The sequence below is a fragment of the Carcharhinus amblyrhynchos genome, chromosome 14 (genome assembly GCF_965287045.1).
Source record: "Carcharhinus amblyrhynchos chromosome 14, sCarAmb.v2.hapA, whole genome shotgun sequence".
Classification (NCBI taxonomy): domain Eukaryota; kingdom Metazoa; phylum Chordata; class Chondrichthyes; order Carcharhiniformes; family Carcharhinidae; genus Carcharhinus; species Carcharhinus amblyrhynchos.
The window spans coordinates 56,379,924-56,524,102 of record NC_137337.1 but is presented as its reverse complement, the minus strand read 5'-3'; the positions used below and the strand labels follow the sequence as shown (position 1 = coordinate 56,524,102).

The 144,179-nt window shown below is 44.1% G+C and overlaps 2 protein-coding genes and 1 pseudogene across 9 annotated transcripts in view; all 3 read right to left on the bottom strand.

The window, feature by feature from the left end:
• LOC145352695 (papilin-like) overlaps nucleotides 1-13,298 on the bottom strand; it is a 201,368-nt gene extending 188,070 nt beyond the window's left edge. For all 7 annotated transcript variants that reach the window (XM_080202920.1, XM_080202919.1, XM_080202921.1 and 4 more), the window contains exon 1: nucleotides 13,079-13,298. In XM_080202920.1, coding sequence (XP_080059046.1) covers nucleotides 13,079-13,138 — 60 coding nt within the window. In that variant the 5' untranslated portion in view covers nucleotides 13,139-13,298. The remainder of the gene's footprint in view (nucleotides 1-13,078) is intronic.
• Nucleotides 13,299-47,923: 34,625 nt separating this feature from the next.
• psen1 (presenilin 1) lies at nucleotides 47,924-138,456 on the bottom strand. 2 transcript variants are annotated; one of them, XM_080202916.1, is made up of 11 exons: nucleotides 138,372-138,456; nucleotides 136,724-136,871; nucleotides 120,135-120,370; nucleotides 91,390-91,531; nucleotides 85,923-85,990; nucleotides 82,811-83,031; nucleotides 60,520-60,618; nucleotides 60,344-60,430; nucleotides 53,927-54,130; nucleotides 52,722-52,840; nucleotides 47,924-48,897 (listed from the first exon to the last, which is right to left on the bottom strand). In XM_080202916.1, exons 2-11 carry the CDS (start codon nucleotides 136,808-136,810, stop codon nucleotides 48,742-48,744), a joined length of 1,419 nt encoding a protein of 472 aa, XP_080059042.1. In that variant the 5' UTR covers nucleotides 136,811-136,871; nucleotides 138,372-138,456; the 3' UTR covers nucleotides 47,924-48,741. The 2 variants fall into 2 exon arrangements, with proteins under 2 accessions (XP_080059042.1, XP_080059043.1); XM_080202917.1 differs by lacking the exon at nucleotides 138,372-138,456 and adding an exon at nucleotides 130,811-130,959 and having other exon boundaries at nucleotides 136,724-136,839.
• LOC145352332 (ELMO domain-containing protein 2 pseudogene) lies at nucleotides 102,940-114,832 on the bottom strand (annotated as a pseudogene).
• Nucleotides 138,457-144,179: the final 5,723 nt, after the last annotated feature.

Sequence of the window (144,179 nt, the reverse complement as noted above, 5' to 3'; positions counted from 1 at the left end):
TGCACAAGGTGGATAGAAAACTGGCTCGGTAAAAGACAAAGGTTATCATTGGAAGGGTGTGTTTCTGAATGGAGGGCTGTGACAAATGGCGTTCCTCAGGGATCAGTGCTGGGACCTTTGCTGTTTGTAATATATATAAATGACTTGGAGGAAAATGTAACTGGTTTGATTAGTAAGTCTGCGGATGACACAAAGGATTTGCGGATAGTGATGAGGACCATCAGAGGATACTGCAGTATATAGATCAATTAGAGACTTGGGCGAATAGGTGGCAGATAGAACATAGAACATAGAACATTACAGCACAGAACAGGCCCTTCGGCCCATGATGTTGCGCCGACCAGTTACAAAAACAATGACCCACTAGCCTATACCAATCCCTTTTCGTCCATAAACCTATCCAGAGATCTCTTAAACGCCCCCAAACTGGAGTTTAATCCGGACAAATGTGAGGTAATGCATTTTGGAAGGTCTAATACACATAGGGAATATACAGTAAATGGCAGAATCCTTAACAGTATTGATAGGCAGAGGGATCTGGATGTACAGGTACAAGGACACTGAAAATGGCAATGCAGGTAGAGAAGATAGTCTAGAAAGCATATGGCATGCTTGCCCTCATCGACTGGGGCACTGAGTTTAAAAACTGGCAAGTCATGTTGTGGCTTTATAGAACCTTATTTAGGCCACATCTAGGTTATAGTGTTCAATTCTGGTTGCCACACTACCAGAAGGATGTGGAGGCTTTGGAGAGGGTACAGAAAAGATTTATCAGGATGTTGCCTGGTATGGAGGGCATTAGCTATGAGGAGAGGTTGGAGAAACTTGGGTTGTTCTCACTGGAACAACGGAGGTTGAGGGGAGACCTGATAGAAGCCTACAAGATTATGAGAGGCATGGTTAGACAGAAGCTTTTTCCCAGGGTGGAAGAGTCAATTACTAGGGAGCATAGGTTTAAGGCGCGAGGTTGGAGATGTTAAAGGAGATGTACGAGACAGTTTTTTTTTACACAGAGGGTGGTGGGTGCCTGGAACTCGCCGCCAGGGTAGGTAGTTGAAGCGGATACGGTAGTGACTTTTAAGGGGCATCTTGACAATTACATGAACAAGATGGGAATAGAAGGATATGGTCCCCGCAAGGGTAGGGGGTTTGAGTTAAGTTGGGCAGCATGATCGGTGCAGGTTAGGAGGGCCAAAAGACCTGTTCCTGTTCTGCAATTTTCTTTGCTCTTTTATTACAAACACTGGGACCGATTTCTGGGGCATGATTACAAACCCTGTGATCGGTTCCCAGGGAATGTTTACAAACCCCGTGTCAGGGTCCGTGATCATTCCCTGGGAACCGGTCACAGGGTCCGTGATCATTCCCTGGGAACCGGTCACAGGGTCCGTGATCATTCCCTGGGAACCGGTGAGCAGTTTCCAGAGAAAGATCACAAACTCTGTGACTGGATTTCATATTGAATGTACAAAGGGCCAATCAACATAATTTGAAAAAGAGTGGAAGGGAAAAAAAGAGAAATAGAAATAGCAGGAGGCTATTCAGCTCCTCAAGCTTGTGTCAGAGGAACTACAGAAGGCATTCAGTCCTTTGAGCTTGTGGCAGAGGTAGAGGGGGAAGCTATTCAGACCCTCTTGTCTATAGCCCTCAAACAGGAGAAGGTCATTCAGCATCTCGAGCTTCTGTCTTAGAACCAGAAGACAACCATTCAGCCCCTCAAGCTTGTGGCACTGGAACAGGAGTAGACCATTCAGCCCCTCAAGCCAAAGCAAAGGAATAGGGTGGAGGATACTCAGCCTCTGGAACCTGCTGTGCCATTCTATTAGATGACTGTTGATCTGTATTTTAACTTCAGCGAAGAGCAAAGGAGCTCTTACCTGGTCTGTATTTATCTATCAATCAACGGAAGAAAAACAGATGATCTGGTCATTATCATATTACTGTTTGAAAGGGTTTTCTATGTGTAAATTGGCTGTGCTTTTGCCTACTTTATTGGCTGTAAATTTTAGTGATGTAAAGTGGTTATGAATGGTGTGAGATAAATCTTTTCTCTTTCTGACAAAACTCTCTCAATCTCAGCCTCTGGTTTTGTGAAGGGGAGGTCGTGTCTCACTAACTTGATTGAGCTTCGAGGAAGTGACGAAGATAATTGATGAGGGCAGTGGATGTTGTCTACATGGACTTCAGTGAGGCCTTTGACAAGGTCCCTCATGGCAGACTGGTACAGAAGGTAAAGTTGCATGGGATCAGAGGTGAGTTGGCAAGGTGGATGCAGAGCTGGCTCGGTCAGGGAAGACTGAGGATGCGTTTCTGAATAGAGGGCTGTGACAAGTGGTGTTCCTCAGGGATCAGTGCAGGGGCCTTTACTGTTTGTAATATATATAAATGATTTGGAGGAAAATGTTTGATTAGTAAGTTTGCAGACAACACAAAGATTGGCGGATTTGCGGATAGCGATGAGGACCATCAGAGGATACAGCAGGATATAGATCGGTTGGAGACTTGGGCGGAGAGATGGCAGATAGAGTTTAATCCAGACAAATGTGAGGTAATGCATTTTGGAGAGTCTAATAAAGAAAGGAAATATACAGTAAGTGGCAGAACCCTTAAGAGTATTGATAGGTAGAGGGATCTGGGTGTACAGGTACACAGGTCACTGAAAGTGGCAATGCAGGTAGAGAAGGTAGTCAAGAAGGCATACGGCATGCTTGCCTTCATCGGGCACTGAGTTTAATAATTGGCAAGACATGTTGCAGCTTTATAGAACCTTACTTAGGCCGCACTTGGAATATAGTGTTCAATTCTGGTCACCACACTACCAGAAAGATGTGGAGGCTTTGAAAAGGGTACAGAAAAGATTTACCAGGATGTTGCCTGGAATGGAGGGCATTAGCTATGAGAAGAGGTTGGAGAAACTTGGTTTGTTTTCACTGGAGCGACGGAAGTTGAGGGGCGACCTGATAGAAGTCTACAAGATAATGTGAGGTATGGACAGAGTGGATAGTCAGAAGCTTTTTCCCAGGTGAAAGAGTCAATTACTAGGGGGCAAAGGTTTAAGGTGCGAGGGGCAAGGTTTAAAGGAGACGTACAAGGCAAGCTTTTTTACACAGAGGGTAATGGGTGCCTGAAACTCGCTGCCGGGGGAAGTAGTGAAGCAGATACGATAATGACTTTTAAGGGGCGTCCGGATAAATACATGAATAGGATATGTCCCTGGAAAGGTAGGGGGTTTTATTTCAGTTGGGTAGCATGGTCAGCGGAGGCATGGAGGGTTGAAGGGCCAGTTCCTGTGTTGTAATTTTCTTTTTGTTCTTTGTCTCAAAATTTTCAACTGATCCTGATTTTAAACAGTTTTTAGAGATAGAGTTTGAGATTTCCACTTCCCTTTGTGTGACAAAGTGTTTCCTGATTTTGCCCTGAATGATCTATCCACAGAAAAGGATTGAAGGAGAGAAACAAACAAATCCTTTAATCATCTCAAATGACAAGATTTGAACACGTTCTCTGATTAACTAATATCAGTAACTAGCCAGTACACCACTATCTTTCATATAAAAGGATCAGTTGTCACAATGCCTAAAAGTTCTGAGCATATTCAAAAAAACCAAGGGCCGTGTTTAATTACTGCCCTCCATGCTCTGAAGCTAGTAATTTATGATGTATGTTTGCAAACCAGCATCAAATGATTTAATTTAGCTAAGGCTCAGCTGTTTTTAGATCAGGCCAAATCTAATAAACTTTGGGGTTTAGTACCATTGCAATGGACTAACCTGCAGGACAAGTAGCCCAGTTTTTGTTATTCAAACAAACTTTCTTGAGACAATTTCACAGCAATCCTAACAACAACATCCTCTTTACAGCCCAACTTTAATCAGGAAAGCCTGAAGGCATTTCTCACATATTTTTAAACTTCCATCCATATGCTCGTCATCCAACCCCCTCCTACACACATTCTTTTCTACAGCCAGATTTCCGTGCTAAATATCAACAAACTTCTACAGACTGGCCTAAATACAAAACTCCACCTTTGTTCCCCAGCACAAGTGTTTGGAAGCTGATTGATAATTGTTCAGGATGAGACACACTCAAATACCATGCTAGTTCAGCTGTGGTTTGGGCATCATCTAGGCTGACACTCCAGTACTGTGTTCATCGAATCCACACAGTGCAGGAGGTCATTCAGTCTACACCAACACTACGACTGAGCATCTTATCCAGGCCCACCCCTACCCAATCCCTGTAATCCACATATTTAACCCGCTAATCCCCGTGGGCAGCACAGTGGCACAGTGGTTAGCACTGCTGCTTCACAGCTCCAGGGACCTGGGTTCAATTCCCGGCTCGGGTCACTGTTTGTGTGGAGTTTGCATGTTCTCCTCGTGTCTGCAAGGGTTTTCTCCGGGTGCTCTGGTTTCCTCCCACAGTCCAAAGATGTGCGGGTTAGGTTGATTGGCTATCTAAAAGTGCCCCTTAATGTGTCCCGGGATGTGTATGTTAGGGGGATTAGCGGGTAAAATATGTACGGATATGGGGGTATGGCCTGGGTGGTATTGTGGTCGGTGCAGACTCGATGGGCTGAAGGGCCTCTTTCTGCACTGTAGGGTTCTATGATCTAACCTTGGGACACTAAGGGGCAATTTAGTACGGCCAATCAACGTAACCTGCACATCTTCACTCAGAGTGCTGCACTTTCCGAGATGACGTTTTGCAGATAAATGCCCTCGGGTGGCTGTGAAGTATCCCATAGCATTATTTTAAAGAGTGGTAGAGGAGTTCTCCTTGCTGGTCCGGCCAATACTCATCTCTCAATCAACACAGGAAAACAGGTGATCATCATGTGGTTGTCGAGCAGTGTTCATTCATCCTCTGTCGTAGCTTCTGCTACACAGGTGCAGACCCTGAGGTGCAGAAGCATGAGTTGCAAAGGTGCAGATACCACAACAGTGGATGAATGAACACCGCCCAACAATCACCAGGCAAGAGTGTTCTCTTCCTGTTGGGGAACACTTCAGCCTCACGGGCATTCGGCCTCTGATCTTCAGGTAAGCGTTCTCCAAGGTGGCCTCCACAACACATGATAGCGCAGAGTTGCTGAGCAGAAACTGAATGCCAAGTTCCGCATACACGAGGACAGCCTCAACATGGATCTTGGGTTCATGTCACACTATCTGTAACCCCCATTGCAAAATCTCACTAACTGGGTGAGACAGTACACATCTCTTTAACCTGTGCTTAACTCTCTCTCCACTCACCTTGTCTGTACTTTTAAGACTTGACTACCTGTAAAGACCCGCATTCCAACCATTATTTTGTAAATTGAGTTTGTCTCTTTATTCGCCCTGTTTGTGAATAGAACTCCCACTCATCTGACGAAGGAGCAGCAAACACTCCGAAAACTAGTGGCTTTTGCTACCAAATAAACCTGCTGGACTTTAACCTGGTGTTGTGAGACTTCTTACTGTATTTACTCTAGTCAGCATCTCCACATCACGTCCTACATTACAACAGTGGCAAACTGGGACTTGTTGGCAAAATGTTTTGAGGTTGGGGAGGTGTAGTGGCAAAGTGTTTAGTATTCCAGATCCACAGGGTAACACTCTGGGGACTTGGTTCGAATCCCACCACTACAGATGGCGGAACTTAACTAAACACATTAAAAGTTTAACGATGGCCATGAAACCATTGTTGATTGTCTTAAAAACCTATTTGTTTCATTAATGTCCTTTATGCCGTCCTTACCTGCTCTGGCCTACGTGTGTTTCTGGACCCACAGCAATGGAGTTGACTCCAAACTGCACCCTCTAGAGCCATTAGGGATGGGCACGAAATGCTGGCCCAGCCAGTGATGCCCACAACCCATAAAATAAAGGAAGAGCTTTTGAACTGCATGTTTATTCTTTCGATAAACCTTCCTGCAGTAATCTGCAACGTGAGCGCTGCTGTCATTGCGTGCCTTTCCTAACCAGACTCACTCACTCAGTCTGACTCTGACGATCCAAATGTCATCAAAGAGTGGAAAGTAGGGACCAAACCTCATCTGCGTAGCATCAATTGTGGAAACTAAAACTCTCAGCTAAAAATATCTCAGTATAACACAAATAATCCACAACATTCATTAGTTTTAAGAAACCAGCCAGGCTGTGTTGCGATCAAATGCTCCTAGATCTTATTTAGATTGGATAATGTGCTAATTAACACAGGATATCAGGACTTACAGGTCTCAAGGGGAGTGTCGATTCTGACCATTAATTCAGCTCAGGGTCAATAAGAATTCTTATCAAAACCATGGTGAATGCAGTCCCAAGGTGTCAGCACATTGCCAACCCATAATTAAAGGGAACAAATACAAAGAAGCATTGCGATCAAAGGCTTCTGATCTGGAGAGATGAGAGCAGTTTGGAACAGCCCTAAGACTATGACCTGCATAATTAAACCATATCTGTAAAAATACACTCTGCAGTGCAGAAGAAAGGCTTTTTATTATTTTGTTGTACTTTCTCACCATCCCACAATCCATAAGTAGCATCAAGACAAATGAATAAAAAAGCTGGGAGGAGGGCAGCCTTCACGAGAGAGAGATTATAAGCACAAAACCGAGAGGGCACTGGATGTACAGGACAGGACTGGAGAGTGTGGGTGATTACACGAATAGAAAGCATGAGTGACATTGCAGGAATAAAGGACACAGTGATTAAAGGATTACACAGCAGGAATAGAGAGCACGGTCGATTATAGAACTAGAATAAAGACCACATAGAGGTAAGTACAGAGCAGGAATAGAGAGCACATGTGATTACAGGACAGAAATCTCACGGGATCCAGGGTGAGGCGTCTAAATGGATACAAAATTCGCTTCAGGGTGGTTGTAGAGGGTTGTTTTTCAAACTGGAGGCCTGTGACCAGCAGTGTGCCTCAGAGATCAGTGCTGGGTCCACTGTTATTTGTCATTTGTATTAATGATCTGGATGAGAACATAGGAGGCATGGTTAGTAGGTTTGCAGATGACACCAAGATCGGTGGCATAGTGTACAGTGAAGAAAGTTATCTCCGATTGCAACCGGATCTTGATCAATTGGGCTGACAGATGGCAGATGGAGTTTAATTTAGACAAATACATTTTGGTAGATTGAACCAGAGCAGGACTTACTCAGTTAATTATAGGGCATTGGGGAGAATTACAGAACAAAGAGATCATAGCTCCTTGAAAGTGCAGTCACAGGTGATCAGAGTGATGAAAAAGGCATTCGGCATGCTTTGTTTCATCGGTCAGAACATTGAATACAGGAGTTGGGACGTCTTGTTAAAGTTGTACAAGACATTGGTACGGCCACACTTGGAATACTGTGTGCAATTCTGGTCACCCTATTATAGAAAGCACATTATTAAACTAGAAACAGTGCAGAAAAGATTTATTAGGATGCTACCAGGACTTGATGGTTTGAGTTATAAGAAGAGGCCGGATAGACTGGGACTTTTTCCTCTGGGGTGCTGGAGGCTGAGAGGTGATCTCATAGAGGTCTATAAAATAATGAGCGGCACAGATCAGCCAGATAGTCAATATCTTTTCCCAAAGGTAGGGGAGTCTAAAACTAGGGGGCAAAGGTGAGAGGAGAGATACACAAAACTGTCCAGAGGAACAGTCTTTTCACACAGAGTGCGTGGAACAAGCTGCCAGAGGTAGTAGTAGAGGTGGATACAATTTTGTGTTTTAAAAAGCATTTAGATGGTTACATGGGCACGATAGGTATAGAGGGATATGGGACAATTGGGATTAGCTTAGGGTTTTAAAAATAGGGTGGCATGGACAAGTTGGGCCGAAGGGCCTCTTTCCATGCTGTAAACCTCTATGACTCTAAATGTGTCCAAAGATTTTTTGAAATTTTATTAGTGTCACGAATAGACTTTCAGTAACGCTGCAATGAAGTTACTGTGAAAATCCCCTAGTCGCCTGTTTGGGTGCACTGTGGGAGAAGTTAGCATGGCCAATGCACCTAACCAGCACATCTTTCAGACTTTCAGGAGGAAACTAGAGCACCCGGAATAAGCCCATGCACACAAGGGGAGACGTGCAAACTCCGCACAATGACCCAAGCAGGTCCCGGGCTCTGTGAGGCAGCAGTGTTAACCACAGAGCCACTGCTCTCATTTCTCCAGATCATGAGCCTTTGACTGAAATACTTCCTTGGCAGTTCCAGCACTTGATCTTTGGCCCACACAGACAATTATCCGAGCCTGAATTACAGTCATAGAGCCACAGAGGTTTACAGCATGGAAACAGACCCTTCGGCCCAACTTGTCTATGCTGCCCTTTTTTTCAAACCCCTAAGCTAATCCCAATTGCCCGCATTTGGCCCATATCCCTCTATACACATCTAGCCATGAAACTATCTAAATGCTTTTTAAGAGACAAAATTGTACCTGTCTCTACTGCTACCTCTGGCAGCTTGTTCCAGACACTCACCACCCTTTGTGAAAAAATTGCCCCTCTGGACACTTTTGTATCTCTCCCCTCTCATCTTAAACCTATGCCCTCCATTTTTGGACTCCCCTATCTTTGGGAAAAGATATTGACTATCTACCTTATCTACGCCCCTCATTATTTTATAGATGTCTATAAGGTCATCTCTCAGCTTCCCATGCTCCAGAGAAAAAAGTCCCAGTCTATTCAGCCTCTCCTTACAACACAAACCCTCAAGTCCCGGTAGCATTCTATTAAATTTTTTCTGCAGTCTTTCTAGTTTAATAATATCCTTTCTATAATACGATGACCAGAACTGTACACAGTATTCCAAGTGTGGCCTTACCAATGTCTTGTACAACTTCAACAAGACGTCCCAACTCCTCTATTCAATGTTCTGACTGATGAAACCAAGCATGCCGAATGTCTTCTTCACCACTCTGTCCACCTGTGACTCCACTTTCAAGGAGCTATGAACATGTACCCCTAGATCTCTTTGTTTTGTAACCCTCCCCAATGCCCTACCATTAACTGAGTAAGTCCTGTCCTGGTTCAATCTACCAAAATGCATCACCTCACATTTGTCTAAACTGAACTGCATCTGCCATTCATCAGCCCATTGGCTCAATTGATCGGGATCCCCTTGCAATCGGAGGTAACCTTCTTCACTGTCCACTACGCCACCAATATTGGTGTCATCTGCAAACTTACTAACCATGCCTCCTATATTCTTATCCAAATGTTAAAATGAATGACAAATAACAGTGGACCCAGCACTGATCCCTGAGGCACACCGCTGGTCACAGGCCTCCAGTTTGAAAACCTCTACAACCATCCTCTGGCTTTTGTCAAGAAGCCAATTTTGTATCGATTTAGATACCTCACCTTGGATCCCTGGGGTTATTGTTTAGTTCTCAATCACTGAGTAAACTGTACAGTTCCATTACACCTCTTTGAGTAATGAGTGCGATGAGTTCTGTACTCAGTGGACTACCACTGCACATTTATCTGATATCAGCACTATTCTAGTTTGCAAATATGGAAAATACTTTTTTTACCTCCAACATTACTAGAAACCCCAGGTTTAATCTCTTTCTGAAGGATGCTGTCTTAAAAATCCTACTTGAGTGAAGCAACAGTGTGATGCCTCGGGTATTGGTGCAGAGTGAGAAATGTTAAGCTCCAGTGCAAAATTGAGTATACAGGAGTATACTGGCAATCTGACAGTGATTGGGCAGAATCTTCAGTAGATTGGCAAAGTCCCTGAAATCCCAAATAACCTCCAATAACTTGTCAATCAGCTGGCACAGATCAGTCCAGTCATTCCACAAAATACTTCAAGTTTTTATACTGCATCAGTGCTGGCTCTCTTGTCAACCCAAAATTACACTCTAAACCTGCCTTCTTTGCCATTGTATCAGCTAACTGGAAACATTATTTGTTGCTTTTACCCCACTTTGCTTCCTTTTACCTGGCTTGTTGTATAACTGTTACTTTAGTTTGCATTAATCTCACTTGGTGCTGTCTGTTCACCCGCTCAATTTATACAAAGGTTTAGGGACAGGGGTGAGTACTGTTAAGTCCCCCAGAGGAGAGGGTCATGCTTGGGCAAGTCCCTGGCAGAGTATTCCAGGAGGTGGTGCCAGTTTGAGCTGCTGTTGGGGAGGTCCAGTGTTGAGATTCCACTTCTCCTTGTTTGTGGGAGATCAGTTTTAATTTATTTTTTAAATTGAGGCACACTTTAAAAGGACACTGTGGTCTCATGAAAGCTATGGTTGCTTGCATGGCAGGCCAGCTCGATGTCACGGAACCTGTTCCAGGTGAGAAAAGCCAGAAGTGAAGCCAGCCAGACTACACATCACTTCTCCAGCCTAATTTGACACTTAGTCAAAAAATTATAACATTCTTCTCCAAATTCCTCCGCATCCAAGACTCTGCTACCAGTCCAGTCCCTCAGTCCAAGTGGATGTGCTCTTCCTCTCCAGTGGTGCCCATCTGTTGACTCTGTACATCCAGGAGGCTAAATAAATGTCCCTGAGCCTCAGTGACTCTTTGTCACAAGGACCCACAGGCACCTCTGATCAGTTTTCAGTAATACTCCTTTATTAGTGATCCTGTTTCTCCATGTGATGCCCTGAATCTTAGTAGGCAACACTGGTGAAAGACATCCAACTTTCATGCACCTTTACTCTTCCCTTCCAGTAACTTGGGATGCAGTATATGTCTTTGGAGATAGCTGGGATGCTGTACTGTCTTGCAACATACCAGAATGACTGCTGATGGATGTCACAGAAACTCTAGGATCTGCTCTATGATGTTCCTGAGCATGAAGATCTTGCAGCATGAGTTACCCACTCTGTCCAATCCTCTCATAATCTTACAGACTTCTATCAGGTCGCTCCTCAACCTCCATCGTTCCAGTGAGAACAAACCAAGTTTCTCCTACCTCTCTTCGTAGCTAAAGCCCTCCATACCAGGCAACATACTGGTAAATCTTTTCTGCAGCCTCTTCAAAGCCTTCTGGTAGTACAGTAACCAGAATTGAACATTATATTCCAAGTGCAGCCTAACTTAGGTTCTATAAAACTGCAACATGACTTGCCAATTTTTAAACTCAATGCCCTACCCAATGAAGGCAAGCATGCTGTATGCCTTCTTGACTACCTTCTCCACCTGCTTTGCCCATGTACCTGTACACCCAGATCCCTCTGCCTATCAATACTCTTAAGGGTTCTGCCATTTATGGTATATTTCCCAACTATGTTAGACCTTCCAAAATGCATTACCTCACATTTGTCTGGATTAAACTCCATCTGCCATCTCTCCGCCCAAGTCTCCAATCAATCTATATCCTGCTGTATCCTCTGATGGTTCTCATCGCTATCCACAAATCCACCAACCTTTGTATCATCCGCAAACTTATTTATCAAACCAGTTATATTTTTCTCCAAATCATTTATATATATTTCAAACAGTAAAGGTCCCAATACTGATCCCTGAGGAACGTCACCTGTCACAGCCCCCCCATTCAGAAACTCCCCTTTTCACTGCTACCCTCTGTCTTCTTTGACCGAGCCAGCTTTATATCCACCTTGCCAGTTCACTTCTGATCCTGTGCGACTTCACCTCCTGCATCAGTCTGCCATGACAGACCTTGTCAAAGGGTAGCAAGGATAATCTTTATCCTTACTGAAGTCCATGTACACGACATCCACTGCCCTACCCTCAATCATCTTTGTCACTTCCTCGAAAAACTCCATCAAGTTAGTGAGGCACAACCTCCCCTTCACAAAACCATGTTGTCTCTCACTAATACGTCCACTTATTTCCAACTGGGAATAAATCCTGTCTCAAAGAATCCTCTCCAATAATTTCCCTACCACTCATGTAAGACTCACCAACTTGTAATTACCTGGATTATTCTTGCTACCCTTCTTAAACAAAGGAACAACATTGGCTATTCTCCAATCCTCTGGGACCTCCCCTGTAATGATGTGGAGATGCCAGCATTGGACTGGGGTAAACACAGTAAGAAGTCTCACAAGAGCAGGTTAAAGTCCAACAGGTTTATTTGGTAGCAAAAGCCACTACTTTCGGAGCACTGAAGGAGCAGCACTCCGAAAGTAATGGCTTTTGCTACCAAATAAACCTGTTAGACCTTAACCTGGCATTGTGAGACTTATTACTGTGTTTACCTCTCCTATAGCCAGTGAGGATACAAAGATTTCTCTCAAACCCCCAGCAATTTCCCCCCTTGTCTTTCTTGGTATTCTGGGTTATATCCCATCAGGCTCTGGGGACATGTCCACCTTAATGTTTCTCAAGAACCTCAATACCTCCTTTTTTATTTTAACATGACTCAAACTATCTACACACTCTTTCCCAGACTCATCATCCACCAAGTCCTTCGCTTTGGTGAATACTGATGCAAAGTACTCATTTAATACCTCGCCCATTTCTCCTGGCTCCACACATCGATTCCCAGCCCTGGGAGGGAAGACACGGCGAGGGCTGGGGCTAGAAGAGTTGGGGTTCGAGAGATTGGGACTGGTGGAGAGCCTGGGATGGGCAATGGTGTTGATATGTTGTAGCTTGCGATCCTTAACAATTTTCTCTTTTTGTTTCAGATTCCAGCATCCGCAGTAATTTGCTTTAATCCAGTCTTTAAACCATAGAGGTTGGGCATTAACCACACAACTAGAAAGTGTGTGCAGACATAAAATACTACACTTTCACATCTTGCACTAATCCGAACACCAAGTTCCTGGGTAGTTGCCCCTTTATATTTACTTTATTGTGAAACTACAGGAAGCCCAAGACATGACTTTTCAGACACTATTCAATAACAAGAATCACTTTTTAAGACACTTTCAGGCTATGACCCATACACAAAGTAATCTCTTTTAAAATCTAAAATACTCAACATTCAATCATTTACAATATTTTTATTTGCATTACATCCTCATAACAAACAAGTTTGTAGCAGTGACATTACATTTGTAATCTTAGAACCTCTCTCAGGGTCCCCATTCACTTGAAATGACAAGAATGGCCCTGATTTGCAGTAAACTGAAGAGGATTTTACTTTACACACATATTTAATACAAAGGTAGTACTTACATAGGAGCCTGATAATAATGCCAATATCTGCACAGTGACCAGAAACACTGAAACCTTCATAATTTTTCAGAGCTGCCTGGGAAGGAGCAATACACGAAACCTGCACAGTGGTGCTGGTGCATTGACAGGCAGCGGGCAGTTGGACGAGTCTCACTACTCCATTCAATCTGCTCCATACACACTGCGCTGCAGCTCCACTACTAAAGCTGCCTGTGCGAGCCTGCTGCTGGCGGAGGGAGATCCCGGCGATGCGGTCCAGCGGAAGGAGCTCACGGGAGTGTCGGTGATGCGGTCCAGCTTCTCTCTCCTCCCACCGGAAGTCCCTTCAGTTGAGGTTTAGCTGCGGGAGGAGAAGCTTTGGGAGTTAGAATAGAGAGGGGAGGGAATAAAGAGAAAGAGAGAGGGGAGTATAGATGATAGGAAAGGGGGGGAGGTAGGAGGATGGAGGGAAGGGGGTAGTGAGATAGGAGAGGGGAAAAACAGAGGGAAACATAGTGGAGTAGAAAACAGTTTGAGAAGATTACAGACGGGCAGATAGAAAGGAGGGGGGAATTTAGTTTATAAGTTTATTTACCAGCGTCACAAATAAGCTGACATTAACACTGCAATTATTGTGAAAATCCCCTAGCTGCCACGCTCTGGCACCTGTTTGGGTACACTGAGGGAGAATTTAGCATGGCCAGTGCATCTAACTAGCACAACTTTTGGTCTGTGTGAGAAAACCAGGGCACCCAGAGGAAACCTGTGCAGGCACAGGGGGAACATGCGGATTCTGCACAGACAGTAACCCAAGCCAGGAATCAAACCCAGGTCCCTGGCATTGTGAGGCAGCAGCGCTAACCACAGAGAGATAGAAGGATAAAGACAGGCGGATAGAGTCAGGATAGGATACAGGGTCAGACTTCTCATTCAATGAGCTATCATTGGTTGCCCTTATCAATCCTCACAGGCACCACCCTTGCTCATTTGAAAGTGAACAGATTTTTCATTATCCAATTGGATGACTCTTGGTTGTCAATCAACAGTCAAGGAATAGTTAGATAGAACAGATGAATGTGCAGCTAAGAAGCTGATGTAAGGGGCAGCTGTTTACAAACCTACCTCCACTCACCTGATGAAGGAACAGCACTCCGAAAACTCATGACTCCAAATCAACCTGTTGGACTTAACCTGATGTTGTGAGAATTCTTATTGTGCTCACTCCAGTCTAATGCCGGTATCTCCACATCTTGGTCATAGAAGACAGAGTGTTTTTCAGAATGGAGATCTGTAGCTAATGGGATTCCATAGGGATCAGTGCTGGGACCTCTGTTGTTTGTAGTATATATAAATAATCTGGAGGAAAATGTAGGTTGATTAGTAAGTTTGCAGATGACACGAAGATTGGCAGAATTGCTGATAGTGCCGAGGATTGTCAGAGGTACAGAGAAACATAGAAGATAGGAGCAGGAGGTGGCCATTTGGTCCTTCAAGCCTGCTTCACCATTCATAGAATCACAGAAACTCTACAGTACAGAAAGAGGCCATTGAGTCTGCACCGACCACAATCCCATCCAGGCCCTATCTCCATATCCCTGCATATTTTACCCACTAATTCCTCTAACCTATGCATCTCAGGACACTAAGGGGCAATTAGCCTGGCCAATCAACCTAACCTGCACATCTTTGGACTGTGGGAGGAAACCGGAGCACCCGGAGGAAACCTCGCAGACGTGAGGAGAATGTTACGAATGTCTGTGGAGTTTGCACAATCATGGCTAAACATCCAACTCAATAACCTAATCCTGCTTTTTTCCCATGACCCTTGATTGCATTCACCCCAAGTGCTATATCCAGCTGCCTGTTAAATACATTCAATGTTTTGGCATCAACTAGCTCCCGTGGTAATGAATTCCACAGGCTCACCACTCTAAAGGTGAAGAAATGTCTCCTCATCTCTGTCCTAAATGGTCTACTCTGAATCCTCAGACTGTGACCCCAGGTTCTAGACTCCCCCACTATTGGGAATATGCTCCCTGCATCTACCCTGTCTCATTCTGTTAAAATTTTAAAGGCTCTGAGATCCCCCCCTCATTCGTCTGAACTCCAGCGAAAACAATTCTAACCTAGTCAATCTCTCCCCATACATCAATCCCACCATTCCCAGAATCAGCCTGGTTAACCTTCACTGCACTCCCTCGAGAGCAAGAACATCCTTCCTCAGAAAAGGAAACCAAAACTGCACACAGTACTCTAGGTGTGGCCTCACCAAGGCCCTGTATAATTGCAACTATGATGTAGAGATGCCAGCATTGGACTGGGGTAAACACAGTAAGAAGTCTCACAACACCAGGTTAGAGTCCAACCAGTTTATTTGATAGTAAACATAGATAAACAATTGACATAGATAGGGATGCAAGACTGGGCGGAGAAGTGGCAGATGGACTTCAATGCAGATAAAGGTGTAGTCGTTCATTTTGGCAGGTCCAATGGGATGAAGGAGTATAATATGAAGGGTAAGACTCTTAGCAGTGTAGAGGATCAGAAGGACCTTGGGGTCCAGGCCCAAAGGACTCTTAAATCGGCCTCACAGGTAGAGGATGTGGTTAAGAAGGCGTATGGTGTACTGGCCTTCATTAATCGAGGGATTGAGTTTAGCAGTCGGGAGATGATGCTGCAGCTTTATAAGACCCTGGTCAGACCCTGCTTGGAGTACTATGCTTAGTTCTGGTCGCCTCATTACAGGAAGGATGTGGAAGCCATTGAAAGGGTGCAGAGGAGATTTACAAGGACGTTGCCTGGATTGGGTGGCGTGCCTTATGAGGATAGGTTGAGGGAGCTCGGTCTTTTCTCCTTGGAGAGAGGAAGGATGAGAGGTGACCTGACAGAGGTGTATAAGATGTTGAGTGGTAATGATCGGGTTGATTCTCAGAGGCTATTTCCCAGGGCTGAAATGGTTGCTGCGAGAGGACACAGGTTTAAGGTGCTGGGGAGCAGGTACAGAGGAGATGTCAGGGGTAAGTTTTTCACTCAGAGAGTGGTGGGTGAGTGGGATCGGGTGTCATCAGTGGTGATGGAAGCGAATTCGTTACGATCTTTTAAGAGACTTCTGGATGAGTACATGGGATTTAATAGGATTGAGGGTTATAGGTAGACCTGGTAGGTAGGGATATGATCAGCGCAACTTGTGGGCCGAAGGGCATGTTTGTGCTATAGTGTCTATGTTCTATGTTCTAATCTCACAAGCTTTTGGAAACTGTTCCTTCGTCAGATGTGTGGAAGGTTCAGATCAGAGAAGGGTGTATAAAGTCACACACAGTTTAAAGTATACTGATTAGAATGCAAGTCTTTGCAGCTAACATGCTATTCAAGTCTTAAAGATGCAGACAATGTGAGTGGAGAGAGCATTAGGCAAAGGTTAAAGAGATGTGTATTGTCTCCAGACAGGACAGTAAGTGAGATTTTACAAGCCCAGGTAAGTCATGGGGGTTACAGATAGTGCAACATGAACGCATGCAAACTTTGAGATGTTACATTTTGTTCGCTCATCTAACTCATTATATTGTGAATAGCTGGGGTCCCAGCACCGATCCCTGTGGCACCCCATTAGTTACTGCCTGCCAATTTGAAAAGCACCTATTAATTCCTATTTTTTGTTTCCTCTCTGTCAACTAGTTTTCTAGCCATCTCAATACTCTTCCCCCAATGATAATCTTTTATGCGGGACTTTGTCAAACGCTTTCTGAAAGTCCAAATATACCACATCAACTGGTTCTCCCTTGATAACTCTATTAGTTACATCTTCAATGAATTTCAACAGATTTGTCAAGCATGATTTCCCCTTCCTAAATCCATGCTGACTCTGTCTGATCCTGCCACTACTTTCTAAATGCTCTGCTATAAAGTCCTTGATAATGGACTTGAGAATTTCCCCACTACCGATGTTTGGCTTACTGGTCTAGAACTCCCTGTTTTCTCTCTGTCTCCCTTTTTGAATATTGAAGTGACATTCACCACCCTCCAATCTGCAGGGTTGTTCCAGAGTTTACAGAATCCTGGAAGATGACTACCAATGCATCCATTATTTCTAGGGCCACTTCCTTAAGTATTCTGGGATGTAGATTATCAGGCCCTGGAGATTTATCTGCCTTTAATCCCATCAATTTTCCCAGCACCATTTCTCTACTAATACTGATCTCCCTCAGTTCTTCCCTCTCACTAAATCTTGCATTTCCCAACATTTCTTTTGTGAAGACAGAACCAAAGTATGTATTCAGTTGGTCAGCTGTTTTTTTGCCCCCTATTATACATTCCCCCATTTCTGTCTGCAGGGGACCTATATTTGTCTTCACCAACCTCTTTCTCTTCACATATTTATAGAAACTCTTAATGTTTGTCTTTATGTTCCCTGCAAGCTTCCTTTCACATTGTATTTTTCCCCCTCCTACTCAATCCCTTTGTCCTTCTTTGCGGAATATAACGGGCTATAGGTAGATTGGAGACTTGGGCGCAGAAATGCCAGATTGAATTTAATCTGGACGAATGCGAGGTGATGCATTTTGGAGGATCAAATATAGATATGAATTATACTGTAAATGGCAGAATACTTAGGAACATTAATATACTGAGAGATCTGAACTTGCAGGTACACTGTTCCCTAAAAGCAGCAACACAGATGGCCAAGGCGATTAAGAAGGCATATGGTATGCTTGCCTTCATCAGCCAGGGCATTGAGTACAGGAGTTGGGAAATCATATTGCAGCTCTATAAAACCTTGGTTAGGCTGCATTTGGAGTATCGCATGCAGTTCTGGCCACCATATCATCAGAAGGACATGGAAGCTTTGAAGAGAGTGTAAAGAAGGTTCACCAGGATGTTGCCTGGTTTAAGAGGTTGAATAAACCAGGATTGTTTCCACGGGAAAGACGGAGGCTGAGGGGAGACCTGATAGAGGTCTACAAAATTTGAGAGGCATAGACAGGGTGGATAGCCAGAAGTTTTTTCCAAGGGTGGAAGTGTCAATTACAATCACAGGTTCAAGTTGAGAGGGGGAAAGTTTAAGGAAGATGTGTGAGGGAGGTTTTTCATGCAGAGAATGGTGGGTGCCTGGAACAGACTGCCAGAGGAGATGGTGGAAGCTGGTACATTAGCAACATTTAAGAGACATCTGGATGGGTACATGAATAGTGAAGAAATAGAGGGATATGGACCAAGTGAGGACAGAAGGTTTTTTTCTTTAGTTCGTTCACCATGATTGGCATAGGCTTGGAGGGCCAAAGGGGTGTTCCTGTGCTGTACTTTCCTTTGTTCAGGTTTAGGAAGCTAAAATTGGACAGGGTTCATGAAGGATACAAAGAAAGCAGGGAATGAAGAGAGCAAGAAATGAACTTGGCAAATAGGGTTAAAGAGAATCCCAAGACATTTAGCTTCCTAAACCTTACATCTGCTTTTTACCTTTTGACTACAAACTTCCTTGTCATCTATGCGTCCCTTACTTTACCATCTTTGTCCTTCCTCCTTCCTGGAACATGCTGGTCCTGAATTCTGATCAGTAGATCTTTAAACGACTCCTTCGTGTCAAATGTGGGCTTGCCCAATATCAGCCAAACAAGGGAAAGTACAACCCCTCCACAGAGACATCGCTGGCCTCATTGCTGCCCCCCCCCACCCTCACTGTCTCCCCCCACAGACAGACATGGCTGTCTGCTCACTTAATGCCCCCATGGATCAGGATAATGCGGGTACGCAATCCCTCCATCCCTTGAACATAGAATCCCTACAGTTCAGAAGGAGCCATTCAGCCATCAAGTCTGCACCGACAATAATCCCTCTCAGCCCTTATCCCCGTAACCCTGCATACTTAACCCGCTAATTCCCCTGGGGTCAATAATGGCCAATCAACCTAACCCACACATCTTAGGACTGTGGGAGGAAACCGAAGCGTCTGGAGGAAACCCACGCAGACACAGGGCAAACGTGGAAACTCCACACAGACAGTGAACCAAGCCGGGGATTGAACCCGGGTCCCTGGCGCTGTGAGGCAGCAGTGCTAACCACTGTGCCACCGTAACACCCCTAGAGGACATATTGTCCTCATTCCTGCCCTGCAGAGAACTAGCACTGTGCTGACATGCACAACCTCAGCTTGGGATCATTCCCTCTCTTGAATGGGAGCTTTGGGTATTCCACCCCCACAGGACATAGCAGCTGATCCATTAGGGGCCATGAGCATTGCCCCCCGGCCTCTCCAGACACAGCAGCCTATTGAATGGCAGTCAATCCCTGAGGGATGGATGATACTCAATGAAATGCAACCTTCCAAATCTCTCACAAGGCTCTTGACTGGCCATACTCAATGCACCTGCACTTCCTTAATACTGCTGAGTGATAGTGTACTGCACTGTCTGTGCATTGCAGTTGGAATTGTGAAAACAAAATGGGATTTTGGTGAAGAGACTTCTGCCTCCCTGGAAGTTTCCAGGGAGGCAAAACCATCACCCCTGAACTTCAGCCACTGGGGAGTGCTGTCTCCTTGGGAGAGAGAGAGAGGAGCTGAGAGGACTGGTAGCCTTGGGCCTGGAGGCTCAGGGCCCAAATCCCAGCTGCAGGAGGGAGTTCAGTGTACAACAAGACAGGAAGAAAAATCAAAGGACTGAGTTATTAGGCTGCTGCCCTCACCCATTAAAGGTTTGTGCCTGCAAAGGAGGTGGGGTGGGGGTGGAGAGAAGAAAATCGTTTCCATCTACAGGAGTGGGGATGGGGGGGTGGTGAAGAAACCCTGGACCTTTTGCTGGACCCTTAGGGTTTAAAGTCCCTCCCCCCACCCAGTGCTGCTGCCCCCAACACCGGCACTCCCCTCTCCTCCTGACCTGGGGCACTAGCCCACCTCAGTGCCCCATCCCTTGTCCTCCCTTCTGCTCCTACATCCCCCTCTCTCCCTCTCTGACACCAAGGAGAGAGCACCAGGCCCACACCCACCCCACCCTCCCTCATTCTCTCTCTGACATCCCCCCCCCCCCCACCAAATACCAGGGCAGGGAACCACCTTCTCCACTATACCCACCCGCCCTTCCCTCTTTACCCCCTTTCTGTGTCTCCAGTAAAGGCCAAAGAGGCCCCACCCAACTCTCCCTCCATCCCTAAGGGAAAAAAAATTCCATCCGGACAGCCTCGGAGCGGGCATAGCACTCATGGCAACAATGTCATCATCGCCAATGGCAGGGCCTTCCAGGCCCACGTATGCAGGAGCAACAGCATCTGGAGACCCCACTGATCCCAAGGCCCTGCCACCCTTCTGTTTACTGACCAAACAGCTTGGGGTGAAGTGCTATGCCCACCTCTACATGACCATTGAGGGGTTGTTGGCTCCTCAGTCATTGTGGAGGCCTCAAAAATGTATGGCAAAGCCATATTTTTCCTGAAGGCTGAGTGGGTGGTTCACCTCGCCCTGGAAAAGGGGCTTACAGTGGGCAGGACTTTTCTGATGCTGGACTCTCTGGAGGCCACTGCCCAGAGGTCTTTCTGTCCAATAGCGTGTCCTTTATCCCCGTAGAGCTCGTCCTCCCCCACATCCATCGACTGGGGGAGGTCAGGTCAGGGGCGACCCTGATCCCGCTCAGCCTTCAGGATCCCACCTCAGACGTGTGTAATCCTTCAGGCGCCAGGTTTTTATCTGTCTGGCCCAGGCGGATTGCCTGGAGTCCCCTTCGATAGGACGATGTACTGGGTCTTCTGGTCCACAGATGGCGTGTGGTGCCATGCCTGTAAGGAGGTGAGGCACGTCCGAAAGAACTGCCCTGGCTCCAAGGCCACCAATCCCCACCCCAAGGCAGCCACAGTCAGCACCGCGGTCCCGTCTCTCCCCAGCGAAGTACCAACTGTCTCCCCGCAACTGCTACCTTGGCTGCCCGAGGGGCCAGAAGGCCACGAGATAAAAGAGGGGAACAGAATCCCAACTCCAACTATCCCAGTGACCCCAGCAGCCAGCACGGGGAAAAGAACATCTCCAGCACCCCCCCAATCCATCAACTGAGCCCGTTGATACCTGAGGATCCCGTGCTGGGCCCAGCGATGCATGTGCACCGGTTCCTGGGTCTGGGTGTGAGAGGGCACGCAACCCTGAGCAGGCAGAGAAAACATCCGCCCACCCTGGGAAGGGAAGGGAAAGCTCAAGGGGCGAGGCAGGAGGGAGAAGGGTAGAGTGCAAGGGGCATTGCCTGCCACCAGGATGCCCCTCAAGAAACGACACTACACCTCAGAGGAGGGGGACCCCACACACCTCCTACCCTAGCATGGAGGTGGTGGCACCCATGCCCCTCCCTCTCTCATACCATCCCACCCCCACCCGTTTTTGTGCCTTGTCCCTAGAATGGGGGCAAGAAAAAGAAACATAAAAATGAAAGACCTGCTGCCGTAATCCCCCAAGCGGGCCTCCCCGGGGCCTGGTGCGAGTGGGACCCCTGTGGTTCCATTTCACCCAGTCCAATTTAGCATCCTGGAGGAGTTTGTTTTCCGATCACTGGAGGACTGCAGCAGCACCCCGCTGTTTGGGTCCTTTAGTGGTGGTGGTGTGGAAGGCACCCCCTCCTTCTCTGTCCCAACATTTGACACTGGGCACCCCAGCTCTCTAACTGGAGGTCTGTCCTGACTTGTGGGGTGTCCCAGTGTCCCAAAGCAGGAGACTGAACCTCCACCACTCTCAGGCCCAAAAACTAGGGGGGAGCCCAGAGGGAACCCCTCCTACATCGATTCTGGGGCTGGGATTGAAGGGAAGCTGGGACTGGTTGGTGACTTTGTGCCGCCTGCCCTATGCACAGCGGCGGTAGACCCGGAGTTGGAGGGCGACTGCCCTGAGGAGGAGAGCTGCTCGGTGGTCCACCTGGAGCAAGGCAGGGGACTCTCTCGTGCCCCCCACCGAGTTGCCTCCTCATTCCTGCATAGGAGGCAGAGAGTGGGGGTCAATGGGTGCTATTCGGATTGGCGGTTGGTGACTAGTGGAGTGCCCCAGGGGTCGGTGCTGGGGCCTCAGCTATTTACCATTTATATAGATGATCTGGAGGAGGGAACCGAGTGTATGGTGTCAAAATTTGCTGATGACACCAAAATTGGTGGAACGGCAAATTGTGCGGAGGGTGTGGAGAGTCTACAGAAGGATCTAGATAGGCTGGGCGAATGGGCCAGGAACTGGCAAATGGAATTTAATGTTGGCAAGTGTGAGGTGGTCCACTTTGGTAGGAATAATGGTAGGAAGGATTATTACTTACATGGCAAAAAACTGCAGCAGGCGACGGTGCAGAGGGACCTCGGGGTCCTTGTGCATGAGTCACAAAAACCCAGATTGCAGGTGGTCAGGAAGGCGAATGGGATGCTGGCCTTCATAGCGAGGGGGATTGAATATAAAAGTAGGGAGGTCTTGCTGCAGCTGTATAGGGCATTGGTGAGGCCGCAGCTGGAGTACTGTGTGCAGTTTTGGTCGCCGCACTTATGCAAGGATATTTTGGCCTTGGAGGGAGTGCAGAGGAGGTTTACTAGGCTGATTCCGGAGTTGAGGGGGTTGAACTATGAGGAGAGGCTGAATAAACTAGGCTTGTACTCATTAGAGTTTAGAAGAATGAGGGGAGATCTCATTGAGACGTATAAGATGATGAATGGGATGGATAGGATAGAGATGGAGAGGCTCTTCCCGCTCAGAAAGGACAGTAGGACTAGGGGGCACAGCCTCAAGATAAAGGGGGGGGCGGTTTAGAACGGAGTTGAGGAGGAACTTCTTCACTCAAAGGGTGGTGAATCTCTGGAATTCTCTGCCCGTTGAAGTGGTGGAGGCTGCCTTGCTAAATACTTTTAAGACGCGGGTTGATGGGTTTTTGATAAGAGAGGGGATTAAGGGTTATGGGGAGAGGGCGGGAATGTGGAACTGTGACACGACAGATCAGCCATGATCTTATTGAATGGCGGGGCAGGCTCGAGGGGCTAGATGGCCTACTCCTGCTCCTATTTCTTATGTTCTTATGTTCCCAGGGGCCTTTGTAACACTCTGGTCGCCCTGACAACACCCAACTGGCCCTCGACTGTTGTTCAGACCTGGCACTGTTGATCCGGTCTGTGCAGCCTGCTCACAGGCAGTGCTGGGCCTGGATCACAAACAGCAGCCTCAGTTGTAAGGGTTCCTTACCGGCCTCATGGGAGAGCGGACTGGTGCATCTTGTGCCACCACTCCCTCAAACAATTAGTTAAGTGATGAATGGTGACGGGAGCACTAAGCTGCGGGTATGAAGGTGACCATAGCCAGCCTTAACATCAACAGCAGCGGTGAGCCACTCTGCAGGCTGCAGAACTTCTTGGCCGAGAAATATGCAATGTGCTTCCTGAAGAAGCCCACACCACCCGGGAGACAAAGTCCATTGGCTCCTGGGGTGGTGGTGGGGGGGGGTTGTCTACATAGCCATCTCACACTCGTGTCTAGTGGGGTGGCAATCTTGTTGACCCTGCATTTTCAGCTGGAGATCTTGGGGGTCAAGGAGCCTGAACCAAGCTGATTGCTTCACCTGACAGTCCACAAGGGGGCGTCATCATTCACTTCCTGATGTCCCAACCACTGGGCTGCAACAAACAACTTTTTACAAGAAAGTGTTCACTCATCTTGGCATTATCAAAGGGGGTGAATGCATTGTCCTCGGGGGAAGGGATTTCAGCTACCCCCTTGAGGCGTGGGACTGCACTGGCCTCTGGTTGCGCACCATGGTGGTGATGAAGTTGTGGGAGCTGCTTGGTGCCCATGACTTGATGGACATCTGGAGACATCTCCATCCTGGTCCCAGAACCTTCACATATGTGAGGCACAGAGCCAGAGCGTCCAGACTCGCCTGCCTCTACATTTCAAGGGCGTACGTGTCCGGCATCCCGTCAGCCTCTGTACAGCAGGTGCCATGCACAGACCACCACCTAATGGGAGTGGAATTGGTTCTGTCTCGCGAACGGGGGGATCCACTTACTGGCACTTTAACAAGCTGTTGCTGGAGGACAGGTGGTCCCTGGACTTGTTTCACTGTCTCTGGACCGGCTGGAGAAGGAAACGGGGAGGCTTCCCCTCCTTGAGGCTATGGTGGGCTAGACTCACATGCATACCTTTTGTCAGGATTACATGAGGGGTTTGACAAAGAGGCAGAAATCCAGGATCAAGGGGTTGGAGCAGGAGGTTTTCAACCTGGAGTCACGCTTCGATCAGCCCGATGCGGACCTGGCCCTGCGGCAGGAGTACAGGGAGAAGAAGGGCACGTTGCAAGAACTGCAACTCGTCTGGTCCTGTGGCACGAACGTGAGGTCGCGTCTCCAGTTCCATGTGGACCCAGACCATGACTCCACCTTCATCTACTCACTGGAATAAAGGTGGGTGAGCTGTTAGCAGCTGCTGGCCAATGACGGACCCCCAGTGTTGGATCCGGAGAGTATCAGGGCTATCGCCCTAAACTACTACTCTGCCCCCTTCTCTTTGGATCCATCTGGATGTTAAGAAACATAGTGGTATTATCGAAACATAGAAACATGTTTGTCCAGAGAACACCCTGAAGAACTCCTCAGTCAGCATGTCCAAACCCAGGGCTTTCCCCCTCGAGAGGCTGCCCAGGTCGCCGGCAGGATTGATGCTCCTATAAGCCTGGAGGATCTGTTCAGCGCGTTCGACAGCTTCTCGAGGGGGAAAGCCCTGGGACTGGATGGGCTGACCATGGTGTTCTTCAGGGTATTCTGGGACGTCCTGGGGGAGAGTCTTGCAACCGGGAAGAATCCCCTGTCTTGGCCCTGCTACCCAAGTAAGGGGATCTCCTCCTCCAGTCTCCCTCCTCAGCACGGACTGTAAAGTCTGTGTCAGGGCACTGTCAACACACCTTGGCTCTGTGTTGGACCACGTGATCCAACCTGTCCAGTCCGACATCATCCCAGGCCACCATCCATGATAACCTCCATCTGGTTCGGGACCTGACCCACCATTCCCAGGGGGCTGGTCGGTCGAGCACCCTTGACCAGCAGACGGTGTTCAACAGAGCGGATCACGAGGATTTGGGTTCAGGACGCATTTCACCTGTATCCAATTGCTGTACTTTGCCGCAGAATGCCTCATTAAAGTTAGTGGTCAACAACAGCGCCCCTTTGGTTTGGGAGAGGAGTACGTCAGGGCTACCCCTTGTCCGACCGACTGTATTTGATTTGCGTGGAGTTGTTCCTGCGCTTCTTGTGGAGGAGGTTGTCAGGTTTGACTCTGCGCAGGCCGGGCGTTGGGATGGTCCTGTTGGCTTATGTTGATGACACGCTCCTCGTGTTTACGGACCCGGCTGACTTGCAGAGGATGCTGCTGGGTCAGGCGGTGTACTCTACCGTGTCCTCCACCAGGAGGAACTGGGCCACGTGCTGCGGACTCCTGGTCAGTCCATGGCAAATGGGCCCCCTCCTGGAGGAGCTCAGGCCCTTCACCTGGAGCAGGACCAACCTCCTCTACTTGGGAGTCCATCTGCCTGAGGGCACAACTGATACCTTCCGTGCCTTCCCATTGGGCACTGCAGGGACATTATTGACTCCTTTAATCACATTTTAATTTGATGTTTTAAGTTTCCTTTCAGCTTTTTCTTTTGTTTCAGGCAGTCCCCCTCCTTTTAGGAAGCTGTCCTTTTTGAGTTGTCCAAAAGTTAGTCTGATTTTGTTGATTTCAGGTCCTGTGGCACGAACGTGAGGTCGCGTCTCCAGTTCCATGTGGACCCAGACCATGACTCCACCTTCATCTACTCACTGGAATAAAGGTGGGTGAGCTGTTAGCAGCGGCTGGCCAATGACGGACCCCCAGTGTTGGATCCGGAGAGTATCAGGGCTATCGCCCTAAACTACTACTCTGCCCCCTTCTCTTTGGATCCCAGGACATCCCAGAATACCCTGAAGAACACCATGGTCAGCCCATCCAGTCCCAGGGCTTTCCCCCTCGAGAAGCTGTCGAACGTGCTGAACAGATCCTCCAGGCTTATAGGAGCATCAATCCTGCTGGCGACCTGGGCAGCCTCTCGAGGGGGAAAGCCCTGGGTTTTTAATACAAAAAGATATCCCCTCATGCTGAGTGGCAGCATTGTGTGCACTGCAGTTGGAATTGTGAAAACAAAAAGGGATTTTGGTGATGGGACTTCTGCCTCCCTGGACCTGGACCACAGCTCCCCCTTCTTCTACTCACTGGAAAAAAGTGGATGACCCGTCAGCAGCTCCTTATGCTGCTGGGCGATCGACGGGTTCCCCATCTCAGATCCAGAGGGCATCGGGCGATTACCCGAAACTACTACACTGCCCTCTTCTCTGTGGATCTGTCCAGTGAGGATGCCCGCAGAGTTTTGTGGAAGGACCTACGGGACCTGGACAGTGCCAGCAGGCTTGATGCTTCTACGTGCCTGGAGGAGTTGACCAGCACCCTCGACAGCCTCCTGAGGGGGGAAAGCCCCGGAGTCGGATCGGCTGACCGTGGAGTCCTTCAGGACACCTTGGGCCATCCTGGGGAATGGCTACGCGGGGGTCCTGTGGAAGAGTCTTGAAACCAAGGAGATGCCCCTGTCTTGGCCCAGTTGACCTTAGCGAAGGACATCCCCAGAAGGTCCCCCTTCTTGGGCAGCAGGGCCATCATTGTCCTGCTGCTCAAGAAGGAGGATCTCCTCCTCCTAAAAAACTGGTGCCCGGTCTCCCACCTTAGCACAGACAGTAAAATCTTCACCAGGGCACTGTCAACACATCTTGGCTCTGTGCTGGACCACATGATCCACGCTGACTGGTCCTACACAGTCCGGGCCGCTCCATCCATGATAACCTTCATCTGGTCCAGGACCACTATTCCCAGAGAGCTGGTCTGTCGAGCATCTTCCTGTCCCTTGACTAGGAGAAGGCATTCAACATGGTGGATCATGAGCATTTGCTCGGAACTCTGCGAGCTTTCGGGTTTGGGACACATTTTGTCACCTGGATCCAAGTATTGTACTCCGCTGTAGGGTGTCTCATTAAAGCTGACAGCACCCCTTCACTTTGGGAGAGGAGTGCGGCAGGGCTCTCCCTTGTCTGGCCAACTGTATTCGATTTGCATGGAGCCATTCCTGTGCCTCTTGCGGAGGAGGTTGTCGGGTTTGACTCTGTGCAGGCAGGGCATCGAGATGGTCCTGTCAGCTTACACCGATGATGTGCACAGAGCTGTCTGACCTGCGGAGGATGCTGATGTGTCAGGCCACGTACTCCGCCATGTCCTCCGCCAGGATCGACTGGGCCAAGTGCTCCTGGTCGGTCTGTGGCAGGTGGGCTCCCTCCTGGAGGAGGAGCTCAGGCCTTTCCCCTGGAGCAGGACCAATCACCTCTACTTGGGAGTCCATCTTTGCCCGGCTGAGGAATCCTGACTGGGTAAACTGACAGGAGCTGGAGACCAAAGTCACTGCTCGCCTGAGTCGCTGGACAGGACTGCTCTGAGTGCTGTCTTATAGGGCGAGTTCTCATCATAAACAACCTGATCGCCTCTATGCTGTGGTACTGACTGGACACTCTGGCACCTGAAGTTATATGGTTGGAGGTGGGTCTCAATGGCATCTTCTTCCTTCCTTCCCTCCTTCTTTGATCAGACTTCCGGATGGACAAGGTTGCCTCCCTCATCGAGTCTTTGCTGCTGAGATGTGTGCCTTTATAAGAACATAAGAAATAGGAGCAGGAGTAGGCCATCTAGCCCTTCGAGCCTGCCCCACCATTCAATAAGATCATGGCTGATCTGAAGTGGCTCAGTTCCACTTTCCCGCCCTCTCCCCATAACCCTTAATTCCCTTGTCTATCAAAAACCTATCAACCCGCGTCTTAAAAATATTGAGCGAGGCAGCCTCCACCACTTCAACGGGCAGAGAATTCCAGAGATTCACCACCCTTTGAGTGAAGAAATTCCTCCTCAACTCTGTTCTAAACCGCCCCCCCTTTACCTTGCCTGCCTGCGTGCCTGCCTGTCCAAAAACTTCTCTGGTTTCCAGTCAATGAGGTCCCAGGGGGGTGGGGGGGGGGGGCCTCAATACCCTGTGGGTTTCTTGATGTCTGCCTGACAGAACACTGGGGCCCACCCCCAGGTGTCTATCTCCATGCTGTTGCTTACATACAACCGGTTGCCAGATAACTGCAGAAACTCTAGGTGACAGAAAGTCTGGGCTTCTAACAACAGGATAATGCATTTCAATGGGCTGCAATGATCTCTTGCTGGGTCTCAGTAGAGTGCAATGATCTTTGATGGATCAGGCTCAGACATGTTTGTGTATTTGTATAGTTGGCCTGCCTGAGGTTTGACTGTGTTTGATTTTAATATGCCCAATTCTTTAATTTAAGATATCTGTGAGCAACAGGTAAAGATGCTGTTAACACAGGCCCTGATTATATTACCACAATGTCTTACTAATTTGATTGCTTTTTTTTTGAGGAGATGGTGAAGGTGATCAATAAGAGTAGAGCATTGGATGTTGTCGACATGGATGTTAGTAAAATAAAAGCAAATTATTATGGATGCTAGAATCTGAAACCAAAAGAGAAAATGCTGGAAAATCTCAGCAGGTCCAGCACCTATCTGTAAGAAGTGAAAAGAGGTGATGTTTTGAGTCCAGATTACCCTTTGTCAAAGCTAAAAGGCATAGAAAGTGGAAGATGTTTAAACTGCAGGGGTGGGAATGAAAGATGAGTCATAGCCATAGAAACCAGGGAAAAAGGGAAGGATGTTTTTCTGGCTGGAAGTCCATGGCTAGTGGTGTTCTACAGGGATCTATACTGGAACCCCTGCTGTTTATGATGTATATAAATGACTTGGACGAAAATGTAGATGGGTGGGTTAGGAAGTTTGCAGATGACACAAAGATAGAATGAGTTGTGGCTATTTAGAAGGTTGTCAAAGGATACAGTGGGATATAAATCAGTTGCAGATGTGGGCGGAGAAATGGTAGATGGAGTTTAATCTAGGCAAGTGTGAGGCGCTGCACTTTGAGAGATCAAATGTTAAGGGTAAGTATACAGTTAATGGCAGGACCATGAACAGCATTGATGTACGGGGGGTGGGGGTGGGGGGGGGTCTTTGGGTCCCTGAAAGTGGCCACATAAATTGATAAGATGGTAAAGAAGGCATATGACATGCTTGCCTTTATTTGTTGGCACCTGGAGTACAAGAATCAGCTTTATAAAACTTTGATTAGTCCGCACTTAAGAGTATTATCTTCAATTTGCCAGATTTCATGAAGGATGTGGAGGTTCTGGAGAGGGTGCAGCCTGGATTAGAGAGTATGAGTTATAAGGAGAGGCTGGATAAACTAGGGTTGATTTCTCTGGAGTAACTGAGGTGATAGGGTTGACAGTCAGAATCTTTCTCCCAGAGTTGAAATTTCTAATACTAGGAGCATGTATTTTACACAGAGTAGTAGGTGCCTGGAATACTCTACCAGGGTGGTCATGGAGGCAGATACGATAGGGGTGTTTAAGGGGCTTTTTAGATAAGCATATGAATATGCAAAGAATAGAGGGATATGGACCAAGGGCTGGTAGAAGGGATTAGTTTAATTTGGCTTCATATTTGGCACAAGATCATGGGCTGAAGGGCCTGTTCCTGAATTGTATCCTTCAATGTATTTTGTTCTATGAAACAGCCTTTTCCCAATTTTTTATAGCTAACAAAAATAGACTGAAAATTTGGGAAAAACATTTTTGTAATGCCTTGAGAATTTTTCTCCTGGTTTTCTCAGCAATGTCTAGTAATGTCTTCAAATCCTAAGGTTGGCAGCCCTACCATCAGAAAGAGTTTGATCTTTGTTTTCCTAAGAGACCATTAGACAATGTACCTGGACTGTTTTGATTATGTTTTCTAGTTTGCTAGGCTAAACATGCGATTGTATCAAGTCTGATGCTAAGCAAAGCAGTCCAACAGACTAATGGAAGTTTAGGCTCTCAGCTAAGCCTTATTATGCATTATTAGCTGAGAGCTCAGACTTCCATTACTTTGTTAAAACTAGTAAATACAAGGAAAATATTGCTTAATTGACAGGGTTGTAGGAACAGAAATTTATAAAAGTATTTGAATGGCTTTTTTAAAGCTTTTCCACAAATTGCATTGTTACGAAAGGGTTCATTTGTTCTGTACAGAATATATACTGGGTGACTGGGCATGGAAGTGCTATGAATTGGTATGGAGGGTATGAGGGACCGTTGGAGTGGATGGAGGGCCATGGGTTGACATTGAGGGCATGAGGTATCAATGCATTCAAAGCAATCTTTAGCCTGAAGTACCAAGTGGATGATCCATCTTGGCCTCCTGCAATGGTTTCCATCATCATAGATGAGACTCTCCACCCAATTTGATTCACTCCATGTGATATCAAGAAATGGTTGGAGGCTGTGGATAATGCAACAGAAATGGGACCTGACATCATTCTGGCAATACTACTCCAGAACTTGCCACACCTAACCAAGCTCTTCCAACACTGGAATCTACTTGACAATGTGGAGAATTGCCCAGGTATGACCTGTACACAAAAAGCTGGACAAATCAAACTTGGCCAATGACCACCCAATCAGTCTGCTCTCGATCATCAGTAAAGTGATAGAAGGGGCCAAACAGCACCCACTCAGCAATAACCTGCTCAGTGAAGCCCAGTTGGGGTTTTGCCAGGGTCACTCAGCTCCTGACCTTATTACAGCCTTTGCTCAAACATGGACAACAGAGTTGAATTCCAGAGGTGAGATGAAAGTGACAGCCCTTGACATCAAGGCCACAGTCGACTGAATGTGGCATTAAGGAACCTTAGTAAAACTGGAATCAGTGTGCAAACTCTCCACTGATTGGAGTCATACTTAGCACTTGGGAAAATGGTTGTAGGAGGTTAGTCATCTCAGGTCCAGGACACGTTTGCAGATGTCCCTCAGTGTCGTAGCTCCAACCATTTTCAGCTGCTTCATCAATGACCTTCCCTCTGTCATAAGGTCAGAAATGGGGATGTTCACCAATAATTGCACAATGCTCAACACTATTCATGATCCTCAGATATTGAAGCAGTCTATGTTCAAATACAAGATCTGGACCATATCCAGGCTTGGACTGACAAGCAGCAAGTAATATTTGCACCACACAAATGCCCGGCAATGACCATCTTCAAAAAGAGATAATCTAACCACTGCTCCTTGACATTCAACAGTGTAACCATCACTGAATCCCCCAGAGTCAATATCCTTGGAGTTACCATTGACCAGAAATTCAACTGGACTCACCTAAACACAGTGCAACAAGAACAGGTCAGAGGATAGGAATACTGCAGCAAGTAGCTCACTTCCTGACTCCTCAAAGCCTGTCCATCATTTACAAGGCACAAGTAGGAATGTGATAAAATACTCCCCACTTGCCTGAATGGGAGCAGCTCCAACAGTACTCAGGTAGTTTGATATCATCCAGGGGAAAGTAGCCCGCTTGACTGGCACCATGCCCACAAACACCCACTCCCTGCACTATTGACACTCAATAGCAGCAGTGTGCACTATCTACAAGATGCACTGCAGAAATTCACCAAAAGTCCTTAGACAGCACTTTCCAAATTCCTGACCACTTCTATTTAACGGACAAGGGCAACAGAGATATGGGAACACCACCACCTGCAAGTTCCTCTTCAAGCCACTCACTGTTGTAACTTGGAAATATATCACACTTCCTTCTCCGTCACTGGGTCAAAATCCTGGAATTCCCTCTCCATTTGCATGGTGTGTCAAACCAAAACACTCAGAGGACCACAGAGTGTCAAGAAGGCAGCTTACCACCATCTTCTCAAGGGTAACTAGGGATGGGCAATAAATGCTGACCAGCCAGCGATGCCCATGTCCCACAACTGAAGTTTAAAAATGGGTTGGACGAAAGGGCATGGAGGTTTTGAAGGGCCATTATTAATGATCCTTACTGCCATTTGTAGAAATAGGGTAGGAACAGGAGTAGGTTACATGTTTTTAAAATTCATTTACAGCAAGGTGGCAAGGCCACCATTTATTGCTCAAACTTCATTGACCTTTGGATTGTGGTGGTAAACCGTCTTGACTACAACTGAATAGTTGTGTGTGCCCAGAGCCCCATTTAGGCCAGACCATGTAAGGATGGCAAATTTCCTTTATTAAAGAGCTGTGGTGTAACACAGGGATTGGTGCTGGATCCCAGTACATTAATGATCTAGACATAAAATGTGGTGGGCATGATCAGCAAGTTTACAGATAGCACAAAAAGTGTTTGTTTTGTAAACAGTGAGGAGGAAAGCCTTAGATTACAGTATGATATAGATGGGTTGGTCAGATAGGCAGAACAGTGGGAAATGGAATTTAATCCTGAAAAGTGTGACAAAGAACAAAAAAAATGACAGCACAGGAACAGGCCCTTTGGGCCTCCAAGCCTGCACCAACCATGCTGCCTGTCAAATGACATGATGCATTTTGGGAGGACTAATAAGGCAAAGGAATACATAATGAATGGTAAGATGCGAGGAAGTACAGAGGACTAGAGGGACCTTGGGGTGTATGTCCAAAGGTCTCTGAAGGCAGCAGTACAGGTAGATAAGGTGATTAAGAAGGCATCTGGGCATATTTGCCTCTTCTATCAGCCAAGGCATAGAATATAAAAGCAGGGAGGTTATGATGAAGCTGTATAAAATATTTGTTCGGCCACAGCTAGAGTACTGTGTGCAGTTCTGATTGCTACACTCACTATAGTAAGATGTGAGTGTGCTGAGGAGATTCACAAGGATGTTGCCTGGGCTGGAGCATTTCAACTGTGAAGAGACACTGGTTAGACTGGGGTTGTTTTCCTTAGAGCAGAGAAGGCTGAGGCGGGTACTTGATACAAAATTATGAGGATGATAGGGAGGGTAGATAGGAAATATTCCCCATTGGTAGAGGAGCCAATAATCAGGAGACACAGATTTAAGATAAGGAAAAAGAGATTTAGAGGGGATTTGAGGAAAAACATTTTCACTCAGAAGGTAATTGGGTATCTGGAACTCCCAACCTGAAACGTTGGTGAAGACAGAAACCTCACAACACTTAAGAAGCATTTAGATGAGTGCTTAAAAGGCCATAATACGTAAGGCTATGGACCAAGTGCTGGAATATGGGAATGGAATAAATAGGTATTTGGTGGCTGGCAGAGATATAGGCCAAAAGGCTTCTTTCTGTGCTGTAAAATACTATGACAATAGTTAATCAGAAATGTTTTTAAACATTGATCAGTAGTTTCAAGGTCACCTTAACTGATATGATATGGAGATGCCAGATGTTGGACTAGGTTGGACAAATGTCATAGAATCCTTCCAGTGCAGAAGGAGGCCATTTGGCCTATTGAGTCTGCAACCAACAATAATCCCATCCATGGCCTTTCCCTGTAACCCCAAATATTCACCCCGCTGATCTATAACATATGCATTCTGGGATACTAACGGGCAATTTAGCGTAGCTAATCAACCTAACCCGCACATCTTTGAACTGTTGGAGGAAACATGAACACCCAGAAGAAACCCACGCAGACACGGGGAGAATATGCAAACTCCACGCAGACAAGCTGGGAATCAATCCCAGGTCCCTGGAGCTGTGAGCCAGCAATGCTAACCACTGTGCCACTGTACCATGTCGTGTGACCTTTTAACTGATACGAGCTTTTTATTCAAGATTAATTAATTGAATTTAAATTACCCAACTGCCATTGTGGGATTGAATTTATATTCAGATCATTAGTCCAAGTCTCTGGATTTCTTGCCCAGTAATATAATCAGTACCCTACTGTACCCTCTAACATTACTGTAGCATTTACCTTAATTGAATTGTTAGTTTTGACTGTAATGCCATTCATGGTCAAACATTTGTCTATGCCTATTATAGGGACTTAACTGGACATTGGCCTTAACTCAGCAAGAGTTGGTGTCACTGAGAGAGTAGGAGCAAATGGGAGAGGAGAAAGTGAGCTAGTCCTTCTGTCAAGTTGTTCATACAAATGTACAACTTGCACAATTGTTCCAGCATGTTCTTTCTTGAAGAACTCTTGTCTTCTTTTGAATTTTCTGTTTGATTATTACTATCGCACAGCAGCGATTAAACTGGGTGTTGGCCTTTTCAGAACTCTTTCCCACCCAAGTTCAGCTGGCTGTTACTCTCAGCCCACTCAGCAGCTTATTATCCCTGAGAGAGATACATACAAGGAACATTGGCTTCAGTCTTCCAGTACTGAACTGGAGGAATATTTTCCTCGTCCAGGGCTGGATGTTAGAAAGCAGTCTCATAATCTAGTGAAGTAAATGAGTTAAGCTGGAGAGGTAGCATTGTGTGTTATTAGTACACATGTGAAAGCTAACATTAGCTTTTGATGATGTAGTAGAAGAGCAGCATGCAGATCTAAAATAAGAGGGTGAAGAAAAATGCATGGGGGACACCTGATATAATAATATGGAGGCAGGAAAAGAAATAATTGCAAATGATTCCATGGCTATGATTAGGTATAAAAGAATGGAACCCATTGAACAACAGTGGAGAAACAAGGCCTGTTGTGTATAATGATGCATGCAGGCTGAGATGGACGAGGAGGGAAAACTTACCTTTCTCAAAGTCACAGAAGATATCATTTGTAAGTTTGAGATCATAGCAAACTAAGTAGGGAGGATAAAATTTAGTAATGTAGTAACAACAGCACTGAGAGTGAGAGCAGTGAGGAGGATAAAGTGTGATGAAGACAACAGCACTGAAAGTGAGAGCAGCTTGAGGAGGATAAAGCATGCATACAGTGGCACTGAGAATGAGAGCTCTTCCACTACAGTTATAACACTGGCATTTACCCAACAATGTGGAAAACAGCCTACGTCTGTCCTGCCCACAAAAACCAGGACAAATCCAACCCAGCCAATTTACCACCCAATCAGTCTACTGTTGATCATCAATGAAGTGATGGAAGGGGTCATCGAATACAGACAGAGGGAAGGGAGGAAATTGCTGGAGCCTTGAGAGAAATCTTTGTATTCTCACTGGGTACAGGGGAAGCCCCAGAGGATTGGAGAATAGCCAATGTTGTTCCTTTGTTTAAGAAGGGTAGCAAAAATAATCCAGGTAATTACAAGCCAGTGAGCCTTACATCAGTGGTAGGGAAATTATTGGAGAGGATTCTTTGAGACAGGATTTATTCCCACTTGGAAATAAGTGGACGTATTAGTGAGAGGCAACATGGTTTTGCGAAGGGGAGGTCGTGTCTCATGAGCTTGATTGAGTTTTTTGAGGAAGTGACGAAGATGATTGATGAGGGTAGGGCAGTGGATGTTGTCTACATAAGGCGGCACGGTAGCACAGTGGTTAGCACTGCTGCTTCACAGCTCCAGGGTTTGATTCCCGGCTCGGGTCACTGTCTGTGTGGAGTTTGCACATTCTCCTCGTGTCTGCGCGGGTTTCCTCCGGGTACTCCAGTTTCCACCCACAGTCCAAAGATGTGCGGGTTAGGTTGATTGGCCATGCTAAGAAATTGCCCCTTAGTGTTCAGGGATGCGTAGGTTAGAGGGATTAGTGGGTATAATATGTAGGGATATAGGGGTAGGGCCTGGGTGGGATTGTGTTCGGTGCAGACTTGATGGGCCAAAGGGCCTCTTTCTGCACTGTAGGGTTCTATGATTCTATGACTTCAGTCAGGCCTTTGACAAGGTCTCTCATGGCAGACTGGTGCAGAAGGTGAAGTTGCATGGAGTCAGAGGTGAGCTGGCAAGTTGGATACAAAACTGGCTCGGTCAAAGAAGACAGAGGGTAGCAATGGAAGGGTATGTTTCTGAATGGAGGGCTGTGACAAGTAGCATTCCTCAGGGGTCAGTGCTGGGACCTCTGCTTGGCCGCACTTGGAGTATTGTGTGCAGTTCTGGTCCCCACATTACAGGAAGGATGTGGAGGCTTTGGAGAGGGTGCAGAGGAGGTTTACCAGGATGTTGCCTGGTATGGAGGGGAGATCCTATGAGGAGAGGATGAGGGATTTGGGGTTGTTTTCGCTGGAAAGAAGGCGGCTAAGAGGGGATCTTATTGAAACATATAAGATGATTAGAGGTTTAGATAGGGTGGATAGTGATAGCCTTTTTCCTCTGATGGAAAAATCTAGCACGAGGGGGCATGGCTTTAAACTAAGGGGGGGTAGTTATAGGACAGATGTCAGGGGTAGGTTCTTTACCCAGAGGGTGGTGAGGGATTGGAATGCCCTGCCTGCTGCAGTTGTAAATGCGCCTAGTTTGGGGGCGTTTAAGAGGTCTGTGGACAGGTTTATGGACGAAAAGGGATTGGTTTAGGTTAGTGGGTCGTTGTTGTTTTTTTTTAACTGGTCGGCGCAACATCGTGGGCCGAAGGGCCTGTTCTGCGCTGTAATGTTCTATGTTCTATGTTCTATGTTCTATGCTGTTTGTAATACATATAAATGATTTGGAGGAAAATGGATTGATAGTAAGTTTGCAGATGACACATAAGTTGGTGGATTTGTGGATAACAATGAGGACCATCAGAGGATACAGAGAATTTAGATCAGTTGGAGACTTGGGTGGAGAGATGGCAGATAGAGTTTAATCCAGACAAATGTGAGGTAATGCATTTTGGAAGGTTTAATACAGTTAGGAAATATACAATAAATGGCACAACCCTTAAGAGTATTGATAAGCAAAGGGATCTGGGTGTGCAGTACACAGGTCACTGAAAGTGGCAATGCAGGTGGAGAAGGTAATCAAGAAGGCATACAGCACGCTTGACTTCATCGGCTGGGGTATTGAGTTTAAAAATTGGCAGGTCATGTTGCAGCTTTATGTACCTGTACACTCATGGGTGGAAGAGGGAACTCACAATGTTAAAATAGCGGCATGGGCTCATTGGACCGAAGGGCCTGTGCCCCGTGCTGTGTTGTTCTTTGTTCTTTGTTTATCGAGCTTTCGTTAGGCCCTTGGAATAGTGTTCAATTCTGGTCGCCACACTACCAGAAGGATGTGGAGGCTTTAGAGAGGGTACATAAAAGATTTACCAGGATGTTGCCTGGTATGGAGAGCATTAGCCATGAGGGAAGGTTGGAGAAACTTGATTTGTTCTCACTGGAATGACGGAAGTTGAGAGGTGACCTGATAGAAGTCTACAAGATTATGAGAGGCATGGACAGAGTGGATAGTCAGAAGCTTTTTCCCAAGATGGAAGAGTCAATTATTAGGGGGCATAGATTTAAGATGCGAGGGGCAAGATTTAATTGAGATGTACAAGTCAGATTTTTTACACAGAGAGTAATGGGTGCCTGGAACTTGTTGCCAGGGGAGATAGTGGAAGTGGATACATTAGTGACTTTTAAGGGGCGCCTTGGCGAGTACATGAATGAGATGGGAATAGAGGGATATGGTCCCCGGAAGCATAGGAGGTTTTAGTTAAGTCAGGCAGCATGGTCGGTGCAGGCTTGGAGGGCTGAAGGGCTGTTCCTGTGCTGTAATTTTCTTTGTTCTTTGTTTTTTGAATCTCCTCTGCACTCCTTCCATTGTGATGATATTCTTCCTGTAATGCGGCAACCAGAACTGCCCACAGTACTCCAGCTGTGGCATCACCAAAGTTCTATACAACTCCATCGTGACCTCTCTGCTTTTGTAATCTTTACCCTGACTGATAAAGGCGAGTGTGCCATATGCCTTTTTCACCACACTATTTCACCTGCCTTTCCACCTTCAGGGATTTAGGGACAAACACATCAAGGTCTCACTGTTCTTCGAAATGTCCCAGCTGTACTGGGTATACAGGTACACAGGTCACTGAAAGTGGCAATGCCAGTGGAGAAGGTGGTCAAGAAGGCATACAGCATGCTTGACTTCATCGGCTGGGGTATTGAGTTTAAAAACTAGCAAGTCATGTTGCAGCTTTATAGAGCCTTTGTTAGGCTGCATTTGGAATAGTGTTCAATTCTGGTCGCCACACTACCGGAAGGATGTGGAGGCTTTAGAGAGGGTACGGAAAAGATTTATCAGGATGTTGCCTGGTATGGAGGGCATTAGCTATGAGGAGAGGTTGGAGAAACTTGGTTTGTTCTCACTGGAACGACGGAGGTTAACGGGCGACCTGATAGTATAATTTCATAGTATAATTTCCTTGTGTATTACCTCACACTTTTTAGGGTTAAATTCCATCTGTCACTCATCCACCCATTTGACCCATATTCCTGAACCCCAACTCACTCAACCGCACTGTTAACCACCCGGCCAATCTTTTTGTCGTCAGCAAACTTACTGATCCTACCCCCCACATAGTCATTGACATAATTTATATAAATGACAAACAATAGGGGCACCAGCTGGATCCCTGTGGTATGCCACTGGTTACTGGCACCCAGTCACTAAAGCAACCGTCTGTCGTCACCCTCTATCTCCTACCACTAAGCCAATTATGAATCCACCTCATCAGATCACCCTGTATCCCATGTACATTTGCCTTCTTCATAAGTCTTCCAATATGGGACTTTGTGAAAGGCTTTGCTGAAATCCATGTAAACTACATCAGCTGCACTACCCTCATCTACACAGTTGTTTACATGCTCAGGAAGTTCAATCAAATTGTTAGGCATGACCTCCGTCTGACAAAACTATGCTGAACTTTCCTTGATAAAACCTTGCCTCTCCAGTTGGAGATAGATACTCTCCTTCAAAATCTTCTCCAGTAGTTTCCTAACCACAGACATGAAACGTAGTTCCCTAGCTTGTCTTTAGAATCTTTCTTAAATAGTGGGACCACATTAGCTGTTCTCCATCTTCTGGCACCTTCCCGATAGCCAGAGAGGAATTAAAAATTTGGATCTCCCTCTTTCCCGATTTCTATCCCTAGCGAATGAAATTGCTGTTAGAAGTTTGATTTTTATTTATGCACTAATGTGTATTCATCGCCATCTCTGCAGCTGTTCCTGCTGTTTCAAATTTCTGTTCCTTAACATAAGTTCTTATCACTTCTGGAAGTGAGCTTTTAAACTCCTTCAGCAAAATAATATCTCTAAGAGCTTTTCTATTTTTAATGCTGTCACCTATCTGTCGAAGTTGCTCTGTTTAATTCTTTCAAACCCGATGTAAGTCTGATCTGGTTCCTTTCTTACATTTCAGAACCATATGCTTCTGGTACCAATTGACAGGCACTCAAAATAGCCCTTTTCACCTCTTCATATTTTCTTGACACCTCCTCTGACAGTGCTGCAAACACCTCAGTAGCCCTTCCTACCAAATTGGTCTGAATTAACATTAATTCTTCTCTTGGCCAGTTCATCTGTGTAGCCAATTTCTCAAAGGAAATGAAAAAGGCATTCATCTTTTTCATCAGATCTTAATAATGTTTGGACATATTTGTATATATCCCCACAAGGCAGTTGGCTATGATAAGATTGCCCATCATCATTTCTATCTTGCACTTTTACTTCTATCATTTGAAGTCTTTTTGCTTCAAGTTCCAACTTCATCTTTTCTAACTTGAACAATCTTTCCCTTTCTTTACCTTCTGCCAGGACCTTCCTCCTTCTTCCCTCTCTCTTTTTTCTCTCCAGCCTTATAAATTCACTTCCCAACTCCAATTGTTTAATTTGCAGTTTAATTTTTTCTAACTCCACTGCGCTTGACTGTTTCTCTGATACACCTAAATGCTTGGCTAACTCCATTACAATTTCAGCTTTCCTATTATCCCTGGTTAAACCCAATTTTAGCCTGTTTGCTAATTCTTCAAGTGTTATGATTTTCTGTCCTTCTGAACTTTCTTAACAAATTTGGGAAGCATCTTTAACCCCCAGAACCTCTTTCGCAATGCTAAGACCCATTTCCCCCTTTTTGATTTAAATGGTAACAAGCCACCAAAGTTAAACAGATTTCCCACTTCTCACTTAAGGTTTATTTAAAGATCTAGGATGTTCACATCCTGGACCTGAGTCACCAATCTGTTATAAAGTGGCGGTTGATCCTCCAACTGAGAACTAACACCAAAACCCCCAAAGAGGAATACTTCGCCTCATAACCTGTAAAAAATGTGTGCGAAGTGGTGTGACCTGCTCTTCAGCAACTTCTAGTGGTTAAATACAAACTAAATCCCTGACACTCGCTTGAAAAGTGTATTTATCTAACAGTAAAAAATTTTACTAAACTATTAAACCGAATAAAACAAGATTGTGATAGTATGCTGTTCCAATAAATACAATTCCCACTCATTAACAAAAAAAATTAGTTACTCTGTAAATTGCAACCGGGTTTTGTGTCTTCTGGAATTTTCTGGGCCTTCTCTGTTGATTCTTCTTTCTTCTTTGGTACCTTTGTTATCTAGACGAGGCTTTGAGCTAAGGTGAGCTCTGCCAGGGGGCAGTTGCTTTCTCCTTTTGTTCCACTTCTTTTATACCTGTGATGACATATCAATATTTACCACAATGGGATTGGTCCTAGGTTGTCAAAACCATCAAATATAAATTTAATAGGCTCTTGGTATCTAAGTGCCTAATTCAAATTGATCGGCTGAATTCAAAAAATTCAAGCGCCTGAAAGCCTATTGCCTTGGTAACACTGCTGCTTGGCCTTTCGATACAAATGTTTCAGTCTGGGGCTCTATACGTACTTGCATTTCTTCCCCTAAGCGTGGAAAAAGCATCACCTTTTAAAGGGACCATGCAATCTTTTTCCTGAGCATTTTACAACTTTACAAACTCTAATCTACAATTACTCTACCTAATTCAGCACTGCGTAATATTGAAGGCTATGGGCCAAGTGCTGGTAAATGGGATTAAGTGGGATATTAGGTGTTTCCTGCATGTTGATGCAGACTCAATGGACTAAAGGAACATAACCGCACTGTATGATTCTGTGAAATTGACATTCCCTCTGTGTCAGAGGATTTCAAAAGGGTCTGCTGTCGCCTACCTGCTGCTTCTCATAGTTAGAAAGGAAAATCTCTGCTGCAGAATGGAGTGCAATGATTTAAAATCCTGCCAGGTGACTGGGGGTGGGTGGAGGGGGGAGGCATGGAGACAAAATTTTTGTTCAATGTTCCTGTAATTTCTTCACTCCACGTGATAATTTCTCTAATCATTGCCTCTAAAGGAACAATGTTTCAGCTAGAAAAATCCCCTCTTCGTCCACTTGGGTGGCATGGTGGCACTGCTATCTCACAGTGCCAGGGACCTGGCTTCAATTCCTGGCTTGGGTCACTGTCTGTGTGGAGTCTGCATGTTCTCCCTGTGTCTGTGTGGGTTTCCTCCAGGTGCTCCAGTTTCCTCCCACAATCTAAAAGATGTGCTGGTTAGGCGCATTGGCCATGCTAAATTCTCCCTCAGTGCACCTCAACAGGTGCTGGAGTGTGGTGACTCGGGGGTTATCACAATAACTTCATTGCAATACACAAGCCTACTTGTGACAAATAAATGAATGCAAAAAACACCTTTTTTATACTTCTGGCTGGTTTATCCTCATATTCATTTTTTCCCCCTTTTTATGAACCAGGTTGATATTAGACATAGTGCCCATTAGACATGAACATCTCACCTAGAATTTAACTCTGGACATTTGATGTCCACTCACTGGGACTGTCTGGATTGGTGTCTGAACCCTCGACTTTCTGACATAAAAATGGGATGTCTGCCACTAAGCCAAAGACTTTCTTTGTAATCCTGGTGATACCAGGTTTTAAAACACTATTCCTGCAATCTAAATATTTGTATAGCATCTATAGCACAGTAAAATGTCCCAGAACCCTAAGAGATATTGGAATAGGTGGTGTAATGCTTGCTTAAACTGGTCAAAGAAAGAGGTGAAGAGGTTTGTGGGCAGGTAGGGGGTGGGGAAGTGGGATGAGGTGGGGGGGTTGGGAGGAACGGGTCCATGACTTCCTAAGAGTAAAGTAAAAAAAAATTCCCACCAAAGTGTGAAATCTTGAATGTTCATTTCAGATTTTTCAGTGGCTAAAGATAGATGAGTTTTTGCTGATACAGTACTGTCATGCCTATATAATATTTAAACAGTCCAACTCACAAGAGTAGGCCAATTGGCATCAATAATTACAACCTGCATGAATTTAGCACGTCTTAACTATGAAATTGTCTCAAAAGAGCTTTGTAAGGAGGGGTGTGAGGAAAGAAGAGAGAAAGAACTAATTTAGACACACCAAGCCATGGTGTAGGAAATAGATATAAAGTAGTTTGTTCAAAAAGTAGGTTTTAAGCAGATTTTTAAAGAAGCTGGGAGTTGTTTAAGGGAGGTATTTCCAAAAGGCATGATCGCTGTGGGCTGAGGTTAAGTCACTAATTGTGTTACAAAGGGAGGCAGTGAACATGAGGCCAGAGTTGAGGGAATGAAAGGTGTGTAAAGGTGAAAGGTTGAGAAGATTGTAATTTTTGGGTGAGGTGAGGCTGTGGAAAGACTACTTTTTATTTATCAATGAGTATCACTGGCAAGCCTAACATTTATTGGGAGGCGATGGCCTAGTGGTATTATCACTAGACTATTAATCCAGAAACTCAACTAATGTTCTGGGGACCCATGTTCAAAGCCCACCATAGCACATAGTGGAATTTGAATTCAATAACAATATCTGGAATTAACAATCTACTGATGACTACAAAACCATTATTGGTTATCAGAAAAACTCATTTGGTTCACTAATGTTCTTTAGGGAAGCAAATCTACATTTCCTTACCTGAAATGGCCTACATATGACTCCGGAGCTACAGCAATGTGGTTGACTCAAACTACTCATAGAGTCATAGAGGGTTTACAGCATGGAAACAGGCCCTTTGGCCCAACTTGTCCACGCCACCCTTTTTTTTAAACCCTAAGCTAATCCCAATTACCTGCATTTGACCCATATCCCTCTATACCGATCATACCCATGTAACTATCTAAATGCTTTTTAAAAGATAAAATTGTACCTCACTCCAATACTACCTCTGGCAGCTTGTTCCAGACACTCACCACCCTCTTTGTAAAAAAATTGCCCTTCTGGACACGTTTGTATCTCTCCCCTCTCACCTTAAACCCATGCTCTCTTGTTTCACACTCCCCTATCTTTAGGAAAAGTTGCCACGACAGATCAGCCATGATCTTATTGAATGGCGGGGCAGGCTCGAAGGGCCAGATGGCCTACTCCTGCTCCTATTTCTTATGTTCTTATGTTCTTATATTGACTATCTATCTTGTCTATGCCCCTCATTATCTTATAGACCTCTATAGGATCACCCTTCAGCCTCCTATGCTATAATAACGTAGAGAAAGAACACAAAATATTTTGAAATGATTTTAAACTTTGTGAAAGTTGAGCCTTAAACTCAATAATTTACTGAGAGAGACAGGGGAGGAAATTGCTGGGGCCTTGATAAATCTTTGTTTCCTCATTGGCTACAGGGGAGGTTCATAGGATTGGAGAATAGCCAATGTTGTTCCTTTGTTTAAGAAGGGTCGCAAGGATAATCCAGGTAATTAAAGGTCAGTCAGTCTTATGTCAGTGGTAGGAAAATTATTGGAGAGGATTCTTCAAGACAGAATTTACTCCCACTTGGAAATAAGTGGACGTATTAGTGAGAGACAACATGGTTTTGTGAATGGGAAGTTGTGCCTCATTAACTTGATCGAGTTTTTCGAGGAAGAGACGAAGATGATTGATGAGGCAGTGGATGTTGTCTACGCGGACTTCAGTAAGGTCTGTGACAAGGTCCCTCATGGCAGATTGGTACAGAAGGTGAAGTCACACAGGATCAGAGGTGAGCTGGCAAAATGGATACAGAACTGACTTGGTTATAGAAAACTGAGGGTGGCATTTTCAAAAGGAAGGCTGTGACCAGTGGCGTTCCTCAGGGATCAATGCTGGAACCTTTGCTGTTTGTAATATATATAAATGATCTGGAGGAAAATGTAACTGGCTTGATATGTAAGTTTGAAGACAACACAAAGATTGGAATTGCGGATAGCAGTGAGGACCGTCGGAGGATACAGCAGGATTTAGATTGGCTGGAGATTGGCAGATGGAGTTTGACCCAGACAAATGTGAGGTAATGCATTTTGGAAGGCCTAATACAGATGGGAAATACACAATAAATGGCAGAACCTTAAGAGTATTGATAGTTTGCGGGATCTGGGTGTACAGCTACACAGGTCACTGTAAGTGGCAACACAGGTGGAGGAGATACTCAAGAAGCCATACAGCATGCTTTCCTTCATCATGATGTGGGTATGCCGGCGTTGGACTGGCGTAAACACAGTAAAAAGTCTGACAACACCAGGTTTTAGTCCAACCTATTTATTTGATAATATACTCACAAGCTTTCGAGGGACACCCTCTTCGTCAGGTGAATGGAGAGTTCTGGCCTCAGACAGAGCATATAAAGCACAGACAGTTTAGAGATTACTGATTAGAATGCAAATCCTTACACCTAACCTGCCGTTCAAGACCTGAAGTGGCTGATAATGTGAGTGGAAGGAGCACTGATCACAGTTTAAAGAGATGTGTATTGTCTCCAGACAGTACAAAACCTCACTTACTGTACTGTCTGGAGACAATACACATCTCTTTAAACTGTGATCAGTGCTCCTTCCACTCACATTATCAGCCACTTCAGGTCTTGAACAGCAGGTTAGGTGTAAGGATTCGCATTCTAATCAGTAATCTCTAAACTGTGCTTTATATGCTCTGTCTGAGGCCAGAACTCTCCATTCACCTGACGAAGAGGGTGTCCCTCGAAAGCTTGTGAGTATATTATCAAATAAATAGGTTGGACTAAAACCTGGTGTTGTCAGACTTTTTACTGTGTTCCTTCATCAGCCAGGGCACTGAGTTTAAAAATTGATAAGTATTATTGCAGCTTTGCAGAACCTTGGATAGGCTACACTTAGAATATAGTGTTCAATTCTGGTCACCAGACTACCAGGAGGATGTGGAGGCTTTAGAGAGGGTGCAGAAAAGATTTGCCAGGATGTTGCCTGGGGCGGAGGGCATTAGCTATGATGAGAGGTTGGAGAAACTTGGTTTGTGCTCACTGGAACAACAGCGGTTAAGGGGCTACCTGATAGAAGGCTACAAGATTATGAAGGCACGGGCAGAGTGGATAATCAGAAGCTTTTTCCCAGAGTGGAAGAGTCAATTACTTGGAGATATAGGTTTAGGGCACGAGGGGCAAGGTTTAAAGGAGATGTACGAGGCAAGTTTTTTTACACAGGGAGTGGTGCGTGCCTGGAACTCACTGCTGGAGGTGGTAACAGAAGCAGGTACAATAGTGCCTTTTAAGGGGCGTCTGGACAAATACATGAATAGGATGGGAATAGAAGAATGTGGTCCCTGGAAGGATAGGGAGCTTTGGTTCAGATGGGCAGCATGGTCACTGCAGAGTTGGAGAGCCAATGGGCCTGTTCCTGTGCTGTAATTTTCTTTGTACTTTATTGCTTAATTGGTAGATTCCGTGTCTCTGGGAGCTTTTCTTGGCTTGTGAGATGGTGTAGCTGATGCATAATTGGAGATCATTCCCCAAACTGTTTTATCCTATGATCGGTTACTATGCATGCCTTAGGTTGTAAAATAACTCATTCTACAGGATCTTAACAGCAGACATGCACAATTCCTAGCCTCTGGCCTGTTCTTGTAACTACTGCATTTATATGCCATGTTAAGTTTTAGCTCAAAGGTTATCCCTACATGTTGATTCTGAGTTTCAGCGATGTGGTAATGTCATTGAATGTCAAGGGTCAAGCCTGAATGCTGCCTTTATCTCACAACATGCAGGCTCAGATTACTCATTATCAGATAAGTTGCTGATGGCCTACAATGCCTTTTGAGCCATTAAGTTTGTTCTCACAGCGCCAGGATCCCAGGTTCAATTCTGGCCTCTGCTCACTGTGTGGGAAGCTGGCACATTCTCCCCATGTCTGTGTGGGTTTCCTGCCACACTCCAAAAATATGAGAGTTAGATTGATTGGCCATGGTAAGTTGACTTGGGTGTCAGGGGATTAGTAGGATAAATATGTGGGGTTACAGGAGTGTGGGGTGGGATTGTGGTTGGTGCTGACTCAAAGGGCTGAATGGCCTTCTGCACTGTAAGGATTCTGTAATTCTGAATCTATTCCATTTAGCACTGTGACACCACATTGAGAACACTCTTCATTGTGTCAAAATAGGGTTATATCTCCACATGATTCATGGTCATCCTAATACTATCATGGAGAGATGCATCTACAGTAGATAGACAGTGAGGACAAGGTTAAGTTAGTTTTTGGTTTTCTCCTCTTGCCTCAGGCCCGGTCTAACAGATACGTCCTTCAATAATTGGCAGAGGGTGGTTGTAGAGGGTTGTTTATCAAACTGGAGGCCTGTGACCAGCTGTGTGCCTCAGGGATCAGTGCTGGGTCCACTGTTATTTATATTAATGATTTGGATGAGAATATGGGAGGTATGGTTAATAAGTTTGCAGATGACACCAAAATTGGTGGCACAGTAGACAGTGAAGAAAGTTATCTCCAATTGCAACAGGATCTTGATCAATTAGGCCAATGGGCTGATGAATGCAGATGGAGTTTAATTTTGACAAATGCAAAGTGATGCATTTTGGTAGATTGAGGGCAGGGCTCACTCAGTTAGTGGTAGGACACTGGGGAGAGTTACAGAATAAAGAGATCTAGGAGTATATGTTCATAGCTCTTTGAAAGTGGAGTCATAGGTGGATAGAGTGGTGAAGAAGGCATTCAGCATGCTTGGTTTCATCGATCAAAACACTGAATACAGGAGTTGGGATGTCTTGTTGAAGACATTGGTAAGGCCACACTTGGAATACTGTGTGCAATTCTGGTCACCCTATTATAGAAAGAATATTATTAAACTAGAAAGAATGCAGAAAAGATTTACTGGGATGCTACCAGAACTTAATGGATTGAGTTATCAGGACTTTTTTCTCTGGAGTGTAGGAGGCTGAAGGGTGATCCTACAGAGGTCTATAAAATAATGAAGGGCATAGACAAGGTAGATAGTCAATATTTTTTCTCAAAGGTAGGGGAGTCTAAAACTAGAGGGCATAGGTTTAGGTTGAGAGGGGAGAGATACAAAAGTGTCCGGGGGGCAATTTTTTTCACAGAGAGGGTGGCAAGTGTCTGGAACAAGCTGCCAGAGGTAGTAATTTTGTCTTTTAAAAAGCATTTAGATAGTTACAATGGATATGATGGGTAGAGGGATATGGGCCAAATATGGCAATTGGGATTAGCTTAGGGCTTTTAAAAAAAGGGCGGCATGGACAAGTTGGGCCAAAGAGCCTGTTTCCTTCCTCTATGACCTTGCCAGTCTTGGTGAAGTCCTACATCAAATATATTGTGCTCTTACTCGTCTCAGTGGTGTTTAATATGGAAGAGTAACAATTCATCAGCTGTGGGTAAACGTTGGGTGACAACCAGGGGTTTCCTTACCCATGTTAAACCTGTCACAGAACATCATGGTGACCTGCTCCTCAGAGTTGCACCAATCTAACACAATCTGGCTCTATCCTATTAATGGGACATGAATGGTGATGGAAGAGTATGGGGCTTGTAAAGTATGATTGTGTGATGGTGCTCGAGCTGTCTCCTGAATGGCTTGGTCTTAATTCTAACCATAGTCATGTGAAGATGTGTCCTAATTTTAAGGTTCTGCTGGCTTGTTCTGGATTCTCAATGTGAGGAAAAACTTTCTGTTTACCCTATCAAACGCTCTAATTATTTGAAACATCAATGAGACTCCATGTTACCATCATGTCTTGTGGAAAATACCTGATGTGCCATGGGTGATTTCCTGCTGACTCCCAATTTCTCCTCTCCCCGCCCCAATTAACAGAACAGAAAGAAGACAACAGGAGGCAAATTTCCAATGTTCAGTTTTCTAATTTTTAATGGTTAGTCAGGAACCCAGAAACAAGTTCAATTGGTTTCCCTAAAGGCTCCAGAATCAACATGTGTATATATTCCAAAAACATCACAAAGTCCAGAGATTCTGATGTACATCAAGTTTTCCAAAATAAAAATACAAAAAGTTGCTGGAAATCTGCAAGAAAAAACAAAGTGCTAGGAAACATTCAGGAAGTACAGTCACCGACCTAGAACTTTAACTCTTCCTTGCTCTCTCTGCTAATTAACCTGTTGAGTGTTTCCAGCATTTCCTGTTTTGATTTCAGAAGTATGCTGGTGGCCTTTAGCCATTAATTTGTAAGAAAAGTTCAATCAAGGGTGAAGTAAAGTTTATGGTGTTCAAGACATGTTTACTTAAAGGGGGCCACCACCAGTATAGAAAACGATTGTAAACAGAAAGGAACATTTTAAAAACTGAACGGAAACAGTTTGTTTTCTTTGCATTGTAACACTATTTACAGAAATGTTGCATCCAGAGCAAGCCTTTCACCCACAGGTTGCAATACCTGGCTTTGATCGTCTCGCATCTCACTAGAAATGCGTTTGTGTTAAAATCACAACCAGCCCCAGAGACAAAAAGCCAACCTTCTTCAGAATTGTGCACAGGCATTAACTGGATTTGAGACACGAGATCAGCAGAATAATCCACAAAGATTGCACCCAACTTTATTGTATGCTATTTCAGGTATTATACCAATTACAAAAGTCTCTTTTTCAGTGCTCATCATCAATATTTACAGTACATCTTGGAAGCACGTTCCAATAACACAGATACTAAATGTAAAACTGATATAAAGCAAGTTGGTCCATGAATGGACGAACCAAGTTATCAGTAGCAAAGTAGAAAACCAGCCCAAATGTAATAGAGATTGGAAGTGCTGGTAAAGCCTTCTTAAAGATGGCAAGCAGCAGGAGAGTAAGGCACAAACCCTGAAACACAAAGAGGAGGTACATTACTAATCAGGGACATTTTATCCAAAGTCTCTTCCCAAAAATATAACAAAGGAGGACAAGACATTCTAGTTTATACAGATAAAAAAACATTAAAATTCCACATCTTGGTTGGTTGAAGTAGAGTGTAGAAACCAACCAACCAACCACACGCACAAGGCCAGTGAGGGTATGGAAGATTGAAAGAGAGAGACAGACAGACATGAATGAGAAAATTTAAGTAAGCAAGAACATAGGGAGAGGGGAGGACAGTGAGATTCGGGGGGGGAGGAGAGAGAGAGAGAGAGAGAGAGTCGGGGGGGGGGGAAGAGAGAGAGAGAGAGAAAGTCGGGGGGGGAAGAGAGAGAGAGAGTCGGGGGGGAAACAGAGAGAGAGAGAGTCGGGGGGAAGACAGAGAGAGTCGGGGGGGGAAAGAGAGAGAGAGTCGGGGGGGGAAGAGAGAGAGAGTCGGGGGGGGAAGAGAGAGAGAGTCGGGGGGGGAAGAGAGAGAGAGTCGGGGGGGGAAGAGAGAGAGAGTCGGGGGGGGGGAAGAGAGAGAGAGTCGGGGGGGGGGAAGAGAGAGAGAGTCGGGGGGGGGAAGAGAGAGAGAGTCGGGGGGGGAAGAGAGAGAGAGTCGGGGGGGGAAGAGAGAGAGAGTCGGGGGGGGAAGAGAGAGAGAGTCGGGGGGGGGGAAGAGAGAGAGAGTCGGGGGGGAAGAGAGAGAGAGTCGGGGGGGGAAGAGAGAGAGAGTCGGGGGGGGAAGAGAGAGAGAGTCGGGGGGGGAAGAGAGAGAGAGTCGGGGGGGGAAGAGAGAGAGAGTCGGGGGGGGAAGAGAGAGAGAGAGTCGGGGGGGGAAGAGAGAGAGAGAGTCGGGGGGGGAAGAGAGAGAGAGAGTCGGGGGGGGAAGAGAGAGAGAGAGTCGGGGGGGGAAGAGAGAGAGAGAGTCGGGGGGGGAAGAGAGAGAGAGAGTCGGGGGGGGAAGAGAGAGAGAGAGTCGGGGGGGGAAGAGAGAGAGAGAGTCGGGGGGGAAGAGAGAGAGAGAGTCGGGGGGGGAAGAGAGAGAGAGAGTCGGGGGGGGGAAGAGAGAGAGAGAGTCGGGGGGGGGGGGAAGAGAGAGAGAGAGTCGGGGGGGGAAGAGAGAGAGAGAGAGTCGGGGGGGAGAGAGAGAGAGAGAGTCGGGGGGGAGAGAGAGAGAGAGAGTCGGGGGGGAGAGAGAGAGAGAGAGAGAGTCGGGGGGGAGAGAGAGAGAGAGTCGGGGGGGGAGAGAGAGAGAGAGAGAGTCGGGGGGGGAGAGAGAGAGAGAGTCGGGGAGAGAGAGAGAGAGAGTCGGGGGGGAGAGAGAGAGAGAGAGAGAGTCGGGGGGGAGAGAGAGAGAGAGTCGGGGGGGGAGAGAGAGAGAGTCGGGGGGGGAGAGAGAGAGAGTCGGGGGGGGAGAGAGAGAGAGTCGGGGGGGGGAGAGAGAGAGAGAGAGAGTCGGGGGGGAGAGAGAGAGAGAGAGTCGGGGGGGAGAGAGAGAGAGAGAGTCGGGGGGGAGAGAGAGAGAGAGAGTCGGGGGGGGGGAGAGAGAGAGAGAGAGTCGGGGGGGAGAGAGAGAGAGAGAGAGAGTCGGGGGGGAGAGAGAGAGAGTCGGGGGGGGGGGGGAGAGAGAGAGAGAGAGTCGGGGGGGGGAGAGAGAGAGAGAGAGAGAGTCGGGGGGGGGAGAGAGAGAGAGAGAGAGAGAGTCGGCGGGGGGAGAGAGAGAGAGAGAGAGAGAGTCGGGGGGGGAGAGAGAGAGAGAGAGAGAGTCGGGGGGGGGAGAGAGAGAGAGAGAGAGAGAGTTGGGGGGCGAGAGAGAGAGAGAGTTGGGGGGGGGGGAAGAGAGAGAGATAGTCGGGTGGGGGGGCGGGGAGAGAGGGGCTGCCCTTCTGGTGAAAGAGAGGGAGAGGGAGAGATAGAGACTAGGGGTGGGTGTGGCGGGGCGCACCTGGCAAGGAGAGGGAGAGAGAGAGAGAAAGAGAGAAAACGGCGGGGGGGGGGGGGGGGGTATGGCAAGAGAGGGGAGAGAGAGATGGGGGAGGTGGGGGGAGAAAGGGTGGCCCAACACCTATCCCCCCAGGGTGAGGACAGGAGGACCACTCCCCTCCGCGCGACAAAGTGCACCCCTGCTCCTGGATGAGGACCCGAGGGGGATCCCCCCACAAGAATCAGAGGGGGGCCTCCCACATGAATAGGAGGGGAACCCCTGCGAGAAAGAGTTTCACAGGTTAGGTGGATTAGCCTTGCTAAATTGCCTCTTTATGTGCCAAGATGTGTAGGTTAGGCACAGTAGCCATGATAAACGTGCAGAGATGGGGCAGCGGGGCTGGGTAAGACACAGTCGTGTAGAGTCGACAAGCCAAATGGCCTCCTGCTGCACTGTAGAGATTCTATGGTCATTCAGCCCATGGGCTTGTTCCACCATTTGATTAAATTGATGGCTGAGCCACTCCTGCCTTATCCACGATGTTTCATATCCTTATCCAATGATAAACCAATGACACTTACGAAAACTCCAATTGATCCCCCAGAATCTACTCTGGGGGGGTAAAAAAAAAAGACTGCTCCAGATTTCCACTACCCTACAGGGGAAAATATTTCCTGATTTCACTCATGAATGGCCCGACTTTTATTTTAAGTTTGCACCTCTGCCCTAAATTAAAAGTAATTTCTCTGTATTCATGCTTACAATATTTGAACACCTTTATTGATAAGGGTCATGGGTGGAGCGGGGGGACTGGTAATGTTAAAATGGCGGTGTGGACTCGTTGGGCCAAAGGGCCTGTTTCCTGGGCTGTTTTTGTTCTTTGCTCTTCTTTAAAATCATTCATTTATCTAAACTCAAGGGAATGCAAGTCTGGTTTCTGCAACCTGCCCTTATGATTTAACGCTCTTTCTCATAGCATTATTTTGGAGAATTGACATTCTATTGCCTACTAAGTCAGTAAAAACTATTTATGTTATTCTGCACCTCTCAGTAATATATCAAACAGGCTATGTCACCCAGCAAGTCCATGGTGCTGATGCTCCAACCTTTATTTTAACTCTTATCAACATATCCTTCTATTTATTCCTGCTTCATGTATTTATCTAGTTTCCACTCAAATGATCTATGCTATTTACCTCAACTGTTCCTTGAGAGTGATCAAAACAGTGAATGTTTCAGTAAATCTGTTATTACCCAAGTGTGAGAACTTATCTTCTTTGACATTCTCACCACTCTGGGTAAAAGAAGTTTCTCTTGAATTTGTTAGTCATCTTAAATTTATGGGCCCTAGTTTCAGACTCACAGATTTAGATTAGTTTAGGTCTACCCTCATATAAAGTTCATAATTATCCAACAGGTCAGCCTTCTCTCTACATCATTAAGTAATACCCTGTTTCTGTTAAAAACCAGGAGGACCACAGATCTACCTGTTTAATCAAAGAACATAACCCCCTCACAGCCTCGTTAGAACAGAAATACCTAAATACACCTGCTGTTCACTGCACCAATGTTACAATTGTGTTGCAGAGTAAGCTTCTTAAATACAGGCTGTTTAACGGTTCTGTTAGAATGTCACAAAACTCACTCTACACAGCAGTGAGTAGACTGCAATCAGCTCACTAATCTGGCTCACCCAAAGTCTATTGTGATTAATTGGGAGGTTTAATTTAGTTTATTAGCATGGAAGTATAAGCCCATTGATGTTTCAGCACTGCACCTCAAAGATTTAACTTTCACTATTTATTAAAATTCTGGGGCACTGACTTCAGAGCAACATAATCAGTTGTGTACATATTATGGGAAACTCCTGATGTATACTCACAATTAATATTGCTACAAAGCAGGCTAGAGTTGTATTCCAGTCTCCACTTGCTGCTGCAGATGCTTTTCCAACAAGAACACTGTAGAATATGAAGTCACCTAAACCAAGTTTCACACCCCCTAAAAGAAAAGCAAGAGAATCTGACAATGATGAATAAAATTTGAAAGAGGTTACAAGGGGAAGGGATGAGAGAATCAAAAATAACTTCAATGCTCCTGCACAAAGGTTTTCTTTAAAAAAAATACTTCTAGCTATGTACACAATTTATAAACAGAAGGCCTAATCAGTCCAGTGCTACTAGGTACAATATTGCTAATGAACAGGAATCACAGAATTATTGAACCACACAACCTAAATATGTTAGGATTCCTGCTCTTATCTTCCTGACTATATACTAACAATCTAGGCATTGGTGTACAGGGCACAGTTTCAAAATTTGCAAATGATACAGAGCTTACAAAGATTGTGAACTTGAGGAGGCTAATGATAAAAGTCAAAACGGCAGATAAACTGGTGGGATGATCAGACAAGTGACATAGAACATAGAACATAGAACATTACAGCGCAGAACAGGCCCACGATGTTGCGCCGACCAGTTACAAAAACAATGACCCACTAGCCTCTCCTGGGTTGATTCCATTGGACCCAACCTGGCATCTCTGCTGTTTGTCCATTCCTGGGTGAATCCACCATCATCTGCATGTGTCATATATATATATATATATATGACAGATGAAACTTAATGCAGAGAAATATGAAATGACTTATTTTGTTATAAAGAACATGGGGAGACGATATAAAAGGTAAAACTCTAAAAGATGTGCTAGAGCAGAGGGACTTGGGTATATATGTGCATAAGTTATTGAAGGTGGCAGGATAGGTTGACAGGTTAATAAAACACAGAATTCTAAGCTTTATCAATAGGGGAATATAGAGTGCAAAAGCAAAGAAATTACAGTAAATCTGTCTAAAACAGGTTTCCAGAGATGCATTACGTAGATGGATTGGAGAAGCTGGGACTGTTTTCCTTTGGAGAAGGTTGAGAAGAAATTTGATTAGAGGTATTCAAAATCATGAGGGGTCTGGACAGAGTAGAAAAGGATACTGTTCCTATTGGTGGAAGAATAGAGGATGAAAGGGGGTTGAGGTGTAAGGGACTAAATGCAACCCAACAACCTATTCCTCTTAATGGTATGGTCACTTACTTTCCTCTGGATCTTCAATCATCATTGGAGGGCTTGGCAGAGACTGCACAGCTGCCCGACTCTCCTGGGTTGATTCCATTGGACCCAACCTGGCATCTCTGCTGTTTGTCCATTCCTGGGTGAATCCACCATCATCTGCATGTGTCAAATCATCATCTACCCGGGTCTCACCATCATCTGTACGCGTTTGATTTCGGACATGGTCTATAGAAATTAACAGAGAAGCCACATTACTAACACAGATAGCTACTGTTTCCACCAAGGCAAACTGAAGGTCTGATATACAAGTACAAACTCAACAGTTAAAGACTCAGATAGCTTGTCCCAGGTCAACAACATATTGCAAAAAGGCGATATAAAAAAATCACAGGCCAACTACATCCAATCATACAAACTGATGCATTTTGGAATGCACTTTCAACACTGGTGGAAGTAGATTCAAAAGTAACTATTAAAAGAGTTAAATATTTGAAAAGAAAAGGTTTGCACAGTGACGAGGAAAGAACAGGGGAATAGAACAGTTCTTTCAAAGAGTCAGTACGGTCATGAGGAACTGTGACCCTTTGTGTTGTCATTTCCATGATTTTCTCTCGTACCCTGTTCATCTAATATTGTACTGCATAATACCCTGGGAGATGAAAATAGTCAAAGTGGAAAAACTTTAAGGGATTAAGAAAAATCTTCAGGGAAATTCCTCTCTGGCTTGAAGATCGAGGCAACGATGACTCCATTTGTCTCAATACAATCACCACTACAATTATACCCTGACCATTCATGCTTTATTCTGTCAAAAATAGAAGTAACTTTTTATCCCTGAAATAATAACAAAGAACTCTGGATTTGGTACTATTCTGACCCTTAACAGCAAGAAACTTAAAGCGACTCCAGGCATTGTACACTTAGCTTAAGAAACATGTAAATGTACCAGGCCAAAATTCAATGCACATGTGGAGCACAGCTTATATTGACAGTTCACCCAATATCCCTATACTTAAATGAGCTACACTGGCTTCTAGTCCAGCAACAGATTTAAAAGCCTCACTATTGCAAAGCCCTTGAGGTCCTGCCCCTTCCTATCTGTGGAACCTTCTACAGCTACCCTACCGGGTCCTCCCCAAATTTTGACGTCTCCAATATCCTCCATTTTCCTTCACTGTGAGATTGAAAGACACGTTTAGAGTTTCAGAGGACTTAAAAACTTTGGAATAACCTCTAAAAACATCTTTGCTTCTCCCTTTTGGTTTAAAACACTCAACAAAACATACCTCTTTGACCAAGCTTTCATCCTAGTAACTCACATAAGCATTTCAATTTGTCTACCAACACTTTTGTAAGACTCCTTGAGATGTTTTAAAGGTGTTACAAAAACACAGGTTGAAGACCATTCTTCCCTCGCCCAGAAGGTGAGACAGGTAACCAAACTGGCATTGCCATTTCAAGGACAAAATACATGCTTCAACCATGTTTGTTAGTGATCTTAGCAAAGATCAGATGGGACACTTGAAAATATTGTTTCTCAATAAATGTTTTTTTTTAAAAAATAAGTTAAATATACTGTAGAAAACAATCAGTTGTAGCAAGTGGAATAGGCACCAGCGAAGGAAGCTTTTTTTCTTCATATATTCTTGCATCTTGCAGCATACTGTAGAGAGCCTGGTGGCCAACGTATAGGATTTTTTTTGTAGTACATTTCCAATCTAGAATGTCATCACTGAATTTGTGGCAAAATTCTTGACAAACATCTGTTTTTGAATAGCTACATCATAAACACATAAATGCATAGTCAAAGCAGATTACATTTATACAAAGGCGTGTGATGCAGCAACAGTCCTATGCCACTTCACAAAAGCATAATTGAACGGAGTCCTTTATAAAGCCCCATAAACGGAAATTAAGACAAGGGACCAAAGGTTTAGCCAAAGCAGTAGGTTTTGAAGAGTGTCTTAAAGAGAAGGAAAGCACAGACAGGTTTAATGAAGCCATTCTGGAGCTCAGCGATTGGACAGCTAAAAATGGCCACCAATTAAAGACTACTGAAAATTGGAGCAAGAGGTTCCAATTGGAGAACAGAGAAGAGCCAAATCTTGCGTTTAAACCATACTGCACTCTGGTCAGACTCTATCCAATACCATCAAGCTAGCATAGAAGAGAATCACGAGACTATTCCTTAGCATCACACAATTCAAGATGAGGTATCACAACACCAAGTTACAGTCCAACAGGTTAATTTGATTTCACAAGCTTTTGGAGTGCTGCTCTTTCATCAGGTGACCTCTCATCTTGTCCACCCTTGTCCAACACTAGCAGTTCCACATCATGGACACAATTAATGCGGTCAGAATGCAGAAAAAGGCTTCATGTGGCCTTAATGCACAGAAACATAGAACAGTACAACACAGTACAGGCCCTTCGGCCCTCGATGTTGTGCCGTGCTATGTCCAAACCCAATATCAAGCTATCCCACTCCCTATCATTCTGGTGCGCTCCATGTGCCTATCCAATAACTGCTTGAAAGTTCCTAAAGTGTCTGATTCCACCGTCACAGCAGGCAGTGCATTCCACACCCCAACCACTCTGAGGAAAGAATCTACCTCAGACATCCCTCCTATATCCCCCACCATGAACCTTAAAGTTAGTAACAGCTACATCCACCAGAGGAAACAGTCTCTGCACGTCCACTCTATCTATCCCCCTCATCATCTTATAAACCTCTATTAAGTTGCCTCTCATCCTCCTCGGCTCTACACAGAAAAGCCCCAGCTTCCTCAAACCTTTCCTCATAAGACCTACCCTCCAAACCAGGCAGCATCCTGGTAAATCTCTTCTGCACTCTCTCCAATACTTCCACATCCTTCTTATAGTGAGGTGACCAGATGCGGTCTCACCAAGGTCTGGTATAGTCGCAGCATAACCCCACGGCTCTTAAACTCCAACCCCCTGTTAATAAACACTAACACACTAAGCCACACGGCTCTTAAACTCCAACCCCCTGTTAATAAACACTAACACACTAAGCCTTCTTCACAGCTCTATCCACTTGAGTGGCAACCTTCAGAGATCTGTGGATATGAATCCCAAGATCTCTCTGTTCATCCACATTCCTCAGAACCGTGCCATTGACCCTGTAAACCGCATTCAAGTTTGTCCTACCAAAACGAATCACCTCGCACTTATCAGGGTTAAATGCCATCTGCCACTTTTCTGTCCAGCTCTGCATCCTATCAATGTCTCTTTGCAGCCTACAAGAGCCCCCCAACTCATCCACTACTCCACCAATCTTGGTGTCATCAGCAAATTTACCAACCCACCCTTCAGCCCCCTCTTCCATGTCATTGATAAAAATCACAAATAGCAAAGGACCCAGCACTGACCCCTGTGGTACACCACTGGTAACAGGCCTCCAGTCTGAAAGTTTCCCCTCCACCACCACCCTCTGGCTTCTATGAGACAGCCAGTTAATTATCCAGTCAGCCAAATTTCCTTCTATCCCACACCTCCTTACTTTCTTCATGAGCCTACCATGGGAAACCTTATCAAATGCCTTACTAAAATCCATGTGTACGACATCAACTGCTCTACCTTCATCTACACACTTAGTTACCTCCTCAAAGAATTCAATCAAATTTGAGAGGCAGGACTTACCCCTCACGAAACCGTGCTGACTATCCCTGATTAAACTGCATCTTTCCAAATGGTCATAAATCCTATCTCTCAGGACGCTTTCCATTAACTTACCAACCACCGAAGACTAACTGGCCTATAATTACCAGGGTCATTCCTATTTCCTTTCTTGAACAGAGGAACAACATTCGCCACTTTCCAGTCCTCTGGCACAATCCCCATGGACAGTGAGGACCCAAAGATCAAAGCTAAAGGCTCTGCAATCTCATCCCTTGCCTCCCAAAGTATCCTAGGATGTCTCCCATCAGGCCCAGGGGGCTTATCGACCCTCAGGTTTTTCAAAATTGCTAATACATCTTCCCTCAGAACATCTACCTCTTCCATCCTATCAGCCTGTATCTCACACACCCTCAAAAACATGGCCCTCTCCTTATTGAGCAAAACATGGCCCCTCTCCTTAGTGAGCACTGAAGAAAAGTATTCATTCAATGCCTCACCTATCTCTTCTGACTGCATGTACAAGTTCCCACTACTATCCTTGACTGGCCCTAACCTCACCCTGGTCATTCTTTTATTTCTCAATTATAAGGCAATTAATGTGACATTCTATAAGCTCACAAGATTCCTAGAGAAACCATAAGGGGATGAAAGAGGTGCTGTTCTGGTCTTTTACAAAACGGTGGTTTTATAGGAAAGTTCACGTTTGATAATTAATTTTAGTTTAATTATATCATGATCACGTAACCCAAGTATATCAATTAACCTGATATGATATTCTGCTTAACTGTGATCAATGTATCACACCATGCCAATTGTTGTCGATAGTTAAATTTTTAAAAACGCAATGCAGCACATGGCCCTAAAATGTGTACTTTACACAGGACAAGACTTACATAGCAATGCTGTAAAGCTCATCAAAATTGGATGAACCAAGGTGTGAAATCGTAATACTCCCAAACATTATCAGTTATATCTGAGTTAGAAAGTTCTATTTTACGAAGAAAACAGATGAGAGTTTTCAAACCTTCAGTCTGATGTCTCATTTTAATTTAGCCTTTTAACTTGTTGTGTCTTAAAAGAACAGTCACTACTTCGAAGTATACAACAGACCTATGAATCACTTTGGTTCTGTAACTCATAATTAAGTTCTGCGATCAGTTTTGCAGTTACACAGTTCTTGTGGCTTTTATTTCCTACGAACATGTATTATTTGACTGTATTGTGCTGCATCTTGTGTGTACCTTGCTACCTCAGTTGTAACACACAATTGTCTTTACACACTGATGTTAGAGCAACTTTGTAATTTGGGTATTAATTTACGCTGTGTATTCTATTTTTTAAGTAACTTGCTTCTGGCATCAGCAATCACTAGAAAGTCACACGTTGAGGCTTGAACATCCCAGAACATCTCAGATGTATCACAGGCATTTTGGGGTGATGAACCCATAGCAATCAGGAGGTGACACCACACATCCTCTTATCACAAATAACCTCATTGTGCCTCATTATCTTAGTGGAAAGCCATAAGCTTAATTAAATAACAACAACACTCATGACTGGCATATAAAGGAATCAGTCAGGAATTAAACAGGAAGTGATATCATTATGATTGTCATCATGCTCAAGAGACAAGCCATAACCAATCAGGAACTGATTATTGTGTGGATCAGAGTTTGGGGATGTCAAATGCACAGCATGAAGAGGAAATAGACATTGATCAATAGAACAGCACAAGAGATGGTGCTGCAGTTAACTGGATGTTGTGTGCCAGGGATCCAAAATGAACTGACTGCTTCCACTGTCTTCACCAAGTATTACAATTTTGTACTTATTGTAATTAATTCAATAAACCTGTGACAATTTAATCATACCAAGCATGTTCTACAGCTAGTCCCAATTGGAGGTTCCTTTCAAAACAGCTCTCTCAACTCAGTCTAACAATTATAATTGACTCAAGTCTTAAAATTCACAACAGATTGACAATATTTACAATGTAGGAGGCCATTCAGCCCATCAAGTCACCATGGGCCCTCTGAAAGAGCATTCTATCTGTCCCACTCCCCTGCATTATCACTATAACCTGGCACATTCTTTTCTTTCAGATAGCAATCCAATTCCATTTGAATACCTCAATTGAACTTGCCTCCACTAGTCCAGGAAATTTCTTCCACACTCTATCAATTATCTGGGTGAATATAATTCTCCCTGTTTCATTCTACTTCATTCAAAACAGAGGTAGCACTAAAACGGGGGTGGGGGGTGGGAAAGAAGACGAAGAAGACGACGAAGAAGGAGAGAAGAGAGAGAGAGCGCGCGAGTTTAACCTGGTGTTATGAGACTTCTCACTGTGCTTACCCCAGTCCAATGTCAGCATTTTCACATCTTTCCCATCTGATCAGAGTTTAGGACATACACTTTCAAACATCAATTGCAATAACCAAGGTTGATGATGGGGGAAAGCATAAATTACTTTTTATTTATACCAAGTGTTTTCTTTTGATCTGTTTTCTAAACCTGAGCAACTTAAAAAAAAGCTTAGATTGTTGTTTACTGCAAAAAAGTAAAGCTTCCTCTGCTAATGGGCACGTGGTAATTGAAAGAAACAATGTTATATAAACATTGTTTAGAAATTAAAAGCAGCAGTAAAACATAGAATTAGAGAAGCAGGGCAGTTTTACACATGCTGAAGCACTGCACTTGCATTGTTTTATTACATAACTTACATAGTGAATTTTTAAATTTTACTTTATTTCAAACTTTTCTATTGAGCTTGGCAAATACTAATGTTGAACTCACCAGATGGCTTTGAACCAGAATCATTTGGAGCACTTGGCCTGGCTTCTTGATCAGTATCTGCCATGTTAACCAACCATACCATTGTTGCTGTAAAAGAGCAAACAGGAGAGTTAACCCAATGAATAGAGACTTTTACTTAAATAATAATCAAAAAGAAAAAACTAATATTAACTTACAGGAATAGATCAGAGCTGGAAATATTGGTTCATTTCTCTCTTGGGCAGTCTCAACTAGAATACGCAATGGGCCCTTAGGGCATAGCACTGCTACCAGATCTGAAAAAACAACATTTGCTCAATACAAATTTTGTATCATGATTTGATTGAAAAGTTGCAAGAAAATGTAAAAACCTTGTACTTCTAGATGGTAGAGATTGTAGGCTTGGTAAAGCAACTTTAGGGAGTTACTGCAGTGCATCTTGTAGATGGCACTCACTGCTGGCACTTGTGTGCCAGTGATGGAGGGAGTGTGTGTTTCAGGCAGTGGACAGGCCATTCAAATAGGGTGTTTTGTATTGGTATCAAGCTCTTCACAAACTTGTGACCCGTAGTTGATGGATAGGCTTTGGGGAGTCAAGGGGTAAGTTACTCTGTTGAAACCCTAGCCCTGGATCTGCTCACGTAGCCACAGATTTATGGCTGGTGCAGTTAAATTTTCTGATCAATACTAGCTCCCAGGATATCGATGGTGGAGGGCATCCACCAATTGTAGATCTGTTGAATGTCAGGGGGCCACGATGAAGTCTACTCTTGTTGGAGATGACCATTACCCTGCATTGAGAAATGCACAGGGAAAAGGGCTGGAATTCTGGATGTTGATCTGTGCGTTTCCAGCATCCCTCGGATGCTGAATGTTCTGAACTTACTTACATTTTTCAGTCCAAGCCTCAAATGTTGTCAAGGTCTAGATACATCCAGGCACAGATTGCTTTATTATAAGGAATATTCAATCTTAATTTTACAAAGTTTAACAGAGGCAGACAGGCCAACATTGCATATTACGTGGAACACTGAAACTGGCCATTCAGTTCAACTGTTCTGTGCTTTCACAAGACCCCTCCCACCCTTCATCTACCCACATCCTATTCTTTCTTCCTTCAAGTGCTTCTTCTGCTTACTCTTAAATGCATCTAAGTTACTTGTCTTAATCACTCCAGCTGGTAGGAATTTCCACATTTAAAATTTATCTGGGTGAAGTGGTGTCCACAAATTCCTTACTGAATTTCTTAGTGACTATCTTAGAGTCAGAGTTTTACAGCTTGGAAACAGGCCCTTCCGTCCAACTTGTCCATGCCACCCTTTTTTTAAAACCATTAAAGCTGGACCCAATTGCCTGCATTTGGCCCATGTCCCTTGATTGCCATCTTATACATGTAACTGTCTAAATGCTTTTTGAAAGACTAAATTGTATCTGCCTCTACTACTACCTCTGGCAGCTCGTTCCAGACATTCACCATTCCTGTGTGAAAAAATTGCCCCTCTGAACCCTTTTGTATCTCTCCCCTCTCACCTTAAACCTATGCCCTCTAGTTTTAGACTCCCCTACCTTTGGACCATCTTCTACTGACTGTCCACAAATGGATCCATTTCTATACCCATAGCAGTTGACCCTACCAAACCCTTTCAATCTCCCAAAGCCTCCATAATGTTATCTCTGAATCTTTTCAGGAGAAAAGCAAAGAACAGCTCCAGCATGCAAGTCCTTTCCTGATAGTTAAAGCTTCTCAGTTCTAGAATAATCCATGAATACCTTTTTTGTACCTTCTCCAGTGCCTCTATATTTTTATAATATGGAGACCAGAACTGCATACAGTATTCAAGTGTGGTCTGGCCAAGGTTTTATATGAATTTAATATCGTATGACTTCTTCAATTCTATTGCTCTGGAAATTAACACAGGTATGCAAAGCGACTGTACAGCCACCTTAACTTTACATAAATAGTCAGTAGTTCTGTAGGTAAGAATGCCTTGCAGCTGTGTTACTGAACAATGCCTAGACAAAACATTCATTGTTTGAATGCTGCTTATATCTTAAAATCATTGGCAGTCATTCAAATAATTCTTTTGTTTTCTTACTCAATACTTGGGATAACCCATAATTATAAATTGCTTGATTACTGCGAACCAGGATATCATTTAAGATTTCTGCTCATTGTAACTCTCTTGCCTTGACTGATTCTTTAACTGATGTGTACATCAGTCTACAGATACAAGCATCCACATGCCAGTTAAAGAAAACATCATTTTTGGTTTGTATTTCAAAATATATATTTTATGGACTTTGCTTTCCTACAACAACATTCAACAAAGCCATGACTGGGACAGTAAACCTGCATCCATACCCTACAACATTTGGCACTCTTCAAATGGGATAAGATATTACACACATCTAGGGAAAAACAGAACTCAATACTACACAGTGAACATAATGCTTACTATGTATTTTGTCACTGAAAATTGGGTCCTTCCCATTTTTAGATATTTGGAATCAATTTGAGGCATGTTCTTCAATGAATATTTGGAAATTCTAATTGAGGAATTAGATAAATTAGGTGTGCAGGGCATCTTTAGGTTATGCATCTCCATGCACAATGCAACATGATATCTTTGTCTGGATACTTTTGAAGTGTATTCCCTGCTATGATGCAGAAAATTCAGCAACCAATTTATACACAGTAAACTCCCATTAACAGCAATTAAGAAACTAACTACTTTCTGTTTTAGATATTTGTTGAGGGTTAAACATCAGCCTCACTGAAATCTCCACTATTTTTTTTCAAATAGTGCTGCCAGTAGTTTTGAATCAGTATCTCTTGACAGTGCAGTGTCATGTAGTAATGCACTAGCAGTATCAGACTGGACTTTGTGCTCAGGGGCTTAAATCATATGACCCAGTAGCAAAGAATATTATCACTAAGCCACAGATGATGCTGTGAAGGTCAAAATGAGCAAGGATTAGTTTTTGAGGTGACAGACAGGGAAAGGAAATTTAAAGAGCATGCGTGTTATGGTTGAATACATTTTACCAATACCGAAATGGAGTGGATACTAAACACAGTAGGATGCTACAGTCTACATGATCTGAGGGTATTCACTGAGACTAATTTTTGTTGAGCATTTGAAGCAGAGAAATCCAGTGGGATGGTGTAGAGGGATACATTTCATGATAACTGGCATTCCTTAGCAACAGTAAGAAGTTTACCCCAGTCCAATGCCAGCATCTCTACATCATTCCTCAGCAGCTCCAGATTAGAGTACCTGGCTTTGATAGCAATAATCATGTGAGTTTCACAAATTGTGTTAGGGCTACTTTGCATCTATGCCTCATGGCATCTGTCTCTATGGACACCACACCATGTCATACCCAAAGCCTTGCCCATTAATGGAACTGTTTACTGTAAATTAAAATCCATAAAAAATAGAAGGATGACCTGACAGCATTCCTGTTCTCTCAATAAGAGAATTCACAATTGAATTTAGTGCGTTGCTAACACAGATTGTCAACAAATTATATCATGTTGGCAAGGTCCCAACAGTGGAAGCATGTCACTTATAAAAGTAAATGTGCGATGGAGTAAAGGAGAAAGACACACTATTCCACAAGTGAATAGGGGCAGCATGGTAGCACAGTGGTTAGCACTGCTGCTTCACAGCTCCAGGGACCTAGGTTCGATTCCCAGCTTCAGTCACTGTCTGTGTGGAGTTTGCACATTCTCCTCACGTCTGCGTGGACTTTCCCTGGATGCTCCAGTTTCCTCCCGCAGTCCAAAGATATGTCGGTTAGATTGATTGGCCATGCTAAAATTGCTCCTTAGTGTCTCGAGATTGTAGGTTAGAGGAATTAGCAGGTAAATATGTAGGGATATAGGGGTAAGGCCTGGGTGGGATTGTGGTCATTACAGACTCGATGGGCCAAATGGCCTCTTTCTCACTGTACAGTTTCTATGAATTATGTAACAAATAAACTATGAGACAGCCCAATACCTTACTCTTTAAATCATTCTTGTACAATCCTTTTTTTTGCATCTTAATCTTATTTTTATGGTTGTCTACAATTATATCATTCATTATAGTTATTCGTTTTATTTGTATCAGCATCACAATTCTGCATTTGCCACCATGATGGTTTTTCAATAATTTATTGAGCACTGGGAATTACGGAGGTAGAATGGAGAAGGGGTTTGATCGATTTAAAACAAAGACAGATGTTAAAGTTAATTTGCTGGTACACCATAGGGTAGACAATGAGATAAGTGAATGGGGAATGGGATTTGGATATGGAGTACTGAAAACGCAGAGATAAGTTAATGTTTGAATTGAGGAGATGAAGGAGCAAATTTGTCATAAGGCAAAAGGGGGATGGGGACAGAGTGGTAAAGGTGAAGCTGACAGGTATTACAGAATGGAAAGGTGGTCCCAAGAACAGATGTTGGGAAGAAGGTTTAGCTGACAGCCAAGCAGAGGAAATCAAAATTGCACACTTCCAACCTTAGCTTGTTAATCGTGAGGGATGCAGATGGGATTAAATTCAGAGCATGTAAATAGCAGCAGCAGAATGCAGTGGTTTAATTTCTCCCAATATTGCTGCAAGAAAGTCTGGGTGATGATCAGACAGTGGATAATTTGGTAGGCTCTTTGCAAATAACTTTAAGCTAGATCAGGCTTCTTTTCACATCAGCTTTAATATTTTTCTAAAAGAGAATATTCTTCCTAAGGGTTCTTGCCCAAACTGGTTTTATTAATGGGATATGAGCAAATCTGGCAAGGTCAGCATTCACTGCCCATCCCTAATATGCCTTCAGAAGATAGGTGATGGTGAGACACTTTCTTGAACCACAGTTGTATCTGGTATAGGGCAAACAAACAGTGGTTTAGGAAGGAGCTTCAGGTTTTGACTACAAAACTGCAATTTCCTCGTAGATACTTAGCAATATTTGGCTGCAAAGTGCTTTTATATTCTGAGATTGTTGATGAGTTATACCACCCTATGAATAAATTTGTAATAATCAGTGATGAAGATGCTAGCAAGTGTCACTTGAACATAGTTGAGCAGGCTTTAAGTGCCACTTGCTAGCATCTTCCATCACTGATGATTTCCTTTCCTTTATCTTGTGCAGTACATTGCTTCCTGTCTTCTCCATTCAGGAACCCCATTCTATGCTGTTCTACATGTTTATTGGCACTTGTTAAAATTCTGGGATAGCTAGTCTTTGGTCAGCTTCTACTAAATCATGAAAGGTATTTACCATGTGACTTTTCCCCATAAATCAGACTGTCAGGCAAAGGGATTTTTTTGAAGAAATTAAAGGCATACATCAGCCATGCTGATGTTTTTTGTAGCAACAGTTGTCAAGACCAGTGTGCTCTATTACTAACTGCCACATTAAATGACACAGCTACAGAGCTAAATGACAACTGGTTAACAGGTTTATCTCATGTGATCAAATGGAAACCTCTCTCCATCATAACTTTCAGAGTGTTACCAGGCAAGAAAGGAATTAGGTTTTCAAAACAACATTCATATTACTGAACCACTACAGTTAAAATTTTTTTTTTTTTTACACATGCAGTTTCCTGAACTATGAACCTGGGCTCTCTATACACATTGCTTCTCAGTATATTGAGCAGGATGGAATGTGGCACAGTGGTTAGCACTGATGACACAGTGCCAGGGACCCAGGTTTGATTCCAGTTTCAGTTAACTGTCTGTGTGGAGTTTGCACGTTCTCCTTTTGTCTGCTCCAGTTTCCCCCCACAGTCCAAATTGTTAGCCGTGATAAATTGCCCCATAGTGTCGGGGAACTGGGAAGGTAAATGTGGGATTACAGGGATAGTGCCTGGGTGGGATTGTCATTGGTGCAGGCACGATAGAATCTACAATGCAATTTTGGCTATGATTACAGCCAAATTAGCTGTGTATCGCTCCAAGGTCTCCATTCTTTGAATCATTCCCCCACCCAGTGCCTCCTGCACGGTTAGGTTCAAATGAAGGCTTGCAAGGAAAAATATCACAATAAAAAGAACATTGTGTTTGATGTTCAAAGCTTTAATCTACCTCACAAGAACACGCCAATATGAATGTACCTGAATACATAGGTGCAATAAACAATATATTCATCTGGCTCTGGGGAGCCCACTTCAGGGAAGGTGTTTTGTGTCTGCTATTTTTAATTATTTTTAAACAGATAGCTAGCTGTGTGGGGTTTTGGCACTTGCTTTTGAAAAGACTCTGGGAATTCTAGAAACATTCCCCTCCCCTATTAACAAGCAACAAAGGGCAAGTCTTGAATATCACGTCAAACGGGTGAAATAGGAATATTCATCAGTAGGATCTAGTAGCTCTGACAATATTTAACAGCCGAGGTGGAATTGTAATTTCAACTGTTCTGAGTATCTCTGCAAAACTCCCATGTGTCACATTAACATAGCTTGAGTGAATAGTACAACATTATAGTGAAAAATACACCACAATTGTGTCTGAGCTTCAATCATCTATTTTTTATCATGCATTTAGGAAATAAATCTTATGCCAAAGCACAAACTGACAATGGATGATCCCTAAAAAAGTTACACTGATTAGTCAGCGAGCGCTCCGCAGGAAGGCTCTAACAGACATTGATTAGACACAGAGCATTCAACAAACAGCTGGCACTCTGTAAACCAATCACAAAATTGGATTTAATAGTTGAATCAATTTTCACAGCCAGTGACAGTGCCACACCCTTTTCTGAGCACTGCTCAGATTCTGTGAATCACTGAAGTTGTGAGAATTAATATCAAAAATCGAATCTTGTGCTAAATAATTCAGCACATACTATTTGTCACAATTCAGAGAAATGTACAACCACATTGACTCAAGCCAGCCCAGACTAGTGTATTAGCTACTTTTGCTGGAATCAATGAAATTACAGCCTTAATAAAATTCAGCGTTGTGGGCATAAATGCCATCAGGACAAACTGTGAAACTAAATTTAGTAGCGTGTCATGTGTGGGCTGTCAAGAGATAAAAGTGGCCAGGAGTTGTAAAAATCTAACTGGATCACTAATTTCTTTCAAGGAGAGAACTGCCATTCTCTATGTTGGCCCACCATGTCCAACATCATGTGGTTAATCCTTCATGCCACCAAGAGCATTAGGTTGAGAATAAATACCAATTATTTTGTATGACTCAAATTAAGGTCAGTCAGTTTGAAATGAGGGTAACTATTGTCCTGAACATGACCATACGAAAGCAGGGAAAATCAGGAAAGAAAGCCTGCCCTCCTTGATCACATCTCTTAACTGCACATTGATTGAGGATAATGAAGGAAGAATCAGGTTGAGCTGCAGTAGGTTTCCAGACGATAATGTCCTCATCATCTTCACAGTCCAAGACAAAGAACAAAGAAGATTTTCTGAATGGAGGTCAGTCACCGGCAGAGTGCCTCAAGGATCTGTTCTGGGACCCTTGTTGTTTGTCATTTTCATAAATGACCTGGATGAGGAAGTGGAGGGATGGGTAAGTAAGTTCGCTGATGACACTAAGGTCAGTGGTGTTGTGGATGGTCTGGAAGGATGGCAAAAGTTGCAGCAGGAAATAGATAGGATGCAGGACTGGGCGGAGAAGTGGCAGATGGACTTCAACGCGGATAAATGTGTAGTCGTCCATTTTGGCAGAACCAACGGGATGAACGAGTACACTATCAAGGGCAGAAGTCTGAGTAGTGTTGATGAGCAGAAGGATCTTGGGGTCCGGGTCCACAGGACTCTTAAATTGGCCTCGCAGGTGGAGGAGGTGGTCAAGAAGGCGTATGGTGTACTGGCCTTCATTAATCGAGGGATTGAGTTTAGGAGTCGGGAGGTAATGCTGCAACTTTATAAGACCCTTGTCAGGCCTCATTTAGAGTATTGTGCGCAGTTCTGGTCGCCTCACTATAGGAAAGATGTAGAAGCTATTGAAAGGGTGCAGAGGAGATTTACAAGGATGTTGCCTGGACTGGGAGGCATGCCTTATGAAGTTAGGTTGAGGGAGCTGGGACTCTTTTCCCTGGAGAGACGAAGGTTGAGAGGCGACCTGATAGAAGTTTACAAAATGTTGAGAGGAATAGATAGGGTGGACTCTCAGAGGCTATTTCCCCGGGTTGAAATGGTTGCTACGAGAGGACACAGATTTAAGGTGCAGGGAGGGAAGTTCAGAAGTGATGTTAGGGGTAAGTTTTTCACTCAGAGGGTGGTGAGTGAATGGAATCGGCTGCCGTCAGTGGTGGTGGAGGCGAACTCGCTGGGGTCTTTTAAAAGACTTCTGGATGAGTATATGGGGTTTAATGAGATTGAGGGTTATAGATAGGTCTGTAGGTTGGTAGGTGTTGATGTGATCGGCGCAACTCGTGGGCTGAAGGGCCTGTTTGTGCTGTAGTGTTCTATGTTCTATTACAGCACAGGAACAGGCCCTTAGGCCCTCCAGGCCTGCACTGACCGTACTGCCCAACTTAACTAAAACCGCCTACGCTTCCGGGGACCATATCCCTCTATTCCCATCTCACTCATGTACTTGTCAAGATGCCCCCTAAAAGTCACTACCGTATTCACTTCTACTACCTCCCCCAGCAACGAGTTCCAGGCACCCACCACTCTGTAAAATCTGCCTCACACATCTCTCTTAAAATTTGCCCCTCGCACCTTAAACCTATGCCCCCTAGTAACTGACTCTTCCAACCCTGGGAAAAAGCTTCTGACTATCCACTCTGTCCATGCCTCTCATAATCTTGTAGACTTATATCAGGTCTCCATCTCAACCTCCGTCACTCCAGTAAGAATGAACCAAGTTTCTCCAACCTCTCCTCATAGCTAATGCCTTCCATATCAGGCAACATCCTGATCTTTTCTGTACCCTCTCCACATCCTTCTGGTAGTGCGGTGACCAGAATTGAACACTATATTCCAAGTGCAGCCTAACTAAGATTCTATAAAGCTGTAACACGACTTGTCAATTTTTAAACTCAATACCCCGGCTGATGAAGACAAGCATGCCGTATACCTTCTTGACTACCTTCTCCACTTGCATTGCCACTTTTAGTGACCTTTGTACCTGTACAACCAGATCCCTTTGCCTATCAATGCTCCTAAGGGTTCTGCCACTTACTGTATAGCTCCTATCTGTATTAGACCTTCCAAAATGCATTACCTCATATTTGTCCGGATTAAACTCCATCTGCCATCTGTCCGCCCAAGTCTCCAACTGATCTATATCCTGCTGTATCCTCTGATGGTCCTTATCGCTATCCGCAAATCCACCAACCTTTGTGTCATCCGCAAACTTACTAATCAATCCAATTACATTTTCCTCCAAATCATTTATGTGTATTACAAACAGCAAAGGTCCCAGCACTGATCCCTGAGGGACACCACTTGTCACAGCCCTCCATTCAGAAACACACCCTTCCACTGCTACTGTTTTCTTTGACCGAGTACTTCCCCGGAGCAGAGAAGGTACAATATCTCCTCCGGAGTCTTCAACATGTCACTGATGAAGACGAACATCTCACCAGGGCCATCCTCACACCGCCACTTCTTGTCTTCAAACAACCGTACAACCTCAAACAGACCACTGTCTGCAGCAAACTACCCAGCCTTCAGGAGAAGGGTAACCACAACACCACACAACCCTGCCACAGCAACCTCTGCAAGACATGCCGGATCATAGACATGGATGCCATCATCTCACATGAGAACACCATCCACCAGGTACACGGCACATACTCTTCCAACTTGGCCAACGTGTCTACCTGATACTCTGCAGGAAAGGATGTCCCGAGGCATGGTACACTGGGGAGACCATCCAGACGCTACGACAATGGATGAATGAACACTGCTCCACAATCACCAGGCAAGACTGTTCTCCTCCTGTTGGCAAACACTTCAATGGTCACGGGCGTTCGGCCTCTGATCTTCAGGTAAACGTTCTGGAAGGCTGCTTTCATGACATACGACAGTGCAGAGTTGCTGAGCAGAAACTGACAACCAAGTTCTGCACACAAGGATGATCTCAACCAGGATCTTGGGTTCATGTCACACTATCTGTAACGCCCATGACTTGCCTGAACTTGCAACATTTCACTTAATGTCCTGTCTGGAGGCAATACACATCTCTCTCACCCATGCTTAATGCTATCTGCACTCACATTGTCTGCACCTTTAAGACCTGAATAGCAGATTAGCTGTAAAGACTCACATTCTAATCAGTATTCTGTAAACTGTTTGTGCCTTTGTGATCAGAACTCTCCACTCACCTGACGAAGGAACAACGTTCTGAAAGCTAGTGGCGTTTACTAGCAAATAAACCTGTTGGACTTTAACCTGGTGTTGTGAGACTTCTTACTTCTTTGATCAAACTAGTTTTGTATTCACCGTGCCAGCTCACCTCCGATCCCATGCGACTTCACCTTGTCAAAGGCCTTAGTGAAGTCCATGCAGACAACGTACACTGCCCTACTCTCATCAATCATCTTTGTCACTTCTTTGAAAAACTCGATTAAGTTTGTGAGCCACGACCTCCCCTTCACAACACCTCATCAAGATTTACACATAGGCTGGCTGGACAGCTGGTAGGTGATACAGTGCAATGCCAACAGTGCAGGTTCAATTCCTATAAAGGATCAGGTTATTCATGAAGGCCCACCTTCTCAACCTTGTTCCTTGCCTGAGGTATGGTGACAGTCAGGTTAAATCACCATCAAGTCAGCTCTGCCCCTCAAAGAGGAGAGCAGCCTACAGTCATCTGGGGCTATGGCTACTTTACCATTACATACTATATATATTTATGGCAAAATATTGACTATTAATTCACTCCATAGTGCCAAATTTAGCGTAATATATCTTTTAAGATGTACAAGAGGTTACATGTTTTCAAGTACAGAGCACCACATTCAATGCTTCCTTAAAAGGTTAAAAAAACAACACAAGTTACAGTCCACACATTTACATCATTCATGCTATATCTTCAGACTGTCTCTGAGCATTGGCCACCTTGTCTGGTTCACAGCTGATTGAAGCTGGCTATCACAACTCCCATAGCTAACAATTTGAAAACAGACGTCAGCCAGCTGGAACGAGCTCTTTGCGAAAAACAGATATGCTGTTGGTTTTCATTTAAATAATTTATCCTCTTCTTACTGCAGATAGTTTTAGAATCCCTATAGTGCAGGAGGCCGCCATTTGGCCCATCAGCCTGCACTGACAACAATCCTACCCAGGCCCTATTCCCACAAACGCCCAAGTGCCTTAATGCGTGGGGCATTTGCAATAAACTGGATGAATTAATCGCGCAGATAGATGTAAATGGGTATGATATAATTAGGATCATGGAAACATGGCCACAGAGTGACCAGGGGTATGAACTGAATATCACAGTACGCAATATTTAGGAAGGACAGGTATAAACGAAAAGGTGGTGAAGTGGTACTACTGGTTAAAGAGGAAATTAACACGATAGTGAGAAAGGATATTAGCTCTGACGTGGAGTCTGTATAGCTAGAGTTGAGAAATATCAAGGGGCAAAAAACATTAGTCGCTGTCATATATAGACCCCCAAACTACGGTGGTGATGTTGGGAATGGCATTAAGCACAAAATTAGAGATGCGTGTGGTAAGGGAATATCAGTGATCATGGGTGATTTTAATTTGCACATAGATTGGGTAAATCAAATTAGCCACAATGCCTTGGAGGAGGAATTCCTGGAGTGTATATGGGATGGTTTTCTTGACCAATATGTGGAGGAACCAACGAGAGAGCAGGCCATCTTAAACTGGGTACTGTGTAATGAGAAGGGAATCATTACCAATCAAGCTGTACGAGACCCCTTGGGAATGAGTGACCATAACGTAATAGAATTTTTTATTAAGATGGAGAGTGAAGTTGGTGATTCGGAGACTAGGGTGCTAAATTTTAATAAACACTATGTGGACATGCGGTATGAGTTAGCCTTGATAGGCTGGGGAGTTACTTAAAGGGATGACAGTGGATAGGCAATGGTAAACATTCAAGGAACTCATGGAGGAACTACAGCAAAATAGCTAAGAGAGCCAATCCATAGCTTACAAAGGAAATTAGAGAGTATCCGATCTAATGAAGAAGCATATAGATTGGCCAACAAAAATAATAGGTCTGAGGATTGGGAGCAGTTCAGAATTCAGCAAAGAAAGCCCAAAGAATTGATTAAGAAGGGAAAAATACAGCATGGAAGTAAACTTGCAGGGAACATAAAGACTGACACTAAGATTTTCTATAGATATGTGAAGAGAAATGTAGGTCTCCTAAAGACAGAAATGGGGGAATGTATAATAGGGGATAAAGAAATGGGCAAGCAACTGAATACATACTTTGGTTCTGTCTTCACAAAAGAGGACACAAATCAAATGCCAGAAATGTTGGAGTGATTTAGAGAGAGGGAAGAACTGAGGGAGATCAACATTACTAGAGAAATGGTGATGGGAAAATTGATGGGATTGAAGGCAGATAAATCCCCACGGCCTGATAAACTACATCCCAGAGTACTTAAGGAAGTGACTCTAGAAATAGTGGATGCATTGATGGTCACCTTCCAGGATTCTATAGACTCTGGAACAGTCCATGCAGATAGGAGGGTAGCTAGTGTCACTCCAATATTCAAAAAGGGAGGTGGAGAGAAAACAGGGAATTCTAGGCCAGTAAGCTTAACGTCAGTAGTGGGGAAAATTCTTGAATTCATTATTAAGGACTTTATAGCAGAGCATTTAGAAAGCAGTGGCAAGATCAGACACAGTCAGCATGGATTTATGAAGGGAAAATCATGCTTGACAAATCTGTTGGAATTCTTTGAAGATGTAACTAGTGGAGTTGACAAGGGGGGGACCAGTAGATGTGGCATATTTTCAGAAAGCTTTTGAGATTATTGTGCAAGAGTAATGTGTATGGGATTGGGGGAAATGTACTGAGATGGATAGAAAACTGGTTGGCAGAGAGGAAACAAAGAGTAGGAATTAATGGGTGTTTTTAAAATTGGCAGGCAGTAACTAGTGGGGTGCCACAGGGATTGGTGCTGGGACCCCAACTACTCATATTAATGATTTGGATGAGGGAACAAAATGTAACATCTCAAAGTTTGCAGATGATACCAAGTTGGGTGGGAGGTGAACTGTGACGAGGATGCAGAGATCTTTCAGAATGATTAATTGGGGGAGTCTGTGGGAAGGCAAAGGGACGTCTGGTAAGTGTCATGCTTTCAAAAGTGTGTTAACCAGGATTCAGGGTAAACACATTTCTCTTAAAGTGAAGGGCAAGGCAGACAGAAGTAGGGAACCCTGGATGACCCGGGATATTGAGGCCCTGGTCAAGAAAAAGAAAGAGGCATATGACATGCATAGGCAGCTGGGATCAAGTGAATCTCTTGAAGAGTATAGGGTGTGTAGGAGTAGAATTAAGAGAGAAATCAGGAGTGAAAAAAGGAGACACGAGATTGTTTTGGCAGATAAAGCAAAGGAGAATCCAAAGAGTTTCTACCAATACATAAAGGGCAAAAGAATAACAAGGGAGAGAGCAGGGCCTCTTAAGGATCAAGAAGGTATCTATGTGCAGATCCATGAGAGATGGGTGAGATCCTAAATGAACATTTATTATCAATATTTACTGTTGAGAAAAGCATGGATGTTAGGGAACTTGGGGAAATAAATAGCAATATCTTGAGGAGTGTTCATATTTCAGAGGAAGTGGTGCTGGAAGTCTTCAAACACATCAAGGTAGATAAATCCCTGGGATCTGATGAAGTATATCCCAGGACATTGTGAGAGTTTAGGGAGGGAATTCAAATACCTAGCTGAGGTATTCGAATCATTGATAGCCACGGGTGAGGTATATGAAGATTGGAGAGTGGCAAATGTGCCTTTGTTTAAAAAGGGTTGCAGGGAAAAGCCTGGGAACTAGAGGCCAGTGAGCCTCATGTGTGGTGGGTAAATTGTTGGAAAGTATTTTGAGAAACAGGATCCACAGGCATTTGGACTTGCTAGTACTGATTAGTGTCAGTCAGCATGGCTTTGAGAGTGGAAAATCATGTCTTACAAAATTGATTGAGTTTCTTGAAGGGGTAACCAAGAAGATAGATGAGGGCAGTGCAGTTGATGTTATCTACATGGACTTTAGCAAGACCTTTGACAAGGTACCGCATGGTAGGTTGTTGCATAAGGTTAAATCTCACGGAATCCAGAGTGAGGTATCTAAATGGATACAAAATTGACTTATTGACAGAAGCCAAAGGGTGGTTGTCGAGAATTGTTTTTCAACCTGGAGGCCTGTGACCAGTGGTGTGCCTCATTTGTCATTTACATTAATGATTTGGATGAGAATATAGGAGGCATAGTTGACACTAAGATTGGTGGCATAGCGGACAGTGAAGAAAGTTATTTCCAATTGCAACGGGATTTTGATCAATTGGGCCAATGGGCTGACAAAGGAAGATGGCACTTAATTTAGACAAATGCGAGGTGAAGCATTTTGGTAGATTGAACCAGGGCAGGACCCACTCAGTTAATGGTACAGCGTTGGGGAGAGTTGCAGAACAAAGAGATCTAGGGGTACATGTTCATAGCTCCTTGAAAGTGGAGTCACAGGTGTACAGAGTGGTGAAGAAAGCATTCAGCATGTTTGGTTTCATTGGTCAGAACAATGAATACAGGATTTGGGACATCTTGTTGAAGTTGTACAAGACATTGGTAAGGCCACACTTGGAATACTGTGTACAATTCTGTTCATCCTATTATAGAAAGGATATTATTAAACTAGAAAGAGTGCACAAAGGATTTACTAGGCTGCTACAGGGACTTGACGGATTGAGTTATAAGGAGAGACTGGATAGACTGGGACTTTTTTCTCTGGAGCGTAGGAGACTGAGGGGTGATCTTAGACGTCTATAAAAATAATGAGGGGTACAGATCAGCTAGATAGTCAATATCTTTTCTCAAGGGTAGGGGAGTTTAAAACTAGAGGGCTTAAGGGGAAAGGGGAGAGATACAAAAGTGTCCAGAAGGGCAATTTTTTCACACAGAGGGTGGAGAGTGTCTGGAACAAGCTGCCAGAGATGGTAGTAGAGGCAGGTACAATTTTGACTTTTAAAAAACATTTAGATAGTTACATGGGTACAATGGGTGTAGCGGGATATGGGCCAAATGAGGGGAATTGGGATTAGTTTAGGGTTTTTTTAAAAAAAGGGCGGCATAGTTGGGCCAAAGGGCCTGACTCCAAGCTGTAAACCTCTATGATTCTAATGATCTGGACAGTTTGGGCGAGTGGGCAAATCAATGACAGATGCAGTACAATTTGGATAAATGAGGTTATTCACTTTGGAAGCAAAAACAGGGTGGCTGTAAATTGGGAGAGGGCTGTGTGCAGTGGGACCTGGGTGTCCTTGTGCACCTGTCACTGAAGGTAAGCAGGCAGTAAAGGCGGCAAATGGCATTCTGGTCTTCATTGCAAGGGGTTTCGAGTACAGGAGCAGGGATATGTTGTTACAATTATACAGGGCCTTGGTGAGGCCATACTAGATTACTGTGTGCAGTTTTGATCTCCTTTTCGAAGAAAGGATGTTCTTGCTCTCGAGGAGTGCAGCAAAGGTTTACCAGGCTGATTGCAGGGATGGCAGGACTGATGTGTGAGGAGAGATTGACTAGGTTAGGATTGTTTTCGTCAGAGTTCAGATGAATGTGGGGGGGGATTGAGGAGGTCATCCATTTTGGTAGGAATAACAGCAAAATGGATTATTTAAATAGTAAAAAAAATTGCAGCATGTTGCTGTGCAGAGGGACCTGGGTGTCCTTGTGCAGGAATCTCAAGGAGTTGGTTTGCAGGCGCAACAGGTAATTAAGAGGGCAAATGGAATTTTGTCCTTCATTGTTAGAGGGATGGAGTTTAAAAACAGTGAGGTTATGTTGCAGCTGTATAAGGTGCTAGTGAGGCCACACCTGGAGTACTGTGTACAGTTTTGATCTCCTTACTTGAGAAAGGATATACTGGCACTGGAGGGGTGCAGGGGAGATTCATTCTAGGTTGATCCCAGAGTTGAGAAGGTTGGCTTATAAGGAGAGACTGAGTAAACTGGGGCTATACTCATTGGAATTCAGAAGAATGAGGGGAGATCTTATAGAAATGTATAAGATTATGAAGGTAATAGATAAGATAGACGGAAGTTGTTTCCACTGGCGGGTGAAACTAAAACTAGGGAGCATAGCCTCAAAATAAGGGGCAGCAGATTTAGGACTGAGTTGAGGAGGAATTTCTTCAAAGGGTTGTGAATCTGTGGAATTCCCTGCCCGGTGAAGCAGTTAAAGCTACCTCATTGAATGTTTTTAAGGCAAGGATAAATAAATTTTTGAACAGTAGAGGAATTAAGGGTTATGGTGAGCGGGCAGGTAAGTGGAGTCCACATAAAGATCAGCCATGATTTTATCGAATGGCGGAGCAGCCTCGAGGGGCCAGATGGCCTACTCCTGCTCCTAGTTCTTAAGATCTCAAAGACTTACAAAATACGAACAGGACTAGGCAGGGGAGATATTCCTGATGGTGGGGGAGTCCAGAACCAGGGGTCACAGTCTGAGGATGCAGGGTAGACTACTTAGGACAGAGGTGAGGAGACATTCCTTCACCCAAAAAGGAAGTAGTTGATGCCAGAACATTGAATGTATTCAAGAGGCGGCTAGATTTTGCACTTGGAGCAAATGGGATCAAAGGCTATGGGGAAAAATCAGGATTAGGCTATTGAGTTGGATGATCAGCCATGATCGTAATAAATGGCGGAACAGACTTGAAGGGCCACCTGGCCTCCTACTGTTCCTATCCTCTATGTTTCTATAATCCATGTATTTACCCTGATGCCTATTTGATACTAATAGAGTATGAAATGGGCAATTTAGCATGGTCAATTCACTTAATCTGCACATCTTTGGACTGTGGGAGGAAACCCACACAGATGCAGGGAGAACGTGCAAACTCCACACTGAGTCACCTGAGACAGAATGGAACTTGGGTCCCTGGAGCTGTGAGGCAGCAGTGCTAACCACAGTGCTGCACTGTGGTGAAGAGGATTCTAGCAAACAGGATTGTCAGAATGTACAGTAAGCTATTGACTGATTGAGACTTGGGCAGAGAAATGGCTGATTATAGAATCATTGACACATTTCAGTGCAGAAGGCTTTTTGACCGATCGACTGACCACAATCCCACCCAGGCCCTATCCCTATAATTCCACATATTTACACCGCTAATCCCTCTAATGTACGCATCCCGAGACACTAAAGGGCAATTTAGTGTGGCTAATCAACCTAACCCACACATCTTTGGACTTTGGATCTTATCTACTTGATCAGTCTCCCACATGGAACCTTGTCAAAAGCCTTACTGAAGTCAATTCAGATTACATCAAAGGTGGCATAGTGGCTAGCAATGCTGCCTCTCAGTGCCAATGACCCAGATTTTATTCCAGACTTGGGTGACTCTGTGGAGTTAGCACATTCTCCCAGTGTCTGAGTGGGTTTCTTCTGGGTGCTCGTTTTCTCCCTCAGTCCAAACGTGTGGAAGTTAGGTGGATTATCCCTTAGTGCCCAAAGATTTGTAGGTTAAGCGGATTAGCTATGGTGAATGCACAGGGTTACAGGGATAAAGTAGGAGGGTGGGCCTGGGTAAGATGCTCTTTTGGAGTGTCAGTGCAAACTCGATAGGGTGAATATAGGGATTATATGAACTGCACTGCCTGCACCCACACAACTAGTCACCGCCTCGAAAAACTGAATTGAATTTGTTAAGACATGATCTCCCCGACAAAGCCACGTTGACTATCCGTGATTCATGCTGGCCTTTCCAAGTGGAGATTAATTCTGCCCCAGAATTTTTTCAAAAATTTCCCTACCACTGGCCTGTAATTACCTTTTCCAATAATGGCACATTAGCTGCCCTCCAGTCTTCTGGTACCTCTGATGTGGCTAGAAGAGGGTTTGAAAATTAGCACTGGAGCTCGTGCAATCTTCTCCATCCAGGCCCAGGAATTTATCCACTTGTAAGCCTGTTGAAACACTTTCTCTCTCTCAACACTAATGTGTTCAATTGTATCACTGTTGCCCTTTTTGATTTCTATACAGCACTATCCATCTTCATAGTGATGATGTGGAGATGCCAGCGTTGGACTGGGGTGGGCATAGTAATAAGTCTCACAACACCAGGTTAATGTCCAACAGGTTTATTTGGAATCACCAACTTTTGGAGCATTGTTCCCTCACTCACCTGATGAGGGAGCAGCACTCCAAAAACTCATGATTCCAAGTAAACCTGGTGTTGGGACACTTCCTCATAGTGAGCATAGATGCAAAAGGTTCACTTAATACCTTACCCTAATCTTTCAGTTCCATACAGATTGCCACTGTGGTCCCTAATGGGCCTACTCTTGCCCTTAGTATACTTCCAAAACACTGTTTCCTTTATTTTGCCTGCCAGTGTGTTATAATGCTCCCTCTTTGCCCTTGTAATTTCTAAGTACCCGCTGCACTTTCTATACTTCTCTAGGGCATCCGTTGTTGAGACCTCTTTATCTGACATAAGCCTCCCTTAAGAACTTACCTGGAGTAAGTAAGAACTTACTTGGAGTTTAATGCGGAGAAATGTGAGGTAATCCATTTCGGTAGGAATAACAGATGTGTTGAGTATAGGGCTAACGGGAAGACTTTGAATAGTGTGGAGGAGCAGAGGGATCTAGGTGTATGTGTACATAGATCCCTGAAAGTTGGGAATCAAGTAGATAGGGTTGTTAAGAAGGCATACAGTGTCTTGGCGTTTATTGGTAGGGGGATTGAATTTAGGAGTCGTAGCGTTATGTTGCAACTGTACACAACTCTGGTGCGGCCGCACTTGGAGTATTGTGTGCAGTTCTGGTCCCCACATTACAGGAAGGATGTGGAGGCTTTGGAGAGGGTGCAGAGGAGGTTTACCAGGATGTTGCCTGGTATGGAGGGGAGATCCTATGAGGAGAGGCTGAGGGATTTGGGGTTGTTTTCGCTGGAAAGAAGGCGGCTAAGAGGGGATCTTATTGAAACATATAAGATGATTAGAGGTTTAGATAGGGTGGATAGTGATAGCCTTTTTCCTCTGATGGAAAAATCTAGCACGAGGGGGCATGGCTTTAAACTAAGGGGGGGTAGTTATAGGACAGATGTCAGGGGTAGGTTCTTTACCCAGAGGGTGGTGAGGGATTGGAAGGCCCTGCCTGCTGCAGTTGTAAATGCGCCTAGTTTGGGGGCGTTTAAGAGGTCTGTGGACAGGTTTATGGACGAAAAGGGATTGGTTTAGGTTAGTGGGTCATTGTTGTTTTTTTTTTTAACTGGTCGGCGCAACATTGGGGGCCGAAGGGCCTGTTCTGCGCTGTAATGTTCTATGTTCTATGTACCTGGAGGTAAGCATGATTCAGAACTATAGCTCTCTTTTCATTTCACCAGGAATAAGAACATAAGAAATAGGAGCAGGAGTAGGCCATCTAGCCCTTCGAGCCTGCCCCGCCATTCAATAAGATCATGGCTGATCTGTTGTGGCTCAGTTCCACTTTTCCGCCCTCTCCCCATAACCCTTAATCCCCTCTCTTATCAAGAACCCATCAACCCGCTTCTTAAAAATATTTAGCGAGGCAGCCTCCACCACTTCAACGGGCAGAGAATTCCAGAGATTCACCACCCTTTGAGTGAAGAAGTTCCTCCTCAACTCCGTTCTAAACCGCCTCCCCTTTATCTTGAGGCTGTGCCCCCTAGTCCTACTGTCTTTTTTGAGCGGGAAGAGTCTCTCCACCTCTATCCTATCCATCCCATTCATCATCTTATACGTCTCAATGAGATCTCCCCTCATTCTTCTAAACTCTAACGAGTACAAGCCCAGTTTATTCAGCCTCTCCTCATAGCTCAATCCCCTCAACTCCGGTATCAGCCTAGTAAACCTCCTCTGCACTCCCTCCAGGGCTAAAATATCCTTGCGCAGGTGCGGCACCCAAAACTGCACACAGTACTCCAGCTGCGGCCTCACCAATGCCCTATACAGCTGCAGCAAGACCTCCCTACTTTTATATTCAATCCCCCTCGCTATGAAGGCCAGCATCCCATTCGCCTTCCTGACCACCTGCTGCACCTGCAAGCTGGAATGATTTTGATAAACACAAGTAACAAATATTTACTGCATTCCGAAGTTTCACAGATGTTTTTCTCCACTTATTTTGCATGTGCATGAAAAGAGGGGGGTGGGGGGGGGTGGTTGGAAGAGCTAAAGAAAAGGGTAATCTTTGGGACAAATCCACACATCAGTAATTTGGCTTCATTAAATTAGCAAGGAAACAAAAAACTTGCATTTATAAAAAGTAGATTTCTTCTCAGGACTCTCCAAAGTATTTGTGAAGTGTAGTCACTGTTGTAGGAAATGCAGCAGCCAATCTGCAAGGTTTCACAAAAAGCAATGCGAGAACAATCAGCTAATAATATGTTAATCAGAATATAGTAAGTCTCACAATACCAGGTTAAAGTCCAACAGGTTTATTTGGTAGCACAAGCCACTAGCTTTCGGAGCGCTGCCCCTTCAACAGGTAAGTGGGAGTTCTGGTCATAAACAGGGCATATAAAGACACAAACTTAATTTACAAAATAACGGTTGGAATGAATCTTTACAGGTAATCAAGTCTTAAAAATTCAGCCAACTGAGGAAGAGAGTGTTAAGCACAGGTTAAAGAGATGTATATTGTCTCCAGCCAGGATAGTTAGTGAGATTTTGCAAGCCCAGGCAAGCCATGGGGGTTACAGATAGTGTGACATGAACCCAAGATCCTTGTCGAGACTGTCCTCATTTGCGGAACTCGGCCATCAGTCTCTGCTCAGTCACACTGTGTTGTCATGTGTTGTGAAGGCCGCCTTGGAGAACACTTACCCGAAGATCAGAGGCCAAACGCCTGTAAAATGAAGTGTTCCCCCACAGGAAGAGAACACTCTTGCCTGGTGATTGTTGAGCGGTGTTCATTCATCCGTTGTTGTAGTGTCTGCATGGTCTCTCCAATGTACCATGCCTCCCGACATCCTTTCCTGCAGCGTGTCAGGTAGACAACATTGGCTGAGTTGCAAGCGTACGTACTGTATATGGTATTTACGCTGCAGGGAAGGATGCCCCGAGGCATGGTACACCGGGGAAGACCATGCAGACGCTACAACAATGGATAAATGTGCACCCTCGACAATCACCAGGCAAGTGTTCTCTTCCTGTTGGGGAATACTTCAGTGGTCACAGGCAATCGGCCTCTGATGTTCGGGTAGGCATTCTCCAAGGCGGCCTTCAAGACACACGACAATGTAGAGTCGCTAACGTTGAGCAAGACTGATGGCCAAGTTCCGCACATGACGATGGCCTCAACCGGGATCTTGGGTTCACATTATCTGTAACCCCCACGACTTACCTGGGCTTGCAAAATCTCACGAACTGTCCTGTCTGGAAACAATACACATCTCTTTAACCTGTGCTTAACGCTCTCTCCACTCACATTGTCTGTACCTTTAAGACTTGATTACCTGTAAAAACTTGCATTCCAACCATTATTTTGTAAATTGAGTGCGTGTCTTTATATGCCTTGTTTGTGAACAGAACTCCCACTCACCTGATGATGGGGCAGCGCTCCGAAAGTTAGTGGCTTGTGCTATCAAGTAAAACTGTTGGACTTTAACCTGGTGTTGTAAGACTTCTTACTGTGTTTACCCCAGTCCAACGCCGGCATCTCCACATAATCGGAATATAAGCACATCTTTTCTCTTTTTGTTTTAAAGAAAGCAAAAAAAAATTGGTTAGCATCAAATAGATAGTGAAAAGGGATGTAGAATTTGTTCTGTATTTCCAAACCAACTTGTAAACTGTACAAAATTTAAGACATTGGGACTCCTAAATTGCTACAACTTGTAGTGCCAGAAAATGCTATGAATGGACCTGGGTTACTTTTCTTCCTTCAAATCATTGGACTAAACATGTCAGTACATTTAAACTGGCTCATTACATACAACTATGCCAATACTTACTAACAAAGACTTGCAGACTGACACCCAATCCATCTTTAGGTAGAAGCCAACTTGATTGAAGGTTGAGAAGGGAACAAGCAGATTTATGCTGATGCAATTCATACAGATAATTATTTAATACCTGGCCCACAGAAGGGCAGGTTTTCACAAGTTACACTTTTCCTCACTTGCCATGTTATCAGAACCATTAGATTTCACAAAGACCTTTTAAAAAACTTAATGTTTTAAGATTTAGGCCACCAATATCAGAATTAACAGTCTGCAGTTACAAATACCATCACATTCACTCTGTCACAACCCAGCTCTCTTCAAGAGGGAGTAAACTAGACTTAACGCCTCCTGATCAGCAGTCCATGACAAAATTCAAGCATGAACTCTAATTACTGGTTCTTACCGTATATCGAAATCACAGCCAGGATTAACCAGGCAGTCCATTCGGGGAGATATTTAATGAAAACCAGAGCCATCAAAGCGCTGATCATGATCAAGTAGGCCTGCTGAAGTCGAAGTGGCCCCTTCCAGTGGATACATACCATCCCGACTACTCCAAAGTTCCAGATCACCAAAGCCAATGTGAAGTAATCCATGGCAACATTGTAGGTTTTGAAGACTTCCCTGAAGAAATATGAATTGATTCTGGCTTACTGAATGAATTTCAATTGTTACAGCACAGGAGGCTGCCATTTGGCCTATCATGTCTGCATCTACTCTCCACATAACACACCTAGTGCCACTCCCATGTGCTCCCTAGAGATCTGCACATTGTCCTTTTCACATTGCCCTTTTCACATTGCAACCTAATTTTCTTTTGATTCCCTCCACTACACTTGGGCCGTGCATTCCAGACCTCAACAACTCATGCTATGAAAAAGCTTGTCCTCTTCTGTTCCTTTAGGCAATTATTTTAAATCAGTGCCTTCTCATTCTCAATCCTTTCAGAAGTGGGAACAGATTCTCCATAAGTACTCAGTCCAGGTCATGATTTTTAAAAATTTCATTTATTGGATCAAGGTACCCAGCATTTATTGCCCATCCCTAGTTGCCCTCGAGGTAGGGAGCTGCTGCCTTAAACTGCTACAGTCTGAGGTATACACACACCCACAGTGCTGTTAGGGAAGGAGTTCCAGAATTTTGACCCGGTGACAGTGAAGGAATGGCAATATACTTCCAAGTCAGGATGGTGAGTGACTAGGATGGGAAATCTCCATGCCGTGGTGCCCCTAGGTACCTCCTGCTTTTATCCTTCTAGATGGTAACAGTTGTGCATTTAGAAGGTGCTGCCCAAGGAGCCTCAGTGAGTTCACACAGTACAGCTTGTAGATGGTACACACTGCTGCCACTTGTCTTCTGTGATAAAGGAATTGAATGTTTATGGAATGGGGACCAACCAAGCGGATTGCTTTGTCCTGGATAGTGTCGAGCTCATGATTGCTGTTGGAGCTGCATTCATCCATGCAAATGAAAAGTATTCAACCACATTCCTGACTTAAAAACATAAAAAACAGGAGTAAGCCATTTGGCCCTTTGAGCCTACTCCGCTATTTGGTATGATCATGGTTTAGCATCCAATTTGTAGGCAGGTGGGCAGGTTTTGGTAATCAAGAGGTGAAATACTTGCTGCAAGGCTTCTATTCTCTGATTTGTAGCCATAGTATTTATATGGCTAGTCCAGTTCAGTTTCTAGTCATTGGTAATCTCCCCCCACAGGATGGTGACAACGTGGGTTTCAGCGATGGTAATGTCATGGAATATCAAGGGGTGATGATTAGATCCTCTCCTATTGGAGGCGATCATTACCTGGCACTTGTGTGGCGCAAGTGTCACTTGCCACTTGTGTCAGCACAAGCCTAGACACTGACCAGCTCTTACTGCATTTGGACATGGATCTTGAATACCTCTATCAAAACTCCTCAGCCAGAATTCACAAAGGAAAACAATTCCAATTTTTCTAATCTAACTTCATAACTGAAGTTCCTCATCCCTTGAGCCAATCTCCAATGCCTTCTCATCATCTTAAAGTGTAGTGCCCAGAAATTAAATTATTTTCCTACAGGTCCACATTCTAATCTCTCCCCTGGCATTATGTTCTCTTTTCTCAGTTGCTACAGAGTTTGAGGTTATTGATATTATCACATCATATATCAGTACTTAAATTGGATCTTGAGCTCTATACTCACCCAGCCAATCCTGTTAATACTGCCAACTCAGTCAAGACCAAAACTGGAATTGTGGTTCTCAAGGAACATCCAACAGCTCCAACAACCAGACTGCCACCAACTGCAGAATTGCAGAATCTTTACAGGGCAGAAGGAACCCATTCAGCCCACCGAACCCACACAGGCTTTCTGAAAGTCCCACCTCAGTAACCTTACATATTCATTTTCTGTTAGCAATCCAATTTCATGATCAGGATCCTACAGTGCAGGAGGCCATTCTGCCCATTGAGTCTGCACTGACCATACGCCCACCCAGGCCCTACCTCCATAACCCCATGCAGTCCCCCTGACATAAGGGGTAATTTGGCATGGCCAATCAACCTAACCTGCACATCTTTGGACTGTGGGAGGGAAACCAGAGCACCTGGAAGAAATCCACACAGACACATGGAGTGTGTGCAAACTCCACACAGACAGTGACCCAAGCCGGTAAGCGAACTCGGGTCCCTGGTGCCGTGAGGCAGCAGCACTAACCACTGTGCCACCACGCCACCCCAATTCTTGTTGTATTCTTTTCAAATTCCTCGATTAACCCTGTGTCCATTGCTGCCAGGAACTTTACTCCAAATTCCAACCACCCTTTGGGTGAAATAGAAGTAGATATGATGCAAGTTTCCCTTGCATCAAATCTACTTCTTTTGCTCAGTATTTTGAATCTATGACATCTAGCTCTTGATGCTTTCGAGTGGAAACAGTATCTTATTATTTACCTTGTCCATACCCCTCAGGATTTTAAATACATCTATCAAGTCTCCTCTCAGTCTTCTTTTCTCCAAGAAAACATTCCTAACATCTCCAATCTATCCTTGAGGCTACAGTTCTTTAGCCCTGGAAACATTTTTGCGATCTCCTCTGTAGTCTCTCTAATTCCTTCACATTCACTCTCAAGAATGGCACCCAAAGTGCTCCAGATGAGGTCTTCTGTAAGTTTAATATGACCACTTGTGTATTCAATGCTCCTAGGATATTAACTGCTCACTCAACATGCCCTATCACCTTCAATACACACAAAGGTTGCTTTATTCCTGCACCTTCTTATAGGTTTTTATTTTGTGCTATCCCTACACATTCTTGCTGCCAAAATGACTTGCTGCATGCTTCACTGCATTGAACTTCATCTGCCATTTGCCTGCCCAATCCACCAACATGTCTATGTCAATCTGAAGTTCAAGGTTATCCTCATCACAGTTGACAACATTTTCAATCTTCCAATTAGGGAAATGGCATCAGGATTTTATGGCAGACAAACTACTTGTGCAGATATATCTTTTTCAAAAAGTTCAAACTTACCCCAAATAGATGAATGAGAAAAAGAAAAGCAGCAAGAGTGATGAGATTATCAGCCATCCATGAATGACCTGTTTAAACAAGACCAAGATAAGGCTTCAGGCATCAAAAAGCTTGGCTGATTTTCCTCTCTGAAAGGACCACATTAATTGATAAAAATACAATTTGGTTTTGATATCTAGGGCATAATGATAAGAAAGGGACAATGTTTCTCTTCAGATGGCTCTTGAATTATATAGCTTGTCTTAGTCATATAATCTGTACAGTGCAGAGGCCATTCGGCCCATCAAACCCACACTAGCCCTGACAGGCCCTCTCCCCTGTAACCCCATGACTAATCCAGCTAACCTACATCATCATCTTTAAACACTAATTGGCAATTTAGGATGGCTAATCCACCTAGGTTGCACATGTTTGGACTGTGGGAGGAAACCAGAACACCTGGAGGAAATTCATGCAAACAAGAGGAGACTGTGCAAACTCCACACTGAGTGACCTCCGCACTTTGAACCAGGATCCCTGACGCTGTGAGGCAGCAGTGCTAACCACTGTGCCACCGTGCTGTTCTCTAAATACTAAGCAATTTGAAAACTGTGGCCAGATTGGTCGCACCTCTTAGTCAGAAGAGTTCAACTCTCATAGAACATGGAACCCTACAGTGCAGAAACAGGCCGTTCAGCCCATCAAGTCTGCACCGACCACAATCCCACGCAGGCTCTATCTCCATATCCCTACACATTTATCCGCTAATCCCTCTAACCCACACATCACAGGACACTAAGGGGCAACTTTAGCATGGTCAACCAACCTAACCCGCACATCTTTGGACTGTGGGAGGAAACCGGAGCACTCTGGAGGAAATCCATGCAGACACGAGGAGAATGTGCAAACTCCACACAGACAATGACCCGAGCTGGGAATTGAACCCAGGTCCCTGGAGCTGTGGAGCAGCAGTGCTAACCACTGCGCTACCGTGCCGCCCTGGAACTCTCATTCCAGAGGCTGGTGCATTTAATCTTGGTTGATATTCCATTGCAAGATTGACAGAGCGCTGCACTGCAATTTTTTAAAAGATGACTTTAAGACGAGGACCCATCTGCTCTCAGTTGGATGTGCTCTCCTCTCTTGTTGCACCCCGGTATCCAACCCGTGCCAGATTTGCTACCCCTTACCCTAGTTAACATTTTCATGGGTACACAGGTCCCATCCCTGTTCAGATACAAACTGTATAAACTATACAACTGTACACTACTCTAGTGCGGCCGCACTTGGAGTACTGTGTGCAGTTCTGGTCCCCGCATTACAAGAAGGATGTGGAGGCGTTGGAGAGGGTGCAGAGGAGGTTTACTAGGATGTTGCCTGGTATGGTGGGGAGGTCCTATGAGGAGAGACTGAGGGATCTAGGGTTGTTTTCGTTGGGAAGAAGGCGGCTAAGAGGGGATCTTATTGAAACATATAAGATGATTAGGGGTTTAGATAGGGTGGATAGTGATAGCCTTTTTCCTCGGATGGAGAAAGCTAGCACGAGGGGGCATGACTTTAAATTAAGGGGGGGTAGCTACAGGACGGATGTCAGGGGTAGGTTCTTTACCCAGCGGGTGGTGAGGGATTGGAATGCCCTGCCTGCTGCAGTTGTAGATGCGTCTAGTTTGGGGGCGTTTAAGAGATCTCTGGATAGGTTTATGGACGAAAAGGGATTGGTATAGGCTAGTGGGTCATTGTTTTTGTAACTGGTCGGCGCAACATCGTGGGCCGAAGGGCCTGTTCTGCGCTGTAATGTTCTATGTTCTATGTTCTATGTCCATAGGAATATAAAGAACAGGAACAACAGTAGACCTGTTGAGCTTGCTCCACTATTTAATACGATCATGGTTAATCTTCTGCTTCAACTCTACTTACCACACTGCTGCCTATATCCAATCATTCTGACAGATCAGAAGTCTTATTTATCTGATCTTTGGATATACCCTACAATAGAGCATTCAGAACCCCCTGAGGTAGACAGTTCTAAAGCTTCACGACTCAGTGAAGAAATTTTGCATCTCAGTCTTAACGTAATCAACCCTTGTCCTGAGACTGCGCAGCAGATTCCCCAGCCAGGGGAAATGACTGTATCTACCCTGTCAAATCCCTTCAGCCATTTGCACATTTCAATTATTTATTGAAAGAGGATTGGAGTACAAGAATAAAGAAGTCCTTCTACAATTGGTGCTTTGCTGAGAACACAACTGGAATAGTGTGCTGTTTTGATCTCCATAGTTAAGAAGGGATATATTTGTGTTGGAGGTAGTCGATTGGTCCCTGGGATGACAGCATTGTTCTATAATGAGAAGCTAAGTAAACTCAGCCCACCCTATCTGGATGAAAGGAATAAAGGCCAACATTCCATTTGCCTTCCTAGCCGCTTGAGTTTGTGCACCAACTTTGTGTACAAGTTGTACAAGTAGACACAAGTCTTTAAATTCATGCCCTTTAAAAAATACTCTGCTTTTTAATTTCTTGCTACCAGAATGAATAATCTCACATTTTCCCACATTATGTTCCGTGTGCTGCCTTGTTGCCCACTTATTAAACCTGGCGGTATCTCTTTGTAGTCTGTGTCCTCCTTACTGCTCATCTTCCCAACTACCTGTGTCATCAGCAAACTTGGATACATGACTCAAGTCTCTTCACTCAACTCATTAATATAGATTGTATAAAGCTGATCCTTGCAACTCCACTAGTTATAACTTGCCAGCCATTTATCCACGTTCTTGGCTTCCTATCCATTAACCAACTCTCCATGTTGATACTACCCCCAACTCCACTATATTCAGACTCAAAATGTTATCTTTATTCTTTCTCCACCAATGCTGATAGACCTACTGAGATTTCCCAGCATTTTCTGTTTTTGTTTTAGATTCCAATATACACAGTAACTTGCTTTCATCTTAGGTTTTTGTGGAGCCTATTTCAATGGAACAGTTCTTGTTCCTCAATACTAACAGCGGTACCCCACTTTTCCCCTTTTCTCAAATGCTTCATTTTTTTCTTTACAGGGCATGAGTACCATTGGCAAGGCCAGTGTTTTCTGCCAGCCCCTGACTGTCCTCAAGGTGGTGGTGTGTTTTGAAAAGATTCCCTACTCAGGAGGACCCTAACGGGTTAGGTTCCACAAAATTAACAGTCTTCTTCCTACATTATTCCTCCAGCCAAACGCTAACATACTTCACCCCACTATTCATAAGAACATAAGAAATAGGAGCAGGAGTAGGCCATCTGGCCCTTCGAGCCTGCCCCGCCATTCAATAAGATCATGGCTGATCTGTCGTGGCTCAGTTCCACTTTCCCGCCCTCTCCCCATAACCCTTAATCCCCTCTCTTATCAAAAACCCATCAACCCGCTTCTTAAAAATATTTAGCGAGGCAGCCTCCACCACTTCAACGGGCAGAGAATTCCAGAGATTCACCACCCTTTGAGTGAAGAAGTTCCTCCTCAACTCCGTTCTGAACCGCCCCCCCTTTATCTTGAGGCTGTGCCCCCTAGTCCTACTGTCTTTTTTGAGCGGGAAGAGTCTTTCCACCTCTATCCTATCCATCCCATTCATCATCTTATACGTCTCAATGAGATCTCCCCTCATTCTTCTAAACTCTAACGAGTACAAGCCTAGTTTATTCAGCCTCTCCTCATAGCTCAACCCCCTCAACTCCGGTATCAGCCTAGTAAACCTCCTCTGCACTCCCTCCAAGGCCAAAATATCCTTGCGCAGGTGCGGCGCCCAAAACTGCACACAGTACTCCAGCTGCGGCCTCACCAATGCCCTATACAGCTGCAGCAAGACCTCCCTACTTTTATATTCAATCCCCCTCGCTATGAAGGCCAGCATCCCATTCGCCTTCCTGACCACCTGCTGCACCTGCAGGCTGGGTTTTTGCGACTCATGCACAAGGACCCCGAGGTCCCTCTGCACCGTCGCCTGCTGCAGTTTTTCGCCACGTAAGTAATAGTCCTTCCTACCATTCTTCCTACCAAAGTGGACCACCTCACACTTGCCAACATTAAATTCCATTTGCCATTTCCTGGCCCATTCGCCCAGCCTATCTAGATCCTTCTGCAGACTCTCCACACCCTCCGCACAATTTGCCTTTCCCCCAATCTTGGTGTCATCAGCAAATTTCGACACCCTACACTCGGTTCCCTCCTCCAGATCATCTATATAAATGGTAAAAAGCTGAGGCCCCAGCACCGACCCCTGGGGCACCCCACTAGTCACCATCCGCCAATCCGAATAGCACCCATTGACCCCCACTCTCTGCCTCCTATTTGACAACCCCACTAGCAAATAGATATTACTACTTTTGTGGTACTGCTTTTTCCTCCTAGGCTCCTGTAGCACTAGTTATAATCGATAAGACAGGATCAGGATGGACTTACAGAATTACGGGCTTATACCGAAGTTGAATAAGGCAATTAGTAACCTGGTGGACAGTGGACATTCTTTAAATTGGGGTTTTAAAAAAAATTTAGCAAATGCTTCAATTAGTCTATAGCTAATTGGAACTGAAGTTTTGAAGCGGACTGGAAGTTAGCTAAACCAGAGAAAGAAAAATATGGACCTGAATAAAACATCTTCATAGTGGGAAGAAGTCAGTATAGAGCAGCCATTGGGACCAGAGCCAAGGCCACTTGGTCGGTCTACAGATAATTGGAAACTAGGAAAAATAATTTGCTGATGTCAAAATTTGACAATAAGTCACACAAGGAGATATTAGGATGGGTCAAAGAGGTAGACTAAGGAACAACTTAAGGCAGGAGGGAGAAATAGCGAGATACAGATGTGGTGGGGGCGGGTGGAAAGGTAGAAAGAAGAGGAGCGCAGTTCAGCTAGTGGAATGGCATTCAACAGAGGAGCAATGAAAAGTAATGATGTGCAGGGGACACATCTACATAGGTTGAGAAGGCTGAATGACAAATGGTATTTGGCACATGGTGAACAATGCAAAGCAATGAATAAGGAAGGAAAAGAAATATCAGAAATATAAAGTGAATGTCAAGCTGGATTTGGTATTGCTGACTAAAACTTGCATTCATATCACACCTTTAGCACATCTAGTGCATAGCTGCAGCAAGAAAAACTAAATAAATTTCGGAATACGTAGCCAGAATTTGAATTGCTGTCCGAATCACTGCCCAACTGGAACACCAGGAAAAAAATCTGCATTTCACTCTAGATCATCTAAAAAGGAGCACGCAGGTTTCAGATTACATAATTCACTTTGCCTGCTCTATGTGGAGTATTACAAACTCACAAAATACGAAGTTAGAGCTTAGTTGTATGGAACATAACTATTTTGACCACTTCCCTAAAGGCTGTGCAAACTTATTTTTAATTATTCTGTAAATCTATTTAAGGTGCTCATTTGGAAAGTCAAAAATCTACATCAGCAAAATTGACCAAAAACAGAATGTCTTCAATCTGCAAACACATACCTTGTAGCACCTGTACTTGTAGAGAAGTACAAGAATTAATGTCATCACTACAATGACACTGATCATAATGAGGGCATTCAATATGGAGTTTACAGCTCGCTCTCCAACAGTGTCTGTGTCTTCTGTAAATGGAGTGTACAACCTGAAGGTAAATATTCCACAACAGTCAGAGCAATCTCATAGAAACATAGAAGATAGGAGCTGGGAGGAGGCCATTTGGCCCTTCAAGCCCTGCTCCTCTATTCATTACAATCATGGCTGATCAGAACAATGATCCAGAACCAGTTTTCTTAGCAATTAATAAAAATTCAAGAGTTCTCAATGGACAATGCAAAAGATAGAGGTCAAGTCCCAGTTGTTCTACAATGATAGAACTATATCTCCAATTTCTGCCCACTCTCCAAAGTTTTAAATGGTTTGATGAGCTCTGCTTCCATTTTTACAATCTATGCAAACGCTGATATCTTTAATAAGTGACATTAGCCATTTACATGGTGAATTCAATTACTTTGTGTGCAATGTCCCAACTCAAAATATCCCACCCCCCCTTCCCCCACCCCCCACATTAGCAGGGATTCTCTCCTCTGTACCTTGGGACTGTTAGTGACCTTCTCGGCACCCTTGCAAGCTCTCCTTGTGGGAGAGGCCGCTGCAGCTTGATAGCTGATTGGCACAGCCAGTTAAATAAACTGGGTAAGACTGGTTCCTGAAGTAGGAGAGGCAGAGTGCAAAATAAGGCCTAAAGTGCAATCAGCATGGAGTGGAAGCTGCATCGAGTGGAGCTTGAGAGTTGGGTCAAGTGGGGGAGGGATGTATTGCAGTGTTTTGTTTTCCTAACTATCTCCACAGATCAGTGCTGGCAGGAGCAGACCAAGGCAGGAGAACTGGGAGATAGGACACAGCAGTTCTATGACACCGAGTGAACACACCCATGTGATATCACGGGCATGTGACTGGGATGCGAATATTTCTCCTACCTTTTCTGACTTGTTTTTAAGATTGAAGACTAGGTAAAAAAAGAAGTTAGTGAATACTGAAGATCAGTAGAAAAATTAAAAACAAATTAAAAACCTAATTAAATAAAATAAGAATGCAGTCAGGCAATGTGTTGTAGCAGCAGCATGTGGGAGCTGGTGGTCAGGGGGCATGGAGTTGGGGGTAGGGTGTTAGCGTGGATAGAGGACTGGTTGTCAAATAGGAGGCGGAGAGTGGGGGTCAATGGGTGCTATTCGGATTGGCGGATGGTGACTAGTGGAGTGCCCCAGGGGTCGGTGCTGGGGCCTCAGCTATTTACCATTTATATAGATGATCTGGAGGAGGGAACCGAGTGTAGGGTGTCGAAATTTGCTGATGACACCAAAATTGGTGGAAAGGCAAATTGTGCGGAGGGTGGGGAGAGTCTACAGAAGGATCTAGATAGGCTGGGCGAATGGGCCAGGAAATGGCAAATGGAATTTAATGTTGGCAAGTGTGAGGTGGTCCACTTTGGTAGGAATAATGGTAGGAAGGATTATTACTTACGTGGAGAAAAGCTGCAGCAGGCGACGGTGCAGAGGGACCTCGGGGTCCTTGTGCATGAGTCGCAAAAACCCAGCTTGCAGGTGCAGCAGGTGGTCAGGAAGGCGAATGGGATGCTGGCCTTCATAGCGAGGGGGATTGAATATAAAAGTAGGGAGGTCTTGCTGCGGCTGTATAGGGCATTGGTGAGGCTGCAGCTGGAGTACTGTGTGCAGTTTTGGGCGCCGTACTTACGCAAGGATATTTTAGCCTTGGAGGGAGTGCAGAGGAGGTTTACTAGGCTGATGCCGGAGTTGAGGGGGTTGAGCTATGAGGAGAGGCTGAATAGATTAGGCTTGTACTCGTTAGAGTTTAGAAGAATGAGGGGAGATCTCATTGAGATGTATAAGATGATGAATGGGATGGATAGGATAGAGGTGGAGAGACTCTTCCCGCTCAGAAAGGATAGTAGAACAAGGGGGCATAGCCTCAAGATAAAGGGGGGGCGGTTTAGAACTGAGTTGAGGAGGAACTTCTTCACTCAAAGGGTGGTGAATCTCTGGAATTCTCTGCCCGTTGAAGTGGTGGAGGCTGCCTCGCTAAATATTTTTAAGACGCGGGTTGATGGGTTTTTGATGAGAGAGGGGATTAAGGGTTATGGGGAGAGGGCGGGAATGTGGAACTGAGCCACGACAGATCAGCCATGATCTTACTGAATGGCGGGGCAGGCTCGAAGGGCTAGTTGGCCTACTCCTGCTCCTATTTCTTATGTTCTTATGTGAACCCCATTGTGGTTCCGTGACTACATCTGTAACAAGCATTTGTTGCTTGAGGAACTTCGGCTCAAGAGTCAACGAGTTGGAGTCTGAGCTGAAGACATTACAACACATCAGGGAGAGGAAGGATACCTGGCCGCTGTGTTTCAGGAGGCAGTCACAACCCTGGGATAAACTACCTTGAATTCAGTCAGTGGTCAAGGACAGGAGGGAATGGCTACAAATGAGGTAGTTAGAGGAATCCAAGAAGTAATGATGCAGAAGCCTCAGTCCCTTCCCTTGTCTGATAGGTTTGCGATTCTTGCTCCCTGTCTAGAGCACAGTTGGGACTACAAGAATGATGAACAAACTGACCATAGCACTGTGGTACTGGGAGTTATTCATGTGGGGAAGCAAAGAGAAATGTATTCATAGTCGGGTTAGTATGGTTAGGGCAACAGACACTGTTCTCTGCAGCCAGGAATGAGAAAGGCTACCTGATGCCTGGGTTAAAGATATCTCATCTCAGCTGCACAGGAACCTGGAATGGGACAGGAAGATCCAGTTGTCATGGTCCATATAGGTACCAACAATATAAGTAGAATGAAGAAAGAGGTTCTGTGTAAGGAATATGAACAGCTAGATGTGAAATTAAAAAGCAGAACCAGAAAGGTAATAACTGCCAGATTACTACCTGAGTCATTAAGATTAAAGAAGCCCAAACAGTGGGTGTGTGGAGATATGGGTTCGAGTTCATGGGACATGGACACCAGTACTGGGGAAAGAGGGAGCAGTTCTGATGTGATGGGCTCCACTTGAGTCATGTTGGGACTAGTGTCCTGTCAAATCAGATAACTAGGGGTGTAGATAGGGCTTTAAGCTAAATAGTGGGGGTAGCATTCAGTAGCATGGAAATTTAAAAAAATAAGTTCAAGAAGAAGGTTTATGCTGAGGCTAATTACCACCAGATAATGAAAAGGGACAAAACGTGTGAATCTCATTAAATCAGGGGATCATATAGGAATAGAGAAAATTAATAATAGCACAGACTTAAAGGATTTGTTTCTGACTGTGCACAGCATTTAAAATAGAATGACTGAGTTAACAGCACAAATAGAGACAGAAGGTGGTGATTATAGAGACATGTTTACAAGGAGACTTGGCCCAGAAGTTGAATATCCAAATGTTTTGTAAGCATAGACAGAAAGGAAAAGTTGGTGGTGTAGCTTTGTTAGTAAAGGAAGAGATAGTCCTGTAGTGAGAAATGATATTGTCATTGGAGACCAAGATATAGAATCAATCTGGGTAGAAATAAAAAAATAGCAAGGCAAGTAGTAATCTAGAGGTCTTTAAATAGTAGTTCCACAGTAGGACACAGTATAAACCAGGAAATACCAGGGGCTTGTAAGAAAGGTACAACAATAATCATGGGTGATTTTGCTATGCATCTTGAATGGATTAATCAAATTGGCAAGCCTCAAGGGGAGTTCTTAGAGTGCATTACAGGTTGTTTCTTGGAATAATTTGTTTTACCAACCAGGGAGCAGACTATTTTGGATTTAACATTGTGTAATGAGTTAGGACTAATGATCTTCTAGTAAAGAATGTTGTAGGGAAGAGTGATCATCTCATGCTTGAATTCCAAATTCAGTTTGAGGGGAGAATCCCACGCTAGTTTTGGTGTTAACCAAAGAAATTATATAAACATGAAGACACATTTGGCCATAGTGGACTGGGCAGAAAATAAAAACATAAGACAGTTGATGAACAGTGGCATATATTCAACTCCTCCCAACTAAAATATATTTCCGAGGGGAAGATAGATCGCAAGAGGGGAACAGTATTGTAACTGCACTGGAAGAGTTTAGCTAAGGGCATGGCTAGCTCTATTGCAGTGATGTTGTGAACGCCCACAGCTTTTAAAAAGTCGACCATCTCTAGCATACAGTAGAATCATCTGAGTATCTGGTGCTTTCAGCCTTATGTACAAACAATAAATTAGGAGCTGAAGTAAGACATTTGATCTCTGAGCTTGCTTATAATATCGTGGCTGATCTGACATGTGGCAATAAGTCCATATTCCACCACTCCCACCCTCCTCAATAATCTTTGGCTCTCCTGTCAGTCAAAGATCTACCACTGCCTTGAAAATATTAAACGCCACCACTCTCCAGGGAAAGAAATATGGAAGCCTCACGGGCCTTGAAAAACATTACTCCTTATCTTAAATGGGAGATATGGGGAAACATTCCTTCAGTATCCCTGTCAAACACCATCAAGATCTTGTATGTTTCAAGATAAGATCACCTCTCAATCTTCTAAACACCAACTGGTAACGGACCCAGCGTGCCCAACATTTCCTCATAAGAATCCCCCATCCAATACTCTAGATGTGGCCCCACAAACAGCCTGTACAAATGCAGCAAAACATCCTTACTTTTTTGTTCTATTCACCTTGCAATTAATGACAATACTCCATTTCCTTTCTAATGACTTGCTGCACCTGCATTCTGACTTTTTGGGATTTCTGTATTAAGACACCCAGTTCCCTCTGTATCTCAAGAGTTCTGCAATCTCTCTCCATTTAAGTAATATGCTTTTCTATTCTTCCTGTCAAAGTAGAAAATTCATTCATGTCCCAAGGACCTTGGTACTCTTGGTCAACTAGGTGGTGGAGATCTTGTGTGTTTGGAAGGTGCTGTTGAAGGAGCCTTGGAAAGCTGTTGTATTACACCTTGTGTATGGTAAACACTGCAAATATTACACAATGGTGGTGCATAGATTGAACGTTTAAGTGGTGGATGGGTTGATGTTTTGGATGGTGTTGAGCTTCTTAGGTGTAGGAACTTAACTCATCCAGGCAAGTAAAGAGTTTTATAACTGCCTTTACTTGTGCCTTGTGATTAGCTTTGGGGAGACCAGAGTTGAGTCACTCGCAGAATTCCCAGCCTCTGACCTGTGTTTGGGAGCCAAATTATATGGCAGATCCAGTTCAGTTTCTGGTCAACGTTAACCCCCAAACAGTGATAGAAACATAAAAAAAGGTCATTCAGCCCTTTGAGCCTGGTTTGCCATTCAATATCATGGCTGATCCTTTATCTTAGCACCATGTGCCTGCGCTCTGCCCATACCCCTTGACACCTTTTGATTCAAGAAATCTATTTTTTTTCTTAAATATATTCAATGACTTGGCCTCCACAGCCTTCTGTGGTAGAGGATTCCACAGGTTCAGCATCCTCCAACTGAAGTTAACCCTCATCTTAGTCCTAAATGGCTGTATCTTGAGACTATGACCCCCTTGTTCTAGATCACCTCAGCCCGAGGACATATCACCCTTATATCCAGTCTGTCCAACCTTGTCAGAATTTTATATGTTTCAATGAGATCCCGAGTGAAAACAGGCCTAGTTGATCCAATCACTCCTCATACGACAATCCTGCCAACCCAGGAATCCGCTTGATGAACTTTCACTGAAATCTTCCTCTATGGCAAGTACATTCTTTCTTCGGGTAGAGACCAAAACCATACAAAATACTCTGAGCGTGGTCTCATTACGGCGCCGTACAGCTGCATCAAGACATCCTTCCTCCTGTACTCGAGTCTGCTTGTGACAAAGACCAACCGGTATACAAGGACATTCAGGTCCCAATGGTACATCAACACTTCCCAATCCATCATCAGTCAATGAAAGTGGAGAGGCAGGCACAGCAAGCAATTAGGAAGGCAAATGGCATGTTGGCCTTCATTGCAAGAGGATTCAAGTTTAAAGTACCATTATATAAAGCCTCGGTGAGACACAACTGAAATATTGCGCACAGCTTTAATCTCCCTACTCAAGAAAGGATATACTTGCCATAGAGAGAATGCAGCAGAAACTAAGTGTTTCTGCTAAGCTGAAACTAGGGTTTGCAGGACTGTCTTGTGAAGAGGGATTGATTCAACAGGGCCTGTATTCACTGGAATTTAGAAGGATAAAAGATTGGATTTAAAATTCTAACAAGGCTGGACAGAAGGCTGGACAGACTAGATGCAGGGAGATGTTTTTCCCGATTGGGGACTCTTGAACCAGGAAGACACAATCTCAGGATGTGGGGCAGACCATTTACAATGGAGATGAGGAAATATTTCTCTACTTGTAAGGTAGTGAACCTATGGAATTCTCTACCACAAAAGACTGGAGACCAGTCACTGAATTTTCTGATAGTCATCTACAAGATTATGAGGGGTGCGGATAGTCAGAAGCTTTTTCCCCAGGGTGGAAGAGTCAATTTCTAGAGGTGTAGGTTTAAGGTGCGAGGGGCAAGGGGATGAATGAGACAAGTTTTTTTTAAACAAAAGGTGATGGGTGCCTGGAACTCGCTGCCAGGGGAGGTAGTGGTGGCAGATATGATTATGACCTTTAAGGGGCTTCTTGGTAAATACATGAATAGGATGGGAAGGGAGGGATATGATCGCCGGGGGTTAGGGGGTTTTAGTTCAGTCAGGCAACACAGTCGGTGCAGGCCTGGAGGGCCGAAGGATCTGTTCCTGCGCTGTAAATTTCTTTGTTCCCATACCCTTCGACAGCATTTAAATCTTTTTAAACATCTTATCTATTTCTTGAATATGTTCAAAAAACGAAGAAAATTAAGACTGAACTAAAACCCCCTACCCTTCCGGGGGCTTTATTCCTCTATTGCCATAGTATTCATGTATTTGTCAAGACGCTTCTTAAATGTCACTATCATATCTGCTTCCATTACCTCCCCTGGCAGCAAGTTCCGGGCACCCACCACCCTCTGCATAAAAAGCTTGCCTCATACATCTCCTTTAAACCTTGCCCCTCGTACCTTAAACTCTTCCACCCTGGGAAAAAGCTTCTGACTACCCACTCGGTCCATGCCTCTCATTATCGTGTAGGCTTCTATCAGGTCGCTCCTCAAACTCCACTGTTCCAGTGAGAACAAACCAAGTTTCTCCAACCTCGCCTCATAACTAATGCCCTCCATATGAGGCAACAACCTGGTAAATTTTTTCTGTACCCTCTCCAAAGTCTCTACATCTTTCTGGAATTGAACACTATATTCCAAGTGCAGCCTAACTAAAAATGCCTATAAAGCTGCAACATGACTTGCCAATTTTTAACCTAAGTGCCCCAGCCGATGAAGGTAAGCATGCAGTATGCCTTCTTGACTACATTCCCCACCTGCATTGCCACTTTGTGACCTGTGTACCTGTACACCCAGATCTTTCTGCTTATCAAAAGGGAGAAAAGAGGAACATGGCATTGAGGTCAAATTGAATGCCAGAGCAGACTTGAACAGTCAAATGGCCCACCCCCACTTCTAGTTTCTATCTCATCCTTGTGAATGCTCCACAATGAGTCCAGTTGCAGCTCTAGCTCTGCATTGTGAATTTCAAGTAATTGCAGCTGGAGACATTTCCTGCACAGTGGGGTATTTAGCAATGATAATGTCATTGATTATCAAGAGAGGATGTCAAACTTTCTGTCCTATTGGGAGATGGTAATTGTCCGTTATTTGCGTGACATGAATTTTGCTTGCCCCTCATCAGCCCAAGCCTGAATGTTATCCAGGTCTTGCTGCATGTTGGTATGGACTGCTTCAACATTTTAGGATTGCAAACGGTACTGAACATGGAAGCAGTGGTGAGGGATCAGAGCTCGTGCAACCAAATCTTCTCAATATTGAACCAGGGTAAATTCCAGCCTCTCCAAGCTGGATGTTGGATATTCAATCTGATAATTGAGACAGTGGAAGGGTTGAGAGAAGTGATGAGGTACAGCTTAATGTAGTAAGTATACATGTAGAAACTAATGTGCTTTTGGATGATAGAGCATGGGGCAGTATGGCGCTGAGAAACAGGAGGAGGCTGAGAATTTACCCTTTGGGGACAATTAGGTAAGAATCCTCACTATTAAGCATATAATAAACTTTACCATATTATTGATACAAAAGTTATTTGGAGAAAAGGGTCAAATTGATGCTGCAATTATAACAAAGTTCCATGAATTTTACAGATATAACAAGTGCACCATCTTCTGCTGGAATACAGAGTGGGATTATAATACCTCCAAAATGATGTCCATGCTTGCAAAATCCTGCTAACTGTCCTGGCTTGAGCCATTACACCTCATTAACTTGTGATTATCCCTCTCTCCACTCGCATTGTAAAGACTTGTCTGTCCGTATATGCCTTGTGTGTACCCAACTCTCCATGCACCTGATGAAGGAACAGTGCTCTGAAAGCTCATGATACCAAATAATCCTGTTGGACTTTAACCTCATGTTGAGACTTCTTACTATGACTCAATGACAATAGGATCCCTATTCCTCAACTTCCAACTCATGAACTTCCTCATATTCAATCATATCATGATCTTTATTTTGGTTTACTTTGCCCTTGCTCCATATCCCTTAGTAGTCTTCATCAAAAAACAGCACCTATTAAATCAACAGGAAAGCCTGCCAATATATCATACATTTTCTTTTCGTCCTCTTCAGTGCAAATTAAAAATGTAAATGAAAAATGGCGAGATTGAGACATTCAGCCCCATCTAGCCTGTTCCACCATACAATTATATCCTGGCTAATCAATATTTTGACTCCAATCTTGCCTGCCTTTCTTCCACATTTCTTGAAACTGTAGCCGAACATAAGTCCATCAACCTCCACCTTGAAATTTTCAGGGAATGCTTTAAGCAGGAGTATTCCAAATTTCCACTTACGCGAAGTTATTCTTGACAACACCTGTGAAATGCCTAGCATTAATTTCAATGTTATGCCTTCTTGCTTTGGACTTTCCCACCACTAAGTAGTTTTCCACTTTTTCTAGTTTACCATTTGAACCCCTTTTCCTCTCTGACGTCCTGCACTCCTGACTAGGTTTAAGTACAGCTCTGGGAACATTAATTTTCTTTGTAGACAATGTCCAGCTTTCTGCTCTGTACAGTAATGGGTACATGACTACTGGTGATGTGTAAATTGGGAGGCAGGGTGGTGATGGTGCTAAAGGTGTTTGACAGTTTAGCTCCAAGCCGTGTGCTCCAGTGATGGAAAATAGCAGTGAGTGAAAATTACAAAGAGATCAGGGAAAGCAGACAGATGTCATTGTCCAAATTGGCATGAATGACATAGGTAGAAAGAGACAGGTTGCACTTGAATCCCGGGGGAAAAATATCCTGGCAGGCAGGTTTGCTAAGGCTACTAGGGGGAATTTAAATTAGAAAGGTTGCGGGGTGGAAATCAAATTGAAGTGACTGGGAGAGAGGAGGTTTGCTCACAAATAGAGAAAGCTTGTCCACAGTGTGAGAGGGAGTATAGGCAAGTGATAGAAAAGGGGAGATGTGTCTATTTTAACGCAAGGAGTGTTGTGAACAAAGTGAATGAGCTTAGAGTGTAGATCACTACTTGGAAATGTGATGTGGTGGCCATTACAGAGACTTGGATGACTCAGGGACAGGACTGGTTACTTCAAGTGCCGAGTTTCAGAAGGGACAGGGAGGGAGGCAAAAGAGGTGGGGGAGTGGCACTGTTGATCAGAGATAGTGTCACGGCTGCAGAAAAGATGGACGCCGTGGAGGGATTGTCTACGGAGTCTCTGTGGATGGAGGTTAGGAACAGGAAAGGGTCAATAACTTTACTGGGTGTTTTTTTTTATATAGGCTGCCCAATAGTAACAGGGATGTTGAAGAGCAGGTTAGGAAGCAGATCCTAGAAAGGAGATCCTAGAAAGGTGTAACAATAACAAGAGTTGTCGTGGTGGGAGATTTCAACTTCTCAAATATTGATAGGAATCTCCCTAGGGTAAGAAGTTTAGATGGGGAGGAGTTTGTTAGGTGTGTTCAGGAGGGTTTCTTGACAGTGTGTGGATATGCCTACAAGAGGAGAGGCTGTACTTGATTTGGTATTGGGAAATGAACATGGTCAGGTGTCAGATCTCTCAGTGGAAGAGCATTTTGGAGATAGTGATAATAATTCTATCTTCTTTATAATAGCATTGGCGAGAGATCGGATCAGACAAGTTAGAAAAATATTTAATTGGAGTAAGGGGAATTATGAGGCTATCAGGCAGGAAATTGGATGCTTAAATTGGAAAGAGGTTTTCTCAGGGAAATGTACGGAAGCAATATGGCAAATTTTCATGGAATGTTTGCCTGGAGTCCTGCATAGCAATGCTCCGATGAGACAGGGAAGTATGGTAGATTACAGGAACCGTTGTGTACAAAGGCTGTAATAAATCTCATCAAGAGGAGGAGAAAAACTTACAAAAGGTTCAGAGAGCTAGGGAATGTTAGAGGTCTAGAAGAGGATACAGCTATAGGAAGGATCTTAAGAAGGAAATTAGGAGAGCCAGAAGGGGTCATGAGAAGGTTTTGGCAGGCAGGATTAAGGAAAACTCCAAGGCATTCTACAAGTATGTGAAGAGCAAGAGGATAAGACGTGAAAGAATAGGATCTATCAAGTGTGACGGTGGAAACGTTTGTATGAAACCAGAAGAAATAGCAGAGGTACTTTGTTCTTTGTACTTAATGAATACTTTACTTCAGTATTCACTATGGAAAAGGATCTTAGTGATTATAGTGCAGACTTGCAGCAGACTGAAAAGCTTGGGCATGCAGATATTAAGAAAGAGGATGTGTTGGAGCTTTTGAAAAGCATTAAGTTAGATAAGTCACCGGGACCGGATGGGATGTACCCCAGGCTACCGTGGGAGGCAAGGGAGGAGATTGCTGAGCCTCTGGCAATGATCTTTGCATCATCAATGGAGACGGGAGAGGTTCTGGAGGATTGTGGATGTTGTTCCTTTATTCAAAAAAAAAGGGAGTAGATATAGCCCTGGAAATTATAGACCAGTGAGTCTAGCCTGGTTGGCAAGTTGATGGAGAAGATCCTGAGGGGCAGGATTTATGAACATTGAGAGGTATAATATGATTAAGAATTGTCAGCACGGCTTTGTCAAAGGCAGATCATGCCTTACGAGCCTGACTGAATTTTTTGAAGACATGACTAAACACATTGATGAAGGAAGAGCAGTAGATGTAGTATACATGGACTTCGGCAAGACATTTGATAAGGTGCCCCTTGCAAGGCTTATTGAGAAAGTGAGGGGGCATGGGATCCAAGGGGACATCGCTTTGTGGATCCAGAACTGGCTTGCCTACAGAAGGAGCGGTTATAGATAATGTTATTAATATTTACAAGTAAAAACTTGATTGAAAATCATGGATCCATTGCATAAACTCACATCTTCCTATTAATTCCAAGTGCCACATCATAGGTTTCATGCAATTTGCTGTCTATTTGTTGAAGTTCAATTTAAGCACTGTTTTGGGATCTTATGTGTTGTTTTATTCTTTCATGAAATTGTTTTCTGCAGAGATTGAATTCCATGATGCTCGATGGCACCTCCTTAAACCAGAATTGATCAAACTCGTACATTAGGTAACAATAAACTTGATGGAAATGTTGCAACTGTGGAACTCCAGGAACCAGGCTGTAGAAGTGAGTCTTTAGTAAGCCACTCTTCATCATACTATAAGCCATTTCAGTGAGGTTTATTCCAACAATAGCAAAGGAATATCCTACTTTGGGGTGATTTGAATGTGAAAGAGTCTGGCGAGCTGTTTCTGTGTAGTAGTCTCCAAAGAATACTAGATTGTGCAACCCCAGCATTCCCATGCCTCTGAAGTCAGTTTTAGGATCATCACCTTGAAACCCAATATCACCCCATTGTTTGGTGATTCTTGACTCCAGGTGCATGAGGCATCAGCAAATTCCACAACTTTTTCAGCATATCTTCATGCTGCTTGTTTGAAGAATTGAATGGCTGCTTTCGTAGGTTTCCTACATCAGCAAAGAGTTTTTTAAAGCCAGAGATTTGGAGCAAGCATGTCTGTAAATTTAACTTGAACTTTGGGTCATATTCTGCATGGAGGTCAGTCACCAGTGGAGTGCCCCAAGGATCTGTTCTGGGACCCTTACTCTGTGATTTTTATAAAATGACCTGGATGAGGAAGTGGAGGGATGGGTTGGAAAATTTGCTGATGACACAAAGGTTGGAGGTGTTGTGGATAGTGTGGAGGGATGTCAGAAGTTGCAGCGAGACATTGACAGGATGCAAGACTGGGCAGAGAAGTGGTAGATAGACTTCAACCCAGATAAGTGTGAAGTGGTTCATTTTGGCAGGTCAAATAGGATGGCAGAATATAATATTAATGGTAGGACTCTTGGCAGTGCGGAAGATCAGAAGGATCTTGGGGTCTGAGTTCATAGGACGCTCAAAGCAGCTGCACAGGTTGAAGCTGTGGTTAAGACGACGTGCTGTGTATTGGCCTTCATCAATCGAGGAATTGAGTTTAGGAGTTGAGAGACAATGCTGCAGCTGTATAGGACCCTGGTCAGACCTCACTTGGAGTACTGTGCTCAGTTCTGGTCGCCTCATTACAGGAAGGATGTGGAAGCCATAGAAAGGGTGTACAGGAAATTGACAAGGATGTTGCCTGGATTGGGGAGCATGCCGTATGAGGATAGGTTGAGGGAGCTTGGCCTTTTCTTCTTGGAGAGATGAAGGATGAGGGGCGACCTCAGAGGCGTATAAGATGTTGAGAGGTATTAATCGAGTGGATAGTCAGAGGCTTTTTCCCAGGGCTGAAATGGTTGCCACAAGAAGACAAAGGTTTAAGGTGCTGGGAAGTAGGTATAGAGGAGGTGTCAGGGGTAAGTTTGTCACTCAGAGAATGGTGGGTGTGTGGAATGGGCTGCCAGCAATGGTGGTGGAGGCGGATTTGATAGAGTCTTTTAAGAGACTTTTAGATAAGTACATGGAAGTTGGTAAGATGGGTAAGCCTAGTAGTCTCTAAGGTAGGGACATGTTTGGCACAACTTTGTGGGCCGAAGAGCCTGTATTGTGCTGTAGTTTTTTTCTCTGTTTTCTATGTTTTTCTATGAGTAGGGAGGTCCTGTAATGGCAATTTAGAGAGTTAGGTTGAAGATTGAAAAGCAGGGCCTCTAGGGTAGCAATCTCATGATTACTCTCTGTGCCACATGCAAGTGAGGCTAGGACCAAGGAAACAGTGCAACTGAACATGCAGCTAAGGAACTGGTGCAGGAAGGAGGGTTCAGTTTCTTGGATCACTGGGGTGTCTCCCAGGGAAGATGGGGCCTGTACCAAGAGTACAGGTTATACCTGAACTGGAAGGGCACCAATATTCTGGCTGGGAGGTTTGCCAGTATGGTTTGGGTGGGTTTAAACTAATGTGGCAGGAAGGTGGGAATCAGGACAGTAGGCCAGCAAGTGTAGAGAATGGGGATGAGTATGGAACAAAGGCCAGGCTATCTAAGAGGAAAAGAAAGCGGGGGGGGGGCCAGAGGTCTGGAGTGCTTCCGTTTCAACGCAAAGAACATAACAGGTAAAACAGATAAACTCAGAGCCTTGCTTCTTGCACGGAACTTAGATGTGGTTGCAATAACGTAGACTTGGTTAAAAGAGGGACAGGACTGGCAGCTAAATATTTCGGAATATAGATGTTTTAGGCAAGACAGAGGGGAAGGTAAAAAGGCAGGGGAGTTGCAACACTGGTTAGGGAACATATTACAGCTACACAGAGGAAGATCACCTCTGAAAAATCGTGTAATGAGACACTGTGGGTAGAACTCAAACAGGAAGGGGGCAGTCACTATGATGGAGATGCACTACAGGCCTCCCAACAGCCCATGGGAAGTTGAGGAACAGATAAGTAAGTAGATTCTGGAAAGATGTAGAAATAATAGGGTTGTTGTAGTGTAATTTTCCTCATTTTGATTGGAAATCCCTCAGGGCTAATGGTCCGGATGGTGAGGAATTTGTTAAGCGTGTCCAGGAAGGCTTTTTGCAACAATACGTGGCTGGTCTGACTGGAGAGGGGCTTTACTGGACCTAGTACTTGGGAATAAGTCCGACCAGGTCAAAGTTGCATTGGGAGTACATGTGGTAAAAAGTAACCACAATTCCGAGTGTTGTCCTAGGGTTACAGTGCTAAACCGGGAGAAGGCTAACTACAATCGGATTCGACAGGATTTGGAGGCAGTTGTTTGGGAGATGCTGTTTGAGGGTAAATCCACATTTGGCGTGTGGGAGTCTTTTAAGAAGCAGTTGATTGGAGTGCAATACAGGCATGTGCCTAAGGACAGGAAAGGCAGGATTCAGGAACGTGGATGACCAGGAAAATTGTGAGTCTAGTCAAAAAGGAAAAAGATGCATACATGAGGTCTAAGCAATTAAAAACAGGTGAAGCATTTGAAGAATACAGGGAAAATAGAAAAGAGCTCCAACAGAGAGTTAGGAGGGCAAGAAGGGGTCACGAAATGTCCTTGGCAAACATGATTAAGGAGATTCCGAAGGCATTTTATACATATATTAGGAACAAGAAGGTAGCTAGAGAAAGATTTGGTCCATTTAAGGATAAAGGAGGAAAATTATGAGCAGAACAAAAGTAAGTGGGTGAAATCCTTAATGAGTGCTTTGCATTGGTATTCACAAAGGAGGGTCACGTCGATTGATGGCATCTTGGAGGGGTGCGAAAACACTTTAGAGCAAGTCTTCATTACGAGGGAGGAAGTGTGAAGTGAATTAAAAAACATTAAGGTAGGCAAATCCCCAGGACTAGATGGCATCTATCCCAGATTACTGAAGGAGACAAGAGATGAAGTTGCTGGGTCTCTGACAGAAATCTTTGTTTCGTTGTTGGTCACTGGTGAGGTCCCAGAGGATTGGAGGATAGCCAATGTCGTTCCATTATTTAAGAAGGGTAGCAAGGATAACCCAGGTAGTTATAGACCAGTGAGCTTGGCATCAGTGATAGGGAAACTATTGGAGATGATTCTTAGGAATAGGATCAATACACATTTGGAACTGAATGGTCTTGTTAGTGACAGACAGCATGGTTTTGGATTTTGGAGGTCATGTCTCACTAAATTGAATTTTTTGAGGTGACAAAAATGATTGACGAGGGAAGGGCTGTGGATGTTGTCTACATGGACTTTAGTAAGGCATTCAACAAGGTCTCCTCGTGGCAGGCTGGTGCAAAAGATTAAATCTCGAGATCAGGAGTGCATAGCCAGATGGATTCAGAGCTGGCTTGGCCATAGAAGACAGAGTAGCAGTAGAAGAGTGTTTTTCTGAATAGAGGTCTGTAACTAATGGTGTTCCGCAGGGATCAGTGCTGGGACCTCTGCTGTTTGTAATATATATAAATGAATGACTTGAAAGAAAATATAGCTGGTCTGATCAGCAGGTTTGTGGATGATCGGTGGAGCTGCGGATAGTGATGGAGATTGTCAAAGAATACAGCAGAATATAGATAGCTTGGTAAACTGGGCTGAGAAATGGCAGATGGAATTTAATTCAGGGCAAGGTGATGCATTTTAACAGATCTAATTCAGATGGGAACTACAAAATAAATGGCAGAACAATCAGGAGCATAGATACAGATCTTTAAAAGTGGCAGCACAGGTAGAAAAAGTGGTGAAGAAAGTATATGGCATGCTTGTCTCCATCAGTCGTGGCACTGAATATAGAAGTTGGCAAATTACAGTTGTGTAAAACGTTGGTTAGGTCACATCTGGAATATTGTGTCCAATTCTGGTCACCACACTGGCAGAAGGATGTGGAGGCTTTAGAGAGTGCAGAAAAGATTTACCAGGATGTTGCCTGGTATGGAGGGTATCAGCTATGAGGAGAGCTTGAATAAACTGGGATTGTTAGAACGTAGTACACTACAGCACAAACAGGCCTTTTGGCCCACAAGTTGCGCCGATCACATCCATACCTGCCAGGCCATAGAACTATCTATAACTCCCAATCCCATTAAATCCCACGTACTCATCCAGAAGTCTTTTAAAAGACCCCAGCGAGTTTGCCTCTACCACCACCGACAGCAGCCGATTCCACTCACTCACACCACCCTCTGAGTGAAAAACTAACCCGACATCTCCTTTGTACCAGCTCCACAGCACCTTAAACCTGTGTCCTCTTGTAGCGACCATTTCAGCCCTGGGAAATAGCCTCTGAGAATCCACCCTATCTATTCCTCTCCACATTTTATAAACCTCTGTCAGATCACCTCTCAACCTTCATCTCTCCAGGGAGAGGAGACCTAACTCCTTCAACCTATCTTCACAAGGCATGCCTCCTAGGCAACATGCTTGTAAATCTCCTCTGCACCCTCTCAATAGCTTCCACATCCTTCCTGTAGCGAGGCAACCAGAACTCGCACAGTACTCCAAGTGGGGTCTGACAAGGGTCTTAAAATTGCAGCATTACCTCCAGACTCCTAAACTCAATCCCTCGATTAATGAAGACCAGTACACCATAGGCCTTCTTGACCACATCCCTCCACCTGCGAGGCCGATTTAAGAGTCCTATGGACCCAGACCCCAAGGTCCTTCTGCTCCTCAATACTGCTAAGATTCCTACCCTTGATATTGTACTCCTTCATCCCATTGGACCTGCCAAAATGGACCACTACACATTTATCCACGTTGAAGTCCATCTGCCACTTCTCTGCCCAGTCTTGCATCCTATGTCACGCTGCAACTTCTGACATCCCTCCGGACTGTCCACACCACCACCAACCTTCGTATCGTCGGTGAACTTACTAACCCATCCCTCCACTTCCTCATCCAGGTCATTTATGAAAATGACAAACAGCAAGGGTCCCAGAACAGATCTCTGGGGCACTCCACTGGTGACCAACCTCCATGCAGAAAAAGACCCACCCACAATCACTCTCAGCCTTCTGCAGGCAAGGCAGTTCTGCATCCACAAGGCCAAAGCCCCTCGGATCCCATGCCCTCTCACCTTCTCAAGAAGTCTTGCATGGGGGACCTTATCAAATGCCTTGCTGAAGTCCATGTAAACCACATCCACTGCTCTTCCTTCGTCAATGTGTTCAGTCACATTTTCAAAGAACTCAACCAGGCTCGTAAGGCACGACCTGCCCTTGACGAAGCTGTGCTGACCATTTCTGATCATACTAAACTTCTCTAAATGCTCATAAATCCTGTCCCTCAGAATCCTCTCCATCAACTTACCAACCACTGAGGTCAGACTCACCAGTTGGTAATCTCCCAGGCTTTCACTGTTCCCTTTCTTGAAAATAGGAACCACATCCGCAATCCTCCGGAACCTCTCCCGTCTCCATCGACGACGCAAAGGTCATTGCCAGGGGCTCTGCAATCTCTTCCCTCACCTCCCACAGTAACCTGAGGTACATCCCATCCGGTCCTGGCGACTTATCTATCTTGATAGAATTTAAAAGTTCCAACACATCCTCTTTCTTAACATCCACATATTCAATCTTTTCAGTCCGCCGCAAACCTGCAGTACAACCTCCCAGATCATTTTCCACTGTGAATACCGAGGCAAAGTACTCATTAAGCACCTCTGTCATTTCTTCCAGTCCCACACAGATTTTTCCCCCTTCACATCCTATCCCTTCACATCTTATCCTTATAATCTTCACATATTTGTAGAACGCCTTGGGATTCTCCTTAATCTCCCTGGAAAGACAGAGGCTGACAAATGACCTGATAATAGGGTGAGTAGTTGGAAGCTTTTTCCCAGGGCAGCAATACAAGGGGGCATAAATTCAAGATAAGGGGGAAAGGTTTAGTGGAGATGTGCAAGGGAAGTTTTTTTCCTACACACAGGGTGGTGGGGCCTGGAATGCACTGCCAAATGAGGTGGTCAAGGTAGTTATGTTAGCTACATTTAAGACTTACCTTGACAGGCATATGAACAAATGAGAATTAGAGGGATAAGCGGTTGGTTAGAGAGGTGAATGGGATCGGCGCAGGCTTAGAGGGCCGAAGGGCCTGTTCCGGTGCAGGTCAGTGGGACTAGGCAGAAAAATGGTTCGGCACAGCCAAGAAAGGCCAATGGGTTTGTTTCTGTGCTGTAGTGTTCTATGGTTCTATATTTAAGAAAAACTTGGACAGCTACGTGGACGAGAGGGGTATGGAGGGATATGGTGCAGGTCAGTGGGATTAGACAGAAAAATGATTTGGCACAGCCAAGAAGTGCCAAAGGGCCTGTTTCTGTGTGTAGTGTTCTATGGTTCTACTGTTCTTTGTTCTATTGGCAAGTCATTCAACCATTTTACTACCACTCAGCCCGAAATGTCTGGTGTTCCACAATCTCCCTTGGTTTCCAAAACGCTTACTGATTTTCCTTTTTTTGAAGAGATGGTGATTGACCTGTGAATTTTGACATCAGATTTAAGATTTGCAATTCAGTTAGATCCAGATTTCCTCACCTGCCAAAGAGCCTCAATTTGATGAACTGTTTTATGTCAGTAAATACCAAAACAATGTGGAGATTCAAAGATAAGACACGTGTGCAGATTGGAGAAAGTGCTCAAAGATCTTATCTTTTACTTAAAAACAGGTTACTGCTCCCTTGACCATAAATTTAGGCATATCTAACCTTTACTGCTGCATCCTAACTGACACCAAGCCCTGTTCACTCATTATTCATTTGTGCAGACCCACATCAGTCCTTGGTCTGGCATTACTAATATTAAAATTCTCATCCCAGTGTTCAAATCCTACCATGGCCTCACCTCCTTGCAAACTCTAATCTCCACCAGCTCTCAACCCTCCAAGTCTTACCTGACTTTTAGTTCTAGCCTGGTGCATCTCCCCCTGTTCCAGCTTTGGCACCCATGATCTCCAAAGCAAGTTCCACAATTTCTCTTTATACTTCTTCCTCCTTTAAGGCTGTTCTCAAAATTGATCTTTGATGAAAGGCTACAGCCCGAAACATTAACTGTTTCTCTTCCCACAGACGCTGTCCTGAGTGTTTCCAGCACTTTTTATTTCTAAATCTCCTTACATTGCATTTTAGCAATAAATCATTTTAGATCTGAAACAGTAACAGTTTCTCTTTCCACAGATGCTGCCAGACCTGCTGAGTTTATCCAGCATTTTGTTTTTACTTCAGATTTCCAGCATCTGCAGTATTTTGCTTTTATTATAGCAAATCTTGATTGATGATAAACCCATAAAGTATCTTTGGGTATTTTATTACATTACAGATGCTAATAATTGAGAAAAATAACTTGCAGTAAGTTTTCCATCAAACATGTGATTATAAAGGAAAGGTTTATGTAGCTTGCAGCTGCGGAACTAAACGCTAGACTTTGCTGCCATCAAATAGAACCTTCATAGAAAAGCAATGGGAGAAAAGGGGCAGATCATAGAATCCTGCAGTGCAGACAGAATGAGGCCATTTGGCCCTTTGAGCCTGCACTGATAACAATCCCACCCAGGCCCTTTCTCCATTACCAAATAATTACATTGTTAATCCTCTTATACTAAGGGGCAATTTAGCATAGTCAATCCACCTAACCTGCACATCTTTGGACCGTGGGAGGAAACTGGAGCACTCGGAGGAAACCTACGCAGTCTCAGGGAGAATGTGCATACTCCACACAGGCCATCACCAGAGGACAGAATTGAATCTAGGTCCCTGGCACTGTGAGGTAGCAATGCTAACTATTGTGCCACTGTGCTGCCCTGAAGCAAAACATGCATAATTAAAACTGAACCAATAACATAAAAGCTAGAAGCACTTGGTGGGTCAGGCAACAACTGTGGAGAGAGAAAGGCTTAGCATTTCAGATCAATTACCTTTTATCAGAATTAATTTCTGATGTGCAGTTCATCAGAAGTTCTGATGTGAACAATCAATCTGAATCACACTAAAACACAGACTGAATGCTTTGATTAAGCATTTTTTGTTTTTTGTTCAGATTTTCAATACATCTTTGGGTGTGGTGCCCAGCAGTGCTCCCAGTACTTCAGCTTTAGATGAACCAGGATTTTACATAGCTGAAACATAACTTCTACCTCCCTTGTATACTGGCCTTCTAAATGCAAAGGGCCAGTATTCCATAGCCTTTTTGATTATTTTCTGTACCTGTTTGTAACATCAAAATGCTCTGTTTCATCTTTTTTAGGTCCATTTGTCTACGGTAAAACTAATTTGTCTGTTTTGTCCACTCTCATCAATATCTCACTAATTTCATGTTACTACCTGTATTCCTAATAGTGCTGTCTATATTTGTAACCAGGAAATTTGGTGTATGTGGCTTTCTATACCAAGATATTTGTTAACAAATAGTTAAGGCCCCAATACAGGGACCTTGCGGGATGCCACTAATTACAGCCTGCCATTAGGGTGCCTTTCCATTATCCTTCCTCTGTCTTCTCTGTCAGCTATAAGTCATCCTTTACAGATTCATTTGTAGCTCTACAATCAGGTGGCACAATGGTTAGCAATGCTGCCTCACAACACCAGGAACCCGTGTTTGATTCCTGGTTTGGGTAATTGTCTGTGCATTCACCTTGTGTCTGCGTGGGATTCCTCTAGGTGCTCTGGTTATCTCCCACAGTCTGAAAGTGATCAGGTACATTGAGGGAGAATTTAGCATGGTCAGCGTACCTGAACAGGTGCAGGAGTGTGATAACTAGGGGATTTTCACAGTAATCTCATCGCAGTGTTAATGTAAGCCTACTTGTGACACTGATAAATAAATTTTAAACTTTAGCTGAGAATTTAAGATGTTTAGTCATCTTATCTTTAATAAGATTTCCTCAGAACAGGTTTTGGCCTGGAGCGATCACAGTATGGTTAAATTTAGCATACAGATGGAGCATGAGAAGGTAAAATCCAATACCATTGTCTTGTGCTCAAACAAAGGAGACTACAATGAGAAAGAGGAGGAGTAGGTTAAGGTAGACTGGGAACAAAAACTTTATGGTGGGACATTCAGGAACAGAGGAGAACTTTCAAAGCGATTTTTCAGTGATCAGCAAAAGTATATATTAGCGATAAGGAAGGACTGTAAAAAGAGGGATAATCAGCCATGGATATCTAAGGAAATAAAGGAGGATATCAAATTGAAAGAAAATCAGTACGAATTAGGAGGAAACAAGAGGATTGAGAAATCCTTAAAGGTCAACAGAAAGCTACAAAAAAAAAGCTATAAAGTAAAAGATAGATGAGAGTAAACTAGCTCAGAATATAACAGGTAGCAAAGGTTTCTACAAACATATAAAAAAAGTGGCTAAAAGACATTGGTCCTTTAGAGGATGAGAAGGGGGATTTAACAACAGGAAATGAAGAAATGGCTGAGGCATTGAACAGGTATTTTGTGTTGGTCTTCACAATGGGAGACACAAATAACATGCCAAAAATTGATGACAAGGTGGCTATGGCAGGTGAGGACCTAAAACGATCATTATCACGAAAGCAGCAGCGTTGGGCAAGCTAATGGGACTAAAGGTAGACAAGTCTCCTGGCCCTGATGGAATGCATCCCAGGGTACTAAAAGAGATGGTGGGGGAAATAGCAAATACACTCGTGGCAATTTACCAAAATTCACTGGAATCTGGGGCGGTTCCAGAAGATTGGAAAACAGCAAATGTGACGCCACCATTTTAAAAAAAAGGAGATAGACAAAAGGGAAGTACGGGCTGCCTAGCTCAACTTCTGTAGTGGGGAAAATGCTTGAATCTATCAAGGAAGAAATTGTGACACACCTGGACAGAAATTGTCTCATTGAGAAGATGCAGCATGTGTTAATGAAAGGCAGGTCATGTTAACTAGTTAGGTGAAATTCTTTGAGGACATTATGAGACTGGCAGAAAATGGGGAACCGGTGGATGTGGTGTATCTGGATTTCCAGAAGGCACACAAGATGCCACACAAAAGGCTGCTGCATAAGATAAAGATGCACAATGTTATGGGTAATGTATTACCATTGATAGAGGATTGGTTAACTTGCAGAAATGAAGAGTGTGGGGGCAAATGGGTGTTTTGCTGGTTGGTGATCAGTGACTAGTAGTATGCCTCAGAGATCAGCACTGGCACCACAATTGTTTACAATTTACATAGATGATTTAGAGTTGGGGACCAACAGTGTCATCTGTGTCAAAATTCACAGATGACACTAAGATGAGTGGTAGAGCAAAGTGTGCAGACAACACTGGATATCTGCAAAGGGATATAAATAGTTTGAGTGAGTGGGCAAGAGTCGAGCAGATTGAGTACAATGTTGGCAAATGTGAGGTCATCCATTTTGGTAGGAATAACAGCAAAAAGGACTATTATTTAAATGGTAAAAAATTGCGGTGTGCTGCTGTACAGATGGCCCTGGGGTGTCCTTGTGCATGAATTGCAAAAAGTCAGTTTGCAGATGCAGCAAGTAGTTAAGACAAATGGAATTTTGTCCTAGAGGGATGGAATTTAAAAACAGCGAGATTATGTTGCAGCTGTATAAGGTGCTGGTGAAGCCATACCTGGAGTGCTGTGTATAGTTTTGGTCTCCTTACTTGAGAAAGGATATACTGGCAATGGAGGGGGTGCAGGGGAGATTCACTAGGTTGATTCCAGAGTTGAGAGGGTTGGCTTATGAGGATAGACAGAGTAGACTGGGACGATACTCGTTGGAATTTAGAAGAATGAGACAGAGGATCTTTGAAGGGAAGATAGAAGCAGAGAGGTTGTTTCCACTGGCAGATGAAACCAGAAGTAAAGGGCTCAAAATGAGGAGCAGATGATTTAGGACTGAGTTGAGGAGGGACTTCTTCACCCAAAAGGTTGTGAATCTGTGGAATTCCCTGCCCAGTGAAGCAATTGAGGCTCTCTCACTGAATGTTTTTAGAGCAAAGATAAACAGATGTTTAATAAAAAAAACTGAAGGGCCATGAACAGGCGGGTAAGTAGAATTGAGTCCACAAAAAGATCAGCCATGATCATACTGAATGGCGGAGCAGGCTCAAAGGGCCAAATGGCCTACTCCTAACCCTCGTTCTATGTTGTTCACATGTTCTTACGAGTTCCAGGAGTTTGATCCAGCGATAGTGAAAAAACAGCAATATTATTTCAAGTCAGGAAGGTGCATGATTTGGAAGGGACCTCAGGCGATTGTTCCCATGTATCTGCTGCCCTTTGTCCTTCTGGTGGTAGCAGTTACAGTTGAGAAGGCATTGAAGGCCTTGGTGAATTGCTGAATGCATCTTGCATATAGCTGCAAATGCACAACGGTAAAGGTAGTGAATGTTTGCAGAGGGGTTACCAAACAAGTGTGCTGCATTGTCCAGGATGGTATCAAGCTTCTTTGTGTTGTTGGAGCTGCACTCATCCATACAAGCGGAGGAAATTTTCTCACTCTCCCAACTTGTACCTTGTGGATGGTAAATGGATTTTGGGGAGTCAGGCGAGTTACTCGCTGCAGAATTCCCAGCCTCTGGCTTATTTTTTTAGCCACAGTATTTACATGACTGGTCCAGTTCAATTTCTGTTCAATACATCCTGGGGGATTCCAGATAGTGGGGGAATTCAGCAATTGGCAAAAAAAGCAATGGCAACATGAGAAAAACACTTAAAAATAAAACATGAGTGGCTAGGTTCTGGAACGTGTTGTCAGTGAGTGTGGTGGAAGCAGATTTAATCATGTCATTCAAAAAGGGAATGGGAATGATCTGAAAGAAAAAAATTGCAGGGCTACCAGCAAGAGATGAGGACCGACATGAGGCAGTAAGAGCACGCCAGCCCATGTGGCTTATGATTCATTATTCTTTTAAAATTCACACATGGGATCTGGTCACTGCTGACCAGGACAGCATTTATTGCTCTAACTTCTCTTGAGAAGGTGGAGATTGAGCTACTTCATGAACTACTGTGCTCCCCAAGGTGTAAGTACGCCCACTGTGCCATTAGGGAGGGAGCTCCAGGATTTTGACCCAGCGATCGTGAAGGAATAGCAATATATTTCCAGATCAGGATGGTGAGTCTCTTGAAACTTCCAGGTAATGGTGTTCCATAAGAACATAAGAAATAGGAGCAGGAGTAGGCCATCTAGCCCTTCGAGCCTGCCCCGCCATTCAATAAGATCATGGCTGATCTGAGGTGGATCAGTTCCACTTTCCTGCTCTCTCCCCATAACCCTTAATTCCCTGGTCTGTCAAAAGCCTATCTACCCGTGACTTAAATATATTTAGCGAGGTAGCCTCCACCACTTCAACGGGCAGAGAATTCCAGAGATTCACCACCCTTTGAGTGAAGAAGTTCCTCCTCAACTCCGTTCTAAACTGCCCACCCCCCCCCCCCCCCCCACTTATCTTGAGGCTGTGCCCTCTAGTCCTGCTATCCTTTCTGAGCGGAAAGAATCTCTCTACCTCTACCCTATCCATCCCTTTCATTATCTTATAGAGACGTATAAGATACCCCTCATCCTTCTAAACTCCAACGAGTACAGACCCAGTCTATTTAGTCTCTCTTCATAGTCCAACCCCCTCATCTCCGGTATCAGCCTAGTGAACCTCCTCTGCACTCCCTCCAAGACCAAAATATCCTTGCACAAGTGCGGCGACCAAAACTGCACACAGTACCCCAGCTGCAGCCTCACCAGTGCCCTATACAGTTGCAGCAAGACCTCCCTGTTTTTATATTCTATCCCCCTCACTATAAAGGCCAGCATTCCATTCACCTTCTTGATCATCTGCTGCACCTGCATACTGGGTTTTTGCAGCTCATGCACAAGGGCCCCCAGGTCCCTCTGTACCGTAGCATGCCGCAGCTTTTCGCCCTTTAAACAGTAATCCCTCCTACAATTATTTCTGCCAAAGTGGATAACCTCACACTTGCTAACATTATACTCCATCTGCCAGGTCCTCGCCCACTCGCTCAGCCTATCCAGATCCCTCTGCAGACTTTCCACATCCTCCGCACAATTTGCTTTTCCACTCATTTTTGTGTCATCAGCAAATTTCGTTACCCTACACTCAGCCCCCTCCTCCAGATCATCTATATAAATGGTAAATAGCTGAGGCCTCAGTACCAATCCCTGCGGCACTCCACTAGTCACCAACCGCCAATCAGAATAGCACCCATTGATACCAACTCTCTGCCTCCTATTAGACAACCAGGGCACTGGTGAGGCCGCAGCTGGAGTACTGTGTGCAGTTTTGGTCACCGCACTTACGCAAGGATATTTTGGCCTTGGAGGGAATGCAGAGGAGGTTCACTAGGCTGATACCGGAGTTGAGGGGGTTGAGCTATAAGGAGAGGCTGAATAAACTAGGCTTGTACTCGTTGGAGTTTAGAAGGATGAGGGGAGATCTCATTGAGACATACAAGATGATGAATGGGATGGATAGGATAGAGGTGGAGAGGCTCTTCCCACTCAAAGGACAGTAGGACTAGAGGGCACAGCCTCAGGATAAGGGGGGGCAGTTTAGAATGGAGTTGAGGAGGAACTTCTTCACTCAAAGGGTGGCGAATCTCTGGAATTCTCTGCCCGTTGAAGTGGTGGAGGCTGCCTCGCTAAATATATTTAAGACGCGGGTAGATAGGTCTTTGATAGGCAAGGGGATTAAGGGTTATGGGGAGAAGGCGGGAAAGTGGAACTGAGCCACTTCAGATCAGCCATGATCTTACTGAATGGCGGGGTAGGCTCGAAGGGCTAGATGGCCTACTCCTGCTCCTATTTCTTATGTTCTTAACCAATCCTCTATCCACGCTAACATCTTACCCCCAACTCCATGCACCCTAATCTTCTGAAGCAACCTTTTGTGAGGCGCCTTATCAAACACCTTTTGAAAATCGAGAAACACCACATCCACTGGTTCCCCTCTGTCTACCGCACTAGTCACATCCTCATAGAAATCCAATAAATTCGTCAAACTCGACTTCCCCTTAACGAATCCGTGCTGCGTCTGCTCTACCAAACCATTCCTTTCCTGGTGCCTCGCTATATCTTCTTTGATGATAGCTTCAAGCATTTTTCCAACTATAGATGTTAAACTAACTGGCCTATAATTCCCTGCCTTTTGTCTGCTACCTTTTTTAAACAGCGGCATAACATTAGCCATTTTCCAATCTTCCGGCACTTCCCCGGAATCCAGCGAATTTTGGAAAATAATCACTAAGGCATCCACTCTCACCTCTGCCATTTCCTTCAGAACCCTGGGATGCATTCCATCCAGTCCTGGGGACTTGTCCACCATCAGTCCCATTAGTCTATCAAGCACTACCTCTCTAGTGACAGTAATCGCATTCAGGCCCTCAACTCCTACCATCCTTTTATCTTTAATATCCAGTAAACTATTCGCGTCCTCCTCAATGAAGACCGAGGCAAAAAACTCATTTAAGGCCTCCGCCATTTCCTCATCTCCCACCACTAAATCCCCCCTCTCATCCTCTAAGGGTCCAACATTCCCTGTGTCTGCTGCTCTTGTCCTTCTAGATAGTAATGGTCATGGGATTGGAATGTGCTGTTTCAGGAGCCTTCACAGTAAAAAGTCTGACAACACCAGGTTTAAGTCCAACCGATTTATTTGATGCCTTCCTACAGTGCATGACGTAGATGGTACATACTGTGTATCCATTGGTGCAGGAAAGTTTGTTGATGGGGTGCCAACCAAGCAGGCTGCCTTTTCCTGGATGGCATCAAGCTTGAGTGTTATTACAGCTGCACTCATCCAGGCAAATGCAGAGTATTCAATTGCATTCCTGTCTTATGCCTTGTAGATGGTATGTAGGTTATAGGGAGTCAGGTAATGAGTTTCTCATCTCAGGATTCCTAGCCTTTGATTATTTCTTGCAGCCACAGTATTTATATGGTTAGTCCAGCTGAGTTTCTGGTCAACAATAACCTCCAAGGTGTTGACAGTGGGAATTCAGTGATGGTAATACCATTGAATGTCATGGGACGACAGTTAGGTTGCCTCTTGTTGGAGATGGTTATTGCCTATACTTGTGTGGTACAAATGTTACTTGTCAGCCCAAGACTGGATATTGTCTAGGTCTTGTTGCATTTGGACATGTATCAGTATCTGAATTGCAGCAAATGGTACTGAACATTTTGCAATCATCAGAAAACCTCTGACCCAGTGATTGAAGATCACTGATAAAGCATCTGAAGATGGTTGGGCTTCGGGCACTACACTGAGTAACACTGCAGTGATGTCCTGGAACTGAGATGACTGACTTCCAACAACCACAACCATCCATCTTTGTGCTAGGTATGACTCCAACCAGTGCGCTGCCTTGGTATCAAAGGCAGTCATTCTGACATCACCTCTGGAGTTCAGCCTTTGTTCCTGTTTCTGCCAAGGCTGTAATGAGCTGAGCGACCCTGGCAGAATCCAACTGAGTATCAGTGAGCAAGTTACTGTTAAGCAAGGGCCACATGACAGCAGTACTGATGACCCCTTCCTTCAATTTATTGATGATTGAGAGTTGACTTATGGGCCAGGTTGGATATGTCCTGCCTTGTGTGTACAGGACATACTTGGGCAATTTTCCACAGTTGTCAGGTAGATGGCAGTGTTGCAGCTGTATTGCAACAGCTTACACTAAGAGTGCACTAAGTTCTGAAACAGTCTTCAGTGCAGTATCCAATGCCTTCAAACATTTCTTGATATCACATGGAGTGAATTGAATTGGCTGAAGACTGGCATGTGATGCTGGGGACCTCCAGAGGAGGCCAAGACGGACCAGGCACTTGGCTTCTCTGGCTGAATAAATGCTTCAATCTTGTCTTTTGCACTGAGGTACCAAGCTCCCTGGCCATTGAGGATGTGGATACTTGAGGAGCTTCCTCCTCCAGTGAGTTAATTGTCCACCACCAATCACAACTGGATGTGGCAAGACTGCAGAGCTTAGACCTGATTCATTGGTTGTGGAATCACTTAGCTCTATTGCTCACTGTTTCTTGGCTTACAAGTGTTTCATTCTCCTTTTTTATAGATCTCATTGTCATCTTTTGTTAATATATTCTCCATTCATCAGGATCTGTGCTATATACTATATTTTGGTCTTTCCTATATTTTTTCTTGTCTCTTACCTGTGCGTCTTTTCCAGCAAGTTCTTGTCAATTAGAGATATAAACTGATTCTGCATCACACTATGTTTTATGAAGGTCAATGACCTTCTGTCATTTTCCTCTTAGTAGTTGTTCAATTGCTAGTTTACTGTGGATAGTCTCTTTCATTTCATTAAACTCAACTTTACCTATATCTAGAACTTCAAATGGCTGTTTCACTTCTCTGCCTTTCAAATGCTACATTGATCTTGATTGCAACTTGATAAATGTTCATACTATGTTCGGATGTTAATTAAATCTGGCTCATCAGGTAAAACAAGTTAATATTGCCAGTCCCTTGCTCTAGGACAGCGATCTCCAAACTCCGATCCAGATGCGGCCCGCTGCGACCCATGGGCCGCAATTTGGAGACCCCTGGTCTAGGACGTCTTAATGCAAAACACTATGCTGAACACACAATAAATTCACAGCTTGACATACATCTGTTTATCCAAATTCACATGAAAACAAAATTCCATAGCCACTGACACATTCAACTTAGCCCCTCAAAAAGGAGGAGCAAAGAAGAGAGATGTTTAAAAGAAAAAAATTCCATAAAATACTCAAAAGGAAATACTTACAATTGGCCATCTTTCCGTGTGTAAAAAGTGACCGATTTGATAGTTGCAACAACGACCACCATGCACAAGGTGACTGGCACAAACAGCATGATTACGTGTTTGGCTCCATATTTAAGAGTCAGCTCCTCCTCGTCCCCTTCCTCCTCCTCTTGGGCCTGCCGCGTGGCACTCTGAGATTGACCATTGCTCTCCTGACAAGGTGCTTCATCGCTCAGCCTCCTGCGAGCAAGATCGGACTGTGAAAAGATTTTTGAGGGTTGGGGTTGGAAAAAATGTAACCATGAAAAGAAACTAGTTAACAAAAGACAAGACAATATCTGAGTCACAATGTTAGTGGGGAACACTGGAGAGCTGGGTGGGTAGGAGGGGATGACAGAAAAGGAGAGGTAAAGATGCAAGAGGGAGGGAAGGAAGGTTTCATGCAGTCTGAATGAGTAGAACAACAGCTCCAGCTCCTAATTTGTCATGCTGTATCAGGTCAGTCTGAATACTTCTACTACTGAACACATCCCTTAATAGGTATGGTGCAAAGATAGCAAAACAACCATCACAAACACTGGCTTCAGGAACTAAATTGTTAATTAATAATTAACTATCATAATAAGATTGAATTCATAGTCATATCAGAAGCTTCAAGAGATACCTCCGCCATCTCGTTCTTTACTAGAATCCAGTTCTGCAAAAGTAAGCAATCCCAGACAGAAGTTTCTCAAGATTAAAAATTGTTGTGCAATCTTACACCCCCATGATTAACAATGTATAGCACTGACAGGAAGTATTTTCCACTTCAGCTGGACTTTGTACTTGAAATTCTTCTGTCAGAAACAAGATCATAGGAATTTTACAGAAAGGACCAGAACAAAAATTTGAAGTAAAAGACTTGTCTATAGGAAATGTGGCATTTTTTTCCCCCCAATTTAGTACCACAAAAGCTGCTGAGGAAAGCTCAGTTTTTCAACCAGACAGTAGGGCCAGAACTTTACTGCTTTGCCCGCTCTGGCTTGCAGAACAGAAATCTGGCCTCAGGTGGGATTTTACGAGCTCACTAAGTGAGGCTGTAAAAAATTCCCTCCTCCTCCTCTCTCTCTCTCTCCCCTCCCCCCGGGTGTTAAAGTTTAGTAAACTCTTAGCTTAATGGCCACAAGGACAATCATTTAAGCATGCCTGGGTCGCTGAACACAAAATCTCTCCTTTACAAAGTACCTGAAATCACTAACTTCCTCTTCAAGTGGGCTGTTCCACTATAGTGAATAGTGAACCAATAATGAACAGCAGAAAATTAAATGAAATTAGCAGTAATGGGTAGCAAGTTCATTTGAGGCATTAGAGATGGTCATCCCTGCCATTTTGAGAATTGCCCAAAGCTCAGGGTTATAATCTATGGTCAGTAGCAGATCCAGAAAATTTTCATTGTGATGGCAAAAGAGGAACTTAAAGACAACAGATGTTACTAGGCAGAAAATCCTTCAGGAAGAGGATTTGTGCTTCTTTGAAGCAAACATGAAAGCACCAATGAGAGATCACCTCCCGTATTCTGCTCCTTAATCATGTTGTTCACGGAAGTTGAAAAACGGGAGGCTCTTATGAGCAACTGAAGGGCAAAGTAGAGGACCACAAGGTGTGGAGAAATAAGCAGAGAATCTGTTCTTGGGCATTAGATACAATAACAGAAGCTGCAGCATTTTCAAAACTAGTTAAATCAAGAATGTCCCCATTCTGCCTTTGGAATAATTTCAGTTTCTGATAACTATAAACTTGTCACCTCTTGAATAAAAGTACAATTCATTTATTAATCTAGACATACAACTGACCTCTCCAAGAAACTGGGAACATTTTCCAAAAAATATCTTGCTAGAAAATTTAGTTAATTATGGTGTTTGACCTAAACGTTGATAAGCTGTCTTGAAGAAAGTTAAGTAGACTTAGTCAGAGATTCAGTTCTGACCCTCTGCTTTAACTATCCTACAATTCTACATTTTTCGCAATTTTAGAAACATAGAAGTAGAAAATGGTAGGTCATTTGGTCTTTTAACGTCATGGCTGATCTTCAATGTCAATGTCATGTCCTGTGTCCTAACCATATCATTCATGTCTTTTAAATCTGAGATCTATTTTTCTGAAATACACTCAGTGACTTGGCCTTTACAGCCCTCTGTGGTAGAGAACTCCACAAAGAGTTCATTACCCTTTCAGTGAAGTTTCTTCTCATATTAGTCTTAAATGGATACCCTGTATCTTGAAACTGTGACCCCCTTATTCTAGATATCTAGCCAAAGGAAACAAATTCCCTGCATCCATTCGACTAGGCATATCAGAATTTTGTATGTTTTAAGGAGATCCTCTCTTTCTTCTAAATTCCACTGAATACAGAAGAACAAAGAAACGTTCTTTAGCACCAAAACTCTCGCCATGAAGGCCAATATACTATTTGTCTTCTTTACTGCCTGCTGTATCTGCACACTCACTTTGTGACTTATGCATAAGAGCGCCAAGGTCTCGCAGAGTGTCAACCTCTCTCAATTTACACTCATTCAAGTAAAAATGTCTCCCTATTATTGTTACCAAAGTGGGTAACCTCACATTTATCCATATGATATTGCATCTGCCATGCAGATGCCCACACACTCAAGCCTGTCCAAATCATGCTGAAACATCTCTGCATACTCCCCACAGTTCACTTTCCCAACTTTGTATCATCTGGAGATAATACATTTAGTTGCCTCTTCCAAATCATTTGTATATAATGCGAACACTTGGGATTCTAGCATAGATCCCTGCAATACCACTGCCTGCCAATCAGAAAGAAACTCATTTATGCTAACTCTTTGCTTCTTATCTGCTGACCAGCTTTCCATCCATCTCAAGACATTATCTGCAATCTCACGCGCTTTAAGTTTACTGTTAAGTGAGACCTTGTTGAAAGCCTTCTGAAAGTCTAAATAAACCACATCCACTGGTTCTCCTCAGTCAACTCTACTAGATACATCCTCAAAAAATTCCAATAGATTCGTCAAGCATTCTTTCCTCTTTGAAAATCTATGCTGACTTTGTCTGATTATACTGCTGCTTTCCAAATGCTGCATTATGAAATCCTTGATAATGGATTCTCGCAACTTCATTAGGCTCATTGGTCCATAGTTCCCCGTTTTCTCTATCATGCTTTTTGAATAGTGGGTTTCTTTACTGCCTGCTGTATCTGCGCACTCATTTTCTTTGTAACAAATGCAATCTTTGTATCCTCACTGGCTACAGGGGAAGCCCCAGAGGATTGGGGCCAATGTTGTTCCTTTGTTTAAGGGTAGCAAGAATAATCCAAGTAATTACAGGCTGGTGAGCTTACATCAGCGGTAAAGAAATCATTGGAGAGGATTCTTCAAGACAGGATTTATTCCCACTTGGAAGTAAGTGGACATTTAAGTGAGAGGCAACATGATTTTGTGAAGGGGAGGTCATGTCTCACGGACTTGATCAAGTTTTTTGAGGAAATGACAGTGATGATTGATGAGAGTAGGGCAGTGAATGTTGTTTACATGGACTTCAGTCAGGCCTTTGACAAGATCCCTCATGGCAGACTGGTGCAGAAGGTGAAGTCACATGGGATTAGAGTTGAGCTGGCAAGGTGGACACAAAACTGGTTCGGTCAAAGAAGACAGAGGGTAGCAGTGGAAGGGTGCATTTCTGAATGGAGGGCTGTGACAAGTGGTGTTCCTCAGGGATCAGTGCTGGGATCTTTACTGTTTGTAATATACATAATTGATTTGGAGGAAAACGTAAATGCTTTGATAAGTAAGTTTGCGGACAACACAAAGGTTGGTGGATTTTTTGGATAGCAATGAGGACCATCAGAGGGTACAGCAGGATATAGATTAGTTGGAGACTTGGGCAGAGAGATGGCAAATGGAGTTTAATCTGGACAAATGTGACGTAATGCATTTTGGAAGGTCTAATATGGTTAGGAAATATACGGTAAATGGCAAAACCCTTTGGGGTATTGGTAGGCAAAGGGATCTGGGTGTACAGGTACACAGGTCACTGAAAGTGGCAATGCAGGTGGAGAAGGTAGTCAAGAAGGCATATGGAATGCTTGCCTTCATCAGCTGGGGCACTGAGTTTAAAAACTGGCAAGTCATGTTGCAGCTTTATAGAACCTTAGCTAGGCCACACTTGGAATATAGTAGTCAATTCTGGATGCTACATCACCAGAAGGATGTGAAAGCTTTGGAGAGGGTACAGAAAAGATTTACCAGGATGTTGCCTGGTATGGAGGGCATTAGCTATGAGAAGAGGTTGGAGAAACTTGGTTTGTTCTCACTGGAACAACGGAGGTTGAGGGGCGACTTGATAGAAGTCTACAAGATTATGAGAGGCATGGATAGTCAGAAGCTTTTTCCCCCCCAAGGTGGAAGAGTCAATTGCTAGGGGGCACAGGTTTAAGGTGCAAGGTTAAAGGAGATGTATGAGGCAGATGTTTTCTTTTACACAGAGTAGTGGGTGCCCGGGGGAGGTAGTGGAACCAGATGTGGTAGTGACTTTTAAGGGGCTTCTTGACAAATACATGAATAGGATGGGAATAGAGGGATATGGTCCTCAGAAGGGTAGTGGGTTTCAGTTCAGTCAGGCAGCATGGTCAGTGCAGGGTTGGAGGGCTGAAGGGCCTGTTTCTTTGCTGTAATTTTCTTTGTTCTTACATTAGCTACCTTTCAATCCAAAGAATTTTGGAAAAAAACCAACGGATCTACTATTTCCAGGCCCACATTTTGAAGTGCTCTGGAATGAAAATTATCCGAACCTAGAAGGACAACAACAGCAGATCAATGGGAACACCACTGTGTGCAAGTTCTCCTCCAAGCCATCCGGACGTGGATCTATCATTCCTTCACTGGGTCAAAAACCTGGAACTCCCACCCTAACACTGCATGGACTGCAGCGGTTCAAGAATACAGCATTAATTTGATCGTAAGTAGCTGTCGCTCAAGTACTGATCCCTGCAAAACCACACTAGGCACAACACGTTTAGTGTACATATGATAGAGGCGGTGGTGCTGGAAGTCTTAAAAGGGCGTCAAGGTAGATAAATCCCCGGGATCTGATGAAGTGTACCCCAGGATATTGTGGGAGCCTAGGGAGGATTTCAGGCTCCCCAGCTGAGGTATTTGAATCATCAATAATCACTGGTAAGGTGTCTGAAGATTGGAGAGTGGCAAAAGCTGTGCCTTTGTTTGAAAACGGCTGCAGGGAAAAGCCAGGGAGCCACAGGCCGGTGAGCCTCACATCTGTGGTGGGTAAGTTGTTGAAGGTATTTTGAGAGACAGGATCTACAGGCATTTAGAGACACAAGGACTGATTAGGGACAGTCAGCACGGCTTTGTGAGTGGAAAGTCATGTCTCACAAATTTGAAGGGGTAACAAAAAGATAGTGGGGGCAGTACAGTTGATGTTGTCTACATGGACTTTGGCAAGGCCTTTGACAAGGCATCGCATGGTAGTTTGTTGCTTAAGGTTAAATCTCGTGGGATCCAGGGTGAGGTAGCTAAATGGATACAAAATTGGCTTGACGACAGAAGCCAGAGGGTGGTTGTACAGGGTTCTTTTTCAACCTGGAGGCCTGTGACCAACGGTGTGCCTCAGGGCTAAGTGCTGGGTCCACTGTTATTTGTCATTTATATTAATGATTTGGATGAGAATATAGAAGACATGGTTAGTAAGTTTGCAGATGACACCAAGATTGATAACACAGTGGACAGTGAAGGTTATCTTGGGCTGCAACAGGATCTTGATCAATTGGGCCAGTGGGCTGACAAACGGCAAACGGAATTTAATTTAGATAAATGCGAGGTGATGCATTTTGGTAGGTTGAACCAGGGCAGGATTTACTCAGTTAATAGCAAAGAGATCTAGGGTTACAGGTTCATAGCTCCTGGAAAGTGGAGTCATAGGTGGACAGAGTGGTGAAGAAAGCGTTCGGCATGCTTGGTTTCACCGGAACATTGGATACAGGAGTTGGGACATCTTGTTGAAATTGTACAAGACATTGGTAAGGCCACACTTGGAATATTGTGTGCAATTCTGGTCATTATTATAGCAAGGATATTATTAAACTAGAAAAAGGGCAGAAAAGATTTACTAGAATGCTACCAGGACTTGATGGTTTGAGTAATAAGGAGAGGCTGGATAGACTGGGACTTTTCTCTGAGGAGTGATTTTATTGAGGTCTATAAAATAACGAGGGGCATAGATAAGGTAAATAGTCAATATCTTTTCCCAAAGGTAGAAGAGTCTAAAACTAGAGTGCATAGGTTTTAGGTGAGAAGGGAGAAATACAAAAGGATCCAGAAGGGCAATTTTTTCACACAGAGGATGGTAAGTGTCTGGAACAAGCTGCCAGAGGTAGTCAAGGTGAGTACAATTTTGTCTTTTAAAAAGCACTTAAAAGGTTATATGAGTAATTTGGGTACAGAGGGACATGGGCCAAATGCAGGCAATTGGGACTAGCTTTGGGCCTTAAAAAGGAGGCAGCACGGACAAGTTGGGCCAAAGGGCCTGTTTCCAAGCTGGAAACCTCTGACTCTAATCCTCAATCTAAGCTAATATCCCTCAATACATAATTGCTAATTTAATGTAATAGGCTCTATTTTGGCCCTTTATAGAATAATTCACTACATTACACTGGAAAAGTTCTTGAAGATTTTCTTTTCATAAATCAATGTTGACTATATTAGGTCCCTAAATAATGGTTTCTAGCATTTTTCTTACTTTTGGTGTTAGTCTAACTGGCCACTAGTTTTCTCTCTTCCATTTTGTAACTGGGATTCACTTTAGGTTTTATTTCTTCTCCACCGCCTCCATGAATCCCATATAACAGCAGCTAGATTTCACAACATAACGGCTTTTAAAGTTCAAAGTCTCCTTGAGAATGTAATTCAAGTTGTCCTTGAGCGGGTTTAATGAACATTGGCAGGGATTACATTTCATTCTCATTAAAAAAGGAATATTACAGGAACTTTTAACCAAGTTAGCTGACAAGCCACATCTTTGAGTGTGTAGATGCCATCAAATCGCTAAGTTTCTCCCGGCCTCCAAGGTGATTCAAGGGTTTGAAAGACGCATTTATAACGCAGAAAACAAATATATAGAAGCATAGAAAATAGGTGCAGAATGAGGCCATTTGGCCCTTTGATCCTGCACCACTAATCAATATGAACATGGTTGATCATGCACTTTCAGTATCCCACTCCTGCTTTCCTTCCATACCCCTTGCTCCCTTTAAGTCACGAGAGCTACGTCCAGGTCCCTTTTGCACAGATCTAATCAACTGACCGTGACAGCTTTCTGTGGTAGAGAACACCACAGGTTCACAACTCAGTGAACAGATTCTTCTTCATCTCAGTCCTGAATGGCTTGCCACTTATTCTTAGACTATGACCAAGAGTTCTGACTTCCAACATTGGGAACATTCTTCCTGCACCTAGCCTGTCAAGTCACATCAGGATTTTATATGTTTCTATGAGATTCCTCTCTCATTTTTCTAAATTCCATTGAGTACAAGCCCAGTCAATCCAGTCTCTCTTCATACGTCAGTCCTGCCATTCCAGGAATCAGTCTGGTGAACCTTGACTGGACTCTCTCAACAGCAAAAATATCCATTCTCAGAATCAGACCAAAACTGCACACAATTCTCGAGGTGTGGCCTCACCAAAGCTCTGTATAACTGCAGCAAGACATCCTTACTCCTATACTCAAATCCTCTTGCTATGAAGGCCAGGATGCCATTAATTTTCCTCACTGCCCATTGTATCTGCATGCCAACCTTCAGCGACTGTTCCACTATGAACCCCAGGTCACACTGAACTTCCCCCTTTCCTAAATTGCCACCATTCAGATAATCTTCCTTCCTGTTTTTGCCAAAGTGGATAACCTTATATTTATCCACATTATATTTGCAAAGTATTTGCCCACTTAACCAGCTTGTCCAAGTCACCCTGCAGTCTGTTAGCATCCTCCACACATCACACACTGCCACCAACCAGCTTACTGGCATCTGCAAATTTGGAGATATCGCATTCAAGTCCTTTGTTCAAATCATTAATGTATATTGTGAATAGCTGGGGTCCCAGCACTGAACCCTGCAGCACTCCACTGCCTGCCACTCTGAAAATGATCAGTTTTTTCCCACTCTTTGCTTCCTGCCTGCCAACCTGTTCTCTAGCTACATCAATACATTAGCCCCAAATACCATGAACTTTAATTGTGCTCACTAGCCTCTTGTGTGGGTCCTTGTGAAAAGCCTTTTGAGAGCCCAGATACTGACTTGTTCACCCTTGTCCACTCTGTTACATCCTCAAAAAATTCCAGAAGATTTGTCAAGCACGATTTCCCTTTAATGAATCCATGCTTAGTTGGACCAATCCTGACATCGCTTTCCAAATGCCCAATTATTCCATCCTTAATAATTGACACCAGCATTTTCACCATCACCAATGTCGGGCTAACCGGTCTATAATTCCCCACTTTCTCTCTCCCTCATCTAAAAAGTGGGGTTACTTTAGCTACTCTCCAATCTTCCAGAGTCTACCGATTGCTGGAAAATTATCATCAATGTGTCCACTATTTCTGGGGCCACTTCCTTGAGTATTCTGAGATGCACAGCATCATGCCCTGGAGAGTTATCAGGTTTTAATCCCAGCAATTTCCCCAATTTCTTGACTAATAAGTCAGTTCCCTCCATGCTGGACCTTCTGTATTAGCATTTATTAGCCTTAGTATTTCTGGAAAGTTATTTGTGCCTTCCTTAGTGAAGGTAGATCTAAAGCATTTATTCATATTTGAGTATCATTTGATGTGCCATCTCTTTGACGCCCATTATGAATTCACCCGATTCTAATTGTCAAGGACCTCCATTTGTGTTTAATTTTTTTCTCTTCACATATTATAAGAGCTTTTGCCGTCAGTTTTTATCTTCTGCAAGCCTACTCTCAGTCTATTTTCCCCTTTTGAATTAAACCCTTTGTCCTCTGCTGAATTTTAAATTTCTCCGTCCGCAGTTTTGCTGCTTTTTCTGGCCAATTTATATGCCCCCTCTTTGGCTTTAAAGCTATCCCTGATTTCTCTTGTTAGCCATGGATGAATCATCTTCCCCAATTTACTCTCTCACCAGACAAGGATGTACAGTTATTGAAGTTCATCCAAGTGTTTGTTAAATGTCTGCCATTACCTATCCATTGACAATCCCTTGAGTATCCTTTGCCACATTATCCTAGCCAATACACGTCTCATACCATTAAAGTTAGCTTTCCTCAAATTCAGAACTCTAGCCTCAGACTTAACTGTGTCACTTTCCATCTTAATGAAGAATTCTACCATATTATGGTCACACAAAGAACCCAGGACCACAAGGTTGCTAATTAATCCTCTCTCATTACACAATACCCAGTCTACGATGGCCTGCTCTCTAGTTGATTCCTCGACACATTGGTCCATAAAACTATCCCTTATACATTCCAAGAAAGTGTATTTTTGCTATGAAATCTTAAATATAGCTTCATCCACATATAAACACTAATTTAAGCACTAACAATTAAAATGTTAAATGTTAGCCAATTCTACATAATCAAGAAAATTTTAAGACTGAATGATCAAAATATTTTGTGCTCTTAGGGGGACACCCAACCCAGAGGGATTGTTTCTAGTGTCCAGAGCCACTGGATCAACAACCCTCAGCCAAGTGTCCATTTCATTGGTAAAAAGATCATGCAGGTTGCCCAAGTAAATCGAGGCCTAATCCTCTCACTGAGATTGTTTGTTGACTCGCTTCACAGACAGCAACATGAAATGGGATTTGTCCAATTTTCTTCTCCATAGGTCTATGATAATACAAATGCCCCAATGGCTATAATTCAGCAAGGTCCACTTACTCCGGATGGATTGGGCATTAAACCTTGGAGCTGATGGCCTATGTGGCTTAATAGCTTCTTTAACCGCTAAAGAATCAGATGGTTTTTGAGGCTGTGAGGATATTTCCAAAAATTTTTTATATGCGGAGAGGTTGATGTTTGACATTTTCACACTGGCATTTGAACCATTCAACCTTGAGACCAGTAGAATTGATAGACATGGTATCAAGGGAGGATGGGTAGAAAAATAATGTCAAGATACAAATGAGGTAATTGCAGAGTGAAATTAAATGGCACCTCCCTGATTGGGTAAAAGGGTCAAAGAATATGTTGATGAGAGGTAGGGAGAAGAACTAATGAACAAACAGACTAAAACACATTTAGAAGGGCCATGAGTTCAAAATATTAAAAATATTTTCCATCACCAGTACCTATGAAGTGCAGCTAAAGTCAGTAAATTAACAGATCTTCTGAAATGTACTCACTTCCAGCTGCATTCTCACAACAAATCCCATCAGCAAAGCTGTGCTCCCAAATAATAATCATCAGCAACTTCCATATCCATCCACCCAACAATTGATGCAGAATTGTTAAGATGCTCAACTTAAACCAAGAAATTCACCTCAGAAAATTCAACTTCTGTACAAATTTGTTCTGCTTGTCTATGTGCCAAGAAACACGTTCCTTGCTAACATGCAATAATAAAGCTATCTGAAGACCCGCTGCATAAGGCACAAGGCGTAGAAGAACTTTGCTGCTTTGTCTCAGCCAGGACCGGCAGCCTACCTGGTCAGTTTTGACAGTCTTGCTAGTCATCTCCTCTCTGAAGATCAGCAAAGGAATGCTCTCATTTTCATCAACATTATCCATTTCAAACAGTCCTGCTCACAACTTTGGCAGGGTGTTGGTGTTTTCCTCTCTACAGTAAGGCAAGCCTGGTTTGAGAAAGAGACAGGTGTTTGCCACTGAACAGTAAGCACACTGGGGAAACCTACACAACTGCTTGCTTTTACTGAGTCAGCACTATGGCCAGATCAAAGGATAAGACTGCAAGTGAAGCTAACAACACCAGTAATTTGATCATTGTTGTATAAAGCTTTTGGTTTGCACAATGTGTATTTACATAGCACCCCCTTAATATAGTAAAACATTTCAGTTCTTCAGAGGCAGTCAAAATGGCACAATGATCAGCAGTGCTGCCTCATAGCGCCAGGGACCCAGGTTCAATTCCAGCCTTCAACAGGCTGAGTGGAGTTTGCACATTTTCCCAGTATCTGCATGGGATTCCTCCAGATGCTCTTGTTTCAACTCAGTCCAAAGTTGTGTAATTTAGGTAGATTAGCCATGGTAAATGCACAGGGTTACAGGGATAGGGTGAAGGAGAAGACTTGGGTGGGATGTTCTTTTGGACAGCTGGTGCAGACTCAATGAGCTGAACAGCCTCCTTCTGCACTCTAGGGATTCTGTGGTGCTATGGAGTCACATTAGGACAGGTGATCAAAAAGCCTGCCTCTTGACCAAACTTAAGAAATAAAAATAGTACAAAGAAAATTGGGAATGTTCAAGAAGCCAGAATTGGAGGAACTTGTGCTGTGGGGCTGGAGGCAATTACAGAGAGAAAGAGGGTGGAGGGATTTGAAAATAAGGATGACATTTTTAAAACTGTAGTGTTGCTTGCCATTGTCAATCATTGAGCACAGAGGTGATGAATGGTTGGAATTTGGTAACTCACGATATAGACATTTGAATTTCATTGAAAAAATTATATGTCAATAATATTTAACAACAGTTTCCTGCCAACAATTGACAATTTGCCAAATCAACCAACCTCCCAGTTAAGGCAATCAAAGGAAAATCCTCCCAGGCATGTGAAACCTGTTCCAACTCTCAAAAGTAACAGAATAAAATACCAGGATATTAATTTAATCCTGCATCATAAACTGATTCCTGATCATCAGTAGTTAAATCACTCAAATCAATCCAATATCATAAACTCAGTGCAGTTAGCACCAAGCTCAACCCTACAAAACAGGGCAAACTGAATTACAAACTTTTCTCCTAGTCCACAGAACCTTAAGCAATAATAAACTTTCACAGCTATGAGCTTTGAATATATTTAAATGGTGCATGAAGAAAAATCTCAGTAAATGCACTGAATATTAAAGACTAACTTCTTAACACAATATTGGGAATTACATGTTTGGAGCAAACACTCTGTACTGGAAACAAAATATAGAAAAGTGGAAAAGCATCCATCAGGTAAGCATTTTCAAAACTTAATGCATTACATCTAGAGGTGCAGAAGAATGCTTACAGCACAGGAGAAAGAGGGGTATTTGGTCTGTCATATCCATGCTGGCTCTCTGAAGGAGCAATTTACCTAGTGCCATTCTCTGGTTTTCTCTCTGAAGTCCGACATACATTTTTCCTTCTCAGATAATCAAATCAAATTCCCTCAACTGCCTTGTTTGAACCTACTTCCACCACAATCTCAGACCTATTCCAGGTCCTAGAGATCTGTTGCACGAATGAAGACTTTTTTTACCTTACATAGAGTCGTAAAGAGTGCTTTTGGTACATTGGCCTTTATAAATTGGAGTATCGAGTATAAAAGTTGGAGTGTTATGGTAAGGTTATATAAGGCATTGGTGAGGTCGAATTTAGAGTATTGTGTACAGTTTTAGTCACCTAGTTACAGGAAGAATGTAAATAAAGTTGAAAGAGTGCAGAGAAGGTTCACAAGGATGTTGCCGGGACTTCAGAAGCTGAGTTAGAGAGAGAGATTGAAAGGTTAGGACTTTATTCCCTGGAGCGTAAAAGAATGACAGGAGATTTGATAGAAGTGTATAAGATTTTGATGGGTATAGATAGAATGAATGCAAGCAGGCTTTTTTCCAGAGGCTGGGGGAGAAAAAAAAAAGAGGGCATGGGTTAAGGGTGAAAGGAGAAAAGTTTAAAAGGAATATTAGGGGGAGCTTCTTCACGCAGAGTGGTGGGAGTGTGGAACGAGTGGTAAATGCGGGGTCACTTTTAACATTTAAGAAAAACTTGGACGGGTTCATGGATGAGAGCAGTGTGAAGGGATATCATCCAAGTGCAGGTCAGTGGGACTCGGCAAAAAACGGTCTGGCACAGACAAGAAGGGCCAAATGGCCTGTTTCTGAGCTGTAATTTTCTATGGTTCTATGGTTAAACATGTATCCCCTCATTCTTGATCCTTACACCAATGGAAACAGTATTTCCATATCTACTCTGACCAGTTCGCTCATGGTTTTGAACACCTCTATCAAATATCTTTTTGCGATTTGGGGAAGTGCCGGAAGATTGGAAAACGGCTAACGTTATGCCACTGTTTAAAAAAGGTAGCAGACAAAAGGCAGGGAATTATAGGCCAGTTAGTTTAACGTCTGTAGTTGGAAAAATGCTTGAATCCGTCATCAAAGAAGAAATAGCGAGGCACCTAGAAAGGAATGGTTTGATAGAGCAGACGCAGCACGGATTCGTTAAGGGGAAGTCGTATTTGACGAATTTATTGGAGTTCTATGAGGATGTGACTAGGTCGGTAGACAGAGGGGAACCGGTGGGTGTGGTGGTTTTAGATTTTCAAAAGGCGTTTGATAAGGTGCCTCATAAAAGGTTGCTACAGAAGGTTAGGGTGCATGGAGTTGGGGGTAAGGTGTTAGCGTGGATAGAGGATTGGCTGTCTAATAGGAAGCAGAGAGTTGGTATCAATGGGTGCTATTCTGATTGGCGGTTGGTGACTAGGGGAGTGCCGCAGGGACTGGTGCTGGGGCCTCAACTATTTACCATTTATATAGACGATCTGGAGGAGGGGGCTGAGTGTAGGGTGACGAAATTTGCTGATGACACAAAGATGAGTGGAAAAGCAAATTGCGTGGAGGGTGTGGAAAGTCTGCAGAGGGCTCTGGATAGGCTGAGCGAGTGGGCGAAGACCTGGCAAATGGAGTATAATGTTGGCAAGTGTGAGGTTATCCACTTTGGCAGAAATAATAGTAGGAGGGATTACTATTTAAAAGGCAAAAAGCTGCAGCATGCTACGGTGCAGAGGGACCTGGGGGTCCTTGTGCACGAGTTGCAAAAACCCAGTCTGCAGGTGCAGCAGGTGATCAAGAAGGTGAATGGAATGCTGGCCTTTATAGCGAGGGGGATAGAATATCAAAGTAGGGAGATCTTGCTGCAACTGTCCAGGGCACTGGTGAGGCCACAGCTGGAGTATTGTGTGCAGTTTTGGTCGCCGCACTTGAGGAAGGATATATTGGCCTTGGAGGGAGTCCAGAGGAGATTCACTAGGCTGATACTGGAGATGAGGGGGTTGGCCTATGAAGAGAGACTAAATACTCTGGGTCCGTACTCGTTGGAGTTTAGAAGGATGAGGGGGGATCTTATAGAGACGTATAAGATAATGAAGGGGATGGATAGGGTACAGGTAGAGAGATTCTTCCCGCTTAGAAAGGATAGCAGGACTACAGGGCACAGCCTCAAGATGGGGGGGGGGCCAGTTTAGTTCGGAGTTGAGGAGGAACTTCTTCACTCAAAGGGTGGTGAATCTCTGGAATTCTCTGCCTGTTGAAGTGGTGGAGGCTACCTCGCTAAATATATTTAAGTCACGGGTAGATAGGTTTTTGATAGACAAGGGAATTAAGGGTTATGGGGAGAGAGCAGGAAAGTGGAACTGATCCACTTCAGATCAGCCATGATCTTATTGAATGGCGGGGCAGGCTTGAGGGGCTAGACGGCCTGCTCCTGCTCCTATTTCTTATGTTCTCTTCTAAACTTCCTCTTCAAGAAAAGTAGTCCCAACTTCTCCAATCTATCAATGCAATTAAAGCTCCCCATCCCTGGAACCATTCATGATTATTTTTTATACCCTAATACCTCGCTATCCTTATCAAAATACAGCACCCTGAAGTAGAGACATTAAGAGGCTAAATGAGTGTTTTATGCAAGTTTAAACTAACTTGTTTGCTTTTATACTCTATGCCCTGATTAATAACTGGGGTGCTGTATGTTTTAACCCCTCTTGTAACCTGTTCTGCCAACTTTAATGATTTATGCACCCTCTGCTCCTGCACAGCCTTCAGACTTGTTTCCTTATTTTGTCTTGTCTCCCCATGCCTTAATCTGTTCTGCCAACTTTAATGATTTATGCACTGGTCCCCCATTCCTGCATTGCCTTTAGAATTGTCCCCTTTATTTTACTCTTGTCACCCCATGTTATTTCTACCAAATGAATTTCTTCACACTTCTCTGCATTGAATTTCATCTGCCACTTGTCCGCCCATTCCACCAACCTAAGCTCTTTTGAAAATGTACACAATTCTCCTCACAATGCTTCCAAGCTTGGTGTATTGTGGATGACACAAAGTTCTAGGTCAGTGGTAGGTACCCTAGGCTAGTGAGTGGGCTGCATGAGTGGCCCTCCATCTCAGTCAGCCACAAGTTTGAAATCAGGCACGCAGCACGGTAGCACAATGGTTAGCACTGCTGCTATACAGCTCCAGGGACCTGGGTTCAATTGCAGGCTTGGGTCACTGTCTGTGTGGTGTTTGCACATTCTCCTCGTGACTACATGGATTTCGTCCAGGTGCTCCGGTTTCCTCCCACAGTCCAAAGACGTGTGGGTTAGGTGGATTGGCTATGCTAAAATTGCCCTTAGAGTCCTGAGATGCGTAGGTTAGAGTGATTAGTGGGTAAATGTGTAGGGAGATGGGGATAGGGCCTGGGTGGGATTGTGGTCTGTGCAGACTCAATGGGCCGAATGGCCTCTTTGTACGCTATAGGAATTCTATGATTGAGGCTTATTCACCAATCACAATTCTACGAAGAAACATATTTAATACATGCCAAATATCTCAAAACAAGTTACTTAATCATTTAGATAGTTGATAGAACTAACAACTTCAAATGTAAAAACAAAACAACTATTTACACTTTGGACATGAGGGGGGACATGAATGAAATCAGCAAACACCTCACTCGCTCTTGCTTTGTGTGTATATAATTTCAGTCATACCAGTCAGAAAAATCCAAGCAGCCAGAAATCAGCAGCACGTGGCAACCCTGCCCCTAGGCAACAGTCAACTAAATGTCTCATGGGCCACATTCTGAACCCTGAAGGACACCTCCATTGGAATTACTAACAGTTATTAAATACAGACTGAAACCAAGTTGAGTTGCTCCTGAAATAGACACCATGTTTATGCTTTTCACAGTTCAAGTCCTATTTAAAAATCAGCAAGAGGATATTATTCCTGATCATTCAAGTGTTGCAGCAATCCTTTTCCTCAGAAACCAACCCTTATAGAATGAAACAGCATAGGTGACCAGTCTGCACAGTGTAACAGCTCTGTAATATCACTCTCCATGCTCTTTATACACAGCTCTGCAAATGTTTACCTTTCAAGCATTTAACCAATTCCCTTTGAACGTAATCACTGAATTTGTTTCCATCATCCTTTCAGGCTGCACATCCAAGAACATAAATCGCAATGTAAAGAAAGGGTTTCCTCATTACTCTCCCCTACCTCCTCCCCAACATTGTTTGTTGCACCAATTATTTTAAATTTGTGTCCCCTTCACTCTCCTGTTAACAAAAACACTTTCAATGATGAACAAGTCATTTATAATTTTAAAGTACAAGAGATCATAAAGTGTAAAATGAAGAGCACAATGTCTCACCGAGTTGGCTTGATGGTTTTCTGTTGCACTCTCTCTTGGCTGCCCGCCCTGAAACACGGGCACAACCTGGGCAGATAACTCCGACATTAGTAAAGTCCCACGAAACGAATGAAGCAATCACCCGCGTTAGTTAACACTCCCTCCCTCGCTGCAAAGCATATAAGAGCAGAAAAACATTATTCTCCTATCTGCAAGACACCCAATATGGATAATCATTCCTGAACATTTGGATATTTCGTTATGTGTTAACATGAATAGAAACTCCAGTGAATCATCCCTACTACATGGCAACAAAGAATCAACTGGCCATGTCAATAAGCGGAAGCTTCCCCAGCACATTCAAAATTGGCCAAAGACACTTGGTCTTAAATCTGCATACCAGTGATTAATGTGCTTCATGATAGACAAAATTTGACACAAAGCCACAAGATGGTTGACCAAAAACCTGATTAATGAGAGATTTTAAGGTGCATCCTAAAGAAAAGGTAAGAGAAGTAGCGGTGTTTTGGGAGATATTTTCAGAGTTTAAGACCTTGGCCATTGAAGTACCACCCATCAATGCAGGAACAGTTATCAGTAATACGGAAATGGTTGGAATTGAAAAAGTACAAATCAGAAGTTTCTAGCGCTGGAGAAGTCGCTCCCAGTGTACATGCAATTATAGATGATGTGTCAAGGGCAGCAAGTGGAAGAAAAATAGGACACAGTTGAAGACATGAGTGAGACAACCGTAACACCGATGGGGAATGCATCCTGCCCCCAACCAAACTAACCTCGAGGGGAAGGTGAGGATCCCAATTAAACTTGACCCCTAGGGAAAAGAGAGGATTCCTCCCCCAATCAAACCGTGCCCGAGGAGAAGGGCAGAGCCCCTGCCTCCCAAATAAACTGACCACTAGGGGAAAAGAGGACCCCTGCCCCCAAGGTGAACAAAACAGTCCCTGCCCCCTAACCAAACAGGCAGCACAGTGGTTAGATTGCTGCCTCAGCGTCAGGGACCAGGTTTGATTCCCAGCTTGGATCAGTGTCTGTGCGCAGTTTGCACATTCTCCCCATGTCTGTTTGGGTTGCCTCTGAGTGCCCCAGTTTCCTCACACAGTCCAAACATGTGCAGGTTAGGTGGATTGGCTAATTTGCTAAATTGTCACTTACTGTCAGGAGGACTAGCTCGGGTTAATGCATGGGGTAACGGGAATAGGGCCTGGACGAGATTATCCTTGGTGCAAACTCAATGTGCTGAATAGCCTCCTACTGCACTGTAGGATTCTATGATTCAAACAGACCTTCAGGGGAAGGCGAGGACACCTGCCCACCCCACCAAAGTGACCATCAGGAAAAGGAGAAGACACCTGCCCATCCCATCAAAGTGACTCCTCAGGGGAAGGAGAGGAGCCCACCCCATCAAAGTGACCCACGAGGGAAGGAGGGCCCATCCCACCAAACTGACCCCCAGCGAAAGGACAGAACGCCTGCGCCCCTAACCAAATTGACCCATAGAGGAAGGAGAGGGGCCTACTCCACCAGCCCCGATGGGGAGGATAAGCCCCGCCTCTGCTATGACCAGCGGAGAAGGAGAAGTCCACCCCAATGGCAGAGGGGAATCACCACCTCCCCTCATACAGCCGATCCGGGGATAAGGGTAACTCACCCGGAATTGACCGACTCTCATGATGTCCCCAACCCTTCCTCACCAACAGCCTTGTTCTCCACCCACCGGAAATGACCAACGTCACTCTAACGTCACCTCCGCCACGGGCAGCGGCGGTCATGTGACCGGCGGATTTCCTGCGCACGCATCGCGTGTCCACCCCGGGCTGGCCGGAGCCGGAGGTGTGTGCTGTCCCTGTTTGTGAAAGTTAAATCGGAGCCATTCTGTCTAAACTATGATGCATCTGCTCTGAGAGCTGTTAAAAAGACAATAACGATTGATGTTACTCTGTATCCAACCGAACATGTATCTGCCTTGTGACTATTAGACTTAGAGAGGGTTAACGGGGTCATTCACAGTGAGAGGAGCAATGTTCTGGTCACCACACTACCAGGTGGATGTGAAAGTTTTGCAGAGTGTGCAAAAAAGATTCACCAGGATGTTGTCTCGTCTTGAGGGCGTTGGTAATGAGGAAAGTGAATAAACTAGGATAGTTTGCACTGGCAATACAGAGGCTGAGGGAGACCTGAGAAAAATCTGCAAAATTGAGATAAGTGAATGTTTTTTTCACAGTTGGTATTGGAATTACAAGGGGGCACAGGTTCAAGATCAGAGGGGGGAAATTTAAGGAAGATGTGTAGGGGCAGTATTTCATGCTGAAAGTGGTGGACGCCTGGAATGTTGTGCTAGAGGCAGTAGTAGCAACATTTAAAAGCCATTGGGATGGGTACATGAATAGCGAAGGAATAGAGGGAGTAACAAGCGGGGCAACAGGCGAGCGAGGAGAAACAGAAACATTACCAGCAAAAGTGTAGTGATGCGGCGATTAACAGTGAGAGAGGAGAAAAAGGGAACGTTCAGTGAGAGCAGCAACGGGGGGGGGGTCGTCTGCGGTGAGGGAGCAGCGACGGGGGGGTTGCCCGCGGCGAGGGAGCAGCGACGGGGGCGGGGGGGGGTGTCGCCACACTACCAGGTGGATGTGAAAGTTTTGCAGAGTGTGCAAAAAAGATTCACCAGGATGTTGTCTCGTCTTGAGGGTGTTGGTAATGAGGAAAGTTTGAATAAACTAGGATAGTTTGCACTGGCAATGTGGAGGCTGAGAGACCCGAGAAAAATCTGCAAAATTGCGAAAATCGAAGGCATTTTTTCAAGTGTGAATTACAAGGGGGCACAGATTCAAGGTCAGAGGGGGAAAATTTAAGGGAGATGTACAGGGCAAGTATTTCAGGCAGAAAGTGGTGGATGCCCGGAATATTCTGCTAGAGGCAGTGGTGGAACCAGGCACGTAGCAACATTTAGGAGTCATTGGGATGGGTAAATGAGTAACAAAGGGATAGAGGGAGAGAGCAGCAACAGGGTTATTCAATGAGGGAGGAGCAATGGAGATATAAACAGAGAGAGGAGCAACAGGTTCATTCACAGCGAGGGAGGGGCAACAGTCATTCACAGCGTGAGAGGACCAATCGGACCATTAACAGCGAGAGAGGAGCAACCGGGTCATTTGCAGCAAAAGAGACGCAACAAAGATATTCACGGTGAGAACAGAGCAATGGGGTCATTCAGGGAGGGGCAGCAGGGTCATTCAAACTTTATAAGACCCTTGTCAGACCCCACTTGGAGTACTGTGCGCAGTTCTGGTTGCCTCACTGCAGGAAGGATGTGGAAGCTATTGAGAGGGTGCAGGGGAGATGTACAAGGATATTGCCTGGATTGGGAGGCACGCCTTATGAAGATAGCTAGCTCCCTCAACCTCTCTTCTCCCTGGAGAGACAAAGGTTGAGAGGAGACCTGATAGAGGTTTATAAAATGTTGAGAGGTATAGATAGGGTGGATTCTCAGAGGCTATTTCCCAGGGCTGAAATGGTCACTACGAGAGGACACAGATTTAAGGTGCTGGGGAGCAGGTACAGAGGAGATGTCGGGGTAAGTTTTTCACTCGGTGGTGAGTGAGCGGAATCGGCTGCCGTCGGTAGTGGTAGAGGTGAACTCGCTGGGGTCTTTTAAAAGACTTCTGGATGAGTACATGGGATTTAATAGGATTGAAAGTTATAGATCTATGGCCTGTTTGTGCTGTAGTGTTCTATGTTCCATTCAGGGCGAGAACGGGGCAGCAGGGTCAGTCACAGCGGCTGTGGGGCAGCGCGGTCAGTCAGGGCAGGAGTAGAGCGATGGGGCGTTTAACAGTGAAAGAGGAGCAACAGGGTCATTAACAGCAAGAGAGGAGAAACAAGGACATTAAAGCGAGAGAGGAGAAACATTAACAGCAACAGTGGAGAAATGGGGTGATACCATTTACCAGCACTTGGCCCATAGTTTTGATGTGCCAAGTTCTCATCCGGATACTTTTTAAAGAACGTGAGGCAACTTGCTTCTACTACCCTCCCAGGCAGGGAATTCCAGACCATCACCACCCTCTGCTTTTTCCCGCTTTCCCTTTAAACATCCTGTCCCTCACCTTCAACTTACGTCCCTTCATGACTAAAGGGAACAGCTGCTCCTTTTCCACTCTGTCCATGTCCCTCATAATTTTGTACACCTCCATTAAGTCGTCCCTCAGTCTTCCCTGCTCGAATAAAAATAACCCAAGTCTATTCCAACCTCTTTGTAACTTAGGAGTCCGATCCCAGGCAGCATCCTGGTGAATCTATTCTGTACCTCCTTCAATGCAATCACATCTTTCCTACAACGTGGCGATCATAACTGAACACAGTACTCTGGCTGTGGTCTCACTAAAGCTCTATACAACTCCAATATTACTTCCCTGCTTTTGTAATCTATGCCTTGATTGATAAAGACAAGTATCTTTTTTCACCACCCTCCTAATATGCCCTTCCATCTTCAGCGATCTATAGACAAACACACCAAGGTCTCTTTGTTCCACAGAACCTTCTAGTGTTATACCATTCGTTGAATACTTCCTTATCAAATTACTCCTTCCAAAGTGTATAAGCTCATACTTTTCAGTTAAATTCCATCTGTCACTTAATCTGCCCATTTGACTATCCTGTCTATATTTACTTGTAGCCCAAGACACTCAACCTCACCGTTAACAGCTCACCAAATTTTTGTGTCATCTGCAAACTTATTAATCCTATGTTTATATAAATGATGACTAATTAGGGACCCAGCACAGATCCCATCGTGGGGCAGCACGGTAGTAGCGCTGCTGCCTGACATCTCCAGGGACCCAGGTTCAATTCCTGGCTTAGGTCACTGTGTGGAGTTTGCATGTTCTCCCCATGTCAGCATGGTTCTCCTGTACTCCAGTTTCCTCCCACAGTCCAAAGATATGTAGGTTAGGTGCATTGACCATGCTAAATTGTCCCTTAGTATCCTGAGATGCATAGGTTAGAGGGATTAGCGAGGTAAATATGTGGGGTTACAGGGATAGCATCTAGGTAGGATTGTTGTTGGTGTAGACTCATTGTCGGGCCAAATGACCGCCTTCTGCTTTGTAGGATTTCTATGAGATCCCTGTGGTGCGCCAGTGGACACTGGCTTCCAGTCACTAAAGCAACCTTTTGTCATCATCCTCTGTGTCCGAAAACTGAGCAAATTTTGAACCCACTTTATCAAATTACACCGTATCTTATGTGCATTTGCCTCATTTATAAATCTCCCATTTGGGACCTTGTCAAAGGCTTTGCTGAAATCCATATAAACTACATCCTTCCTTCATCTACGCACTGGACTGATTGACTGAATTCTAATAAACAGATAGCCATACACTTATTGGCAAGATTCCTGCAGCAACATATTCTTAGATACTACTATTCCTCAAAGGTAAAGTCATACTTATACCGATCTTCAGGATGTAAATGAGTTGACCAAATCACATTTGATATATCTTTTTTAACATTCTTTCATAAAATGTGGTTATCACTGGCTAGGCCAGCATTGGTTATCCACCCCTATTTACTCTTGAGATGGTGGTGAGCCACCTTCTTAAACTGTTGCAGATTATGTGGTATCGGTACACAAGTAGAGATGTTTTTATTCAACACTCCTTGACAGATATTCATTGATCAGGAGCCATCCAGCCTCTTTATAAACATATTGGGGAATTTACATCTATGGCCAAGGCGCTCAAGATTCAGTGTTTCACAGGGGATGCTACTGATTTCTCCAGATCCCTTTCTTCTTGCCTGGGAAAGGTATATTGTTTTGTGAATGGAACACAAATTCTCCTTCCAGTCTTTGTCTTCTACCTGTCAGCCAATCCTCTATGCGTGCCAGAATCTTACCCTGAACACCACGGGCTCTTAAATTATTTAACAGCCTCCTATGTGGCACCTTGTCAAAGGCCTTTTGGAAATCAAAATAAATCATGACCACTGGTTCTCCTTTATCTAACTTCCTTGTTACTTCCGTAAAGAACTCTAACAGATTTGTCAGACATGACCTTCCCTTGACAAAGCCATGCTGACTCAGTCCTATCTTATGCACTTCAAAGTACTCCATGACTTCTTCTTTAATAATGGACTCTAAAATCTTGCCAATGACTAAAGTCAGGCTAACCAGCCTATAATTTCCCATTTGTTGTTTTCCCTCCTTAAACAGTGGTGGTGTACATTAGCTACTTTCCAGTCCTCAGGGACCCTCTCTGCCTCCAGTGATTCCTAAAAGATCATCACCAACACCTCCGCAATTTCCTCAGCTATCTCTTTTAGAACCTTGGGTGTAGTCCATCCGATCCAGGTGATTTATCCACCTTCAGACTTTCAGTTTCCTCATAACCTTCTCCTTAGTGATGGCCATGACACTCATCTAAGCCCCATGATTCTCCTGGAGCTCTGGCATCCCACTGGTGAGTTCCACTGTGATGCAAAGTAATTATTGAGTTCCTCTGCCATTCCTTTGTTTCAAACAAGGAACAACACAGCACGGGAAACAGGCCCTTCGGCCCAATGAGCCCACGCCGCCATTTTAACATTATGAGTGCCCTCCTCCACCTATGACCTTTGTCTACGCTTATTGGGGAAGATTGAGGGAAGACTAATTTAGGGATAATTTGTTACACCAATCAGCCTCAGAGGACATTTTTGGGGTGTGGGAGGAAACCAGAGCGCCCGGAGAAAACCCACACAATCACTTCCTTCTCCAGCCTCATTTTCCAGTGGTCCAATGTCTATTATTGCCTTTCTCTTACCTTTCATATATTGAAATAAACTCATCCTTTTTTTTATATTACTAGCTATCTTACACTTATATCTCATCTTCTGCCCTCTTATTCTTTTCTAGTTGTCCTCTGCTCGCTTTTAAAGGCTTCTGCTCATCCTCGCCACTTTCTATACTTTTTCTTTTGTTTTTATGCTGTCCTTGACTTCCCTCATCAGCCATGGGTGCTTCATCCTCCCCTTAGTATGTTTCCTTCTCCTTGGGATGAATTTCTGTTGTGCCTCCTAAATAACCCCCAAAAACTCCTACCATTGCTGTTCCACTATCTTCCCTGCTAGGCTCTTTTTCCAATCAACTCTGGCAGGCTCCTCCCTCATGTTTTTACCTTTATGTAGTTACATTTATTTAATTGTAATACCTTTACATCTGATTCCAGCTTCTCCTTCTCAAACAGCAGGATAAATTCAATCGTATTGTACATAGAACATAGAACATTACAGCGCAGAACAGGCCCTTCGGCCCACGATGTTGCGCCGACCAGTTACAAAACAATGACCCACTAACCTAAACCAATCCCTTCTCGTCCATATTGTGGTCATTGCTCTCTAAGGGTTCCTTCACCTTAAGTTCCCTAATCAAGTCTGCCTCATTACACAGCACCAAATCCAGAATTGCCTGTTCCCTAGTAGG

What these genes read in the sequence shown, in the direction of transcription:
- psen1 (XM_080202916.1), bottom strand. Translation starts at nt 136,810, where the DNA reads ATGTCGGAGTTATCTGCCCAGGTTGTGCCCGTGTTTCAGGGCGGGCAG. An exon ending in ACAAGTACAGGTGCTACAAG is followed by an intron (nt 85,991 to 91,389) that starts GTATGTGTTTGC and finishes TTGTTTAAACAG; the next exon opens with GTCATTCATGGATGGCTGAT. An exon ending in GCTTTGTAGCAATATTAATT is followed by an intron (nt 48,898 to 52,721) that starts GTGAGTATACAT and finishes TTTGTGTTTCAG; the next exon opens with GGTTTGTGCCTTACTCTCCT.